At 34.0% G+C, this 102,057-nt stretch overlaps 5 protein-coding genes and 1 long non-coding RNA gene across 8 annotated transcripts; 3 read left to right on the top strand and 3 right to left on the bottom strand.

Annotated features, from left to right (window-relative positions):
* Window positions 1-1,095: 1,095 nt before the first annotated feature.
* On the top strand, window positions 1,096-7,020 carry LOC105333736 (intraflagellar transport protein 74 homolog). The gene is made up of 23 exons (XM_011436881.4): window positions 1,096-1,214; window positions 1,595-1,662; window positions 1,949-1,995; window positions 2,119-2,173; window positions 2,375-2,452; window positions 2,580-2,628; window positions 2,769-2,867; window positions 2,989-3,049; window positions 3,176-3,235; window positions 3,332-3,393; window positions 3,499-3,577; window positions 3,717-3,839; window positions 4,040-4,073; window positions 4,181-4,331; window positions 4,771-4,850; window positions 5,013-5,066; window positions 5,174-5,214; window positions 5,344-5,400; window positions 5,681-5,801; window positions 5,888-6,051; window positions 6,286-6,411; window positions 6,623-6,683; window positions 6,815-7,020. Exons 1-23 carry the CDS (start codon window positions 1,111-1,113, stop codon window positions 6,931-6,933), a joined length of 1,893 nt encoding a protein of 630 aa, XP_011435183.2. The 5' UTR covers window positions 1,096-1,110; the 3' UTR covers window positions 6,934-7,020.
* A 75-nt stretch (window positions 7,021-7,095) lies between these two features.
* On the top strand, window positions 7,096-41,511 carry LOC105333744 (N(6)-adenine-specific methyltransferase METTL4). 3 transcript variants are annotated; one of them, XR_010707845.1, is made up of 10 exons: window positions 7,096-7,438; window positions 8,357-8,714; window positions 8,895-9,047; window positions 9,197-9,266; window positions 10,134-10,308; window positions 10,926-11,274; window positions 11,757-11,848; window positions 12,199-12,257; window positions 33,386-33,606; window positions 40,531-41,511. XR_010707845.1 is itself a non-coding variant. In XM_066066734.1 (9 exons), exons 1-8 carry the CDS (start codon window positions 7,220-7,222, stop codon window positions 12,238-12,240), a joined length of 1,458 nt encoding a protein of 485 aa, XP_065922806.1. In that variant the 5' UTR covers window positions 7,096-7,219; the 3' UTR covers window positions 12,241-12,257; window positions 31,005-31,486. The 3 variants fall into 3 exon arrangements, 2 of the variants coding, with proteins under 2 accessions (XP_065922806.1, XP_065922805.1); XM_066066734.1 differs by lacking the exons at window positions 33,386-33,606; window positions 40,531-41,511 and adding an exon at window positions 31,005-31,486; XM_066066733.1 differs by lacking the exons at window positions 33,386-33,606; window positions 40,531-41,511 and adding an exon at window positions 28,745-28,877.
* LOC105345576 (uncharacterized) lies at window positions 13,221-51,470 on the bottom strand. The gene is made up of 36 exons (XM_066066731.1): window positions 51,392-51,470; window positions 51,039-51,095; window positions 43,383-43,543; window positions 36,495-36,743; window positions 36,152-36,304; window positions 33,377-33,575; window positions 32,924-33,179; window positions 32,499-32,664; window positions 32,112-32,279; window positions 31,875-32,024; window positions 31,606-31,749; window positions 30,984-31,412; window positions 30,520-30,854; window positions 30,219-30,401; window positions 29,812-30,067; window positions 29,415-29,562; window positions 28,750-29,016; window positions 28,172-28,429; window positions 27,552-27,798; window positions 26,227-26,452; window positions 19,548-25,634; window positions 19,102-19,434; window positions 18,824-18,992; window positions 18,485-18,669; window positions 18,090-18,373; window positions 17,634-17,781; window positions 17,337-17,469; window positions 16,744-17,000; window positions 16,006-16,587; window positions 15,484-15,888; window positions 15,261-15,381; window positions 14,964-15,158; window positions 14,515-14,871; window positions 14,101-14,396; window positions 13,832-13,903; window positions 13,221-13,523 (listed from the first exon to the last, which is right to left on the bottom strand). Exons 1-36 carry the CDS (start codon window positions 51,444-51,446, stop codon window positions 13,479-13,481), a joined length of 13,776 nt encoding a protein of 4,591 aa, XP_065922803.1. The 5' UTR covers window positions 51,447-51,470; the 3' UTR covers window positions 13,221-13,478.
* Window positions 51,471-57,183: 5,713 nt separating this feature from the next.
* LOC117684694 (uncharacterized) lies at window positions 57,184-81,559 on the bottom strand. Its single transcript, XM_066066730.1, has 36 exons — window positions 81,425-81,559; window positions 81,087-81,143; window positions 78,444-78,604; window positions 77,709-77,957; window positions 77,406-77,558; window positions 76,700-76,898; window positions 76,263-76,518; window positions 75,837-76,002; window positions 75,449-75,616; window positions 75,212-75,361; window positions 74,938-75,081; window positions 74,316-74,744; window positions 73,851-74,185; window positions 73,550-73,732; window positions 73,142-73,397; window positions 72,750-72,897; window positions 72,086-72,352; window positions 71,507-71,764; window positions 70,906-71,152; window positions 69,946-70,171; window positions 63,570-69,344; window positions 63,122-63,454; window positions 62,844-63,012; window positions 62,505-62,689; window positions 62,110-62,393; window positions 61,654-61,801; window positions 61,343-61,475; window positions 60,750-61,006; window positions 60,012-60,593; window positions 59,498-59,902; window positions 59,260-59,380; window positions 58,963-59,157; window positions 58,514-58,870; window positions 58,100-58,395; window positions 57,864-57,935; window positions 57,184-57,482 (listed from the first exon to the last, which is right to left on the bottom strand). The coding sequence occupies exons 1-36, from the start codon at window positions 81,474-81,476 to the stop codon at window positions 57,438-57,440; spliced, it is 13,461 nt and encodes a 4,486-aa protein (XP_065922802.1). The 5' UTR covers window positions 81,477-81,559; the 3' UTR covers window positions 57,184-57,437.
* Window positions 81,560-83,828: 2,269 nt separating this feature from the next.
* Window positions 83,829-100,242, top strand: LOC105345575 (hydroxymethylglutaryl-CoA synthase 1). Its single transcript, XM_011453766.4, has 9 exons — window positions 83,829-84,111; window positions 86,189-86,637; window positions 86,819-86,944; window positions 90,737-90,901; window positions 91,303-91,462; window positions 92,664-92,834; window positions 93,194-93,420; window positions 93,699-93,836; window positions 99,998-100,242. The coding sequence occupies exons 2-9, from the start codon at window positions 86,199-86,201 to the stop codon at window positions 100,009-100,011; spliced, it is 1,440 nt and encodes a 479-aa protein (XP_011452068.2). The 5' UTR covers window positions 83,829-84,111; window positions 86,189-86,198; the 3' UTR covers window positions 100,012-100,242.
* Window positions 95,667-96,114, bottom strand: LOC109620242 (uncharacterized). The gene is made up of 2 exons (XR_004599492.2): window positions 95,977-96,114; window positions 95,667-95,891 (listed from the first exon to the last, which is right to left on the bottom strand). It is a non-coding gene; the product is annotated as an uncharacterized lncRNA (long non-coding RNA).
* Window positions 100,243-102,057: the final 1,815 nt, after the last annotated feature.

The following is a 102,057-nucleotide window of genomic DNA, read 5'->3' as shown; positions in this document are numbered from 1 at the left end:
CTACGCCTCGCCACACACACTGACATAATTACCCCCCCCCCCCACCCCCGCCCTTTTTTCCCAAGGAAATGTGATATTAGCGAATTTAGAAATTCAGAAAACTTTTTGATCTACATGTATTTGTTAAGTTTCTCGAAATTTGATATACTGTCCAACAACAGGGGGTGATGATTAGGTCATCTGAAATTCACTCTTCTGTACCTAATTTCTGATGAGACCTCCCACCCCGATGCCTCATGCCTGCCATATACAATGTGTGGCCTTTCTATTATGTAAACTATGATACTATTAACACCCTCCCCCTTTAAATTTATTTTGAATGTGTTGAATGTATAAATGTATATTCATATTTCGATGTTGTAATTTCACACTTAACGTTATAGAAAGATATTGGCCTCCCACTGATATAATCAGTGATATAATCGATACATCGTCAGAATCCAACGGCTGTTACATGTATCCACTTATACGTATTTTTTTCATTTTAAACAAAATTTTATTCAACATATACGTATTTAATGGGATTGTGTTGTAGACACAGCCTATTTTAGATTTCTTCTTGCATTAATGTCAAAATTAATTCACTGTTTCAAATCTTGACAAGCAAAATATAAACGGGGAAAAGTCAAATCATTAATCATCAATTTTATCTATATGATACTTTTAATATATCTTGGTAGTCTGACACTAAACGTTGCCTCTAGTGATTGTCTCCTTTAGTCAGTTTGTTAAAAAAATTTAAATTATATCATACAGCATAAAAAATCGCCGATACTATATCAAAGAAAATTCGTTTCTGTGTATGAATAAATCTGATGCTGCATTTTAGCAATGAATATGAACGTCATATGTTTCCTATATTATAATTCATCAACATTCATTGTTTTTTAATATAAAGGAAACCTACCCTTATGAATAAATTTAATTCAGTCTTTTTAAAGCTTTTATTTCAATATTTACCCCCATGTTTAACTTCATTTCATCACTTATACGCAAAAGACACAAATTTTTGTATAATTGTTAGTTACTAATATAGGGCGCTATTCGGCATCGATACTATTTTAAAAAATTATAAAGTACGAAAACACAGTTTGAATATAGCCGAACCGAATGAACCATGGTTCAATCTATCTAACGCGCACCTCTTTTACCCACAATTCAGTGCTTCCGAATTCCAGTGAATTTCCTGTCAACAGACAACGTTTAAGAAAAATGTAAATATGAAATTTTACAGTTATTCAATTTTCATTTGCAATATCTTCCTATCAGTTTCAAAAAAACGAAATTATGGACCGTTGTTTTAAATATCAGAATTAATCAAATAACTTGAATTGATATGGATAGGAAATGTTTTATCATATGAAAATATTTTTCGAGCTATAGACATTGCTATGGTATTGGAAACAGGACGACACAATCATGATAATTATCACAAGTAGATATTTTAGCCATAGCTAGAATTTTGTTTACTTAAGGAGAAAAAAAGCCTTTCATATCCTACATTACTCAGGTTAATAATCACAGAAGACACATTGACACAACTACATGATACAGTTGATAAAGAAAAATGATTTACTCAATATATTTTTACTAGGAGTGGAAGAGTACCTACAGCAAGTGGCAGCCGACCAAGGACGGGGGCAAGGCCCCCAGGGACAGCAGGTATGAGAAATCAGAGTGTTAAATCAGAGGCATAAGAAACAGAGATTGGCAACTCCGCCATTAGCATATTTTTTGTTGAAAAATGGTACGGGACCAACCTTACCATGCTTACTTTGAGAACTACATTTTAGCGAACTGATATAATGATCTTAAACCAAAAGTATATTGTTTTAAGGATCAAAGATCTGATTTTAATTGTAACTTTAATGAACTAGCATGTTGAACTGAAAGTTGGATATTGTCTGTTTATCTATGTAAACTTATTTAAATTGTATTGTTTTTATAGCACCAGGACTACAGCCTGGTACTGCAACTCGCCTTACAACTGCAATGGTAAGTTTTTCAATTATTAGATAAAATGCAGACAACCCTTGTGATATTGGGCCCCATGTATTTTGATAACTGTGTACTTTTTAAATTCAATTGAATTGAAAGATAGAAATTCCTTTTCTGTAGAACCCAGGTACAGCTCGTCCTGGAACTAGAGGTGGCCAGACAGGAGGGGGTGTTGGTATGTCAATTAGCTTAAAACTTAATGATTGTGAACTAAGGGCCTTTTTATGATGAAAAAAAAATACATTCATTGACTATTATCTCGCTTTAAATTTTTTTCTAGTGGCTCTTTGCATCCATATTTAATTGTATACCAGTAATTAGTTTTGATATGAAAATTGACATAATAAGAGAGACATAAAAACAAAATATTTTTCAGCATTGTCATCTCAGATCACTGTGGTTGACAGGCCAATGACACAGCAAGGTTTAGGTGGAATGAAGACAGGAGTAAAAGGTATCGGTGCTCTTTACTTCCTCTTTTGTCAAACCATTTTATTTTCTATGTTTTGTGTAAATGAAATGTTGAAGTTTTTGTTGGTCATGTTTTAATGAAATAATCTGGTATGTTTATTATTAAACAGGTTCACAAAGAATGGTCCAGGACAAAACTTATTACCTGGGTCTTATCAGGTATTCATAACCCTTTATATATACTTGCACATGCCTCTATCACTGCACTTTTAACACCCTCCTCCCCCAATTAACTTTCCTGTTCAATTTTATTACATTGAATCTATCTCGTTATTCTACATTTATTTTCTATTACACAGAGGGAAACTAAATGATTTAAATGCTGAAAATGCTAGACTAAAGAAAGAGATAGAAAATTCCTCCGAAGAGAATTCATCATTTCTTACATATGAGAAAAGGTAGGTTGAAAATTTCTTTAAAAGGGATTTTTTTGCAAGTTTATTTTCTTCAGCAAAGTTTTAACATTTCAACTTTATACAGTGTATCATTCTCATTGACAATTTGACATTATATTTTTAGAGCTGAATCACTGGCTAGCGAAATAAGAGATTTACAAGGGGAACTAGGAGATTACAACACAGTAAGCCGGAGATGATGGAGTATTTTTTAAAAAGTCTTTAGTATTGAATAGTTTTCAAAAGACACTGAGTGCATGTACCTGTAACATGGCATTAAACACACACCAACATATGTTTTTTTTTTTCAGCTTGTAGACAAACTAACTACAGATGAAGATATTCAAGATGTGGAATTTGACTTGAATGATGTAAGTGATTGGTTTTAAACAAAATATCTCATACATATCTATTTTATTATCAAACAACATTACCTGAATTTACTTTATTTTTGCTAAAATTTACAGCTCAGAGCCAACAATGAAAGAGAGGCAAAGAAAATTGAGGATTTGTTTGAAGTAAAGAAAGAGTAAGTTTTATTGTTGAAGCAGTAATGATATTTTTTATCTCATCTTGTTAAAATCATCTTTATTCTCAATGACATCTTATACATGTATAATTTTATCATTGATAGGAAAGAAGATAGAATTCGACAGTTAGAAACAGAATTGGACCAAGAAAAGCGCATGGCAGATAACTTGGTTAATGATATGGTATGTATTTAATATGTATTACCTATGTTATAGCCAAAAGACTAAAACCAAACTGTGTTTGCTTGTACATTTGTATTTTCTAAGTACACAAGAATTCCCAAAAAATATCTAACTTTATCTAATTCTTTTTCTTTTCTAGGACCCGGACATGAGGCAGAAATACTTTGCTCTGAAGGACATGAATGAACATATGTTAAGACAGCTGGAAAAATCGCAACAAGAGTTAGATGTACTCAACTCAAAAATAGGAAACCTTCAAGAGGTACTCATTTGATCCATTTCTTAGATTTAAAAAGAATTTGTTTTCATAAATTTTTTATTTTAAAGTCTGTAAAAACATTAGGAGAGAACACCAAAAGAAAGGAGAAAGAATTACAAATTTTAGTATAAAATGATTAACATTTAGATTTTAACAAATGTGATGAAAATACCACAGAAAGTGAAAAATTTATATTTTTTCAGGAACTGTCAATGTCTCAAGTTAAACAAGAAGCAGGTATGTGATTTTCATTTTTCTGTTAAGAGATATTGGGACTTAATTATTGATGAGCTTAGAAATTGATTTTGTTCACTGTCTGTAAAATGGATTGAATATGATTACAGTGAGGCTGTATGACCAGATTAATGACCTGGAGATCCAGAGAGATAATTACCTGGAGGAGACCAGGAACAAACAGTCCCCTGCTGAAGAGAGGGAGAGGCTGCTGAAACAAGTCAAGGAAGATAACCAGGAAATTGCCAGCTTGGAAAGACAGTGAGTTATCTCCCTTCAACATGTTGCATGTAAATTTTCTTTTCCCAAAATTATTTGAGTAATATTTAATATAACTTAAGTCTTTTTGAAATAAATGACAAGTTGTCAATGCATGTACCTATTTCTGTGGACCAAAAAAATGAAAAAATCTGGGCTGCATTTTACAAAAGGACTTACGACAAAGTCGTAAATATTTACAGCCTCGTAAAATGATCTTTAAAGAACAAAATTGACATAAAACCATTTGTTTATAAATATTTCAATTCCCATAATTATATTTTCCAGCCATAAGAATAATTCATTGATTAGTTGGTGTTTAATTAGCATTCATTAATTTGGTCGTAAGTCGTAAGTTCTTTTGTAAAACGCAGCCCTGAATTTTAAAAGGAGGTATTAAATGTTTAATCATCATTGCTAAAATTTGAAATTGATTTTGAAGGACTAATGAACTAAAGGAGAAGATAGAAAATATTGAAGAAGAGATAAGGCAACTTGACCTCGATATTGAAGAAAATCAAGGTAAATTCAATGGAGTAAAGGGAAACTAATGGTGAAAACATTATTTAAAGAAAGTGAAATGTATTAACTGTTTGATACAATTTAAACTGAAAAGTTTAACAGTGCATTATATTAGATCTTGGATATAATAAAAAATTCTAATCAATAATGTTACGTGTCAAGGGGAGAGAAATCAGAAGTACAAGGAGTTAAAGAAAAGAGAAGAAACTATTGATGGTAAGTTCTAAACTTGTATTTAAGATTTTAATCTCAAATATGGTTTAGCATTTTTCAAGAGACAAATGTATAAACATTTTGATATTTATTTCTTTATTTTTAAATAGAATTCCTTAATAACTTTGAGGAGTCAAAAGTGCAAGAAATGGTAAGTTTTAAATATACATGTATGTTCTAAGAATCAGCTATATATGATGTCAAGAAAGCTTTAAATATCATTTTTAAGTTATCTGAAAGATTAGAAGTCATTAAAATTTGTTTATTTTCTATCATCTAGGAAAAACTCAAACAAACAGAACAGAATATTGTATCCCTACTTGAGCATACAAGCCGAGTAAGTATTATTACCAACAATTATTTCGAAAAGTATTTAAAAAAGCTGATAAAAAACTATGCATTGTATTTAACTTGGTTCTTTGATTACCGTATCTTTTGGCTATTGACTTGCCATGAAAGAGCTAGTTTATGCACTTGCACGTGTGTAAGTTGAGTACCTAGTAAGTTACCAACCAAATAGGTTTGAACTTTTGTTAGGTTTGAACTTGTGTTTAAACCTAGTACTGTATATAATATATACAATAAAATATGTTCAAACCACTCTGCTGTATTTGTAGAACATGAGTCGATTCACTGCTCTACCCACTCCCCAGGAGTTGGGTACCATGAAAGAAGATCTGGAGTTTAAGACTGGTGAAATGAAGAAGTCCGAACAAACTACTGTAGGACTAGCAGCAGGTATGATTCATCCAAAAGCAAAGTTCCTGTATCTTAACACACTTCCATTGTAAGTGTCAGATAAAATGATGAATGCTTTGTTACAGAGAGTGACAAACTGCAGTCAGATCTACAGAAAGTGGAACAGCTGGAAGAGAAGATTAACACAGAATTGGTGATGCTCAAGGAGAAGACAGCCACAATGGAAAAAGAGCTAGAAATCTATTCTGACCTCAGCTCACTGAAAGAGGAGGCTGAGAAAAAGAGGAGGGTGGGTGTTTGACAGGGTTTTATTAATGAAATTTTACTATTTAAACATTGTTTAATATATACTCATCTCTTTCATGTTTAGCTAAAATACTTCTTTTCAAAGATAATACATGTATTTCTGAAAGGGTGTTTTGTCTCACTTTTTGCAGGTTCAGATCATATTCTTTCTGTAAATCTCTACCTTTAGGTATTGGCTCACAGTTTTTTCATTGTTTCAATGTCAATCTTTTTATAGAAACTGATGGATGACAGAGTGAGCTTGCAGAGAAGGAGAGACACATTCAAGAAGACCATGCAACAACTGACTAGTAAATACGAGGGCATGAAGGCACAGCTGAATGAAAATGAAACATTTGTACAGGTTTGAACTTTTACATTAGTCTGAGAGTTGTTTATCATTTTAAGCCCAATATGCAGCTTTTTGTTTGAGTTTAATAATTAAGCATCCATATTTTTTGCGTTGTAGTATTTTCCCTTACACATAGACAGATTTATGAGAGTATTTTAATGACAGATTTTAAGTCACTTCAAAATGGTCCAAAAATTTAACCATTTTATCTGAATTTTGACAGCTTGGCAATTTGGAGAAGAAATGGCAACACCATGAACAGAATAACTTTGTGATGAAAGAATGTATCCTTTATTTTCTGAAAACATCAATAATGGTTCATGTATCATGTTAACTAGTTATTCTACTGCAAGAGAATTAATGAAAACAATTATATTTTTGTTTTGGTATGTTTTTGCCTTAACTTAATTGTCAGTTATCAACACCAAAACCATGGAGTGTGACTACAGGGCCATATCAAAGCGAGTTTCATCCGTTATTTCCGACTTCAACACCATACTGCAGAAACAGATGGCAGGAAAAACCAGCATGTAGAGAGACATTTAATATAGACATAAAGTAGATCTGTCATTGACGCTGTGATTATTTGTATTTATTGAATAAATCCGTCCATTTATTATACTTGTATCCTTTCATTTGTGTTACAACTTAGAGGAGTTGTTGTTCTTAGAGAGTTGTCTTTCTTGGTAGCACTCTCCAGTTGTATTTGTTTACATCAGAACATGTGCAAGTTAACTGGTTGTATGGGCTACAATTAATCGGAAAGGTAGAATCGAATTATATACAACTGGGATTTCAGATATTGCACAGGAATTACAAAATGGCAGTGGTTTTGGAAAATGAACAAGGAGCATTAATTGATCATGCATTAGCACTTAAACGAGTTTACTGCCATGTTAACACTGATGCACATATTAAGCATCAGTCATATGTGATGAAAACAGACTTGTTTGAAATAAATGAACCTTTCAAGATGGACTCGGAAGTTTTAGCAGAAAAAACTGCTGAAGAAAGAGGAATAGTACAAAGAAAGAGAAAGGTATTTATGTAAATGTAGAATATTTAAGACAAAATTGATTTATATGTTGATTACATATTTTAAAAACTTAACTGAAAATATTTTATTGGAAGTAAGTATTTGGAAATGTCAATACAAACAAAAAGATATGAGCAATTTCTAGTTAGATGTCAATTTAATCCTTAACGAGGCCGGGTCTAATTTTTTCTTCCCTAGATTTTTGAATGAAATTTTCATATTTTCGTAATATACATGCATGCAATACAGACACTATTTTACATTGTATAATAACTGGTATAGTCTGTCCCAAGATAGTTATGCAGCACATTTGGCTGATTTTTGATAAAATTACACATACCTTTGAAAGAGCTGCAAATATTGAAATGGATGAAAGGAAAAATTTCTGAGATATATTTTCCTAATTGATGCAAATTTCTTACAATGATTTATAATGTGGAATGTTTACATCTTTGTCCATCCGGAATCCACTCTGAATACCTTGCAAAATTTGCCAACATTATCATCCGGGTCTGCTTCAAAACAAAATCCCCATAGACATCACATTTTTTAGCCATGTATATACATGTATAATTGAAACCTGATAAACTAAAGCCTAAAGGGGTTCAATGGAAAAATCTTTTTCATACTTTTGAATGAACATCCTTTGAACTATAACATATTTATAAATATCGAGTAATTAAGCAAAATGTGAATCAAGGATATCTTGGGAATGACAATAGCAATTAACTTTTTGATAGAATTTCTTGAATCTGCATGCTTGTGCTACTATAAAAGTGTTTGAAAAATTAAACTAAAAGTACACACTTGTGTAATTAAGTCAAGATCAACATGATTTGTAAATACTGCTGGATTAGTGACAATTTAATGATTGCAGTTACCAACCGCAAATTGAGACTGTTTTCATATTTGATTTAACAGAGAAAAAGAAAATCTGAGTTGAACATTGGTGAAGTGGAAGCACAGCAATACCATTCAGGAATCATAAAGAAAGTCACAAATGTCCACAAAGATCTGATTTCAAAAGCAATTAAAGTTGGTTGCATTCAGGATAAAAAGGAATATAATGGATCATCATCATCAATAAAAACTGTAGAAAATAAGAGTGTTTGTGCGGAAGGTTCATCAGCAGGTCAGTTCATCAAGGTAGACAATAATATGCTGGCAAGACAGGCAGCTAACATTAGAGTTGGAGATACATCGCTTACAGATGTCTGTCAAACATTGGCTCCTCCCACCAACTCCAAATCAGCAATCAGATTAGAAATGTCCACACACTGTAAGTCGGCAAAGTTGAATTTCATGTTTTTGTTTTTGATATTCTGTTTTTTAATTATCAATAGTGACATTTGGTGTTTATTCCAAAAAAGAATGAGACTGTTAGAGTTTTTCTTGAAATATACATACATTAAATAATTGATTGTCTTGCGGTACATTCATACCACTCTTTATTTTCCAGTGAAGCTGTCAGAGTGTGTAAATAGGGTCTGTAGCAACGACTGGAGCAGACCAAGACTATGTCAGGTAGACTCAGAGACATACATCATTCCCAATAACTCAACCTTCCTTCTCTCAGACTTTAGACATCACAAAAATATGTATCCCAGAACTAGTGAGTAAATGTCATTACAGGTAATCTATAATTGTGGAATAGTCATATTTGAAAAACAAAGTCAAAAATCAAAAAACAAAATCAAAAAACTTTCCTACTACATGTACTAGAAATAAAAAATTACAATGTTGATCGTTTTCTCTATTTAGATATGGAAAAGTATGATTTGATTGTACTAGACCCACCATGGCAGAACAAATCAGTGAAGAGGAAGAAAATGTACTAAGTACTTTTCCTAATATTCGTGTAGTGAAATGAACGGTATTGCACTGTTAGCGTTAAGTTTGCTGCTTGTTTAATGTCTTGTGTACACAGAGAAAAGAAACATACAGGCATGTATATATTCTCTGCATGTATTATGGATTTCACTTAACGTTACAAATTATCGGTAAAATTTGTGAAGTGACCTTGTATCAAATCTAGGTGAAAGGTCAAGGTCATTGCAGAACTATGTCTGAATTCTTGTCAGGGACCATGTTTTCTTGCCTTTAGCACAATCTGGCTAATACATTACCAAAAGAGTGCCTTTGGATATAAACTTTGCCCTGATCTTGAGCAAGATTTTTAGGTCAAGGTCATATGAGATCTCAGAGAGATCCATGTCTGTTCCAGATTTTCTGTTCTCTTGGCCCAATCTGGCTCAGGCTTCATCCAAAAAGAGCTCACAGGTTAAGAACCTGTTGTGATCTTGAACCAAATTTCTTAGGCAACGTTCAAGGTCATAGAAGATCTATGAAATCCATGCTGGACCATATTTTCTCTGACTAATTTAGTTCACACTTCACCCGAACTTTTTTGAAAATGAAGTATTTACAATGATTTTTATTCACTTTTTGATATAAAATCTTAGATCATAGTATATCTACAAATTCTTAGTCCAGAGTGTTTTTTTTCTCTATTTAATCCTTACACTTAGTACTTGTGAGTAAAGATAATCAAAAGTTAGGGTCAACCCACAGTCTTTTAAAATGTTTTTCATTCTATATATTCATTACTGAGGCAGGGCTCTTTTGGATGGGCACCATCTCAATGATGTTTAATTATAATTATTACAATAACTATTTTAATTGTTTTGACATCATTCAGGTATGGGAGTCTGAAGGATGAGGACTTGTTGGACATCAGTATGGAGGATCTGGCTGCCCCAGGGTGTGTGGTAGTTGTATGGGTGACCAATCGCATGAAACATATCAAGTTTGTCAAAGACACCCTCTTCCCTCGGTGGTCAGTGACCTGTGTGGCTGAGTGGCAGTGGCTCAAGGTCGGTTTGTACTACAAGAGGGTTCTGCTTAATCTGATGGTCAATTTGTCAGAGAAAAAATATCAATTTAACCCATTACATGTATTAGATTGACTGATTTAGCGTTTTGTGGTCTTTGATTTTGATATGTGCCAGTATTTATTGGCCAAATTATTTAATTTCAAAATAGAATTTATATGGTCAGAGGAAAATAAACCTAGATAAAATTTGTATTTAAAAGTAGATAATACATGTATATTTCAGGATCACTGCTCATCTCATTGAAATTCTCATTATTTGAAAATAATTGCCAGTAATGCATGCACACCAGAGTTGCTTTCTTGATGAAACACTATATAACTTGTATTGACTTACAAAATTACAATATGTAAATCATAAGAAACACCTGTTATTTTTGGTTGAATGGTAATTCAAGGACCAGGCCATAGTGTCTGAAAATTTTTGGTGTAATTCAATTATGTTCAATAATTTAACATTACGTCAACACAGATATCTGCCCAATACCGGTAAATGAGTTTTAACTTTTTTAGTTGAAAAACTCTGAGTTTATCATATACAGTACATGTACTATGAATGTCAACATGTAAGTGAAACAGTATATTTTCATTTTTCAATAGATTACCAAGTATGGTGAAATGACACAAGATGTAAACTCAGACCACAAAAAGCCCTATGAAATGATTCTAATTGGACGTTATAATGAATTTAAACCATCTTACAAAGAATGGACAGCCCCCAGCCCTACTAATAAAACAAAACAGGAAAAGGAATGTTATAAAATCCCTGCTTGTGATGGGAAATCAGGTATAACTGATTTGTGCGGAGAAGGAATTTCAAATGATGAAGATCCATGTGAAGCAATTGGTGCAACTGGAAATAAAAAGAAAGAATTAGGATCCATCCCAGAGAATTATGTGATCATCAGTGTGCCGTGTGCCCTGCACTCTAACAAGCCCCAACTCATTGGTAAGTAAAACACTGACCTGTCAAGTGGTAGGAATAGTGATTTTGGTATCATTCAAGACAGCTACAATATTTGATGGAGATGTAGAGTCAATGTAAAAATATTTCAGTCAAGACAAACACTGTAAAATAATGCCAGTGTAAAATAACACCAAATTACTGTAAAATAACACCAAATTACTGTAAAATATCTTTTATTTGCTGTGATCATGATTTGCCAGAACAATTTATTTTTTTTTTTGCAATATAAAGTCTTCGTTTAAAAGTTGAAACAAATAAAGGCATTAAAAGAATGGTTTATGGCAAAAAAATATTTGTAACTACAAGGTTCTTGATAAGCCTCACAAATTTTTCTGGCTCTCAAATAAAAGCTCAATTACAGTATATATATATATTTATTTTTAAATATTGAATTGATACCTATTTGATATTTGTAATTCTTATAACTGCAGAGTTAAGAGTTACCACTGTTTTGCCTATTTTAGAGGTTCTGAAGAGATATTTGAAAGATGACCCTAGATGCCTGGAGTTGTTTGCAAGGAATTTGTGGCCAAATTGGACAAGCTGGGGAAATGAGGTTTGTACATCATGGCCAGTCAAGCAACTCTTCATCTTTTTTTTTAAATAAAGAAGTGGATTGCCTTCACATGCCCATTCTCTTGCACATTGTGGGTTACCCCATGACACCTTTACACTAACGCTGCAACGAATCATCTGCAGCAGGGTCATCCTTTATGATCTTGATGTCCAATCCTTGTATATACTTATTTGCGTAATAAAATATGGGTTAAATTGAATTGAATCCTTTATGTTGCATGTACATACCAAAAAAAAGATAAAACTACATGTAAAGATATGTGCAACGATCAGTATATCATGCATTTTAAAAGAAGATATCATTCTATAACAGTTCTTTATATTTTATAGGTTCTTCTTCATCAACACATAGACTTCTATGAATTAGGATAGGCAAAGAGTGGAAACCGGTAAGTGCAGGATATAACTTCTTTTTTTATAATTTTAAATCTGTCAGCCAAACCAGAAAATTCTGAACTCTTGAAAACTTGATCTCTTGAAGTTTTTTCATAGTTTTGTGGACTCCAGGTTTAATAATATGCCCAAAATGACTAAATTTCACAAGAAATGTAATTGGAATGAGTACACATAATAATTATTATGGTAAGAAATTAAAGTAGTTTCAAAGAAAATATAATTTCTAATTTTTGGGAGTTGATTTTAAATCAACTCTCCTATGCAGTTACTTAGGCAAACCGAAAGTGAAACTGTTTGGACCTAAGCACAAACTAACACCGCTGATAACATTTAGTCCTTGATAATAATGGATATATTCGATGTAATGTATCTAAAACATTGTTTTTCAAGGAAACTTTTTCATAGATACCTTGTAAATAGTCAAATTTTAAATGGTATGAACAATTTGGATATTTTTTTAGTCGTACATTGTATGTATTCCTACGCCAGAGTTCAATATACTGTAAATCTCCGACAAGCAGAGAGTCTCTCTTGCTTATCGTAGATTAATGGAGACAGCCTAGAGTTCAATATTGCTTAGATCTATACTATTTCTTTGAAATATCTATTACTGATACGTAGTTTGATGGCATTAATTCTTTGAATATTACGCAACATGATTCATATGGCGTTTTCGCGAAATTCTTGTCGGAGAATAATTCATTTATTTTAAAATGTGCATAATTCAAATACATGTAGGAAACTACTTGCCATGAAAAATAATTTATTGTTGATTCTAAAATAAATAATAATCGATAAAATCAACTCCCGTCAGTTCTTCAGTACATTGATTGATAATTAGAATGAAACAACAAGTATTTTTATACACGTATAGCAGTTTCGTATTTCTTATTCATTTTATAAAATGTAATTTGCTTCATTCATAGAGTAAGATTTTGTCAAGCAAAAAAGTAATACATTATTCCAATCTTTATTACATGATAACAATAAATAAAGTCACAGTATGTACAGGATTTTTATTCATACATTTTCTTTTAATTAGTAAGATTAAAAAGGAAACTCAAACAATAGTTTTCAATGAATAAAAATGAGAAGTGATAAAAATGAGTATATTTGTAATGATAACTAATAAGAAATATGGGTTTTTTCTGCATTGATCATTGCACAAATCACAGGGGGGATCATCAGCTATAAAGTTTGTTCAGTTTTCACATTTACGCAGTCAGCACTGCCCAACCTTTCTTTGCATTCAGGAACTCCTGAAATTAAAAAGAATGTTTGTTAAAACAAAGGCAAATAGTTTCAGTCTTATTCTCCATGATTTAAAGTTGATTTATAATAACAAATTTTAGGGTTCATTGCATTATGATCTGCATCTTGATAGATATATGCCCTAGCCAACAGAGCATTCTTTAGTACATAATACCCTGACCTATGGCGTTATTAAGTACTAATGTTTGTATTTAATATTTTCTGACTGGTTGGAGCAGTTGCATCAATGAGATTATGAAAGCAATTTTAGTACATGTATTTGGATGTTGAAATAAATTGATTGCCATCATTCTACCTGAAACTGTTTGTTGATCTCTTGTTCTATGGTCATTGGGTGCCTAAATGTATTCCACCAGAGGCTGATGTACTGCAAAAGATAGATATTTTATGTAATAATTGTTAGTACAGCAAATCTTGTATAAATTAAGATGCTTTTAGAAATGAGTGATTTGCACATATTTTGCTGAAGGATTTGGATCTTTCTGTCCAACACTAGTTTGAAGGTCATTTTCCCTAAAAGAGAGAGAGAGATATATATATTACATTTATGAAATATATACTCACATCTGTCATTTCTGAGTAACAACTTCTACAGACTGACTTAGCAGCCCCAGTCTCATCGGCCTCACAAGTACAGACTTGGCATTGGGAGGGTAAAGAGGATTTAGCGATGCGGTTACTGATGGTGTCAATGGCCATTTTCTGGTGGCGGACTTTCTTTAGGGAAAGTGAGCTGGAATCAAAGATTGAGCCATTGGACAGTAGGGCCAGGTGTGAGCAGGTATCCACTGAATAACCCATGTTCTCACGGCTCTGGTCATTAGAGTTCTGAAGGACATATTTCCTTCTGCTGTCTATTCCTGTAATTAGATAATGTACATTTCAAACTGCCCAATCCCTGATACCATGACAATTTATTTTAAAATCCCAAAAGACCCTCCAACTTTTTCATTAATTAAGAACTGGAAGCATACACACCCAAGATTTTCTGTTTTGGAATTTTGTTTCCAAGCATGAATTCCTGGTCTCTCAGAATGTGGAATTGAATGTTTCTGGCCTGCAGAGTGTGTCTAACTTGTTGGTACTGAATGGTTTTGAGATCAGAGCAACCTCCACATTGCAAAAGAATAATGTTCTTGACAACACCGGCACGGAATGGATAATTGGCAGCCTGGAGGATAGCATCTAATGTGTCTGTCTTGTAGCTAGTAAAGGTGAGACTTTCTACACCCTTGACAAAATTGGTGGCATCATTGAGTAACTGGCCATCCATTGTATGACTGTGTGATCCCTTCTTGTTAAACCCAATCAATCCATATTTGTTGTTTGAAATACCTAAAAATAATGGCAAAGACATAGTCAGTCTATAGTTACAGAATCCATAAAAGCCTTTGAGATTTTTCTTCAGGTATTGAGAGAGAACATACCAGCTTTAGTGAGTTCTTGTTCAACTTCATAGACTAGAGAGCCAAGGTGTTTGGTTGTCTCCTTATTGCATGGTTTCTCCTCCACAATGAAGATTGTGTCTGCTGACGAAATAGGCTGGTAGTCATCACTCCTTGAAGAAATCCTAATGGTCTCACCAGCCTCGAAACTCTCAGCATTGGGGGCAACACACTGAACTGTAACAAAATAGGGAGAAAATGTAACAGAGGTTGTATGGTATAAATCCACACTATTTGCAATGAAGAAAAAATGAGGATGAAAACATGCTAGAAACATACCACATTCTTTAGGAGGAGGCAGATATACACCCTGTTGACGACACTGATGAAGATAGAATCTGGAGGCAGCACACATATCATCTCGGTTCAAGCACATCTCAAAAGCTTTGTCTGGATTAACCTAAATGAAATAAATATCAAATAGTAAATCAATTTTTCTGTAGTTTATTATTCTAGTTCAATACCACTGCACTTTTCATCGGTCATGATCATGAACACTTACCTGTCTGAAGCATGGCCTGAGCACCGAGTCGGTTGACTTGAGGACTTCAGCACATTTGATGTACTTGAAATCACTCTCATCCTGGATGATGTCCACAGCATTGTTTCCATTGGGCCTGCATTTCTTGCTGACTTCCCAACTGTTGTAGAAGCTGTCCTCATTTTTGACAATCTTGTTGTCACCTGTTGTCAGTTCATCGTACTGCTCATTGTTGTAGGTTCCAAGTATACCTGCCAATTTTCCAAAGTACCAGCCACTGACTTCAATTGTGAAAACGTTGCTTGGGAGGTCCCCGGTTATGATCAGACCACGTCCGGTATCTAGTTTGATCCAGTTTCCTACTCTCTCCAGGCTCAGCTTGTGTGACATGTATGGGAATTCATGGGGCTTGCCATCAATCTTTACCTATAAACAAGATGATAATGAATAAATAGAATACACCCTTTTTTTGTTACTCGTGGCTATAAGTAGCTTGATGTATTTTGAATACAGTGTACTCTAAGGACAGAGTAGAGGACTTACAGTGAAATCTGGGAAGATTTCAATGGTTTTTCCTTCTGCAAGAACCAGGAGATTATCCATGATGTTCTCGTTTGGCTTGTAGTTCATGATGACTGTGAAGTTGTTGTCAACCAGGTCACGAGTCAAGACAAAGCTGCAGTCTCCAGAAAAGTCAAACTTCTTTCTGTCAAATGTGATAAAATGCCTGTTACCAGCCACATAGGCATACCCTTTGAATGGTGGAATCCAGTCGATGGGGTGCAGACTTGCCGGTCTGACTCTGTAGTAAATGTCCCATAGGTTGAAGTCTGAGTCAGGGATAACAGTCTGGACTTTGCCTGCGAAGTCTTTCATGACATTCATGAATTTTGTGACTGGTATCTTTGGTAGACGATCTAGGGTTTCCATTCCAGTGGGCATGTAAATTTCGACTTCAATGTTGCCATTCTCAGGGTCAAAAGCGATGACTCTGGATTTGTCCAATCCCAGAATCTTCATTTCAGCAATGTCCTCAACTATAAATTTCTTGATGTCACTATGCATTTGAGTTGCGATGTCCATGAGTTGCTTCTTGATGGACAGGAACTCAAATCCAGTGGACAGCTATAAATAAAAGAAAACATATTCTTAGTAAAATTGCTAGGTAATAAGAACAGGTATGCTGAAAAATAAACAAAATAATTGTTTTGATAATATATTGCAGTGGGAGTAAGGGATGTAACTGACGTAAAATACATAGTAAGATGATTATCTACTTACCTCTTCATAAATTTCCGTTATGAGTATTTTGAATTTGACAAAGTCTTTGTCCTGATTGAGTTCCTCGTACTTGCTTTGCACAACCGAAGTCACCTTTGTAACTACATCATTGTAGGGCTTCATAGGTTCGACATTCTTTACTGCAGATTTAACATTTTTAACAACCATGCTATACTCTGGCATGACTGGAAGTCTCTGAGATATTTGTTGCTGCATTTTTATGATGTCGGGGTGCTGAAGGATCAAGTCCAGTTTTTCTGTAAAAGAGATACAGCTATGAAAATACATTGTATTAGATGTTTTTCTCATGAAAACCAACTTTTATTCATGTGCAAGAAAAGTTTGCAAGGTTCTTGAGATCAGTATTGTCTCCAATATTTCTCGCTGGGAACCAGGACAGAGTCCTTTATTGATTTGTCAAAAAACTAAAAACAAAGACTTGATACTATGAAAATATTGTTGCTTGCTGAAAACCATTTTATCCCAAATTGCAAAATAAAATCATTGCAAATGTAACTTTCTACTCCAAACAAAACTTTGAACAATTTTGTTGATGATCTTGGGTAGAATGTCATGTATAAAACAAACCATACCTGAGGCGATTGCCTTTGTCTTTTGGAGGAGTTCTTTGATCTTCCGCTGAAGCATGCGAATGTTTGCTTTGATGCTAGCTGTCATTGTGTCTACCTCCTTCATCATCATGCTGTGTACCTCTGTCTTGTATTCCTGTCCCACAAATAAAAATGACAAGAAATCATTATATGTAAACCTGGATCAAAATAAATTCAACTCCATTTAACCACTCACCATTGCCTTGTTGCTTGTTTATAATTATAAAGACCCTCATACCCTACCCTAGTTATGTTTGGTTATTTTAGTTCTGTTCTCACCTCAAATTTGGATGAAAGTTCATTGACTATCTTGGTGTATTCCTTTTCAAATGGATAAGTCTTGATATCATTGGATAGTTCAATGGCTTTTGTCTTCAGGTCACTGTATGTTGTCTGCATGGATCTCAGGGCTTTTTCATACTGTACACTAAAATAACAACAATATTAATCTTACCTTTTTATAATATATTTCTTTGATATTAACTTTCTTTGTAAAAAGGCATAAAAATCTTTAACTTGTTTTGAATACCTGGTAGATTATTGTAAATGTGTCATGTTTAGCTTGTACAATATTTGGCAGAAAATGATTTTTCCAATGATTTGAAGTACATGTAGTAGGTTTCTATGTGTTTTTTTTAAGTATATGCAAGGAATTTAGTGATGTACTTTCTACCAAAACCCCAAAATAGAATACAAATATAATGTATTGCATTTACAGTACTTCATGGCGCTTACATGAATTCTTGAGTGCAGTTGTTGAAGAACTGGCTCATATCCTCAAGATATAGATCATTGTCTCTCTTCATTTCTGTCAGTTTCTGCTTAAAGATTTTAAGTTCATCTTGGAAGTTATCAATTTCTTTAGCCAGAGCTTCAGCAAAAGGTTGAATCTCATCCATCAACTCCTTGCTAAATTTGGAGTCTTTTCCAGCCAGTTCATCAGCAATTTCAGTTCCCACTTCTAACAATGCAGCATTAGCTTCTGTGGCATCCTTCATCATTCTCTTGGCTGTAAATTCCTGAATGCCAAAGTTAAAACATGTTACATTGTACAATTTAAGCACAAAACTTTCAAAATTATCCAATGTAGAAAAAGACAAGTAATGTTTGTTTAGTGTAAGGTATGTTACCATGGCATCAGCAAACATTTCTGGTCTCCAGTTGATCTTTCCATGTAGGATTCTTGAGTCTTTGAGCTGGATGTTGATAAGTGATTCAGTGACCTGCTCAAAGTTACCAGTTCTGTAGAGCTCAACCTGAAGATCTTTCTTGGTTGGCAACTCTGCTTTCATGTGTAGGGCTGAGTTGGGGTTTTCTAATCAATGAAAACGTAACAGGAAAATATAAAAACATGGAACAGTTATTGTATTAAAGTTATTTAATTTTTCTTTATCATAAAAGTAAATATTTAGAATATGAACTATTTTATTCAAATGTTCATTTAAGTGTAGCCATTTTGAATAGTTTACCCGAGTCATATTTGGCTTTGATTTCAACACTTCGTTTGTTCTCATCCACTTTGACTATGAGGTTCTCAGAATGCCTGCCCTCGTCCAAACAGCCTACCGTTACCAGCAGGGGTGATGTAGATTCTACACGGCCAATGATACCCATAGATTTTCCTTTCGGATCATGCATCTAAAACATAAATTTCTTATTAAAACAGAGACAAAAACCGATATGAATTACCTTCCAGGTAAAATGTAATTAGAAACTGGGATGGGTGAACTCATCAGTGAATACTTACATAAAGACCAATCTTTCTCTGCAGTTTCTTGATCTCCATGAAGATATTCAAGTTCTCCGTCTTTCTTTGGTTGGTGAGATATTGAATGTTGGCACCAACTGTATCAATGTCATCAGACTGTCCGAGGTGTCCACTCAGAGTCATATCAAGGTTACTGTATCTCTGAGACATTCCTATAGCCCAGCTGTAGTTAGAGGACTGGGGTCCTGTAGACTTATCATCCAATCGGACTGACATTACTATGTTCCTATTCCTTTTTGGAGAGTAGGAAAACTCCACAGTGCTTTCAAATAATTTTGAAGTTTGCCGAGTGGATGTGCTGATAGTGTATTCCTGTAGAAATAGAAAGAGAAAAAATGATATTAAAAAGGACAAAAACACACACAAATTAATTAGAAAATGTTTCAGAAGAAAGCCAATGATTTTATCACTTGAAAAAGTTGTACCTTGTTGAAAGTTGGCAGTTTGATGTCAATTTTATGGTCATGGTTGCGTTCGCCAGAGGAGCATGTTAGGCGAATACCAGCTTTTTTGTCTGTATCCATGTCTGCATCCCAATACAAGGTGTTCTCACTCCATACCTTAGGAGCACTGTCGTCATATTCATTGACTAGCTCAATTGATCTTGTTGGAGTTACAACCTTTGTGGAATACTTGTTGTTATCTTGGTGAAGGTCAAATCCTGCTTTTTTGCTGTTGTCCTTGTCCCATGTTACAATGAATTTGGACCTCTTTGTGTTAGAAGTTTTCTGAAGAATTGCATCAATACCAACTGTTCTTGTAGCATGAATAGCTTCCAGTTGTACTTGATTATGAAGGTCTTTGTCATTAACAATGGATGCTTGGCCTTTGACTTGGAAGTTGCTATTGATGTCTGCCTTGTTCCAATTTATGATAGATTCTCCTGTAAAAAGGTTGTTTTCTTTCTTTGAATTGAATGAATATTCCATTTGTCTAGGATGTCTGAAAGTCAGCTTATAATCCAATAGCCAGTCTTCATCAACCAAAATGTCTGCAGCCTCATCTATATCCAAATATGTACCACCATTATACTGGATAAGGACAGTTCTTGAAGATCTCATCAGTTTGTCATTTTTGTTGGAAGTTCCATCGTCCTTATATTTGAAGCTCTTCAGTTTATCAAAAGGTGTTTCTATAGAAAGATGCATTTTAGATTGTGGTTGGTTTTCACCAGGTAAAACTACAGATAAATCAACAATTGTTCTTTTTCTTGGATTCATAATGTTTTCCACTTGCATGATATATTCATCTCCTTCCTTTCGACTTGTGACTCTAAGTTGACAAAGTTTAATAGCTTCAAAATCACTCGTTATTTTGCCGAAAAGATCCAAATCAAAAATGGTCTGGAGTCTGTTTCTGCCTTCCAGAGTGATGGTGGAAATTTTGTCAGAAGAAACTACCAGTTTAGTTGAGTAAGTCTTACTTTTTTCAATGTGAGTGAATGATACTTCTGATGCTGTAAAATTTTCATGTGGAGTTAAAAGTTTCAAGGTAAACTGAATATCAGATGGATTAGGTGACAGGGTCATTTCTCCACTGTATCTTAGCGCAGTTCCAAAGAATGCAGAAGCAGAAGAGGAAATCAGTTGATCAGTTACAGTATTCATGACAGAGATTTGAATGTCTTTAGGATGTGTTGATTCCACTGTGACTGAGCAGTCAATGTCAGGTAGATTTAACATGCATCTTGAAGCAGTGGACATGTGATTATAATCATTCCATTTCAAAGCAGCATTTGATGTGCGTGTCCACTTGTCCTCTGCGTTATGAGATATGGAAATGAGTTTTTCACCTAAAAAGGTTATAACAATATCTCCAACCATATCATCAGTGTTAATTCTTGATTTTATTCTGGCATTTTCGGTGCTATCAACAGTCAAGTAGATGTCTGTGAATATCATCGGCGTTCCAACTTGATTTCTAACAACTAGTGTTAAATCTGATGGGAGTTCATCATAGTCCACAAATTCTTTGAGAGGAGAATCCTTGATGGAAACTTCCATATCAATTGATGGTAAATCAACTGAAACCATAGATTTTGCAGAACTCTTCTTACCATTGATATTGGTTGAAATGGTGGTTGTGTATCTGTTGCCCACTTTTTTGTTGTTGAATTCTGCAGACACAGTGTTCATAGAAGTAGTGACAGCCCAATTTATGTTGATAGTTGGAAGATCAATGATATGAGACATAAAGCCTGAGATCTTCTGACTGTCCCCGTATCTAACTTCAAAGTCTGCGGTAGATTTTGATGACTTTTGATTTCTAACAACTAGTGTTAAATCTGATGGGAGTTCATCATAGTCCACAAATTCTTTGAGAGGAGAATCCTTGATGGAAACTTCCATATCAATTGATGGTAAATCAACTGAAACCATAGATATTGCAGAACTCTTCTTACCATTGATATTGGTTGAAATGGTGGTTGTGTATCTGTTGCCCACTTTTTTGTTGTTGAATTCTGCAGACACAGTGTTCATAGAAGTAGTGACAGCCCAATTTATGTTGATAGTTGGAAGATCAATGATACGAGACATAGAGCCTGAGATCTTCTGACTGTCCCCGTATCTAACTTCAAAGTCTGCGGTAGATTTTGATGACTTTGCCTTGACCACAACACTTTCGAGTCCTTTATAAGGGGTGGTCACCTGAATGTTGGCATCCACAACTGGCAATTCTGCCTTGAATGTACCATCAGCTGTTATTTTTTCTCCATTGGGATACACAATTTGAATTGCTCCTTTGTATCCATCTGAGGATCTATCAGTTTTGATGCTGGCAGACGCTGATTCATAGCCACTAAAAGATGTTTGCAAATCAACTTTAATACCAGTTTTTGGAATCTGAACAATGACTTCACTAGTAACAGCTACCGTATGTTTCTTTTCCAGACTTGCTTTGACTCCTGTTTTATATTTTCCTTGGACCAGTTTGTGTGTAGCAGCAATATCCATTTCAGTGTAATTTTTGAAGGATGAATCAATTTTCACTGAGGCAGAAATATAATCTAGTGACTGTGCATTGAATTCAACATCTGTACCTATGCTGTGTGATTGTAACTTTCCAGAAACTTTGGTGGAGAATGCCAGAAGAACTCCTCCTGCATGATCAATATTGAAACTTCCAGTATATCTTTCACCTGCCATAATTAAAGTTTCATCAATGTCTAGTATAAATTCATTGTTGCGAAGCTTGTAGTTTGTGCGGGATCTCCATTCATTGTCGGTTCCCATTGTGAACTCAATATTGGTTGTGAACCCTCTCTTCTTTTGATTCTGGTCCAACTTGAACACAATATCATTGGTGTATGGAGTGAAAAGTGTGGCTGTGGTTGCTACATCACCATTTTTAAAACTGTGGTCATAGCTTGCAGCAATTTTTTTATCTTGGTATTTGATTTCTGCTGTGGATTTGAAATTGCTGAGTGGTCCATCTCTGTTAAAAGTTATCATTGTTTTTTCCCATCCTTGCAGTGGTGTAATCAAAGTGGAAGTGAATGCTGTTAAGTCATCAGAATGACTAAACACTGTGTCAGCCTGGATTAACTTTTGGTTGTAAGTAGTTTCAATATGTGTTTGGAAACTGTCCAATGATCCCTCGTGATTTATGGCTAATTCTATGAATTTGACAGCTGGGAATGTCGTTGCTAAATTAATTTTACCTCCTGTGATTCTCATGGAGTGAGATGTCTCAAGGTTGCTTTCCAGACTGTAGTTGTTGAAAATGCCCCTGATGTTAGTTCTAAGATTTGGGAATGTACCATCATGAGAAAAGCTAGCTTCTGCAATTTTCAAAACTTCAAATGGAGTTTTAATCATGGCTTTTGCCTCAATGGTGCCAATTATGTCAAAATTAGTTTCAATTTCAATTCTTTCCTTGTTAGTGCCATACAGAAATTGTGTCCTCAGATCTTTCCATGTTTTACCTTCATGGCTGAATTGGAAATCTACAGTGTTATAACCTTTAATTGGGCTTTCCATATGGAAGGTTCCAGACACTTTAGGTTCAATGCCAAACGTAGTGTCCAACACAACTTTCTGATCTTCATTGTAAATGATTTCAGCATGATTAACAAATGCATTGCTGTCACCATTTTGTCTGTAACTAATAACTGCTGGCATGTTTCCTGGAGTTTTGACAGTGAATGTTCCTTGTAGAGTTTTAGGTTGAGCAACATAAGAACCAATGACTTCAATTTTCTGGGTAGGTAGATACTCTATCATGAAGCTTGTTTCTTCTGATGTGACCTTATTCTGTCTACGGATTTCAGCCTGCATGTAAGGGTATTGTGGGAATGGTGTGTTCAGCTTGACTGATCCATGGGTGTTAAGATGATCATGGTTCCACTCTGAGGATGCTGTTATTTTCTTTACAAGAGGATTGATTTCAAAATCAAAGTCAGTGGAAAACTTTCTCCAGTTACCATTGAAATTGACCCCTGTTTCAAATCTTTGCATTGTTGGAAAAGGTGAAGTGATGTAGACACGAGCCTTTTTAGTTGTGTGTATGTTGTAGATTCCTCCAATTGTAATTTCTTGCATGGGTGCATATTCAACAGCACCTTTTGCTTCCCAATCCAAACCATTCAATTTATGGCTGGCATCAATGAAAATACTGCGGGCTTGTGGGAAAGGAGTAGTTAAGGTCAGTTTGCTTTCTATATTATTTAAAATGTCTGAATGAGTGAAAGACCCAGTGATTTTTTGGTATGGCTTCCATTGAATTTCTAAACTAGACTTGATTGGCATGTTAGCACTTTCTACTGAAGACTTGAGTCTGAAGTCGTCCATGTATTTACTGGTAATTTGAAGGTCCACATTTGTTATACTAGTTTGTCTTCCATAATTTAAATCAATGGTTCCGATATTTTCTTTGTCAGCAATGATTTTAGCCAGCGTTTTGATGAATCCAATCTTGTTCTCATGCTCAAATACGGCATCAACTCTCCTCAGTGATGAAGATGGGACATTCATCTGGATTGTGCTTGTAATTTTATGATTTGGAACAGTTTGGATATCACCTGTCAGTTCGGCTGTAAACTTCTGTTTCTTTCCCCAGTTGATCTCTGCTGTACTTCTGATATCACGGTCAGTGTTTTTGTGGGACCAGATCAGTACCATGGTGTTATAGGGTCCCTTGATATCAAAAGTTCCTCGGCTGTCTAATTGCCATCCTGTTAACGTGTGGTCCATTGTTATTGTGTACAGGTATTTGTCATTATTATGAGTTATAGCAGCTTCGGATCTGAACTTCTCTAAATTTTCTGCATGTGTGATATTAAAGATAACTTTCTCATAGTTTAAGATGCTGGATGAGAACCCAATATTTCTTGTAAACTCTCTTTTTTGAAGTTCATAAGCAATGTTTTCACCATTTGTTTCAATATGAACAAACTGCTTCTGTCCCCAGTCTACTTGTAAGCTTGCACTGTGGGATTTCTGAGAGGAAGAGAGCTTGTTGATCAGAATCACATGTGGGTTTCCAAAGGCTTCAAATGGTGTGGTCATCTTAATATCGAGGTTTAGGTCCTCTATCATGGGTGGATATTTGGAAGTTGCAGTCACTGATACCGTTTGACCCTTTGACCAGGTTACACCAGCTTGTACTTCATATTCATGTTTAGTGTAGCTGTTTCCAACTTTGACATTGATTTCCTCAAAGTTTTGGAAAGATGTCTGAATAGACACAGAAGCCTCTGTTGCCCCTCTATATTTCTTGCTATTGTCCATGAGCTTTACTTCAGCAAATACCCACTGATTAGGAATCCATGAGACTGATCCAGATGTCTTGTAAGAATAACTCTCCTTGATAAGGTTTTCGAGCTCTCCTGCAATTTTTTGACCAGGGTATTCAAGATTTGAGATAACTCTGAAGTCTTTCCAGCTGTTTACTCTTGCAACGCTTTGCAACAAAACTCTTTTGTCTGCATTACGGATCGCATCCCAACTTACATCCACTTTCCCAATGTACTGTCCTTCCTTATCTCCACCTTCTACTTCAACTGCAACCTTGCGTTGAAGGTACTGAACATGGGACATGATCTTACCATACTTTTGTTGTTGGTACTCTCCTGATGCCATAACAGCATACTGATCATTATCATAGACCACTGTCATGTCAAGTTTGGGGCTTGCTAGGCTGATATCAGTGGCAACATTTAGAGAGACTGGCTTCTGATTGTAGATTTTGAGGTTTGATGCAAATTCCACTGATGTATTGGACTTTTGGTTGAACTCTCCAGCCACAATGGACTTTGCCCCTTTCTGGTGTTGAATAACTAACTTTATGTCACCCATACTGTCAGTTTTTCGAGATCCTGTTGCTTCTATTTCAATGTCTCTTCCCGGGTAGGAAAGTGTAGCCTTTCCACTGTATTTGGGGATCTTCTTGGTCTCATCATTGAGTCTTAGGGAGGCGGTTACTTTGTTCTTGTCTTCGTATCGAATAGCAAAGTTAGACTTAACATTTTTTTGTGTGTGTGAATGTGTGCCTGTGATGGAAGCATCCAGATCCTGAAATATGAAAAAGAACCTTGTTTTCCGTACCTTATACTAGAAGTTATATAAATGCTGAGAGCCTGATATGCCCGCTTAAATGAACATTATAATTTAATTTTATGATATATATTTACTTTGAACAAATATAGATTTTAAATTTATTCTTGATTTTCAATTTTTTGCAGATGCCTTCAATTAAAGATATTTGTGAACTTTTAATGCTATTTTGTTGCATAAAATTCGGTTATTTTTAAGTAATTTTTTCTCCCATGAAACAGGGTGCATACTTTGCAAATATTATATTTCATCAAAGTTGTACCAAATATTTATTAAAGAGTTCTAACTGACAGAAAAAACCATGCTTGTTCTAAGCTTTGTTTATTTTAAGACAAACTTAAAGAAATATAAACATTTTTTACTATTTTTTAATGATTAAAAATAGCATATTTTTATTTTATGTTTACACTATCAGTAAGTGCAAATAAATGATGGAAATAAGGTCCTGTAATATATGATCTCAGTCCTTCTGCACATTGGAATCAATCAGTGCAGAACCACTAATTTTCAGTTATTTCTTGAGTTTGGAATAATAGATATGATTACTTACAGCTGGTTGATAACCAATGGAGACATTATAGTTGATGCTGGCACCATTCTTCTTGAAGTTGTATTTTGCGATGCCATTTACGGTAGCCCTCTGTTTGTTAACTTTGCTGGTGTAAGTTCTTCCATAGTCAAAAGAAGATTTGATCTCCACCACTTGATTAAAACGATGAACAAATTTCAGTTGGAGAAGGTTGTTGTAGGTGGAATAGCGAGATGAGTTGAAGTCTCTGAAATAAAAATACTGAACAGTTATAGTTATAATGAAAGATACAAAGACAGCAATAATGTCAAGTGATGAAGGACATCGTCTGAGACCCACGGGTGATCGTGTCTTTTACTTATAAGTAAAAGACGTGATCACCCGTGGGTATACGACGATGGATGAAGGAAAGAGAAAAGTAAACTTTGATAACTGCAGCCCAGATTTATAAAAAAAGATGTATGACTACCGTACACTTAAAGTCTTTTGATACAAAGATGGACACTTATCAAATTACCGTAGGTCAAAGAGGTGTATATGAGTGACAAATAAAATTTGAATATACCGGTAAAGTGCCATAATCGTCCAGAAATTGAATTGAAATTACTAGCAAAGAGCTATACATTGTATTACTTATGTTTGAGTTTGACTTGTGACTTCTATTCTATTTGAAGTCTCTGAAATAAAATAGTGGACAGTTATAGTTATAATGAATGATACAAAGACAGCCATAGTGTAAAATGATGAAGGAAAGAGAAAAGTAAATTTTGATAACTGCAACCCAGATTTATTAAAAACATGTATGACTACATTTAAAGTCTTTTGATACAAAGATAAACACTTGTTAAATTACCAAAGTCAACGAGGTGTATATGAGTGAGAAATAAAATTTGAATATACCGGTAAAGTACCACAATCTTCCAGAAATCGAATTAAAATTATTAGCAAAGAGCTATACATTGTATAACATATGTTTGATTTTGACTTGTGACTTCTAATCTGTTGGCACATATAAATTTTCCTCAAGTACTGTCATATTTATGGATGAGTGAATTAAATTTGGAATTTTAGAAAATTCATTTTTTCAATTTGCAACTCATTAAGGAAAGTATGCTGTTGGAGATTTTTCCTACACCCTTGGAGTTAATTAGAGCTCTAAATTGTTTAATACCTTTTTAATTACATGTATATGGTACTAGAATTTTTTCACACCAGCTATGAAAATGTTGCCCTTATTAACAAACAAATGGATAGACTAATATGTTTTTGGGGATCACCCTTAGGCGGTAATAAATTGTTTTAATGATCTGACATAATTCTCTGAAATACAATGTACCGGTACTTACGATTTTACTTCAATACTTGTAAGTGTCCTTGTGCCTTTGTTAAGGATCTTGCTGCTGTATTTAAATTTATCCTTTGCCCATTTAAAAATGCGGACAAAATTGTAGTCTCCAATCATTTTACACCCAAAACTAATAGGTTTCTTGTCCGTGTTAAAACGAACTCTTGCCGTGGTTTTCTGTGGTCCTTTGTAGTTTGCTCTTATTTTGTACAACACCCGCTTTCCTTTTTCAATTTTTTTGACATCCCCTTCAAAAAATGTACAGTAGTGATATAGTGATTAATTTTAGATAATTTTAAGAGATTTAAGAGCAGCAGATTTCTCTTATCATTATTATCAAATGAATGCATTCTGTATTGTATCATTTGTTGTCATTTAAGATTTATTCAACTGAAATTAAGTATATTATATATAATTAACAAGTTTAAACAACAGAAATTTATCTTACTGTATATATTCCAGTATTTTTTACATTATGTTAGAAGTAAAACGTTCTGAAGCTTATATAAGTAGGCATAAGTATCTGCAAATTTCTTACATTGTAAGTGTATGTGTGTGTGTGTGTGGGGGGGGGGGGGGGGGAGGGAGGGAGGGTTGTTATATTTCCAATTGCCCACTTACCTGTTACACTTATAGGAGTCCTAAACAGCTTATCCTCTGTAATAACTACCCTGATGTTAGATCCTGGTTTTCCAGAAATGGAGCCTTTGACATTGATTAGGTCCTTTGTTGGGGTTTTAATATACAGTTTGGGATAAGCAATCATTTTGTTCTTTGTGTCAGAGAGTTTTGCAAGGATTTCAGCAGAGTACTCCTTCTTTTTCTCATAGGTATACTTCAAGGTGACTCCTTTTGCTTTTGGTGTGTTCTTGATATCAACTACAAAAAAGGCACAATATGAAGAATATCTGATTCCATATAGCAATTTGCACAAAACAAAGCGATTTGAAGATGAAAGTGAAAAATGTTTAGTGTACATTGACTTTGAGTAAAACTGAAAAAGTCATGGTGTGGTCTGTATAAAAGTAATGTACTAAATGAGTCATTAATCAAAAGCATGTTTCAACTAGATTTAGCTGTACCTGCATCCCAAGATATACTATCTGGTCATCATATTGGTACATGTATTTGTTTCTTTACCAAACTTGCAGTTTTAGTTAAATTAAGTAAATTGGAATGATTTTCATATTCTAGAGTACCATTAATGGTGATCGGATCATCTTGTATTCCCTTCAGTACAACAACTGAGTCCAGAGTTTGTTTTTGTTTGCTGTTCACAACATCCACAGATCCATCCAAGCTAAGAAGGGCTGCATTGGGATAGCTAATGACCACCTTGGGCTTATATTTGGTCTGGGAGCCCTTGGTGTTGATTCCGACAGAAGAGTCGAACCTGTATTCTTGAGTCTCGTCCACAGTAGCAAGACCAGACAGTTTCTTCTCTTTCTGTCCATCAACTAAACTTCCTGTACATGCAGATTTAAACAAAAAAATTCATGAAATAAATATTGAAGAGAAATGGCATTTAAAGATTTCTGTCATATTTAAACACATGGAAGGAAGGCATAATGAATTTTACTTTAACGATGAACAGGTACATTTATATACTTTGTTTGGTTGAACAATTACTAAATTTTAATTGTAAGATAAGCATGTTCCAGTAGTTGGTATGTATATTCATGTACATGTACATTTTTCATGTACATTGTATAGTGACTTTAAACACATTATTGGACCAAGAATGATCGGCCTACCTTTGGATGTAATTTGTACTGGTTTATAGAAAGAAAGAAAGATTGGAAATAGTAAACATAATAGGATTTACTTAGTTAAGGTCTGTTGTGTGGGGTGGTTTCTTTCTTACCTGTAAATCTAGCCTTCTTCCATGGAGAAATCAGGCTTGACTTCAGGATCTTAGTGTCTTTGTTCACTTCCAGTTCAAATCCTGTTGCTCTCTCAGTGCTTGATCCAGGAGTGTCATAGAAGACTTTGAAATGCAGAAGCTTTTTGTTCTGAAAGACATAGATAGTTCATATTAATATGTTCCTTACAAATGTCTTTTTTTAATTAATATATTTAACTTTCTGTTTATTCTTCTTAAAAAACTAAATGAAACCATGTAAAGTCATAATTATGTAAGTCGTTTCATTTTCCATATGTTTGGATTTGAGTTTACTGGGGGGAAAAAGTAGTTGTATGAATTAGGTTTACACATATGAAAGCATACACAGAAATGAGCCTGTGTGTTAAGATGAACCTACATCAATCTGGTTAATCTCTAGTTGGTAGCCTTTGTGACTGTCTCTCTTGTGTAGAAGAACCACACTGTGAGCTGGACCACTCAGTGGGAACCCAAGAGCATTGTCCTTACTGACTGGATACATCATGTCTCCACACAGCTCCAGACCAGTCAGCTGGACAATAGTGTGTCCGGAACAAAACTTTCTGGTGGTAATGTCCTCAGAAGCAGGCACTTGCTTCTTCTCTTGATCCTTGAAAACCAGGAATAATTCTGACCTGAAATCAAAATGGTTATGTTAAGATTAACATTATTTGCTGTATTTTTGCACTTCTTCATGGTGTGAAATATGAAAGTTTGTGCAAGATATAAATGAAAGGGACAAAGTGTTACAAGATATTTTAGTTTGATTTATTGCATAATGCCCACCTGGCTGTAACAATTTCTGACTTTGTCTTTGGTACATCAAAGTTGAAGACATATTCCTGCTTGTTCTTGATTTCTATCTTGGTGCTGACACCAGTGCTGGAGTGGAGGGTGGAGGTCATTTTGATTCCACTTTTGGTAAAGTATGCATCTACACTCATCATTGAGGCAAATTCCACAGCTCCACTGTAAAGGAAAAATCCACATCATGGTTTTGGTAAAATATGTTTTTCAAAATAATAACAGATCAAATGCTGTAACAAGTGCTGTTAACATATTTGTGACCAGTTCATTATCTCTATACCTTGGTTCAATGATTCCATCGATAAGGATTTTCTTGTGTGGCTTGGTGAGGTCAATGGTGGCACGGCCCTTAAGATCCACACTGACTGTTCCATTTACGGTCAGGTTCAGTAGAAGACCAATAATGGTGGGCACAATAAGGCTGCTATCCAAGAACATATTGCTCTTTGTGTATGAAATCTCATTTCCTTTAGCTAGTTCCTGGTACATTTCCAAGAAATTGAAGCTTGATCCTGATGCTTTGGGTGCAGATTGTCCAAGCTGGTTGTAGAGAACTTCATTTCCAAACACTCTGGCATACATGGCTCCCTTCAGCTCCTGTACCTTCTTGTCAAACTAGAAGTAGAATTGATCTAAATTTCAGATTTAGATAGCATTTATTCATTGGTCATAACTTATATATACAGTGTATATTGTAAATGTCAATCATGACAAATAATCACAGTTTGATGTATCCACACTTACATTCCTGTCAACTTTTTCCAGTTTCTTCATTTTGATGTCGCTGCAATCCTTCTCATCTGGATTAATGGTTCCATCCTTGAAGTATCCAGATGGTCCAAAGTAGGATTCCAGAAGATAATCAAGACCTTCTGCACGTCCTCCGATCTCCAACAAATTCACTGAATGTCCGAACAACTCAACAGACAGGTTAGCAGACACTGACCTGGGGACGAAAGATTCCGGGGACCAAATCAGGTTGCTGTCCAGCATTCCACCCATATTTAGTTCCTGTGAGTAGTGAGACCATTCATAGTTTCTGGAGAACTTGCGCTGATCAAGGTCAAATTTCTTGGGAAGGTCATCACTCTCCAGCATGGTTTTGACTGTTTCCTTGTAAGGACTGGAGGATTCCCTCAAGTTCATTAAGTGGGTCCAAACAAAACTGCCAACCTGTAGAAGATACATGTGTATGAATTTTTAAATGTTCTGAATCCCGTTGAAATATCAAATGGTAGTAATTAACTGCAGCTTTGAAAAGTGTTTCAAATCTTTTAAATAAATCTTTATCATAAAGAAATTATTTTCTTATATCCTAAAAGATTTAGGATGTAATCATTAAAAAATTATTAATTTAAGAGCTTACTTGGTTTACTTCCTCTGACATAAGAGTCTCCTTGATTTGCTGGAGAATGTTGTCAGTAGGACATTTCATGACTTGGAGGTAAGCAGCTAAACGCAGCTCAGAGTCTTCATCAGTGTTACGAAACAGAGCTATCAGGTTGTTTCTCTATACAACAAACAAAATAACACAAACTAGCATAAATTATTTTCTAGTAGTTAATATCTGGTAATTTATAGCATAAAAACTTTGAAAATTTTGTGAGCATTGATAGTAATTAAAGCATTTCTTACATCAGCAGCACAGGGCATTCTACGGTAGGCTTCCACAGCAGCCACTCTTATTCCCATGGCATTATTCTTCCTTGAAAAACACTTTTCCAGTACTGGAATCATTGTCTGAGTCTGCTCAATGTTTCCAATGGCTCTCAGGGTCAAGATTACCTACAAAAATCAGGGCATGAAGATTCTTATGTTATGCCACTAAATTATTTTCATGCTAGGAGGCTTATTGATGTTACATTACAGTACCTTCTCTTCATTGGCGCCATTGCAGTCATTGCCTAGATTGGCTGTCATTTTGTTGAGGATATCAGAAATGTCACTGTCTTGTTCACAAGACTGTTTCTGGCAGTAGGTGTGCATCAGGGTGGACATTGGGAGCAAAATCTTGGTGCCATGAACAGTGTTCATCATTTTCTATTGACAAATCAAAAAAAGGTAATTACAGGCCCTTTGTAAACAAAATGGAACTAAAAGACTCTATTTGCAAGTTACCAGTGGTCATCCAATAGTCATAAAGTGAAAGTATTTTAACATTTTTGATAGGTAAAGTTCTTTAAGAAGGATATGAAAGAATATAATGTCAAGATGTTGAAATCATTGTATTCTGGTATTAAATAATCATTTAGAACTTACAGCAATTTCTGTCAGCATGTCTTTGGTTGGGTGTTGGATGAAGGAGAGGGAGACCAACCAAGACTCAGTGAGGGCACCAGTCACATCGTTGTTCATGATGAGCTGGGTTATCTGTCTGACTGCTGCTCCTGTTCCAACCATTGGAATGGCATCCATGTAGAATTTCCTGGAGTATCGGAAAATTCAAATCATGTTGAGAACAGATCCCAATAAAAACATTTTAACAAGGTTATAAATATTGGTTGTTGCCTTTATAGTAGTGTTTTCCATCAGCGACAGTAATTGAATTATGAAACTTCAGGGTACAAAAAAATCTGTAAACAAGTCTTGAGGCTTAGATCAATTCCTGTCTTTGATAAAAGAGATAAGAGTATTGCAAAAATTTCAAGAAAGAGGTCTTCAAAGGAAAAAAAACTATTGCTAACTTGGTTCTCTGCATGTTGTTTGGGCAGTAAGAGGTAGCTTTCACATCTTCAAAGATTTCAGCCATTGATGTGGCATCCAGCTTTTTCATGAGCATGACAAGCTGGGCGAAGAGATCAGGGGTCTCTGGGCGGATGCCATTCTCTGTTGTTAGACACAGGGCCTTCAGTTTGTCCTGAACTTGTTTCTTGGAGGTGGTGATTGCTTTTTCTCCATGAACCTGGGTGAACAAGAGGGTGTCTCTTCTGCTGACCTCTGCTGTAAAAAAACAACAACATATTATTCAAATATTTAAGATGTCATTTCTTCTTATAAACATATGCTTGGAACTTAATTTTAAAAGATTGTGTTAATTGATGCCATTGAATACTGATGAATTCAAGGTACAAACATTATCTAGGAAAGTTGCTCTTCTTATGATTCTAATTTTTTTTAAAACTCAGCATTTGTCATACCCATTTTAGTTGTGGTTCCGGTGGACTTGGACACAAAGGCCAGTTTCTGTGTGACCTCTGTCATGGCACCACTGTCTCCTTGGGAGAAGGGTTTGAACAGATGAACCTCATGACACAGAACGCTGTACATGTGACCATCTTTAGAAATCTTCTGCTCACATTCATGGCTGCTGTTCATGATGGGAAGGGACTGAAGACTCTACAAGATTAAAATTTTACATTTACAAAAGGTATTCCACTGTGGGATGTTTTCTTGATCAGATCAAGGGTATTCTTGTAAACAACAGAGGCTTGTTCAGCATAGTGGGTGCTTGCTATAGAGATCGCCAAAATTTGAGTTACAGGTATAGGAAATTAAGGCAATGCTTGTGAATACCCGCTCTACTGGAAAAGCCTCTGGTTTGTGTCAGCAAAATTAGTACTGTATTCCTTATTTTATGCAAGTAATTAAATCAGCAATTGTGCTGTTTTGTATCAAATTGCAAAAATAAGAAATCATGAGCACCAAACTGTTGTTGTAATTACATACATTAAACAACTGTCAGAAAAATTAGAGCTAGATATTTTTTTTAATTTGTGAGGGATGCTTCTCACAGTTTTAAGTGGAAACTAATTCCTCACTTTTTATTAGCTCACCTGAGCTGAAAGCACAAGTGAGCTATTCTGATCACATTTTGTCCGTCGCCCGTCTGTCCGTCCGTCTGTATGTCTGTAAACTTTTCACATTTTGAACTTCTTCTCTAAAACCACTTAACCAAATTCAACCAAATTTGACTCAAAGCATTCTTATGGAAAGATGAATATAAATTGCAGAAATGAAAGAAAAATGTTCATTGAAAGCGGAGAAAACCTCAAAACTCTAAAAGAAAAAAAAAAGGGGGGTGCATTTTTAAAAATCTTCTTCTCAAGAACTACTGAGGCAAATTCAACGTAATTTAGCATGAATAATTCTTATGGGAAGGAGTTATTGCGAAAATAATAAGAAAGAAAAGGCGTGTTTCAAGCAATTTATAGCATCCATGAGTCTTGGTAAAATGGGTAGGCATGACCGGGCCTGGACAAAACAAAAGATTGACAGTTATTAATCTGCCAATCTCATAAAAATTTCAAGATATTTACTGACCAGTATATTTGTATTCGCTGTAAATATTGCTGCAAAATAATGCGTAATTGGAATTGACGATTGCCGATCTGCCCCGGCTTTTATTTTGCCCCGGCCCGGGTTTGCTTACCCATTTTACCAATACTCGTATTTCATAATTCTAAAACGGGGTTCTTTGTTTAAAGCAGCCATGACACTATATGATAAACGGGTCGATATGATGAATTTGTTTGTTGTGCAACAGTTCGTGTACGAAGGGAATCTTTGAAACATGCAACATACATTGGTGCCGATTTTGTGAAGTAAATTGAGGCTAGATATTTCAATGCGTTTACAGTTTTCACATATGACGGTGGTGTTAGCTTGTTGTGATTTTCGTTTCGTTTTCATTTATGCTTTGCGTTAACCTGGGAACTGTCACTTGTATTTCCTGATTTTTACGTATCAGTTTACTGTTTACCTGCGCAAATTAAGCAACATCTAATGTATTAAGAAAGAACTAAAATGCAACTCATTCAGGCTATCGGTAATTCGGTATCATCTTTTGCGTAATGGTAGAATAATGCAATATGTATTGTTGAGATGCACTCGGCATTTTCTCGAGTTTATTCAAAATTTTGAGCTCATCTTGCTTATTATTCTATGATTGACGCTGAAATTTTGGTTCACTTGATCATTAGAAATTCTATATGAATTAGAGTATGTTAAATACTTGTACACAAAAAAATTAAAAATGGTATGCTGTATATAACTACTCTCTGGGGCCCCCTCTTTATACAATGAATACCGGTAATGTGAAATGTGAGTAAATAAAAACGACATCGTTAAAACAGTTTCCATAGTTCTGACACATTTCTGTTGCGGGGATAAAAGAATTTTCGCTATTCCTGGTTTGTAGCCATTTGTTATTTTTGAATAAAAGGAAAATAATGGGTGGGTCATAGTAAATTAGAGTGATGTGCCTGTCAATACGGTAAAATTGATTTTTATAGCTCTTTAACATGTCACGTGACAACAATTTTTATTCCAGTGTATTCATCAATCAGGTGTGAGTAAAGTTATAAAAGTCACGAGTTTACGCGAGGTAAACAACAGTCATTTAATTATAATGGAGAAGACAAATTAAATTGTTGAATATTTTTAATTTGAGAAATTGAGCGCATTGAGGTGCAATTTTCTTCTTCACATATATACATATTGTATTTTTTTGATAAAATACAATAACTATTATATTTTTTAAAAAATACAGTAACTAGTAAGTAGTTGAGGAAAAAATGTACCTATATGCTCTCATATATTTTAATCGCTTTATTAAGTGGTGGAGGGGGCAGAACTAAAATACAGGGAATTAGAAGTTATATAACAGTTTACCCCTACCAAATATTTAGTTCTATATCTTGCGTAGGATTTTCTTATTCTGTGTAAAAACAGTATTTCATGAAGGTACAATGACAAAGATTACGTGTATGCAAAAATAAGTGTAAAATTCGAATACTTTACAATATTTATTTTTTTGTTATTCTACCGAGGGTCATATGGCATAATATCTGTTGCTCAGGTGAGCAATGTGGCCCCATGGGCCTCTTGTTTGTAACAGTGATAGAAATACTCAAGATCACTAAGATTTGACTATTGATGCCTAGAGCCTAGTAGTGGCAATGATCAATACTTACAGAGGGGACCTCATTCAGGATGTATCCCATGGAGGTGTCGAATCCATGGCGATTAACACAGGTGTTGATGTCCTTAGACTTTACAATGGACACTGACCTCCATTCCTCCTGTTTCAGATTGTACTTTGTTCTGCATTTTCCAGCCACATCAGTCTGTTATAGAGAAATCATAGAAGGATTTTTAAACACTACCAAGTTGTCATTTGTTTATTATACATTGGTACACATAAAGCTGTTATCTCTAAAATGAAAGCTTAGATTAAAAAAAGCTAAGATAAAAGCTAAAAAGAAAGCTTAGATAAAACAAGAACTACATGAAGAAGAAACACTGCCTAATAATCACCTCTACAAGGTTTTGTTCTGTTTTGAATGTGTCCATAGTGTTTTGGAGTGAGGACAAGATACCCTTTTTGATATTGAGCACCCAAGCACTCTCCTCAGGTAGGGGACATAACTCCTCCATGATACCATCTTGGAAAGAAAAGCGCAGAGGGTGTTGCTCCAGAGCCGTCTTGAATTCGTTGGACTGAGTGTCTGTCAACAGTCTCTTGTAGTAGTTAGGGTCTGATCCAGACAACACAGCATCCTCTATCTATAGAAAAAATTGCAAGAGCCCTAATTGTTAGCACTGAATTTAAATGTAATAAACTTGAATCTTAAGGTAATTTGATTAAGCATTATTTACCACCGGTCTATTAATTTCACACAAGAGCATATCATTTAGCGAAGATTGGGTAGCACTGATTTTTCTAGATAATATACTCCCAACAAACTTAAAATATTTGGTTTCCTCATTTGCATTTCAAGTGCATTAAGTTTTGGCTTAGGTTATCACAATTTAAATTTTTACATGGATACTTAATACTTTTTAAAAAAGTATAGTTCTCAAATTCCATATTGGTCTTTCGTTTCCAACGGAAGACGTAATTGTTATTGCTTTGTTTCTTTTCCCCAATTATTATTTTTTTTCTTTAACGTTTTTTCAAAAACGCTTCAGTCGATTTTCTTGAAACTTTCAGATCTTATTCGGCACAAGATCTTATTCGGCACAATTTCTTTTTTTAGATATTGGGATTTTCATTTCAAAACATATGTACATATATGACATAATAGGTGATTGGTGCATTTGTAGAAACATATAACTAGGGTTTAATTAATATTCAAGGGTATCAATTTTCGTGAAAAAATAAAAAATCACAGTTTAAAGGGTACATAAGTTCGAGGTCAATGACCATATTGATACAAAATATTCATAGAAATTGCACTTCAATTAACATTAAATTTCGTGGATTAACTTAACAACGAAATCCACGAAAATTAGTATTCAACGAATATTGATGAAACCACAGTACATAATCTTTAAGCTATTTTTACTTATTAGTACAATTTTGTATATTTCATATGAAGTGAAACTGAGAGAGAGAGAGAGAGAGAGAGAGAGAGAGAGAGAGAGAGAGAGAGAGAGAGAGGTTATGCAGGTGGATTACTATACATGTATAGACTACTAGACGTTGACCCGTGCGTGCACGGGTTGACATTGCATATGATATCGGGCATTTATAAAATAGATACATCGAAACACCGTATATTGTTGACATTTGCATAACCAAACTTCAAGCCTCCAATAATGCTATTAATTTCACTACACTCTGCTGAGTTGGAATAGTTTAACTGTGTCTTGGGAAAGGTCTTCACCACAGTTAAAATGCCTCCCATATACCCGTAATGTAGCAGAAAATTGCAGAATCCAAAACGATTTTGGAGAAAAAATTAATAAAGCTGCATTGAAAATAACAGTCAAATTGTTCACAACAAACTATTTTGAAGCTGTAAATACTTTTCTTCGATAATTCTATAATTGCAGAATTCAACATTTTACACACCATGTTTACATTCGAAACTCTCGGGATTTTTTAAAATAGTAAATGCATTGTGTTAGAGTTATCTCCTGTATTTTCTTTGATGAACAGAAAAATTTTCAATGAAAATCAACATGCCTTTGTTTTATCGTTTCCAAGATTATCTATGCAAATGTGATATTGTGGAAGCATAAAATAAAGAGCCTCCCGTGATAAAGCGTGAATGTATTGCGCATGCGCAAGATTGTAAAATCCAAAAAATTCAGATGATTTCCGGAATTTTTTGAGGAATTTTCGTTGATTATTAATTTACGAAGCTTGATTGAGAAAAAATAAAAACAAATTGGTAATCTTCAAGTACCAATGATGTTAAAAATATTAAAAACAAAAAACAGTACTCTTCCGATTTATCGGTATTAAAGCTCAAAAATTCGAGTCCATTATATTAATATAGTAGTTTAGATAGATACTATATTGAGGGCAATTGAAATGATATGAAGGTTCACAGAGATAAAAAACACAGAAAACTTTATTTTGTCTATATAACTACAATTTTTCACAAATATTCTGCCATTGGCTTTCATATTCCTTATATTTACATCTTTTCAAAGCAGATATTTTTCAGTTAAAATTCTTTCTGTAAAGACCTTTTTCACAGCATGTATATTTGGTATTTAGCACAAAATTTATAAGAAATTTATCGGTCAATTTTTTGGTCGTCACTTCCGGTCCCGAGATATTAAAGATTATGCTTGTTCATAATTTTTCTCCAAAAATATTAAAGATAGAAATTTCAAATTTCCAGGGATGGCAAAGAGTCTATTGTCGCAGTGTCTCTCGCATATCCAAACATCCGCCGTCACTTCCGGTCGTCACCAGAAGGAAACAAAAAAACAAATTTTTCAACTTTTTTTTTTAATTTTTTTTTATTATTTGATGAAGATGCTTTCATACCTTCTAATAAATAATATGAAATTTGTTTTAAAATCGATTCACGCATTCTCGAGAATTTGGGCTCCAAATACCCGAAGCGAGAGTCCGCATAGCTCAGTCGGCTGCATGACTTTGATGCCGGTGATGCTATGAGCGTCTGAAATTAGATAGTCATGCAGCCAAAGCACCCCTACAATTCGATAGCATTAGAGCTCGCCGGGTTGTTTTGCCAGCATCAAAGAAATGCCGCCATCTTGATGACTGTACGCACACAACATTTAGCGACTGCGGGTAGGAAATAACCGTTCTCCTAGCAAAATGCCCATGTTTCAACTGTGTCTTGACAATCCGAGAACATGTTTGCATGTCCTGCTACATTACAGATATATGTGTAGAAAAGCTATTACATACTATTGTTTGACTGGCACGTACTTGCCTAAGGTTAAAAAAAGTGACTTTTACTTATCATCAGTATCGGGTCATCCCGGTAGTATCAATGTGGCTCGCGGGGTTGCTTACGTCACAATAGAATTCGACGTTAAAAGAGAACACTTTGTATACAAAGAGCAGCTACATGTAAATTACAAATAATATGTTTTACGATGTGACCGTTGGGGCGAGCGCAGAAGGAACCAAACATCTCTCATCATTGTTAAATGCAACGTTAACCCGTGGACTTGCCCCAACCTAAAAACTTTGGCTTTGTCTCAAAAACTTTTATCACCGCAAGGAACCCGAAGTTATCAAACATTTATTCTAATTGTCCATTTTAGGCTAATACACTTAAACAAACTACCACTGAGCATAAATTAAATGTAAAACAGACTTATTAAAATATGTTGAATCAAAGCCGTTTGATTTTTTTTTATAAAAAGACAATCATGTTTTATCATCCTTTACTTTTTAATAACGATAATTAAAATCAGTAAACAATAAATTGCTGGTCCCATTTTGTTCCTTGTTGTTATTTTCCTCTGTATCATCAATTCCTTTATAATTTTGTTAATTTTTGTAAGCTATATATGCGTTGTAGACATTTTTAAAATAATTTTTTGTCACCTACCTTACGAATGCAATTTTACAACTAGATCAATATAACAGTCAATTAAGTATGGAACTTGCATGTGTATTTAATAAGCAAAAAAAAAAATGATCAAAACAAAACTAATCAGCCGAAGAGTCACCATTAAGGGTGTTGTTTACTCAGGGTTTGAGTACTCAAATTCAGAGTCGTGTGTACTAATTTTGATTCACATGTGGACTATTACTATGATGCACATGCAGAGATTCCATTTTTATATGCTCATACAGATTCATGCACACATGCTTAATTTATGTGTATTGTTACATGTATGTAAGTTTACATGTGAATCTAAAGATATACACTGTTTTGGCGCAAGTCTTGATAATTGCATTTTCCTATTTAATGTTTGTCTGTCAAAAATTGCAATTAATCAAATAATAATTAGCTTGTGTGCACCTATATCTGCATGATTTGAGTGCAAATTTGTACACTCAAAAGTTGCATTAATTGTATATTGGGTACATTTAGAAAATTGATTTTAACAGTTTTAAAATATCTTGTAGGCGTTATCATGCCAAAACGCAAACATCCTGTGGAGGCAAGTGAAGGTACTAGAGCAAAACATAAACCTCAGGCTGAACCAATCGATTACCAAAGACTTGCGCAAGAAATTGTTAAATTGCAAAAACCCAACTCTGATGCATCAAGCAGAACAGTGGTACCCCTAGAAAATGCTGCATCTGCTACATATGCAAACACCGTCAATGAGTTACCTGCACCAACGACTGCTTCTTCGTCTATGCAAGATAACCCTATATTGTCAGTTATATTGTCAACTTTTAGAAAACACAGGTGAGCCAGTAGGCACAATGAAATATTATTGCCAAATAATAGGTTTTATGTCATCATTGTATCGTGAATTCTATTTTTAGAAATTCTAATTTAAGTTCCGGTTTTTATTGGTTATTTTTAGCTAATTTGTCCATCATGTATCTATTTATAAATGCCTGTGCTTGTACCTTGTCATTAGCCAATGAAATGAGAGTATTTCGATCACGTGTATATAACTTCTGTTTTAAACTCAAGTGTGAGAAAGACGTGTTTCCGTAATCTAAGATATTGATCGCTTTGTAAAGTTTAACCCACCACCATCCCCATCTAACCGTCCAAATAATTTTATAATTTACAACAGTCATAATAGCTTGTGCCAATATCAGAAATCCATTCTAATGTTTACATTATGTGCATCATGGTTTTATTAGATTTATGGCAGAACTTTGTATATGCCACCTTAATTTTTTACTGTTTATATTAAGGGAGATCACCCTGCCATTGTTGTTTACTATTTTTGGTTATATTTTACCGGGTGATCTCAATATTTGTTCAGGTGTTTTTTAACTAATAAGGGAAATCCCACAGTACCTGTTACATAAGTCATTTTAATAAGTTTAAGTATTGACTTTGTCAGGGATCTCCCTGTTTGTGATGTGGTTTATTTGTACAAGTTTTTGATTCGTCATTAATAAATGACATTATTTCGTCAATGACCATTTAGTTGTTTTTTAAGGTAAAAAATTAACAAGCTGCAGTTCATAGATGGAACGAAAGATTTAAGTCTATTAATGGAATAAGCTTTATTGGTAACTGTTAAGATCAATGCATGGGCATAAACAAAGGTTTCTTCAATTCTGGTAATCTTCTCTCTGTAACAGAAGGTATTCCTCTTGGTGCGACAATACCACAAAAGATAAAGGCAAAAATTTGGTCAAATGAATTTTTTGATGTAAAAGTATTAATGTCGCACCAAGATGAAGAACCTCTTAGGTTGTGCATTACTCCAGGGGTCATTAATGTGCAGCAAAGTTTAAAATCAAAAACCCCCATGTTCATCAGTCAGTGGACTGATGCCTTTCTTATCTTTATTACATTAGAATTCAGAAACACCCATCAGAAACTCCCCATTTATTAAAATACATGAGCTTATTTAGAGAAATGCAAAGACTACATGGGGATGTTGCTTGGAGAACATATGACGAATCTTTCAGAAAGCTAAGGGAGTCTTTGGCTGTAGATTGGCAAAAACCTATTGAAGAATTAAGAGGTAAATGTATTGCTATGTCCAACATTTGCAGTGAAAAATCTTACTAGTATTATATTGACTTTGTTGGTTTGAACCCTGCTCTATACAAGGGTCCCAGCTTCAGGATAGGGGCAGACACTCATGCAGCAAATTTGGGTTAATATTCTGGAAACTGCATTCAATAAATGGGAAGATGAAAATCTGATGCTATTCGCAGATACATACGTTTGTCAAGCTTTACATTGTAAATATGTATAGCAAATGCTATGTATATATACTTTTCTTGGAAGATTTTCACAGTTCAGAAGTTAACTGCTGTGTATTATAATTGTATCTGATACGCATTGTTTGTGTTTTTAATTCAATGTATAGATTAGTTGTATGTCAAAATTCAGTTCTCATCACAATTCCCTATCATCTGTCTTATATTGGACATTATTCAAAGTGTGATTCATGTATATCATTTATCTATACTATGTGCATGATGTGGTTACACATAACATAACACAGGTCAGAAGTAAACTGATGTGTTTATGTGCTGTATAGTTTTTTAACCATTGTTTCTGTTGTTTGATTTTGTCATTTGAGTAACATGTGCCTACTGGTTCATCTGAAAATGTTTGATTACATGTATATCTGTCTTTAAAACTTGTTTGATAGTATAACAACTTTTAACATGTATATTAGGCAACTGTTATATTAACACAGGGCAGAAGTCAACTGATGTGTTTATACTTGCAAGGTTAAAAATAAGATGTTCCTAGCTAGTGGTATTCAAATTTTTAACTGGTTTGGTTATAGACAATCTGTGCCTTCATGATATATTAATATTTATATCTCCATAAAAGGCAGGGGTTGGTCATTGCCAATGCCATATGTGTTGTATGTACTGCCATCTTTCATATTGTTGACTACCATGTCTGGCTAGTCCACTTTGTGTGGTGTCTTTTTGTGCAAACCTGCTGTTTGCTTTTGGTGGCTGTTTTTTTCAACAATATTTTTGTTGCATGTATATTTGGTACATGTTGATAATGTATACATCTTTGTTTAATATGGGGGAGGTCATTTGCTCACATTCAATGTCTGGTAATCGGTATTATGACTGTTTGAAGACCTTCCCTTATTGCCTAATTTTTCTTATTAGCAAAAACAAATGGCAGTACATACACACAACCATGTTTTATATTTTTCTATCAATCCTAGACAGATCAACAATATTACATAATAATAATTATGTTACGAGTTCCGATTATACTTCTTAAGAAATACAATGTAGTACATGTATTATTAAAATTTTTCCTTTTAAATTGTAGAGAAATTATTAAAATACAATACCTTAAGGGCCAGTTCACACTTGGAGAGAACTTCAACAAGAGCTGTAGCTGTGAATTTGAGTCCCGATTGTTCCTTGTTTCCGCCATTAATACTGGTCTTTGTTTCTCCTTCGTAGGTAAATCTGTAGGTTTCTCCGATCTTGTATCCAAATTTACTCTTTTCTGGATGTGGAATGATACATGTGAGTGGAAATCATATGTAATATTGATGATGAAATGACGATTAATAAAAACAATCCTTAAATCAAAGTACTGAAAAGCGCTAAGCCGGGAAGAAAGTGTTTAAAATATATCGATTGATATGAAAATATATGTAAAGAATCATATTGTTCGTTATGAGAACAATGCACTTGCTCAAGAATTCTGAAATGATGTTGAATTTGGATATGCCTCAGTTATAGAATGCATAATTATTTTTAATGATTAATGCATGCTGTCGTGTTACAGTGAAAACAAAATGCTGATGCCTTTTTTAAAAAATCATAATAAAAGCATTTCACAATAAATGTAAGTGTATCTTTATTTTTGAAGTATAGAATGATTTATCTATTTGACTTTAAAGTCAAAATTTCCAATTTACAATATAACAATCTGTTTAAAGCATCATGTTTAAAAAGATAAAGTTTGATTTTATAACGATACCAATATTATTGCAAAATAAAAAGCCAAAAAGTTTTGACAAAAGTAAGATAATACTAATCGCATTACAGATCTGCCTTGCAGGGAAAGCTACTTATTCTTCAAAATATAAGCTTTGGTAATCGAACAATATTTCCAGCCTTTTTTTACAATACACCATGCAAAGATAATGTATTAATATCAACTTTTAGTATACTTTCGACGTTATCAAGCAATATTAAATTGGCAAGAAGTTTCATTTCATATGTATCAATATAAAAGGTACAGTTATCACATAATACGCGAATTCATTTTATATCTAATAATTATATTTAATTCATAGCAAAGTTGAATCTTGCTCATCACTTTCAGTTTTTACTGTTACTACCTTAAAGTGTTTTTATTAACTGCGTAATTTTTCCATACTGCACATAAAATAAATCATTAAAAAAACCATATTTGCAAATTAAACGAGGTTGGCTGGTATCACTTTATAAAGATTATTACATACATTTACTGTAGTATTTCAAGTAACTCGACAGTTATATATTTTTTTATAAGTAATAATCAAATCATTGGTTTTGGATAATTATAAAATTACATATCAATGCAAATTGATAGAAAAATATTCCTGAAATATTGCATAGAGAAAACGAAGCCTAAAATAATGTTAATAACAAGTTGCTGTCCTTTAAAAAAGGACTACAATACGTGGACCATTTTATGTGTTTCCAACGAAAACGTGAAAGCCTTATAATAAGATTATCAGAGATTCCACCGACTCTAGCCTCCTTCTTTTAACCACTAAATTTGTACGTTGTTTACGTATACATGTATGTATAGCCCTGACTTTTTATTTCAGAATTAAAAGGCTTCATACCTCCTAAATAATCACGATCTATCTATTAATGAAGTTTGCATGCATAGTATCAGGCATTCGGTGAATTCTACTATTTGCTCACAAATTACGATTCGCACTACTTTGTTAACTATGCAGGGACAGCTTTGTGTAAATTCATATTTTAATGCATTTTTCTTGAGATTTAAACTTTTATACAGTAACATAATTATTCAATCATACTTAAATGCTTAATAAATTTTAATAGGGAAGTAATAAATTTTAATAGGGAAGTACTCTAGCCTCGCGTACTATAAAGGTAAAGTTAAGTTACATGTGTATTTGGAAAACAACAATACATTGCAAATTATACTATTTGATGCATGTTAGTTTCGGCATAACATTAACTTATTTCATAATATTGACAGTTCATATCACATGCCGATCATTTCTTTAAAAGGAATACTTTGTTTCTGTACTGTTCACCGACAACTTTACAATTACAGCGCCTTTGAACTTATATAAGTGTGCATATGGAACGGAATCCCGATCCCGATTCAGATAAACGTGTGCTAGCCTGGTTCCCTAAACTACCCATTACGCACAGTAACCAGGTTAGCTCATGCGCAGGTTGCATTTTCCCCATAGCATCCGGTTTAACCTCGCTTATATATTTTCTGCGTGGACCTCAGGGTCCACGCAAAAAGCAGTACAAATTATCATGGAAAAGGTGACAATCGAAAACTTTTTTGTATAAAAATTCTGCATTTTCATATAAAACATGGTGTTCGTAACTGTGACATATTACACTTAAAAACACCGAAAACCTATTGATATTGTAGAATTATTCCAATTAAATGCATATAACATCCATACTTTCTCTCGAAATAAATCATCATGATATGGCTTTGGGAGCACCCGTATATGATATATAACAAGTTGCTGTCCTTTAAAAAAGGACAACAATACGTGGACCTTTTGCATGTGTTTCCAACGAAAACGTGAAAGCCTTAAAATTATCAGAGATTCCACAGAATCCAGCCCTCTGCTTTTAACCACTTGTACGTTGTATTGCGTATACATGCATGTATAGCCCTGAGATTTAAACTTTTATAGTGACATAATTATTCAATCATACTTAAATTATTAAAAAATTTAATCGGGAAGTTCTCTAGCCTCGCCTACTATAAATGTAAAGTTAAGTTACATGTGTATTCGGAAAACAACAAAACATTGCAAATTATGCTATTTGATGCATGTTGTAGTTTCGGCATAACATTAACTTATTTCATAATACTGATAGTTCATATCACATGCCAATCATTTCTTTAAAAGGAATACCTTGTCTGTACCGTTTACCGACAAATTTACAATTACAGCGCCTTTGAACTTATATGTGTCATATGGCAAAGAATCCCGATCCCGATTCAGAAAAACTTGTGCTAGCCTGGTTCCCTGAGCTACCCATTACGCACAGGAACCAGGCTAGATCATGCGCAGGCTGAATTTTCCCCATAGCATCCGGTTTAACCTCGCTTATATATTTTCTGCGTGGACCTCAGGGTCCACGCAATAATGACATTAAATGAAACATCATTAATTTAATTCTGGAAGAACAAATGCATCTGCATGCAGGATAACTTGAAGATAATTAAATTCTCACTACTGCATAGTTATGATATTTCCAGAGTACGACTTCTCCAGGGTACGTTTTTTCCAGCAACCGCCAGTAGGTGGCGGTATATAGGAAATGCGAAAACGAAAGTGGAAGTAGGTTAAGAAATCTGGCGACAAAAAAGCGCTACAGCTTTGCTTAGCGCTTCAAAAAAAACGCATTCTTTCTTTTTATTTCCAATTGATTAAAATATCTGTACCCTTTTTTGAGCTATTTATTTTCAGTTCAAAAAATTTAAAAATCTTCGATAAATAGATTGGACTGATATAAGATTATTGAGTAAATCTTAATCGTGTAATTAATACTGCCTGAAATAAGTTTGAAGAAGACATTTACCAGGGTTATTGGACGCACTCAATTGTACTTAACATTCGAAACCTCCAGCTCGAGGTTGGCGACAAATTTCTTAGTAAGAATGATATTTCTTTGGATTTCTTTGGATATTTTAGGAATCATTTTATTCGCTTTTTGAAAGCACGCTGTAACAAAGTCAGGGATTTTCTTTATTTGATTTCTGACTAATTAAAGACATATCTGACTTTGATGTCATGTTAATGCTTACTTTACTGTCCAAGCTTTAAAGGGGCATGGCCACGATTTTGGTCAAAAATTATTTTTCCGGTTTTTATTTTTACAATGCTTCAGAAAGGCATTTTTAATAGGCAACCGAAATTTGAGTGTCATTTGTTGAGTTATAAGCGAGTTACAGAGCCTGAAATTCTTCGCTATGTAAACAAAGCGTTTGTTTACATTTTGAACGTTGAAGTAAAAATTCCAGTTTTAAACCTAAAACGAATGTGTTAAACGTTAGGAACTGCTTATCTATGCTTAAAATAAAAAAAGATAGATAAATAAGCTGGAAAAAGGTTTTTTACTGGTATATTGAACCTATGTAAACAAGAACAGGGCACGAGCCTTGTTTACATGACAGAGAATTGTGAGCCCTGTATCTTGCTTATAACTCAACAAATGACTCTCAAATTTTATTTGATCATTAGAAATGCATTTCTTAAGCATTGTAAATAATAAAAACATAAAAATAGAATTTGACCAAAATCGTGAACATGCCCCTATAAGATAGGAATATACCATAGTTTAAAGGTTTCTTTTTTAATTTAAGATTTGCGATTAGTGAAGTGACATTTTTATAACTAATATGTATCAATTACAAAACGTATTTTTTTTTAGATATTGCTGCGGTATTTAACAGGGTTTTTTTCTTTTTTATTTGTATGAATGTAATTATCCATTTAGTGGCATATATCGGTTGGTGCAAAGAATTAGCTTTAGGGAGGAAAATGCAGAAGGGTAGTGGAAGTCCCAGTATGGCCTACCCAGACCAAGTATACAACTTCTCATGGATGTCTTTCGCATAATTCGAAATTACCAGAATTGGCGGAAATTGTCCAATTCAGAGATGAATCATTCAATAACGGCAGTATGCAACCGTCTTTAACAAATTCACAAACTTCTGTGTTGCAAGAGGTATTAATGTATTTTAACTAAATGTAAATTATGTATAAGAATTCTTATTACTATGTGTAAGAAAAAAAATAATTAACGGTGTATGAATACTGATAAAAAACCATTGTCATGTTTTTAAAGATTGGTGGTATTGATGTGTAGGAAAACACAATTGGTCTTGAGATTTTTGAGATTATTTTCAGTTAAGACCTACAATATCTTTCTACAATGGGTTTTGGAATGTGAATGTTGCTTTTGAGTACATTAGGAAATACAAATAGCAATGAATCAGCTAACATTGAAAACCGCGACCGCTTCATAATTTGTACTCATTTTTTCCCAAAGAGTACTATCCATAAATACCGGTATGTATTTGACGAAAAACAGTGTTGATGATTCAATATAATTATATGAGTTTTATTTAGATGAAATTAAGTAATCCTATGGTATTCCGTTAGGGCCACTCGCACCTTCGCAATTTCGTCTATATGGCGAAGATGCGAGAGTTGGAAGTTGCGAAGACAAGAGTGCGAAGCAAAGAAGCGACACTACTATCACTCCGTCGCATTTGCAACTTTGCATTCTCGCCTTCGCAATTTGGCCTTCCCCTTTTTATGTGTGCAGAGTTCTCTATCGTTTAAATATAAATGGCATCTGCTGCTACAGACGAACTTTTGATAAAATATTTCCAACAAGAAATGTCTATTATCACCCCTGTGAATGTTATTGTCATTTAAATTTTAGACCACGTGGTTTTATTTGACCCTGTCAGTGTCATCGTGTCTCGTGTTTATATTCTTTTCAAAGAATCTACTCTAGGTACGTGTAATCAAATATAAAATATAAACCTTTATTGATTTTAAACTTTATCTTCATTAATTGGTGGATAAAATGAGTTATAGAAATAAATGTGACAATAAAAAAATAGTTTTTTCCTGTTGTTGCATCAACTAGGGATTATTTTCGATCCGCGCCTGACCTAGTAATATCATCAATAGTGAAACAGACTATACTACTTTGTGCAGAATGTTCCATGAAAATGGCTCGATACACACATCACACAATCGATATACAAAACATACTCCCATTCTGATTTTTTTTAAAAGCATGGTATTGCACACCACAAGCATCAAACATGGCTATGATTTTTTCAACCACGTGGTTGAACACGAACGATAACTCTGTTCTGAATATCATCGTTTGATTTAAATAACTGCCAGATAATGAAATAAGACATACATCTTAATAGATTATCGTGTTTTAACATAAATCAAAGTAGGATATAATATGAGAAACGACCAGTACTTACGTATTTTGAGAATATAATCCGAAAACTTATATTTCCGCTCGAAATTTCACAGGAACTGAATAAATCTCGGGGAAGTCTTGTGAACTTTCATTCGAGCACCTCTAAATTTATTGCATACTTAACAACGATAAAGAAAACATTCCGAACACATTCGCAGGGATGTTATAATGAAATTTAAATACAGTGTTTACACCACGGTATTGAATTAAGGGTGCAGACTGATCAATTGCAAGAGTCAGGAATTACATTTTATATGGAGTACATAATGATTGGGCTTAGTCAGCACTGGTAAATAAACCCAATAAAAAATTAATGAACATTCTAGCGATATTCGTACCAATAACATCCAAAAGCATTCGGAAAACTTCGGGCGAGTACGGTACCCATATCAAATTATATGTAATCGACTGAGATTTGTTAAATGCATGAGAGAGAGAGAGAGAGAGAGAGAGAGAGAGAGAGAGAGAGAGGCAAAGAGTGCAAAGGCAAAGAGCGATAAAAGTATCGCCCCTTTGACTTTGCAAAATTTTACTTTCGCTTTCGCAACTTCGCATCTTCGTCCTAAAGGCGAAATTTGCAAAGGTGCGAGTGACCCCAACGTTGATATAATGCTCTGTCGTTATCGTTAAAATGACAGATATCCTACGGACCGCGGCTGCTAAATTGCATGAAAATGGGACGAATTCTTATTGTGACCTGAACATAGCCTTGTCACGTTTAAATTATTCTTTCTAGCCCCAACGGAACACCATACGATCCAGACCTAATTTTGAAATTTATACATGACTTTAGAAAATTTTTCTTGTTGAAGAAAATTTATGGTCTTTATATGGGTATTTGAACGTACAGAATTGATCAGCAATAGTTGTGAGAAAGTTTTGTAACGTTTTCCAAACGTCACAAACAAACAAAAACACTATCACTCAAAAGTCTTGCGTTTGGCTGGCTAATATCAAATATTAGGAAATTCTCGGCATATAGCACCAGAGCTGCTTCCATTAGTTTCATGCAAATTTTTTGTAACAAGTTTGCTTCTAGCGATCAGTTTAAAATTGTGACAACTTTGCCGCATATTCAAACTCTGAATGCACTTAAGATCTCATTTGTGTGAACAGCAACTTTGTCCGCAAATTCAGATTATGTATGACAACGAGATCCCTGCAAACTGTTTGCAACAAGTTTGCAGAGAAAATACTAATACAATGAGCAACCTTTAAAATATATCAGAATAATGTATAGTCATTTATCTTTAAATAGGAAAAGTCTGATGCAGGTAGCAAGATACATTTTCAATTAAATGAGCTTGAAAATTAATTATTTAAGGCCATCGATTCGATATTCGATTCATTCCAGTTATTTTAATTTGGTTTAATTATAAGTGTACATGTTTTCGTATATATAGCAGGAATATAATGCGTAGAAATTAAAGTTTTCCGAAAACTAGTATAAGGAAAAGGTCAGTTTATTCACCAAAGAACTGAACAAAAGTTTGCACCTTCAGGTAAATGCGTCAAAATGCTTTGGACCGACGTCTTACGATACATCAACTTAAAAAAGACACCTCAGCCCAAAGAAAATTATATGTTTAGACACACCTTTTATTCGAATATTACATAAATATACGCATAATATGTTAATGCATGGTTAGTCTGGTCATGCAAAGCATTATTAGTGACATTGTGATTGGCTGAAGTCGACCTCTTAATATTAGAAAGAAAGAGACAGACAGGCATATTGCTTTTTAGAACCTTACCCGTGCATTGGATAGCGCATGATGTCTGAGCTAACACTTTAAAATTCTTTACTGGACCTGTATGAGTAAAACAAAATCATCAGAAAGCACTAATAGAAACATAATTTATTATATTTCATCACTCACGAGTACATGAACAATGATATAATTTCTTATTAATTTAACGACAACAACAAATTGAGAATGGTTATATCAGGTTGTTGCAATATTTAAAAGAGGGTGTTATGTATTAAAGTGTATGTGATATGAATAATAATAATGATTGATGAACATAATGAGAGAAAAAAGATAGAGTAGAAAAATAATAAAATTAAAATAATACAAGGCTGGAATGAATGATGCATGCTACATACCCGCTAACAAAACCGCTGCTAGAGACAACAGGATTAAAAATAAATGATAAAACATGTTGTCGCTTCGAGCGACCGCAAGTTGTCTGATTAAAACAGTATGTGATTTACTGTATATTAAGGTCTTTTGTTACAAAGTCCATAAGTTCATCAGTTATCTAATAGTCATAGAATTGCGCAGCCAATGGTTAGATAGATATCATAGTTAGATATAACATTTAATAAAAGTTAAACTTGGATTAGTTTACATTTCGTCTTAAACTGGTATTCAGTCGACACCTTTCTCCCGTTTATATTAATCAGCTTGTGGGATGACTATTTATGATACGTTATGGTGAAACTTCAGTTTTGCTTTTAAGGTAGTCCTATACTCGGCACTAAATGGGCTCAATCATTAAAAGCTTAGCTTTAAATGATAGATATACATTTTAGCAATACATATATAAAAGAAAATATGTATGTTTACATGCTAGTTTGTTTGCTATCACCTCTCAGACGGGTGTACCTCCTTGCGAAAATTATTGACAATTATGAAATTTGCCAGACGTCCGTTTTTCCTAAAAATAATTACCAATTTTAAAAAAATTAGAACTGAACATACAAAATAGAGTATAAATATTTATCTAAGCCATATCTCATCAATAATTTTGCGCAAATTTTTGTAAGTAAGTACGCTTTATGGACCTGATGCATCAAAATAGAATACAAAAAATGCAATGCTAGTATCGCGTTTGGTAATTTTTTTACTATTTTATGGACTCAAACTTAAATTCACGGTGTTTATTCTATAGATTGACATCTTAGAAAAAAGATTTGGTAAAATAAATTATATGTTGACGGATTACTTTTCACGCTATAAGCTCTAAACCAAGTACACCCTGACGAAAAAATCCGTAAAGATCAGATTTTGCAACAGTTTTCTGCCTAGATCTGTCAACAATGTTAGATATCATTTAAACATTAATTAATTGACGATTGATTAAATTCAAAATAGCTTCTGTCTCTAAATTTAAACCGGTTTTAGGAAAAGAAAAAGAAAAATTCGGGGGGGGGGGGGGGGGTCAAAACAAAGAAGATATAAGCATACCTGAGTTCCTGGTTAATGAGAAACTTCGTTTTTCATTTTACTTTAACAGAATCGAGTTTCTCAACATTAATCATTTCTATCTCTCTTAGAATACATATATTACCGTTCTGATTGCTTACTATTGCCATATTGTTTACAACAGCGATGTAGGGCAAAATCAATACCGGGTATCAAAAACGCTTTGTAAAAGTCGAACCAATATTGTAAAATCCGTATTATGACGTAGTGCGATACTCGGACTACTTTAACCTAGTATTTTCTGTTTAACAGTCATTATGTAAACAAAACTTGATATGATGTTTGTTTACACAACACATATTATGAAGTATGTATCTCGGTTATCACTTGACGACTGATACCCAAATTTTTGTCGAACATATTAATAAATTGTAAGCATCAAAATGGAAAAAACAAAACTTGAAAAATTTAAGCTGAAATAGTTTATATGCTACTTGAAATCTATTCATTATTTTCCAAATGAGAGTTGAATAAATAACTTAACGCGATATGGAACTAGCAACGACAAGCTACGCCTTCTCGTGACCATTTAAAGAGGTTCGTTCCTCTGTTTTGGGTAGTCATTTTGGGTCACCTCTATTCTAAAAATTATGCATCATATATTGATTCTACTCATAAATTCAAATTTTATAATGCCAATTAAACTATCTTAAATAAAATAATAAAAGAAAAATTACATGATTACAGAGTTTAGTATGGGACTATATTTTGTGGCGGAAGGTTTTTAAGAAGAAAATGAACATTTTTCATAACCCAGTTGTTTTAGAGTACCGTTAATTTAGCTTCCTTATTTTCAGTACAAACAAAATTTTCCGATAGTTTCTGCATAAGGACATCTTTATTTTGTTTCAAAAAACATATTTTTACAAATTTTCAATATTTCTATTAACACATATTGGCAAATTTAACTTATATTTCATAAAAGTCAAGGAAAAATGAATCCCAAATTTTGCCTAAAATCAGCTTATTTCATGCCATATCTCAAATTTTACATAATAGACCCATTCTTTTTGTTTTATTTTCTGAAATTTTAAGATTTTTCTGACAAGTTTATCATAATTTGAGAAAAAATTTGAGACTTTTAAATAATTTCATTACATGTTGAATTGGTAATGGATTAAAATAGCATTTTATCAGTGCAAAAATCAAATCAAAATATTAATTAGTTGAAGAAATTGTAACATTTTTCTTTATAATAATTTTAATTTTATTTATTTTAAATAGTATAAATTTGTATTTAATGCCATGGTTCATTCCGATAATAAAATATAGAGGTAAAAGGGATTTATGTGCAATCTGCACTTTCAGTACAGAAAGGTCATATTAAATGCACCCTAGCGCCAAATGAAGCATATAGAGCCCAACATTTTGTTTTGGATTTTGGTTAAACTATGTGTGTAGATTTTGAAAAAATACTTTAGAAAAAAAACTTTTAGAGTTTTGATCGCAGGATCCAACAGCCTTAACCTCTCTACAGGGTATCTAAGGAAAACTAATTATAACTTACTAGACTTTGACCCGTGCGTGCACGGGTTGACATTGCATATGATATCGGACATTTACAAAATAGATACATCGACATACTGTATTGTTGATATTTACATAACCAATCTTTAAGCCTACAATAATGCTTTTAATTTCACTACACTCTGCTTAGTTAAAATAATCTGTGTCTCGGGACAGGCCTTCACCACAGTTAAAATGCCTCCCATTTACCCGTAATGTAGCAAAACATTGCAGAATCGCTCCGTAACGATTATGGAGAAAATTAATGAAGCTGTATTGAAAATAACAGTAAAATTATTCATAACAAACCATTTTGAGGCTGTATATAACTTTCATCTAAAAATTTAATTCTGTTATTCAAGAATTCAACACTTTTTCACCAACATTTTTTACTTGCTTCTACAGTATTTTACACACCATGCTCATGCAGACATTTGGAACTCTAATATTAAATGCACAAAGTTAGAGAAGGGACGTATATTATAGCATTGAATGATTCATTTTTGACGTCGTCGTGTCAATAACTGCCGTCAGGTGAGCAGACAAATTGAATAACGCGCGTTAGCGCGTTATGATAATTTGTCTGCTCACCTGACGGCAGTTATTGACACGACGACGTCAAAAATGAATCATTTAATGCTTATATTTACATTCCCTTACTGAAGAAATCAATTGTTTACTTAAATAAATCGATATAAAGTGCAGATCACAGAGGGAGTGAATAAGTAACAGCAGGAACAGCTGTTTTGTAAAACCGGTTTAAACTGGTTTTCACATAGACTGTTGAGATGAGATCGACGAGCATGAAAATATAATCCATGATAAATAACTCTTGAAATGGTGCTTTAAACAATAAAGTCAACTTTTTTGTTGAATAATTATAAAACATGGTGTTTTTACAACATTCATGAAATACATTTTTTAACAAATAACATAGAAATCACTGTTTGAGAACTACTTATGTAAATTACACGTAAATTCATACGCAGTGAATAGGTGTTGCATTTAGAGGCATTTAAACGTCACGGAATTTAATGGAAAAACACAGTAGAATGTAAATATACTAATATATATTTTTAATATATACGTCCCTGGTTAGAATTACATGTATCTCCCGTTTTTTCTTTGATAAACAGAATATATTGCAAATATATTTCAATGATGAAAATTTAAACGTATTTGTATTATCGTTTCTGAGTTTATCCATGCAAATGTGATATTGTGGAAACATAAACTAATTCAGAGCCTCCAGTGATTTAGCATGAATGTAATGCGCACGTGCTGCAAGATTGTAAAATCCAAAAATGATTTCCGGATTTTTTAAAGGAATTTTCGTTGATTATAAATTAGCAAAGCTTGATTGAGAAAAAATAGAAAGAAACTTATAATCTTCAAGTACCAATTTAATGATGTTAAAAATATATAAAACAAAAGACAGTATTCTTCCGATTTCTCGGTGTTAAAGCCCAAAAATTCGAATCTATTATTTTGATATAGTAGTGTAGAAACGGTAACTACTACACATAACTCGCTCTATATTTCCCGCGATAAATGAAGGTGGATCAAGCATCTGAGTTTTGGCATATCGATCCAATATACAATCTTCCTAGAGAAAGAGAGAATTGAGTAAGTTATAGGTGATGCCGGTGAAGAAATCATCATTAGTTACATGTATAAACTGGCAAACAAATTAAGAACTATAAACTACATGTATATCCCTTATTGGTGTAACTTTAAAGCGTTTTAAAGAACGATTGTGAAAATTTCTTTGGCCGTCGACAACCATGACAGCAGTGTCTTCATACATGTACAAGAATGACGTAACTAAGTAACTAACCAACTTTTCCTGGCATGAAGTGCGAGAATACGGGCATTATATACATTTGTATTTTGAAATGCGAACGAATGATCAGTTGTGCATTTAGATATAGTGAAACGCAGGCGGATGCTTAGTGGAAAAATAAAACAATGTTTTAAGGTAAAGAATGTTTCACACCGAGTAACCAAGAAGAAAGTTTTTATGCAAAGAAAAGTTACAACCTATGTTTAATTCCAAAAAGATTCGGCATACTTTGATTAGGATACTAACGGTAATACTTGTAATGAAAAAAGTTTCTTGAATATTCATACATTCTTCGATGTTTAACATTACTTCATCCCATTATCTATTCACTAGATCTTGATTTGCCACTATAACTTTTGATAGATAGTTCGCTCATCTGCGTCATCTATAATTTACCCTATTACATGTAAGTAAACTCTCTCTCTCTCTCTCTCTCTCTCTCTCTCTCTCTCTCTCTCTCTCTCCAACTAAGTCACGAGCGGTAATGTCTCAACTCCGCCTACTACGATCTGATTGGAGAAGAATGAAATCTTCGTGATCGAGTGAAACGATGTCGGCGTATGATCATATGCACTCTTAAGCTTTTACAAACTGCTTTAAAATGCATTATTAACTAATTAACTGACAAGTTAAATTTTTAGGCATTGTTATCCTTTACTTCAAAAATTGTACAGCGAAAGTTTCTACTTTGACGCTGTTCGGTGTTATGATCACTATAGAAATTCTGAAAGGCTGATATATTCCTTTACATATGTCAGCAGTCCCCTTTTAGGCCTATAAGCTTTCTTATATAACGTATATTGCATTTATACATGCAGTCATATCGATCACGCATACCAAATCATTAATGACTCATTAAATATATGGAGTTTAATAATGCTTTAATAAACCATTAAATATTGATACAACCGGCTCCTGACCAGTAAAATTATGAAAGGTTAAGCGAGCTCACTCCAAGTAAACAATTAAAATAAAAGTAAACTCAACTGGCTCCAATTTCAAATTTCACATAGAATTAAACCTACAAGTTATTATCTGCATAAGCTGAAATTAATTGATTCTCCCTTATGTAGCTTCTGTATGACAAACATTGAAACAAATGATCATCTTTTTTTATGAATGTTGTTATCTAAAAGAACTATGGTGTGATATTGAGGAATGGTTTCTAAATGAATGTGGTATTTCCAGTTTTTGATAGGAAATCTGTTTTTGTTGTTGTTTGTTTGTTTGGTTTTGGTTTTTTTTTGTATTGGTAAATTTCTAAAACCAAGCATCTATAAAATGCATATTTTAGTATCAATGGTTATTAAATGGTTAGTCAAGCAAAAAAAATAAAACCCATTCATTATTCAAATATTTTATTACATATTGCTTAACAATAAATAAAGTCAAAGTATTTACAGGATTTTTATTCAAACATTTTTTTGATTGGTAAGATTAAAGAGGAAAAATCACACGATAGTTTTGAATGAATAAAAATGAGTAGTGATAAAAATGAGTACATTTGTAATGATACTAATAATGTTTTTTCTGCATTGATCATTGCACAAATCACAGGGGGATCATCAGGTATAAAGTTTGTTAATTTTTCTCATTTACGCTGTCAGTACTGCCCAATTTTTCTTTGCATTCAAGAACTCCTAAAATAAAAAGTAAAATAAAAAAATAAATTATGAAAAAACCATCTGTGTGATATCAAGACAGTATCATTGTTCTGCATTCCTTTCATTTTGAATTTGTTATACATCTACAGTTTACAATTCATTTTAGAGTAAACATGGCATTATGAGCTGCAATTGCTTGTTGGTATATTTCATAATCCGGGTTAGCAGATTTTGGTAAAGTATGCCAGTAGAGGATATCTTATTTCATAATACTTGGACTGCTGGACACGCATTTACTACTCAAGTTTGTATTTTGATATTTTCTAGTTTTTAATTCTTTATTGGAAGTTATTGCATTCATCGGGTTATAAATGTAATTACAATGCTGGTTTTTTAGATAAATTAATTTCAATTTACCTGAAACTGTTTGTTAATCTCTTGCTCAATGGTCATTGGGTGCCTAAATGTGTTCCACCAGAGGCTAATATACTGCAAAATATAGAGAATAAAGGGGTTAGCAATTGTTAGCCATTAAAGCTTGAATAATCTTCCATGGTATTCGAAATGAGTTATTTGTACTAGTTTGAAGGTAATTTTCACTCAAAATATAGATACAATTATACAGTCCTAAAGAAATAATTATGTAAACTTACATCTGTCATTTCTGAGTAACAACTTCTACAGACTGACTTAGCAGCCCCAGTCTCATCGGCCTCACAAGTACAGACTTGGCATTGGGAGGGTAAAGAGGATTTAGCTATGCGGTTACTGATGGTGTCAATGGCCATTTTCTGGTGGCGGACTTTCTTTAGGGAAAGTGAGCTGGAATCAAAGATTGAACCATTGGACAGTAGGGCCAGGTGTGAGCAGGTGTCCACTGAATAACCCATGTTCTCAAGGCTATTGTCATTAGAGTTCTGAAGGACATATTTCCTTGTGCGGTCCATTCCTGTAATAAGAAAATTTACATTTCAAACTGCCCAATCCCTGATACCATGACAATTTATTTTAAAATCCCAAAAGACCCTCCAACTTTTTCATTAATTAAGAACTGGAAGCATACACACCCAAGATTTTCTGTTTTGGAATTTTGTTTCCAAGCTTGAATTCCTGGTCTCTCAGAATGTGGAATTGAATGTTTCTGGCCTGCAGAGTGTGTCTAACTTGTTGGTACTGAATGGTTTTGAGATCAGAGCAACCTCCACATTGCAAAAGAATAATGTTCTTGACAACACCGGCACGGAATGGATAATTGGCAGCCTGGAGGATAGCATCTAATGTGTCTGTCTTGTAGCTAGTGAAGGTGAGACTTTCTACACCCTTGACAAAATTGGTAGCATCATTGAGTAACTGGCCATCCATTGTATGACTGTGTGATCCCTTCTTGTTAAACCCAATCAATCCATATTTGTTGTTTGAAATACCTAAAAATAATGGCAAAGACATAGTCAGTCTATAGTTACAGAATCCATAAAAGCCTTTGAGATTTTTCTTCAGGTATTGAGAGAGAACATACCAGCTTTAGTGAGTTCTTGTTCAACTTCATAGACTAGAGAGCCAAGGTGTTTGGTTGTCTCCTTATTGCATGGTTTCTCCTCCACAATGAAGATTGTGTCTGCTGACGAAATAGGCTGGTAGTCATCACTCCTTGCAGAAATCCTAATGGTCTCACCAGCCTCGAAACTCTCAGCATTGGGGGCAACACACTGAACTGTAACAAAATAGGGAGAAAATGTAACAGAGGTTGTATGGTATAAATCCACACTATTTGCAATGAAGAAAAAATGAGGATGAAAACATGCTAGAAACATACCACATTCTTTAGGAGGAGGCAGATATACACCCTGTTGACGACACTGATGAAGATAGAATCTGGAGGCAGCACACATATCATCTCGGTTCAAGCACATCTCAAAAGCTTTGTCTGGATTAACCTAAATGAAATAAATATCAAATAGTAAATCAATTTTTCTGTAGTAAAGACCAACTTTCATTATTATTCTAGTTCAATACCACTGCACTTTTCATCGGTCATGATCATGAACACTTACCTGTCTGAAGCATGGCCTGAGCACCGAGTCGGTTGACTTGAGGACTTTAGCACATTTGATGTACTTGACATCACTCTCATCCTGGATGATGTCCACAGCATTGTTTCCATTGGGCCTGCATTTCTTGCTGACTTCCCAACTGTTGTAGAAGCTGTCCTCATTTTTGACAATCTTGTTGTCACCTGTTGTCAGTTCATCGTACTGCTCATTGTTGTAGGTTCCAAGTATACCTGCCAATTTTCCAAAGTACCAGCCACTGACTTCAATTGTGAAAACGTTGCTTGGGAGGTCCCCGGTTATGATCAGACCACGTCCGGTATCTAGTTTGATCCAGTCTCCTACTCTCTCCAGGCTCAGCTTGTGTGACATGTATGGGAATTCATGGGGCTTGCCATCAATCTTTACCTATAAACAAGATGATAATGAATAAATAGAATACACTTTTTTTTGTTACTCATGGCTATAAGTAGCTTGATGTATATTGAATACTCTAAGGACAGAGTAGAGGACTTACAGTGAAATCTGGGAAGATTTCAATGGTTTTTCCTTCTGCAAGAACCAGGAGATTATCCATGATGTTCTCATTTGGCTTGTAGTTCATGATGACTGTGAAGTTGTTGTCAACCAGGTCACGAGTCAAGACAAAGCTGCAGTCTCCAGAAAAGTCAAAATTCTTTCCGTCAAATGTGATGAAATGCCTGTTACCAGCCACATAGGCATACCCTTTGAATGGTGGAATCCAGTCGATGGGGTGCAGACTTGCGGGTCTAACTCTATAGTAAATGTCCCAGAGGTTGAAGTCTGAGTCAGGGATAACAGTCTGGACTTTGCCTGCGAAGTCTTTCATGACATTCCTGAATTTTGTGACTGGTATCTTTGGTAGACGATCTAGGGTTTCCATTCCAGTGGGCATGTAAATTTCGACTTCAATGTTGCCATTCTCAGGGTCAAAAGCGATGACTCTGGATTTGTCCAATCCCAGAATCTTCATTTCAGCAATGTCCTCAACTATAAATTTCTTGATGTCACTATGCATTTGAGTTGCGATGTCCATGAGTTGCTTCTTGATGGACAGGAACTCAAATCCAGTGGACAGCTATAAATAAAAGAAAACATATTCTTAGTAAAATTGCTAGGTAATAAGAACAGGTATGCTGAAAAATAAACAAAATAATTGTTTTGATAATATATTGCAGTGAGAGTAAGGGATGTAACTGACGTAAAATACATAGTAAGATGATTATCTACTTACCTCTTCATAAATTTCCGTTATGAGTATTTTGAATTTGACAAAGTCTTTGTCCTGATTGAGTTCCTCGTACTTGCTTTGCACAACCGAAGTCACCTTTGTAACTACATCATTGTAGGGCTTCATAGGATCGACATTCTTTACTGCAGATTTAACCTTTTTAACAACCATGCTATACTCTGGCATGGCTGGAAGTCTCTCAGATATTTGTTGCTGCATTTTTATGATGTCAGGGTGCTGAAGGATCAAGTCCAGTTTTTCTGTAAAAGAGATACAGCTATGAAAATACATTGTATTAGATGTTTTTCTCATGAAAACCAACTTTTATTCATGTGCAAGAAAAGTTTGCAAGGTTCTTGAGATCAGTATTGTCTCCAATATTTCTCGCTGGGAACCAGGACAGAGTCCTTTATTGATTTGTCAAAAAACTAAAAACAAAGACTTGATACTATGAAAATATTGTTGCTTGCTGAAAACCATTTTATCCCAAATTGCAAAATAAAATCATTGCAAATGTAACTTTCTACTCCAAACAAAACTTTGAACAATTTTGTTGATGATCTTGGGTAGAATGTCATGCATAAAACAAACCATACCTGAGGCGATTGCCTTTGTCTTTTGGAGGAGTTCTTTGATCTTCCGCTGAAGCATGCGAATGTTTGCTTTGATGCTAGCTGTCATTGTGCCTACCTCCTTCATCATCATGCTGTGTACCTCTGTCTTGTATTCCTGTCCCACAAATAAAAATTACGAGAAATCATTATATGTAAACCTGGATCAAAATAAATTCAACTCCATTTAACCACTCACCATTGCCTTGTTACTTAAAAGTTGATGTTTGTTTATAATTATAAAGACCCTCATACCCTACCCTAGTTATGTTTGGTTATTTTAGTTCTGTTCTCACCTCAAATTTGGATGAAAGTTCATTGACTATCTTGGTGTATTCCTTTTCAAATGGATAAGTCTTGATATCATTGGATAGTTCAATGATTTTTGTCTTCAGGTCACTGTATGTTGTCTCCATGGATCTCAGGGCTTTTTCATACTGTACACTAAAATAACAACAATATTAATCTTATCTTTTTATAATATATTTCTTTGATATTAACTTTCTTTGTAAAAAGGCATAAAAATCTTTAACTTGTTTTGAATACCTGGTAGATTATTGTAAATGTGTCATATTTAGTTTGTACAATATTTGGCCGAAAATGATTTTTCCAATGATTTGAAGTACATGTAGTAGGTTTCTATGTGTTTTTTTTAAGTATATGCAAGGAATTTAGTGATGTACTTTCTACCAAAACCCCAAAATAGAATACAAATATAATGTATTGCATTTACAGTACTTCATGGCGCTTACATGAATTCTTGAGTGCAGTTGTTGAAGAACTGGCTCATATCCCCAAGATATAGATCATTGTCTCTCTTCATTTCTGTCAGTTTCTGCTTAAAGATTTTAAGTTCATCTTGGAAGTTATCAATTTCTTTAGCCAGAGCTTCAGCAAAAGGTTGAATCTCAACCATCAACTCCTTGCTAAATTTGGAGTCTTTTCCAGCCAGTTCATCAGCAATTTCAGTTCCCACTTCTAACAATGCAGCATTAGCTTCTGTGGCATCCTTCATCATTCTCTTGGCTGTAAATTCCTGAATGCCAAAGTTAAAACATGTTACATTGTACAATTTAAGCACAAAACTTTCAAAATTATCCAATGTAGAAAAAGACAAGTAATGTTTGTTTAGTGTAAGGTATGTTACCATGGCATCAGCAAACATTTCTGGTCTCCAGTTGATCTTTCCATGTAGGATTCTTGAGTCTTTGAGCTGGATGTTGATAAGTGATTCAGTGACCTGCTCAAAGTTACCAGTTCTGTAGAGCTCAACCTGAAGATCTTTCTTGGTTGGCAACTCTGCTTTCATGTGTAGGGCTGAGTTGGGGTTTTCTAATCAGTGAAAACGTAACAGGAAAATATAAAAACATGGAACAGTTATTGTATTAAAGTTATTTAATTTTTCTTTATCATAAAAGTAAATATTTAGAATATGAACTATTTTATTCATATGTTCATTTAAGCGTAGCCATTTTGAATAGTTTACCCGAGTCATATTTGGCTTTGATTTCAACACTTCGTTTGTTCTCATCCACTTTGACTATGAGGTTCTCAGAATGCCTGCCCTCGTCCAAACAGCCTACCGTTACCAGCAGGGGTGATGTAGATTCTACACGGCCAATGATACCCATAGATTTTCCTTTCGGATCATACATCTAAAACATAAATTTCTTATTAAAACAGAGACAAAAACCGATATGAATTACCTTCCAGGTAAAATGTAATTAGAAACTGGGATGGGTGAACTCATCAGTGAATACTTACATAAAGACCAATCTCTCTCTGCAGTTTCTTGATCTCCATGAACATATTCAAGTTCTCCGTCTTTCTTTGGTTGGTGAGATATTGAATGTTGGCACCAACTGTATCAATGTCATCAGACTGTCCGAGGTGTCCACTCAGAGTCATATCAAGGTTACTGTATCTCTGAGACATTCCTATAGCCCAGCTGTAGTTAGAGGACTGGGGTCCTGTAGACTTATCATCCAATCGGACTGACATTACTATGTTCCTATTCCTTTCTGGGGAGTAGGAAAACTCCACAGTGCTTTCAAATAATTTTGAAGTTTGCCGAGTGGATGTGCTGATAGTGTATTCCTGTAGAAATAGAAAGAGAAAAAATGATATTAAAAAGGACAAAAACACACACACAAATTAATTAGAAAATGTTTCAGAAGAAAGCCAATGATTTTATCACTTGAAAAAGTTGTACCTTGTTGAAAGTTGGCAGTTTGATGTCAATTTTATGGTCATGGTTGCGTTCGCCAGAGGAGCATGTTAGGCGAATACCAGCTTTTTTGTCTGTATCCATGTCTGCATCCCAATACAAGGTGTTCTCACTCCATACCTTAGGAGCACTGTCGTCATATTCATTGACTAGCTCAATTGATCTTGTTGGAGTTACAACCTTTGTGGAATACTTGTTGTTATCTTGGTGAAGGTCAAATCCTGCTTTTTTGCTGTTGTCCTTGTCCCATGTTACAATGAATTTGGACCTCTTTGTGTTGGAAGTTTTATGAAGAATTGCATCAATACCAACTGTTCTTGTAGCATGAATAGCTTCCAGTTGTACTTGATTATGAAGGTCTTTGTCATTAACAATGGATGCTTGGCCTTTGACTTGGAAGTTGCTATTGATGTCTGCCTTGTTCCAATTTATGATAGATTCTCCTGTAAAAAGGTTGTTTTCTTTCTTTGAATTGAATGAATATTCCATTTGTCTAGGATGTCTGAAAGTCAGCTTATAATCCAATAGCCAGTCTTCATCAACCAAAATGTCTGCAGCCTCATCTATATCCAAATATGTACCACCATTATACTGGATAAGGACAGTTCTTGAAGATCTCATCAGTTTGTCATTTTTGTTGGAAGTTCCATCGTCCTTATATTTGAAGCTCTTCAGTTTATCAAAAGGTGTTTCTATAGAAAGATGCATTTTAGATTGTGGTTGGTTTTCACCAGGTAAAACTACAGATAAATCAACAATTGTTCTTTTTCTTGGATTCATAATGTTTTCCACTTGCATGATATATTCATCTCCTTCCTTTCGACTTGTGACTCTAAGTTGACAAAGTTTAATAGCTTCAAAATCACTCGTTATTTTGCCGAAAAGATCCAAATCAAAAATGGTCTGGAGTCTGTTTCTGCCTTCCAGAGTGATGGTGGAAATTTTGTCAGAAGAAACTACCAGTTTAGTTGAGTAAGTCTTACTTTTTTCAATGTGAGTGAATGATACTTCTGATGCTGTAAAATTTTCATGTGGAGTTAAAAGTTTCAAGGTGAACTGAATATCAGATGGATTAGGTGACAGGGTCATTTCTCCACTGTATCTTTGCGCAGTTCCAAAGAAAGCGGAAGCAGAAGAGGAAATCAGTTGATCAGTTACAGTATTCATGACAGAGATTTGAATGTCTTTGTAATATGTTGATTCCACTGTGACTGAGCAGTCAATGTCAGGTAGATTTATCATGCATCTTGAAGCAGTGGACATGTGATTATTATCATTCCATTTCAAAGCAGCATTTGATGTGCGTGTCCACTTGTCCTCTGCGTTATGAGATATGGAAATGAGTTTTTCACCTAAAAAGGTTATAACGATATCTCCAACCATATCATCAGTGTTAATTCCTGATTTTATTCTGGCATTTTCGGTGCTATCAACAGTCAAGTAGATGTCTGTGGATATCATCGGCGTTCCAACTTGATTTCTAACAACTAGTGTTAAATCTGATGGGAGTTCATCATAGTCCACAAATTCTTTGAGAGGAGAATCCTTGATGGAAACTTCCATATCAATTGATGGTAAATCAACTGAAACCATAGATTTTGCAGAACTCTTCTTACCATTGATATTGGTTGAAATGGTGGTTGTGTATCTGTTGCCCACTTTTTTGTTGTTGAATTCTGCAGACACAGTGTTCGTAGAAGTAGTGACAGCCCAATTTACATTGATAGTTGGAAGATCAATGATATGAGACATAGAGCATGTGATCTTCTGACTGTCCCCGTATCTAACTTCAAAGTCTGCGGTAGATTTTGATGACTTTGCCTTGACCACAACACTTTCGAGTCCTTTATAAGGTGAGGTCACCTGAATGTTGGCATCTACAACTGGCAATTCTGCCTTGAATGTACCATCAGCTGTTATTGTATCTCCATTGGGATACACAATTTGGATCTCTCCTTTGTATTTATCTGAGGATTTATCAGATTTAATGATGACAGACGCTGATTCATAGCCACTCAAAGATGTTTGCAAATCAACTTTAATACCAGGTTTTGGAATCTGAACAATGACTTCACTAGTAACAGCTACTGTATGTTTCTTTTCCAGACTTGCTTTGACTCCTGTTTTATATTTTCCTTGGACCAGTTTGTGTGTAGCAGCAAGATCCATTTCAGTGTAATTTTTGAAGGATGAATCAATTTTCACTGAGGCAGAAATATCATCTAGTGACTGTGCATTGAATTCAACATCTGTACCTATGCTGTGTGATTGTAACTTTCCAGAAACTTTTGTGGAAAATGCCAGAAGAACTCCTGCATGATCAATATTGAAACTTCCAGTATATCTTTCACCTGCCATAATTAAAGTTTCATCAATGTCTAGTATAAATTCATTGTTGCGAAGCTTGTAGTTTGTGCGGGATCTCCATTCATTGTCGGTTCCCATTGTGAACTCAATATTGGTTGTGAACCCTCTCTTCTTTTGATCCTGGTCGAACTTGAACACAATATCATTGGTGTATGGAGTGAAAAGTGTGAACACAATATCATTGGTGTATGGAGTGAAAAGTGTGGCTGTGGTTGCTACATCACCATTTTTAAAACTGTGGTCATAGCTTGCAGCAATTTTTTTATCTTGGTATTTGATTTCTGCTGTGGATTTGAAATTGCTGAGTGGTCCATCTCTGTTAAAAGTTATCATTGTTTTTTCCCATCCTTGCAGTGGTGTAATCAAAGTGGAAGTGAATGCTGTTAAGTCATCAGAATGACTAAACACTGTGTCAGCCTGGATTAACTTTTGGTTGTAAGTAGTTTCAATATGTGTTTGGAAACTGTCCAATGATCCCTCGTGATTTATGGCTAATTCTATGAATTTGACAGCTGGGAATGTCGTTGCTAAATTAATTTTACCTCCTGTGATTCTCATGGAGTGAGATGTGTCAAGGTTGCTTTCCAGACTGTAGTTGTTGAAAATGCCCCTGATGTTAGTTCTAAGATTTGGGAATGTACCATCATGAGAAAAGCTAGCTTCTGCAATTTTCAAAACTTCAAATGGAGTTTTAATCATGGCTTTTGCCTCAATGGTGCCAATTATGTCAAAAATAGTTTCAATTTCAATTCTTTCCTTGTTAGTGCCATACAGAAATTGTGTCCTCAGATCTTTCCATGTTTTACCTTCATGGCTGAATTGGAAATCTACAGTGTTATAACCTTTAATTGGGCTTTCCATATGGAAGGTTCCAGACACTTTAGGTTCAATGCCAAACGTAGTGTCCAACACAACTTTCTGATCTTCATTGTAAATGATTTCAGCATGATTAACAAATGCATTGATGTCACCATTTTGTCTGTAACTAATAACTGCTGGCACGTTTCCTGGAGTTTTGACAGTGAATGTTCCTTGTAGATTTTTAGGTTGAGCAACATAAGAACCAATGACTTCAATTTTCTGGGTAGGTAGATACTCTATCATGAAGCTTGTTTCTTCTGATGTGACCTTATTCTGTCTACGGATTTCAGCCTGCATATAAGGGTATTGTGGGAATGGTGTGTTCAGCTTGACTGATCCATGGGTGTTAAGATGATCATGGTTCCACTCTGAGGATGCTGTTATTTTCTTTACAAGAGGATTGATTTCAAAATCAAAGTCAGTGGAAAACTTTCTCCAGTTACCATTGAAATTGACCCCTGTTTCAAATCTTTGCATTGTTGGGAAAGGTGAAGTGATGTAGACACGAGCCTTTTTAGTTGTGTGTATGTTGTAGATTCCTCCAATTGTTATTTTTTGCATGGGTGCATATTCAACAGCACCTTTTGCTTCCCAATCCACACCATTCAATTTATGGCTGGCATCAATGATAATACTGCGGGCTTGTGGGAAAGGAGTAGTTAAGGTCAGTTTGCTTTCTATATTATTTAAAATGTCTGAATGAGTGAAAGACCCAGTGATTTTTTGGTATGGCTTCCATTGAATTTCTAAACTAGACTTGATTGGCATGTTAGCACTCTCTACTGAAGACTTGAGTCTGAAGTCGTCCATGTATTTACTGGTAATTTGAAGGTCCACAGATGTTTTACTAGTTTGTCTTCCATAATTTAAATCAATGGTTCCGATGTTTTCTTTGTCAGCAATGATTTTAGCCAGCGTTTTGATGAATCCAATCTTGTTCTCATGCTCAAATACGGCATCAACTCTCCTCAGTGATGAAGATGGGACATTCATCTGGAATCTGCTTGTAATTTTATGATTTGGAACAGTTTGGATATCACCTGTCAGTTCGGCTGTAAACTTCTGTTTCTTTCCCCAGTTGATCTCTGCTGTACTTCTGATATCACGGTCAGTGTTTTTGTGGGACCAGATCAGTACCATGGTGTCATAGGGTCCCTTGATATCAAAAGTTCCTCGGCTGTCTAATTGCCATCCTGTTAACTTGTGGTCCATTGTTATTGTGTACAGGTATTTGTCATTGTTATGAGTAATAACAGCTACGGATCTGAACTTCTCTAAATTATCTTCATGTGTGATATTAAAGATAACTTTCTCATAGTTCAGGATGCTGGATGAGAACCCAATATTTCTTGTAAACTCTCTTTTTTGAAGTTCATAAGCAATGTTTTCACCATTTGTTTCAATATGAACAAACTGCTTCTGTCCCCACTCTACTTGTAAGCTTGCACTGTGGGATTTCTGAGAGGAAGAGAGCTTGTTGATCAGAATCACATGTGGGTTTCCAAAGGCTTCAAATGGTGTGGTCATCTTAATATCGAGGTTTAGGTCCTCTATCATGGGTGGATATTTGGATGTTGCAGTCACTGATACCGTTTGACCCTTTGACCAGGTTACACCAGCTTGTACTTCATATTCATGTTTAGTGTAGCTGTTTCCAACTTTGACATTGATTTCCTCAAAGTTTTGGAAAGATGTCTGAATAGACACAGAAGCCTCTGTTGCCCCTCTATATTTCTTGCGATTGTCCATGAGCTTTACTTCAGCAAATACCCTCTGATTAGGAATCCATGAGACTGATCCAGATGTCTTGTAAGAATAACTCTCCTTGATAAGGTTTTCGAGCTCTCCTGCAATTTTTTGACCAGGGTATTCAAGATTTGAGATAACTCTGAAGTCTTTCCAGCTGTTTACTCTTGCAATGCTTTGCAACAAAACTCTTTTGTCTGCATTACGAATGGCATCCCAACTTACATCCACTTTCCCAATGTACTGTCCTTCCTTATCTCCACCTTCAACTTCAACTGCAACCTTGCGTTGAAGGTACTGAACATGGGACATGATCTTACCATACTTTTGTTGTTGGTACTCCCCTGATGCCATAACAGCATACTGATCATTATCATAGACCACTGTCATGTCAAGTTTGGGGCTTGCTAGGCTGATATCAGTGGCAACATTTAGAGAGACTGGCTTCTGATTGTAGATTTTGAGGTTTGATGCAAATTCCACTGATGTATTGGACTTTTGGTTGAACTCTCCAGCTACAATGGACTTTGCCCCTTTCTGGTGTTGAATAACTAACTTTATGTCACCCATACTGTCAGTTTTTCGAGATCCTGTTGCTTCTATTTCAATGTCTCTTCCCGGGTACGAAAGTGTAGCCTTTCCACTGTATTTGGGGATCTTTTTGGTCTCATCATTGAGTCTTAGGGAGGCGGTTACTTTGTTCTTGTCTTCGTATCGAATAGCGAAGTTAGACTTAACATTTTTTTGTGTGTGTGAATGTGTGCCTGTGATGGAAGCATCCAGATCCTGAAATATGAAAAAGAACCTTGTTTTCCATACCTTATACTAGAAGTTATATACCGGTAAATGCTGAGAGCCTGATATGCCCGCTCAAATGAACATTATAATTTAATTTTATGATATATATTTACTTTGAACAAATATAGATTTTAAATTTATTCTTGATTTTCAATTTTTTTCAGATGCCTTCAATTTAAAGATATTTGTGAACTTTTAATGCTATTTTGTTGCATAAAATTGGGTTATTTTTAAGTAATTTTTTCTTCGATGAAACAGAGTGCATACTTTGCAAATATAATATTTCATCAAATTTGTATCAAATATTTATTAAAGAGTTCTAACAGACAGAAAAAACCATGCTTGTTCTAATAAAGCTTTGTTTATCTCAAGACAAACTTAAAGAAATATAAACATTTTTTACTGTTTAATGATTCGAAAATAGCATATTTTTATTTTATGTTTACACTATCAGTTAGTGCAAATAAATGATGGAAATAAGGTACTGTAATATATGATCTCAGTCCTTCTGCACATTGGAATCAATCAGTGCAGAACCACTAATTTTTAATTATTTCTTGAGTTTGGAATAATAGATATGATTACTTACAGCTGGTTGATAACCAATGGAGACATTATAGTTGATGCTTGCACCATTCTTCTTGAAGTTGTATTTTGCGATGCCATTTACGGTAGCCCTCTGTTTATTAACTTTGCTGGTGTAAGTTCTTCCATAGTCAAAGGAAGATTTGATCTCCACCACTTGATTAGAACGATGAACAGATTTCAGTTGGAGAAGGTTGTTGTAGGTGGAATAGCGAGATGATTTGAAGTCTCTGAAATAAAAATACTGAACAGTTATAGTTATAATGAATGATACAAAGACAGCAATAATGTCAAGTGATGAAGGACATCGTCGGAGACCCACGGGTGATGGCGTCTTTTACTTATAAGTAAAAGACGTGATCACCCGTGGGTATACGACGATGGATGAAGGAAAGAGAAAAGTAAACTTTGATAACTGCAGTCCAGATTTATTAAAAACATGTATGACTACCGTACATTTAAAGTCTTTTGATACAAAGATGGACACTTATCAAATTACTGTAGGTCAAAGAGGTGTATATGAGTGACAAATAAAATTTGAATATACTGGTAAAGTGCCATAATCGTCCAGAAATTGAATTGAAATTACTAACAAAGAGCTATACATTGTATTACTTATGTTTGAGTTTGACTTGTGACTTCTATTCTGTTGGCACAAATAAATGTTCCTCATGTACTGTCATATTGATGGATGAGGGAATTAAATTTGGAATTTTAGCAAATTCAAGTATCCTGTTGGAGATTTTCCTACACCCTTGGAGTTAATTTGAACTCTAAATATTTTAATACCTTTTTGATTGTAGAGTACTGGAATTTTTCCACACCAGCTATGAAAAGGTTGCCCTTATTAACAAACAAATGGATAGACTAATATGTTTTTGGGGATCATCCTTAAGCTTATACGGTAATAAATTGTTTTAATGATCTGACATAATTTTCTGAAACATAATGTACTGGTACTTACGATTTTACTTCAATACTTGTCAGTGTTCTTGTGCCTTTGTTAAGGTACTTGCTGCTGTATTCAAATTTATCCTTTGCCCATTTGAAAATGCGGACAAAATTGTAGTCTCCAATCAATTTACACCCAAAACTTATAGGTTTCTTGTCCGTGTTAAGACGAACTCTTGCCGTGGTTTTCTGTGGTCCTTTGTAGTTTGCTCTTATTTTGTAGAACACCCGCTTTCCTTTTTCAATTTTTTTGACATCCCCTTCAAAAAATGTACAGTATTAATATAGAGATTAATTTTAGATAATTTTTAATAGATTTAAGAGCAGCAGATTTCTCTTATCATTATTATCAAATGAATGCATTCTGTATTATATCATTTGTTGTCATTTAAGATTTATTCAACTGAAGTTAAGTATATTAACAAGTTTAAACAACAGAAAATTATCTTACTGTATATATACCAGTATTTTTTACAATATTATAGAAGTGAAAGTTCTGAAGCTTATATAAGTAGGCATCAGTATCTGCAAATTTCTTACATTGTAAGTTTGTAAGTTTGTGTGTGTGTGGGGGGGGGGGGGGGGGGTTGTTATATTTCCAATTGCCCACTTACCTTTTACACTTATAGGAGTCCTAAACAGCTTATCCTCTGTAATAACCACCCTGATATTAGATCCTGGTTTTCCAGAAATGGAGCCTTTGACATTGATAAGGTCCTTTGTTGGGGTTTTAATATACAGTTTGGGATAAGCGATCATTTTGTTCTTTGTGTCAGAGAGTTTTGCAAGGATTTCAGCAGAGTACTCCTTCTTTTTCTCATAGGTATACTTCAAGGTGACTCCTTTTGCTTTTGGTGTGTTCTTGATATCAACTACAAAAAAGGCACAATATGAAGAATATCTAATTCCATATAGCAATTAGCACAAAACAAAGCGATTTGTAAATGAAAGCTGAAAAATGTTTAGTGTACATTGACTTTGAGTAAAACTGAAAAAGTCATGGTGTGGTCTGTATAAAAGTAATGTACTAAATGAGTCATTAATCAAAAGCATGTTTCAACTAGATTTAGCTGTACCTGCATCCCAAGATATACTATCTGGTCACCATATAGGTACATGTATTTGTTTCTTTACCAAACTTGCAGTTTTAGTTAAATTAAGTAAATTGGAATGATTTTCATATTCTAGAGTACCATTAATGGTGATCGGATCATCTTGTATTCCCTTCAGTACAACAACTGAGTCCAGAGTTTGTTTTTGTTTGCTGTTCACAACATCCACAGATCCATCCAAGCTAAGAGGGGTTGCATTGGGATAGCTAATGACCACCTTGGGCTTATATTTGGTCTGGGAGCCCTTAGTGTTGATTCCGACAGAAGAGTCGAACCTGTATTCTTGAGTCTCGTCCACAGTAGCAAGACCAGACATTTTCTTCTCTTTCTGTCCATCAACTAAACTTCCTGTATATGCAGATTTAAACAAAAAATTCATGAAATAAATATTGAAGAGAAATGGCATTTAAAGATTTCTATCATATTTAAACACATGGAAGTAAGGCATAATAAATTTTACTTTAACGATAAACAGGTACATTTATATACTTTGTTTGGTTGAACAATTACTAAATTTTAATTGTAAGATAAGCATGTTCCAGTAGCTGGTATGTATATTCATGTACATGTACATTTTTCATGTACATTGTATAGTGACTTTAAACACATTATTGGCCCAAGAATGATCGGCCTACCTTTGGATGTAATTTGTACTGGTTTATAGAAAGAAAGCAAGATTGGAAATAGTAAACATAATAGGATTTACTTAGTTAAGGTCTGTTGTGTGGGGTGGTTTCTTTCTTACCTGTAAATCTAGCCTTCTTCCATGGAGAAATCAGGCTTGACTTCAGGATCTTAGTGTCTTTGTTCACTTCCAGTTCAAATCCTGTTGCCCTCTCCGTGCTTGATCCAGGAGTGTCATAGAAGACTTTGAAATGCAGAAGCTTTTTGTTCTGTAAATATTAGATAATTCATATTATGATCCTTATACATGTAGTTTTTGAATTGATATATTTAGTTCTTACTTCTTAAAAAAACTAATTAAATGAAACCATGTAAAGTCATAATTATGTAATTTGTTTCATTTTCCATAAGTTTGGATTTGATTTTACTTGGCGAAAGAGTAGTTGTATGAATTAGGTTTACACATATGAAAGCATATACAGAAAATGAGCCTGTGTGTTAAGATGAACCTACATCAATCTGGTTGATCTCTAGTTGGTAACCTTTGTGACTGTCTCTCTTGTGTAGAAGAACCACACTGTGAGCTGGACCACTCAGTGGGAACCCAAGAGCATTGTCCTTACTGACTGGATACATCATGTCTCCACACAGCTCCAGACCAGTCAGCTGGACAATAGTGTGTCCGGAACAAAACTTTCTGGTGGTAATGTCCTCAGAAGCAGGCACTTGCTTCTTCTCTTGATCCTTGAAAACCAGGAATAATTCTGACCTGAAATCAAAATGGTTATGTTAAGATTAACATTATTTGCTGCATTTTTGCACTTCTTCATGGTGTGAAATATGAACAGTTTGTGCAAGATAAAAATGAAAGGGACAAAGTGTTACAAGATATTCTAGTTTGATTTATTGCATAATGCTCACCTGGCTGTAACAATTTCTGACTTTGTCTTTGGTACATCAAAGTTGAAGACATATTCCTGCTTGTTCTTGATTTCTATCTTGGTACTGACACCAGTGCTGGAGTGGAGGGTGGAGGTCATTTTGATTCCACTTTTGGTAAAGTATGCATCTACACTCATCATTGAGGCAAATTCCACAGCTCCACTGTAAAGGAAAAATCCACATCATGGTTTTGGTAAAATATGTTTTTCAAAATAATAACAGATCAAATGCTGTAACAAGTACTGTTAACATATTTGTGACCAGTTCATTATCTCTATACCTTGGTTCAATGATTCCATCAATAAGGATTTTCTTGTGTGGCTTGGTGAGGTCAATGGTGGCACGGCCCTTAAGATCCACACTGACTGTTCCATTCACGGTCAGGTTCAGTGGAAGACCAATAATTGTGGGCACAATAAGGCTGCTGTCCAAGAACATATTGCTCTTTGTGTATGAAATCTCATTTCCTTTAGCTAGTTCCTGGTACATTTCCAAGAAGTTGAAGCTTGATCCTGATGCTTTGGGTGCAGATTGTCCAAGCTGGTTGTAGAGAACTTCATTTCCAAACACTCTGGCATACATGGCTCCCTTCAGCTCCTGTACTTTCTTGTCAAACTAGAAGTAGAATTGAATAAAATTTCAGATTTAGATAGCATTTATTCCTTGGTTATAACATATATATTCAGTTTATATTGTATATGTCAATGATGTCAAATAATCACAGTTTTGATGTATCCAGACTTACATTCCTGTCGATTTTTTCCAGTTTCTTCATTTTGATGTCGCTGCAATCCTTCTCATCTGGATTAATGGTTCCATCCTTGAAGTATCCAGATTGTCCAAAGTAGGATTCCAGAAGATAATCAAGACCTTCTGCACGTCCTCCAATCTCCAACAAATTCACTGAATGTCCGAACAACTCAACAGACAGGTTAGCAGACACTGACCTGGGGACGAAAGATTCCGGGGACCAGATGAGGTTGCTGTCCAGCATTCCACCCATATTTAGTTCCTGTGAGTAGTGAGACCATTCATAGTTTCTGGAGAACTTGCGCTGATCAAGGTCAAATTTCTTGGGAAGGTCATCACTTTCCAGCATGGTTTTGACTGTTTCCTTGTAAGGACTGGAGGATTCCCTCAAGTTCATTAAGTGGGTCCAAACAAAACTGCCAACCTGTAGAAGATACATGTGTATGAATTTTTATATGTTCTGAATCCCTTTGAAATATCAAATGGTAGTAATTTACTGCAGCTTTGAAAAGTGTTTCAAATCTTTTAAATAGATCTTTATCATAAAGAAATTATTTCCTTATATCTTAAAAGATTTAGGATATAATCATTAAATAATTATTAATTTAAGAGCTTACTTGGTTCACTTCCTCTGACATAAGAGTCTCCTTGATTTGCTGGAGAATGTTGTCAGTAGGACATTTCATGACTTGGAGGTAAGCAGCTAAACGCAGCTCAGAGTCTTCATCAGTGTTACGAAACAGAGCTATCAGGTTGTTTCTCTATACAACAAACAAATAACACAAATTAGCATAAATTATTTTCTAGTAGTTAATACTAGTATCTGGTAATTTATAGCATAAAAACTTTGAAAAATTTGTGAGCATTGATAGTCATTAAAGCATTTCTTACATCAGCAGCACAGGGCATTCTACGGTAGGCTTCTACAGCAGCCACTCTTATTCCCATGGCATTGTTCTTCCTTGAAAAACACTTTTCCAGTACTGGAATCATTGTCTGAGTCTGCTCAATGTTTCCAATGGCTCTCAGGGTCAAGATTACCTACAAAAATCAGGGCATGAAGATTCTTATGTTATGCCACTAAATTATTTTCATGCTAGGAGGCTTATTGATGTTACATTACGGTACCTTCTCTTCATTGGCGCCGTTGCAGTCATTGCCTAGATTGGCTGTCATTTTGTTGAGGATATCAGAAATGTCACTGTCTTGTTCACAAGACTGTTTCTGGCAGTAGGTGTGCATCAGGGTGGACATTGGGAGCAAAATCTTGGTGCCATGAACAGTGTTCATCATTTTCTATTGACAAATAAAAAAAAAGGTAATTACAGGCCCTTTGTAAACAAAATGGAACTAAAAGACTCTATTTGCAAGTTACCAGTGGTCATCCAATAGTCATAAAGTGAAAGTATTTTAACATTTTTGATAGGTAAAGTTCTTCAAAAAGGATATGAAAGAATATAATGTCATGATGCTGAAATCATTATATTCTGGTATTAAATAATCATTTAGAACTTACAGCAATTTCTGTCAGCATGTCTTTGGTTGGGTGTTGTATGAAGGAGAGGGAGACCAGCCAAGACTCAGTGAGGGCACCAGTCACATCGTTGTTCATGATGAGCTGTGTTATCTGTCTGACTGCTGCTCCTGTTCCAACCATTGGAATGGCATCCATGTAGAATTTCCTGGAGTATAAGAAAATTCAAATCATGTTGAGAACAAATCCCAATAAAAACATTTTAACAAGGTTATAAATATTGGTTGTTGCCTTTATAGTAGTGTTTTCCATTAGCAACAGTAATTAATTTAAGAAACTGCAGGGTACAAAAAAATATGCAAACAAGTCTTGAGGCTTAGATCAATTCCTATCTTTGATAAAAGAGATAAGAGTATTGCAAAAAAATTCAAAAAAGAGGTCTTCAAAGAAAAAAAAACTATTGCTAACTTGGTTCTCTGCATGTTGTTTGGGCAGTAAGAGGTAGCTTTCACATCTTCAAAGATTTCAGCCATTGAAGTGGCGTCCAGCTTTTTCATGAGCATGACAAGCTGGGCAAAGAGATCAGGGGTCTCTGGGCGGATGCCATTCTCTGTTGTCAGACACATTTCCTTCAGTTTGTCCTGAACTTGTTTCTTGGAGGTGGTGATTGCTTTTTCTCCATGAACCTGGGTGAACAAGAGGGTGTCTCTTCTGCTGACCTCAGCTGTAAAAAAAAATTCAATATTTAAAATGTCATTTCTTCTTATTAACACATGCTTGGAACTGAATTTTAAAAGATTGTGTAAATTGGTGTCCTTGAACACTGATGACTTCAAGGTACAAACATATCTAGGAAAGTTGCTTTTCTCTTGATTCTAATTTTCAAAATTTAACATTCGCTGTACCCATTCGAGTTGTGGTTCCGGTGGACTTGGACACAAAGGTCAGTTTCTGTGTGACCTCTGTCATGGCACCACTGTCTCCCTGGGAGAAGGGTTTGAACAGATGAACCTCATGACACAGGACACTCTCCATGTGACCGTCTGTAGAAATCTTCTGCTCACATTCATGGCTGCTGTTCATGATGGGAAGGGACTGAAGACTCTGCAAGGTTCAAATTTTACATTTACCAAAGGTATTCCAATGTGGGATGTTTCTTGATAAGATCTGAGGTATTTTTGCAAACAACAGAGACTTGTTCAGTATAGCGGGTGCTTGCTATAGAGATCGCTCAAATTTCAGTTACAGGAATAGGGAATTAAGGCAACACTTGTGAACACTCTCTCTGCAGGGAAAGCCTCTGGTTTGTGTCAGCAGAAGTGCTGTGGTTTCCTTATTTTATGCAAGAAATTAATTCAGCAATTCTGCTGTTTTGTATCAAATTGCAAAAATAAGAAATCATGAGCAGCTAACTTTTGTTGCAATTTTACACATTAAACAACTGTCAGAAAAATAGAAAAGCAGGAAATTTTATAAGTATGAGGAATGATTCTCAAAGTTTTAAGTGGAAATAAATTCCTCACATTTTATTTAAATGGTGATAGAAATACTTTAGTATCACTAAGAATTGACTATTTTTACAGCTTAGGAGTGGCAATGATCAATACTTACAGAGGGGACCTCATACAGGATGTATCCCATGGAGGTGTCAAATCCATGGCGATTCAGACAGGTGCTGATGTCCTTAGACTTTACAATGGACACTGACCTCCATCCCTCCTGTTTCAGATTGTACTTTGTTCTGCATTTTCCAGCCACATCAGTCTGTTATAGAGAAATCATAGAAGGATTTTTAAACACTCCCAAGTTGTCATTTGTTTATTATACATTGGTACACACAAAGCTGTGATCTCTAAAAAGAAAGCTTAGATAAGACAAGAACTACACGAAGAAGAAACACTGCCTAATAATCACCTCCACAAGGTTTTGTTCTGTTTTGAATGTGTCCATAGTGTTTTGGAGTGAGGACAAGATACCCTTTTTGATATTGAGCACCCAAGCACTCTCCTCAGGTAGGGGACATAACTCCTCCATGATACCATCTTGGAAAGAAAAGCGCAGAGGGTGTTCCTCCAGAGCTGTCTTGAACTCGTTGGACTGAGTGTCTGTCAACAGACTCTTGGGGTAGTTAGGGTCAGATCCAGACAACACAGCATCCTCTATCTATGGTGTAAATTGATAAATCTTTTAGATAAAGTAACAAATATGCATTTATCTTGTTTTCAATTTCAGGGACTAGCCAATTCATAGGTTGTGCGTTATCAGAGAAAAAAGGGGTCTCATAGTACCGGTATTAATCTCTACGTAGTAGAGATATCTGTATATTTATGGTGTAAATTAATAATTTTTTAAATAAAGTAATAAATATACATTTATCTTGTTTTCAATTTCAGGGACTAGCCATTTCATATGTTGTGCGTTATCAGAGAAAAAAGGGGTCTCATAGTATTAGTCTTTACATAGTAGAGATATCTGTATAATTTTGAAATCGATTTGGTGGATTTCATTATGTTCCAGCATTTTTTTTATTATATACAGTGGTGTAGAATTAATTTCAAAAAATATACCAGTGAGTGGTTACGCAAATATGAAAGAGCTTATATTCAAACTTTAGGAAACAGGTGAAATCAAAAGTATGCTGTTCAGTACCTTGAGTGACAGTTCACACTTGGAGAGAACTTCAACAAGAGCTGTAGCTGTGAATTTGAGTCCCGATTGTTCCTTGTTCCCGCCATTAATACTGGTCTTTGTTTCTCCTTCGTATGTAAATCTGTAGGTTTCTCCGATCTTGTATCCAAATTTACTCTTGTCTTAGAAAATAGAAACAATGTTTATAGAAATAGCTAAATTTTAAATAAAACTACTCTTACAACTAACCAAAATTGCTATTAAAAAAAATGATTAGATATTTGTGTAACGAATATTATATTATTAAAAAAAACACCCCTTCCCTTCAACCCAACTTCGACGCCACACTGTTATGTTAGATCGTAAGCTGTACGATCCATTTCAAATTTGGGGTTAATTGTATATTATCTTTTACTCGACATAGCTATCTCTGCTAGTTTAAAACTATTTTTACCGAGATAAGTGCAAAGTCTTAAACCAAATTAATGCATTATTGATCAATTTTAGTGACAATTTAAAACTAGATGCTGTCATTAGACAGTAATACCCGCACCAAGTGTTTGCCCCTAAATAACACTGTTTTGTACCAGTTTAATTCAAAATGAAGCCGCTCATTAAAACTCCACTTATGGGGGTTTTTTTAGTGATAAACGTAAATTTTCTGCTAATATTTGACTCCCTGAATAAAGTTTAATTTTTTTAAACCTTATTGCACATCTATAGGACAACCCTAATTATTTTCTTAGAGATGACGTAGCTACTCCAAAAGTTGTAAAAGGAGTTCTGGGAACCATACTTTTTTTGCCAAAAAAAAAAGTCAGTTTTTGTTGCCCACTGATCCCCTTAAAAAAAAAATTCTGGAACCTGATCACACTTCAATATGACACCCCCAATCATATTCTATGATATCCTTTGGCTATTGCAAAAAAAATGACGTTTTTGAAACCATTTTTGGGGGGGGGGGGGTAAAAAAAAAGAAGTAAAAAATAAAAGTCATTTTTCAGCCATTAAATGACCCCCAGAACAAAATTGAAATTTCCGAAACGATATTGCGCATCTATAGGATACCCTAAAACATATTCCAAGAGATGATTTGTATACTGTTGAAAATGTAGGAGGAGTTCGAGGAAGAAGGTTTTTTTGTAAAAAAAAAAAAAAAAACACACAAAAAAAACGTCATTTTTTACCAATTATTTGACCCCCAGGACTACCAGAGAATTTTTGAAACCTTTTTACAAAACAACATGACATCCCAAATCAAACTCCAAAAGTTCAGTTTGCTGGTTTATAAGATGTAAGAACAGTTTGAGAAAGTAAAACGTGACAGACGGACGGACGGACGGAACAGGGTAACAACAATATATCCGAAATTTCTTTAGAAAGTGCGGGTATAAAAATAAATTCGCGTCAGTTGAAAATACTTTGTGTATTGATTTAAAAATGTACACATAATGCAACCACTAACTTCCACTTTCTTAGTTCTCAACAGACTAGAATATGCGTATGTCTTTGTCCCTGTTTATTTAGGTATGTCACGATAAAAATACATGAAGAATATTGATCAGATGAATTAAATTTCCCGCTCAAATGTCCAATGACTCTTTCACTAAAAGTGGACTTTGATAGATCTAATCCGCCTATAGATTATGATACATAAATACCTTTCCCGCACAAATGTAAGCATCCTCTATGATCTGATTTAATTTTTTAAAATCTATGTTCAGTAGACTTTAATAGATTCGCTTAAAAGTGTTCAAGCAGCTTGATCCGATTTAAACTGTATTTTAAAAAAATTTCAACGGCCACCCCTCAACCCCCACCTTTAAGAGTTTTACATATTACACTATATCCTATCTGATCTAGGGGGCCCTGGCACCCCAGGTGAAGATAAATTTAGAGGGTCTCTGCGGAAATATTACCTCACAATCAACTGTATTTGTTTATGAATAAAATTATGAAAAAAAACACATTAAGAGTTTTGCCATTCAAAAATATGGTCATGTCCATATGATTCTAGATATTCGTTGGTGGTAAAGTTGATGGCATTTATGGGAGATATAATACTGCTCAATGAAAAACGATCGGGGGAAACCGAACGTTACATATAATTTAAATCGTATTTTCGCTAGACGATTTATACAATGGTTGTGGGTATTTTATTTAGATAAGCAGTTACTGACTTGCAAGCCAGGACTTATTTAAAGAACAAAAAATTAGTTTGTTTCTTTTTTCAGGGGCTTGAAATTATTCAATACTATTGTCATTAATGGAATATATATGCTGAGTACATTTTTATGATTTTTTTGGTTTTTTAAAAAGGACATACATGTATGCTTAACGATGTTGTATTACATGTATGATTCTTTTCAAGTGAATCTAGACTTCCAAACGAACAGAGATTTATTTAATTTGCATAAAGATTCACGTTATATTAGCAATTGGTAATTACTATTTAAAAGTATCTGATATATCCGATAGGAAACATCTGCTTGACTTGCATAAATTTGCGCAAAAATAATCTCAAAGACATTTAACACCGTTCTATTTTGTGAGTTTCTAAAATAAGTAGAAATGCATTGGTCAGTGGAAAATCTCTCTCTCTCTCTCTCTCTCTCTCTCTCTCTCTCTCTCTCTCTCTCTCACATTGAAAATTATAAAACTTACCAGTGCATTGTTTAGCGCACGATGTTTGCCCTAATAATCCAGATCTCTGAACAGGTCCTGTGTGAAAAGAAATCATAAAATTTATCTGTTTAATTTAATATTGTTCTTACCATGTAGTTCTAGAATTACAAATAATTGAACCTAAAAAGTTGTTAAGCACTCCAATATCTAGCTGATGAAATATACCCTCCCCAAAAAAAAAATGATGCCAAGAACTTAAATTTTGATTTTACGTTCTTGCAAAGCTTCAGATGCTAAAGATAATAAATAATTATTTTGCGTAAAACAAATGAACGAAAAATGGTAATATCAAATTTAAAAGAAAGTTTCGAACTCACCCGCTAGCGATCCCGCTACTAGGGACAAGAGAAGAACTAAATGATAATCCATGTTGTCGCTTCATGCGACTGCGAGTCGATTGTTTGATAGCAGAGATCTACCGTGTATATAAGTATATCAGCTGATGGATGTGTCAGAGTCCAAAAGTCCATCACTTTGCGCATCTCTATTATGGCATTGCGCCGCTAACAAAGTGCTCAGCGGTATTTTGGGATGTTGATGAAAGTGCTTGTTGATATTTGCATTAGAATTAAAACTGTTTACGTAAACATATCAGCATAAACACGAGAAGCTGTTGGGATGCATGTGCATAATTGGTTGTAATTAGATAAATAGTTTTATTTATTAAAGTCGTGTGTCCACGAACACGTGAACATCATGATGGCCTTTTGACATACTTTTTTTCTCCTATTGATTAAAGCTTATATCAATGCATGTTTCATGACCTAAATTTCAGTCTCTATTTTGTGCTTACATCAGTTATTGGCCACTCGTGACATCTGAAAAATATTCTTAAGAAGTAATGCGACTATTGCCCACACTCTTTCCTATAATAGCATTCAAATGCTCTCATTTGAATGAGACAGAGAGAGAGGGAGAGAGAGAGAGAGATTTTAAGCGTATACCAATCAAATAAAAATAATTTCAATGCAATTATCCTTGCGAAAGGGTTTAGTTTTGTGTAAGATACCTCACGCTATTATCAATTAATAGGGTCGTTATTAAAGTCTGTGAGATCTTCATTTTCTTGTACATGTAAATTTGTGTGCTCATCACTGACAAATATGTATGAAAGTGGTTTTTATCTTTTTATGTTATAGAATTATTAGAACGTCTCGAATTTGTAGACAGAATGATAGATGTACTAATTTCAAACTTGAGAGCGATTCTTTTGACTTTCAATGAAAATATTACAATTGAACAAAGTTAACTCCTACTCATATTTGTCTTAATTATTAATAAACGCTTCTTCAAACAATTATAGAAATTAATGAAACTTGTAAATTTAGGTCTTTAATATATGAATACAGTTCATTGAAAGTATATTATTCAAATTGATTAAAACAAAAAATTCAAGATTGTTTTTACATCATACTGCGTGTCTATAAAAACGTACAATTTTTATGGACAATAATGTAGACGTCAAAATGGTCAGATTTATAAGAATTATGACGTACAGAACAAAAGCTTCTGAGGAAAGCTGCATGTTGTAGAAAATATGACACGGGTGCAAATTTGCAGGTTAGTTGTATAGAGATAAGATAAGTTGTTTTTGTTTGTGTTTAATCAGCTTTTGTCAACAAGATAACATAATACCGATTAAGATAATTCAACAATGCACGATAAATCTGATGAGGATGGGAGAGCATTCCTCTGTAATAGATAATAAAAGTGTTATATTTATATATAGTGCAACATCATTATTAAAACCAAAAACTTGAAATTATCCACTGTATTCAGCTTTTGCTACTGCAGGCTGTACTTGATGTTCGTTTAATTTTTTTATATGGTTGAAAAAGGATCGATTTATGTCATGAAGTTTGTTTTTTTCAAATGATATTCATATTTTTATCTGGTGCGAGTTCAGTTAACTCAATTTCTTTCTTATTTAAGTGGCAAGTATAGTTAAGATTTTTGATATTCATATTCATTCAAAGAAGGGTTTTTAAAACATGTTTTCAAATTTTGTGATTTTTTTTTCTGTTTTCAAAGGTGACAATAATCGTTCCAAGAATTTAAATTTCATTTCTCTATCTATATTTTGACATATTTATGTATGGTGTTTAACATAAATATATAGAAGACACTGTATTGAATGTATAGAAACATACATACATGTATATATACTAATTAAATGTTCATGTCGACGTCTGTCCTAGCTCTTTCAATCATACAAATCTTCCCCTGTACGTGTTTATTGAATGTTTTATGTACATTGGATGTTGCATGTACAATCTTCATGTTGCCCCTTGAGGGCCCTTAATTGGTAAATAAAGAAATTGAAATTGAAATTGGTACTTCACTACAACCAGACATACTTTTTACGACTCTACGTCACAAGATGGCGATTTAAATGTTTTGTTAAAGTGATTATATCATTCGATTCTGTTGTATATCGTCGTTGCTCAGTGGTTAAAGTATTAGGCTTCTGAACCTCAGTTCATGAGTTCGAATCCGCCTGGAGCTTTTGCTCATGTTTACTAAATTAAATTTTCGAAAATGTAATTTTTCATCCAAAATTGCATATTTTTTGGCTTATTTGACTTAAATACTTCTTATCCATTATGATATCTATCATAATCAAGTAATTTTCAGCTGATTTGAGAAAATATTTCAAGGTGTAGTGAGCCACCTTAAAGTTAAAAGTGCGCGAATGATCCTCAGATCGAATTAACAAAGATTGTTATGAAATTGAACTTCCGCTTTGTAGACGATATCAAGTAATCAACGACCTTAGGTCCTTTTACTAAGTTAAAAATATTAATGACTGTCTTGTTTATGCAATTTTAATACAAATTACTGTAAAATGTCATTCCTATATTTAGAGAGAAATTTATCACAAAGTTCACGCTTATGTCTTAATAAATGTTAATAATTGCTGCACGTGGTCAACTTTATCGCACTTCACAGAAAGGGTGGTAAAAGTTGCACTGATGTTACGAGAGACATCTATATAGTGTGTGTGGTAAGCAGCAATTTTTCATAGCATTTGATATGTATATCATTATGTTTAGTTAAGTTTCCTGTGAACTTTAGCTGTCTCATGTTATTGTTAGGTGGTTGAAATTTTGAGATATTTCCTCTATGGGAAAAGTATGTCCAACCTGCTAAATCATGTTAATGTTGCTGCAAATCTATACTATAGATCTTCTGAAAAATTCAGATTATTAGATTGAACTAGAGCTATAGTACATCACATACAAAAAACTTGAAATTCATGATTCCAAAAACTCCCTACTTTTCAACTTAAGCCTATAAAAAAAAATGTGTGTTTGGGTAACACTGATGAAAAAATAGGTTAGGTAGGTAGGGATTTTTAAACAATTTTTATCTGCATGAATTCTAAGAATGTTTGTGTCATATTAAAAATGGGTTTTTAATATAAATAATATAAAAATTACAATCCGAATCAGATAAAAACAGATATCTAAAAATGGTAGGATTAGGGCATTTTTGTAGGTTCCAGATCGGGTTACCCTATACATACAACTTTTTTTTTAGGCCTTATGAATAATATTTAATACTATAATGGGATGGGAGAGATGATGACAGACAGGGCTGGGATTTGAAAACAAGTCCCGTGTATTAATAGTCAGGTGCCTATATACCAACTGAGCTATCTGTGGCTGGTCGTTCTTCAGACATTTCCAATCTGATGTTGTTTACCAGCCTCTGAATACTGTATTTAAAAAAAAAACATTCACCAGCCTCATTAAGTGAAGAGATGTGGTTTGTTTACAGGTGAAAATGGTGACTGAAGATACCAACTATTTAGGTTTGGTGAGAGTGTTTACAAGTTAATCTGAGACAAGCAAAGAGATCAATTTGTAAGATAAATAAGTCCTAAATTGGCACATGTTTTTGTGCATCGCAGATTGTTGGTTTTTAGAATAGGAGGAACTTTACCTCTTCAGCCTGTTGACAAAAAATTTCCTGTAAAATTATACAGATCTCTGCCTAGTTTTAAGATTATCTGTAGACTTTCATCAATTTAAAATATTAATTTTTATTCTGCTTAGGGTAGATCCTCACCACATTTTAATCAAGACTAAAGGTTAATGTGGTCTTTTTGATAGTATACTGAATAACCCATAATTTTCGTTAAAAATGATCTAATTTTCACTTTTTTCAGATGAATCTCTATTAAATCGCAAATGATTGAATATGTAGATATTATATCCTGTAAGTTTTTTTCTATAAGAAACTTTTTAAAATGCATAAATGACTGATCCAAATTAAAAATGCTACACATTTTCCTCATTTTCACAAAGGACTATGTGCGGTATTATGCATTTTTTGCCCCCAAAATTAAAGCTTTATTACAAGCTTTAAAAATAAGATGGAAGATAGTGAAAATCATATTGAAAATATGTTTGTAAAAGTTTATCACCAAAGTGACGTCATAAAGTAGATATGACATCATGAAGATTGCCTTATTTTCATAAATTGATGTTTTGTAGCAAAATGTGGGTGTTTTCTGATGGTTTTTCGACTGGGAATCATCGAGCGCAGGCTTGCTCAAGTACCATTTTTTAGTATAAAGTGTATAATTAGTTGAAGAAAAACATATGATAAAATCGTACTTGAGCAGACCTGCACTCTATTTTTCCAAATGCAAAATATAAAGCAAAAATGAGAATATTTTCGTTTGTTTGCACATATGCGAGAATAAGGTCATTTGGATGACGTCATAGTTAAACAGCGAATGCGCAATGACGACTAAAATCAAGATTGAAGTGACAGGCGTCCACTGTAGTATGATTTATGAAGATTTGATTTTTATACGATACTATTTAAAAATTGGGGGCAGATATTTGACCAAACCGCACATAGTCCTTTCGTGATGCAAAAAAACCTGAATATACAGTATTCTATTGTATACACATACAGACAATTCAGGTAAGGCCAAAATAAAATTATTGTTTGGAATACTGAAAAACCCCCAGCTGTTAAAAATTTTATTAGCAAAAAATAGGATGGCCTTATTATAAGTATTGCAGTAAGAAATGTATGGCATGTCATTGTTTTTCTTTTTCTTTCAGATCAAGAACTATGCCTGGTCCAAGTAATCCAGGGCCATGGCCAAAAGATGTAGGTATAGTTGCCATGGAGGTATACTTCCCATCACAATATGTGGACCAAGCCGAACTGGAAATATTCGACAAAGTTTCCACTGGAAAGTATACCATTGGTTTGGGACAAGCAAAAATGGGCTTCTGCTCGGATCGAGAAGACATAAATTCCCTTTGTTTGACAGTTGTGCAGAAACTTATCGAGAAAAATGACCTATCCTATAATGACATTGGGCGTCTCGAAGTGGGTACAGAAACTATTATAGATAAGTCAAAGAGTACTAAAACAGTACTGATGCAGTTGTTTGAGAGCAGCGGTAATTACAGTGTTGAAGGAATAGACACGACCAATGCTTGCTTTGGTGGAACTTCAGCCTTGTTCAATGCAGTCAATTGGATAGAGTCTAGTTCTTGGGATGGTAAAATATTTAAACATTAAAAAAAAACGTGATATCACGAATCCATGAAATTTTATCCTAACTTTAGCCTTCTATAGACAAAAGAAATATGTACCTGTGACTGTGAAATTGACCATAAGATTAATATTGGTGGTACTCAAATTGCCAAATAATATATATTCTAAAAATCTTTTTTCTCTAGGAAGATATGCTTTGGTAGTTGCTGGGGACATTGCAGTTTATGCCACTGGGAATGCCCGCTGTACTGGGGGTGCAGGGGCGGTGGCCATGCTGATTGGGAGCGAGGCACCACTGGTGTTTGACAGAGGTGAGTTAATGTACAATGTTGAAGGATTGTGTTGTTCTTACATGAATTCAAATTCTCTAAGGAATATGTTTAGTTTTAGCACAGAATATTTTACATCACTCTTATTTGGAATAGCTTGTAATTAATTTTTTAGCATTGAAATTGCTGATACGTATAAACTGTCTAAATTGTTATTCACTATTTCTATGCAATTCGTAAAAGTATCTTAATTTGTGAAACTTATTTTATTTTGACCCAAGTATATTACTGGTATCAAGTTATTAAAGCTTCATTATACAAATGTATGTTGAAGTTATTTCATATAAAGACTGCACAATTTGTACATTCATATAGTTTTAATGTAAATTAAAGCAGATTAAGGAGATAAACTATATTAATCATCATATAAAAATCAAGTACATTGATGTAGTCATGCTAAGTTTTATTTTTTTAAAATGTTGATCTGAAGTACAGAAAGCATATACAAGTTGTTTGTTACATGCAGTGTACTGGTAGTAAATACATCATATGAATTGATTACAGGATTCAGAGTCACTGGACCGATCCTTTGTGATATCATGATCTGTACCTATATTGTATCATCAATTCATCTGCTACTCATTAAACAAAGAGGATTGTGTTTATCAAGTAGGACTTGTGCGAGCAAGGTTGTAAGACTCAAAGTCCAGATTTTTCCCCCTCTCTCTCTCTCTTGCAGATGAAACAAGTTGAATGATTTGACTCCCATTCAAAGGCTGACCATCCCTTTGTGTGTTATACAACGTAACACAGATACCAAATTAGTAAAATCCTACTTAACCCATTTATTCATCTGAAATTTATTATCAAGTTGTTATGAAATATATCGCTATTCCTCTCAGCAGTTTATTTATCTATAAAAAAAAATTATTTGAAAGACACCTTTTTAATAATAGGTGCATGACTTTGGATAACTAAATAAAAAATAATGTGGGTATCATAATATGTGTATGTTATATGTAGCATATTGAGCATATTTGTAATACTTGGTTTTCTTTTTAAACGGGTTTTCCAATGGAAAAATCCAGTTATTAAAATGAAGAAAATGGCAGGCGGGCGGGTGGGTGGGCGGCTTCCAAAGGGTTCCCTCATTGTACAGATAACTCCTCCTACAGTTTTCAAGATAAGAAGTTGATCTTTTGCAGATCTATTGTACATATATCAGAGGTATGAATACTGCTAGGATTTTAATTTCTGATAATTTATGAAAAAAATACCAGCTTTTGAACTTGGTCATTTTTTGGCAAAATATTGCATATTTGTACTCCATTTCACTGGATACAGTAGGTAGTGTTTATCAATTCAGGGTTGACATGGATTATGGATACAGTTCACATAAAAGAAAACCCAGTTTGCTGTCACATTGACAGCTTTTCACTTGTTCAAAGTTACTCTCTGCTTGTTTCTTATGGAATGAATAACCTACCGGTAAACAAAATTTTGTTCATTTAGCAACCCAATCAACAAAAAACTGCATGCCTTTCAAAACACAGGTACATTAAGTTAATATTGATATATATGAAGCTAATTCTCATTGTGTGGTCAGTAACTTCTATGTACATCTATATGTACAGTATGACCAATAATTCGGTCAGTTTATAACCTTTCTTTAAGTTCATGTGATTCGTGCTCCAGGTTCACCGAGTTCATACATCTGATATGTGGTATTGTGTTTATTTCCTTAGCTGAAAGTGCTAGCACTTTGAAATAACAAGTGGGTACTTATCATTTGTCATAACAAACCTTATGCTGGTAGGCATTTCTTACAAAAGTACTTTAATATTCAGAGTGTGACCAATGTTTTTGTTTAAGTAAACCATATTGATATCTATCATGTGCTGTTATTATGAAATATATGTGCTGTATGCTCCCTGTTTTCACTCATTTGACCATTACATAAATGGGATAATAAAAAAAGACAGGTTACACCCGAACATCAGGGGGAAAAAATCTGCTTTATGGATTAAATAACAAGTCAAGGTTAATATGTGATAATTTTGATAAGATAACATATAGATCAAAGATAAATAGGACACTAGATGGAGCTTGTGTTTGTGATGTCATCAAGTTCATCATCTTCAGATAGCCTTGAAGTTCTATCTATATGAGGAGATCGATCATCAAAAAAAAGTGATAATATAATTTTTCAAATGCCATGTACCAATAAGGGCATATATAGAATTGACATATTTGTTTTATTTGCTGACTGTCTGTCTGTCAGCCAGTCTGTCTGTCTGTCTGGCCTGTTTTTTAAGGGGGAAAGTTCAGTAAAACTTGCATGCCTTAATTTATACAGTCACGACTTACATGCTTAAACGATGTGGGAAGTTTTTACAGCAAATAGAATACTGACCTGCTGTCACCCTAAAGGGCATTAAGTAAGAGCAGTTTGAAATGTAACATACAACCATTTATGAGTTTAATCTAGAAAAATAGCGCTAAATTTGACATGCTCGGGAGAGTTATCTCAGTATCTGTAAGGATTTTCATTTCTCCACTGAGTATTTTTTTCAGATATTTTATATGAAAAATGATCAGCAGTTGACAGTGTATGAACAATAAATCACAAATTTGATTCTGATCATGAATTGTTATAACTTACAATTATGAATGCAGTTTGTGAGTGTAGAAGTAACACATTGAAAATTTTTGATTGTTTTTTGCTTCTATAATGTTGATGTTACCCTATTTTATACATTTTAAGTTTTTTCTGTGTACATGTAGTGATATATATATATAATTACATAATCTGCTGATACAAGTTAAATACTTTTCCTGCAGTGCAAGATTATCTCATATCATGTCATTTCATTGTTTAAATGAAATATGCTTACATGTATATACACATTAACATGCAAGTCAAAAGTGACTATCAGTAATTTATGAAAAGTGCTGTTTGTATCATTTGATATATATCATATCTAAAATATTAATAGATAACAGATAAAAACTGTTTGTATTTCGTAAGGTTCTGTAAATATACTTGACCTTAAGTATCATTGGGTGGTACGTCATACCAGTTTTTAACTTTCGATCCTATCAGGGTTTTAACATTTTGGATTACTGTGCATCTGCAAAGTCATTTTAATGATGATAAATACATAGTTGGGAAAAAAACCAAAAGCAAATTAATGAATTCATGTACTGAAATTGTTTATGAACAACAAATTATCATGTTTGGCCATATTATGTTAAATATCACATAAAAAATCAAAACCTTTTAGGGTGGGAAAAAAGTTATACAAAAATTGCCAAAAAAATTGAAATATGTATTTAATATTTATTTATTCAAGTTTATAAAATTCTTATGTGTGTGAGTAATGTGTATGTTAATTGTTAAGTAATAAAGACATCTTGTCTAGCATTTCAAATACATGTACCATACATTTACCAGGGACAGTCCATAAAGAGCCCAAGATGTTTTCAATTTTGATGAATTGCAGTGTTTGTGAATTGAACTTCTTATGTTCACCACGATCTCCAAAGATGGTCACAAACACTGAACAATGATTTTATAAGGGGTTTTATGAATCCTCTTTAAAAAAATAAACGTTACAGAATCTTTTGTTTTCATTTGACTATTTATAGACAAAAGGTCTCAAGTTGACTATCATTATTTGGTACAATATATGTTTTGATTTGCAAAAGAAAAGTGCATGGTGACAATTTTGAAAGTTTAACTTCCAGGATTACCATCTGTGCAGTACTTTGATAAGTTACTAAAATTTGAACTTTAAGAAAGCCTTGCGAAGATTCTTGAATGTATATTTCCAGGAGTGAGAAGCATTTATATGCAGCATGCCTACGACTTCTACAAGCCCAACATGGACTCAGAATACCCAGTTGTGGATGGGAAACTGTCAGTCAAGTGTTATTTACATGCCTTGGACAAGTGCTATCAGGCGTACACTGAAAAAGCAACTCAGACAGGGATTAAAGGTACATGTAATATTGGTGTCAGCTTGGGACCACTTCAATGCATCAAGAAATTTATGTAACTTGAAGATGTTGATGCTTGTTAATTGAGGAGGATGCTGTTGCCCTTTGAGTTGTGCTGTTGGACTTTGATCCCGAGGAAGATTTTACTTTGTCTTCTCCCAGTTGGGACTTTCATTGACCTTCTATACATTTCACAATCTTATAACCATTGCTCTTTTCTTAAAAGGCACTTGACATACATTTTTAAAAATATGATCTAATATTTCCAAGCTTAAATTATATTTATGAAATGTATATGAGGGGTAAACAAGTATTCATGCCCAAGAGAATATTCCTTTTACTTAGGGTATAAAAATTTAAATGCATAATGAGTACAATGCTGATTTTTTTTTTGACAAAAGGAAAGGAAGATAACCTCATCAATTCATCAGACGCATTTGTTTTTCACTCTCCATACTGTAAATTGGTGCAGAAATCGTTTGCTAGAATTTTCCTAAATGACTTTCTTCAAGAACCCTCACCAGACTTCTCTGGGAGATATGCTGGTCTGGAATCTTTGAGGTAACATTAACAAGTTTAACCTGTTAAAGGGGCATGGTCACGATTTTGGTTCAAAATTATTTTTCCGATTTTAATGTTAACAATGCTTCAGTAAGGCATTTTTTGATAGACAACCAAAATTTGAGTGTCATTCATTGAGTTATAAGCGAGTTACAGAGCATGCAATTCTTTGCTATGTAAACAAAGCTCTTGTTTACATTTTGAATGTTGAAGTGGATATTCCAGTTTTAGACCTTATGCTTAAAATGAATAAAAAAAATAGACAAATAAGCTTGAAAAATTTTTTTTGTAGTATATTGAACCTACGTAAACAAAAACTGGGCACGAGCCTTGTTTACATGATAAAGAATTGTGAGCCCCGTATCTTGCTTATAACTCTACGAGTGGCTCTCAAATTTCATTTGATCATTAGAAATGCATTTATAAAGCATTGTAAATAATAAAAACAGAAAAATAAGTTTTGACCGAAATCGTGACCATGTCCCTTTAATAAATGACAGGAACATTAGGAAAATACAATCAGTGTATTACATGCAACATCTGTTTTTCAAGGGCATTGGTATTTTTTTACTTTTTATTGAGCAGTAATTTTGGGGTTCAAATATTGAAAAGAATTTTTACTTGGTGTCAATATATGAAATAATATCCTGCCTATATAATTTTAAAATTCTGTAGCATAAAAATGCTTATCATTTGTTTTTTCCTAAATTCACTCAGTAACAATAAGATCAATATCTCGCATTCAATTTCTATGGGGATTAAAAAGATAAATAAATCTGTACACATATATTATTTTTAGAAAATAAAGTCTTGATTATAACTGGAACAGGTTGAGCAAGCAAATTTTAAAACACTCAAATGCACTTTAATTTGTTTGCTTACTAATGAAAATTTACATATTCCTATGTATTTTAAACGATAATGATTTAATGATTAGATAAACTATATATACAGTTATGTACACTGGTACAGACCGACCTAAGGCTATGTTACAAATTTTATAGGTAATACCTATTAGGTATAATGTATCAGTAATCACAACGGACCACAATAACATATTCTATGTACCGATAATGTTCTGTAGTGCACATACAATAAATACCGGTACATTATAGTAACTTGGCAAAAGGATAAATTTATTTTATAATTTGTCGCAAAAAAATTTTCCTCACATGTACATTTATATTATATTTTGCTGTAGGAATTTGAAGCTGGAGGAGAGTTATTTTGACCGCGATGCAGAGAAAGCACTGATGGCAGCCAGTAACTCGTTGTTTACACTGAAAACCAAGCCCTCCTTGTTGCTAGCCAATCAAGTGGGGAACATGTACACACCCTCTGTGTACGGAGGATTAGCTTCCTATTTACTGAGGTAAGATTGGGGAGGAAAAAACTCCCCCCTGGTGTAAATTATAAGAGCTTTACCTTTAGATATGCAGAAAGTGATATCATATAAACCCTTGATGGGGTTAACTGCTTTGCATATATATCAACAAGGTTAGATGCTTTGTTTGCCCATGGTTATAATCTGAAATATACATGTATTTTAAAGTATATTGGGTAGAAACTATTGTGTAGAAACTATAAATATTTAATATAATATTTAGACTATATTTTAGAAATCTATTTTTGATAGAAGTACAGCTTGTACATTGGTTTGATTTTTTTTTACTTCTGATACATAATGCAATTATATTCCTTAGCTCACAGTTTTATTTTTTGTTTTTTCAGTGCTTCACCATCAGAATTAGTGGGACACAGAATTGTGCTATTTTCCTACGGCTCTGGACTAGCCTCGGCCATGTTCTCTATAAAAATTACTAAAGACTTGGGACCAAAGTTAAATAAACTTTTAGAAAATCTGTCCAATATTTCAAAGAATTTACAGAACAGAGTGAAAGTGTCACCAGAAGAGTTCGATAAAACCATGAAACTAAGAGAGGAAACACATAACAGAGGTGTGTACATGACAATTTTATATAAAATTATTAATCATATGTTAAACTGTATATTATAATACTTAAAATACATGTACTTACAATAATTATGACTAGAATATAATCATTTGATGTACTGAAAATTATTTTTGTTGGAATCGTATTCTGTAGATAAAACTAAAATCATTCTGTGTTTATAATTAAGAAACAAAATGAACTTTACCCCGGATTATATTTTGTTCTTGATGTGTGCCAAGTGAGTTCTGTATAGCTAATATACACCTACTTGCCCACTGCAGCCCCCTACACCCCTGTGGGGTCTACTGAGGGACTGTTTCCTGGGACCTGGTTCCTGACCGAGGTTGACTCAATGCACAGAAGGAAGTATGACAGAGTACCACTAGTCCAAATACCCAACGGAAATCTACAACAGACAGGTAGTGTCTTACCTGTATTCTCTCTATAGTAGTATTTTACCTGTTATGTGTCGCCCATAGTTTTTAGCTCACCGAGACGAAGTCAAGGGAAGCTTATGCTATACCCTCGGCGTCGGCGTCGGCGGTGGCGTCGGCGTCGGCGTCCGGACCTGGTTAAAGTTTTTGTTGCAGGTCCTGTATCTAAGCTATTACTTGTCCTATCTTCACCAAACTTGCATGGATGATGCATCTGGACCTACTTATGGACTTGAAAGACTTGGATGCTGAATCTGGGTCCTAAATTTCAGATGCTGGAGGAGGTTAAGGTTGTTGGACCAGGTTAAAGTTTTTGTTGCAGGTGCCCTTTGATAGCTATATCTTAGTTACTGCTGGTCCTTACTTCACCAAACTTGCATGGATGGTGTGTCTTATGATACTGATGCACCAGACAGGCTTAAGTGCTGAATCTGAGCTATATGTTTCGGATGCTGGAGGAGGTTAAGGTTTTTGGAGCAGGTTAAAGTTTTTGTTGCAGGTGCCCATTGATAGCAATATCTAAGTTAGTACTGGTCCTAACTTCACCAAACTTGTATGGATGATGCGTCTTATGATACTGATGCACCTTGGAAGCTTGAATGCTGAATCTGAGCCATAGGTTTCGGATGCTGGAAGAGGTTAAGGTTTTTAGAGCTGATTTAAGTTTTTGTTGCAGCTGCCCTCTGATGATTATATCTTAGTTACTACTGGTCCTAACTTCACCAAACTTGTATGGATGATGCGTCTTATGATACTGATGCACCTGACAAGCTTGAATGCTGAATCTGAGCCATAGGTTTCGGATGCTGGAAGAGGTTAAGGTTTTTAGAGCTGGTTAAAGTTTTTGTTGCAGGTGCCCTCTGATGATAATATCTTATTTATTACTTGTCCTTACTGTCTTATGATACTGATGCACCTGACAGGCTTGAATGCTGAGTCTGAGCCATAGGTTTCGGATGCTGGATCAAGTTAAGTTTTTTGGAACAGGTCACATGTTTAATAGATGATAGTACTATTTCAAACTTGCATAGTTGATTTAACTGTAATATGAATGAATCGCAGAGGTAGCTTCAGATGCAGAGCTTGATCTCCATTATCAAGGATGCTAAGGCCACATAAAATTAATTCTCTGGTTCTCAGGCCAAATTTTCCAAAAATAGATGAGGGAGGGAGGCTTTTTTTTTTCTTTTTTATTGGTGAAAAAACAGATGAGGGAGGCTTTTTTTTATCTGAGAAAGAAATTAACTACCGGTACTTAAAATTTAAAAAACAAGATTTTCTTTATTCAAGCTGCTGTTTTATTATTTAATAAAGGATATCTATTAAATTTTTAAACAGATAAACAAAAACCAATATATATTTTGAAAATACAGTCCAACTATCAATATACAATGATGATCTTTAATATTTAAGTCAAATTAAAAAACATATAGTCATTATAGGTGAACTGTTTGTTTTCATTTTTATCTACTTCTTTGCTGTTGAGCTTTGAACATTCCTCCCTTTCAAGGGGGGCTGTTGTTGTGAAACAATACAATCAGGACACATTGGGTACTGTCCTTCGTCTGTATCTGTATCTTGTGTCCCACAGTGATAGCACATTGGGGGAAATACTCCAGAGCTGTACATATAGCAGGGAGTCTCAATTGGAGATGCACAGACCAAATTTGATCTCATAGAAACAATCTCCAACAGAGCACATATACAGGGTGCTTTATTAGGATTATTAGGTTTTAATTCCTGAAGTTCAGATCTACATAAAAACTGATCCAAGTCCAATGATTTTGGTAAGCAAGGCACTCTCTCGGGCACAAAGTTTAGTAGCACTATATATGACTCTGGGTTTCTGGCAATCTATGCAGGTTACTGTTTATTTCACTGTTTTTGGCAGTCTGAGCAGATAGACAAAATGGAATTTCATGTCTGTTTGCAAATGATTGTGCCCGTTTTGATGATAAAGAAGGACAATATTCCTCTGTATAATTGGTTCAAAAAAGCCCACTGAACTCCTTGTAGTTCTCCTTAGTACTCTTTCTTCTCCTTTAATAAATGACAAATTAATCATTTAATACCAAACCACTTTACAAAACGTAAAATGACATATATGATGTTTACTCTAAAATACCTTGCACTGGATCAGGAAAGTTGTGTAACTGGCTAAAGACATCTTTAGGCAATCTTGGGGCCAAACATAAACGACAGTCACTAGGACCACATTTCTTCACAATTAAGAAGTAAGTCTTGAATACATTGATGACACAGAAACGAAGACACCAAGTAATTTTTCTGGGAAGATCCAACTTTCTAAATCGAATTTCATCGATTTCACGCCCTGGTACAGGACTAACAAAGAACATCCATCGGGTAAACCCTCAATAATAGTCCACGGTAGAATTAAAAAGGTTCCATAGCGGATACAAATCGGAACAGCAGACATTTCATTCGTTATAAGTCCAAAATTTCCATCGACCCCATTTTCACAAGTATCGTCTATATCATCGGGAGGTTTGGAACATTAAGTTTTTACTTATGAAAGAAAGCGACTTAATGATTAAGACTACACCGGAAGCTGCGAAATAGAAGCGAAAGTAAAACTATATGCAAACCGAAAGCGGAAACTTTTTTTTCCCGGAAAGGTCTCCGCATTATCAACTTTTTATTTTATTGAAAATGCAATAAAATTTGCAATGCGGCACCCTCAAAACGGATGCGCGCGGGCCTGAGAACCGTAATTTCAATTTTATTTAGCCTAAAAAATAAATCTTAGTTATTACGGGTCCTTTCTTCACCAAACTTGAATGGATGGTGTGTCTTATGATACAGATGCACCTGACAGGCATGGATGCTGAATCTGAGCCATAGGTTGCGGATGCTGGAGGAAGTTAAGGTTTTAATTGCTAGTGCCCTCTGATGATGATATCTTAGTTATTACTGGTCCAAACTTCACCAAACTTGCATGGATGATGCGTCTTATGATACCAATGCACCTGATGGGCTTGAATGCTGAATCTCAGCCATAGGTTTCGGATGCTGGATGAGGTTTAGTTTTTTGGAACAGGTCACATGTTTTATAGATGAAAGCTTGCATAGTTGATTTAACTTTATTATAAATTAAACGCAGAGGTTGCTTCAGATGCAGAGCCTGATCTCCATTATCAAGGATGCTAAAGAAATCTCCTACCTCACTCAAACCAGCTTGATAGATAAATGTGTTTGTTGATAAATAATATAACATGATTCCTATGATATTGTATTATATGAAACAATATTGTTTGATAGGATATAATATGATATCATATGTTATATTATAAAAAGTTATACGATATGATATGATATTGTATCAATTTTTTTGATATTTTATGATATGATATTGTATCATGATATTGTTATGTATAGTATTGTATATTATGATACAATATTGTATAATATTATATTGTATTTTTAATATATTATTTTATCACATGGTACAATTACATAAGATATTGCAAAATATTATATTGTATCCTATGATACAATATTGTATATTCTATAATATTGTATCATACAATATTGTATAATATGATATTGGTTTCAGTAATATAGAATTACATCACATGAAATTGTATTATATGATATTGTAATATTATATAATATTGTATCATATGATATTGTATGATATGATATTGGTTTTTATAATATATTATCATATCACATGAAATTGTATTATATGATATTGTAATATATATTATTGTGTCATATGATACTATATGTATAATATAATAATGTATTTTATAATATTTTACTTTATCACATAATATTGTATCATTTGATAAGATACAATGTTGGAATCAAATTATATTGTATTATATGATATAATATCATATAATGTATAAAATATGTTTCAGTGTCACTCAATACAATATCATACTCTATTATACAATATAATATCATGTTTCAATGTTATGATGTATTATGTAATATGATATTGTAATATAATACTATATTGTATTATATTTTATGATATTGTATTATGTGATCAAATACAATTAGGTATAACACAATACAATGTCATATCATACGTTACAATATCATATCTCATTATTGTTTATTACGGTATTTTATTGTATTATATGATATATATTATAAATATGACATGATGCAATATTTAATTTTATATCATTGAATTGATTAACATATGAACATATGATTATCATAAAAAAATTTATCAGATGATATACGATATTTTGTCAAAACAGAATCCATGAATATCCAAGATCATAAAGTATGATTTTCATATAAAATGATAAAGGTGGTCTTATGAAGGTGATGTCTCATAAGGGTGATGCTCCGTCTCGGTGAGCTTAGTAATCTATGATTACCTATGTTTTTTTTACCTGTAATGTCTAACCAGCAACCTGTAATCTGTTGCCTGTAATCTTTTACAGGTGTAATACAAATCTTTTAGCTGTAATCTTTTACCTTAAACCCTTGCCTGTATTTTTTTACCTTTTACCAGTAATCTCTTTTCTATAAACTCCTACTTGCAATGTTTTACCTGTAATGTCTTACCTTTAAACTTTACCTTTAAATGCCTTACTTGACATGTGTTTTATACTGAATGTTGTCAATGATTTTTGAGTTGTCATTCCTTAAGTGTTCTCAAAATATGACAAAAATTAGGTTTTTGATCTGCTCCAAGTAGATAGCTACACAAAGCGATCTACTTGGAACAGATCAAAGATCTAATTTTAATTAGAATGATCTTCTCAAAAGAATGTTTAACAAATATTGAATTATTAATTTGAATGGTATACATGTATTAAAAAGGATAGATACAGAAATAATATACATGTATTAAAAAGGATAGATACAGAAATAATATAATAAATACGAGGGTTGTTCGGAAATTATTGAGACATTTTCTCTAATTCGTTTAGTAAAAAAGATAAACTCTTGAAATTTTACGAAAACGTAAATCAGGATAGAGTTTATCAATGTGAAAAGTTTCTTGTTCATTGCATGAATAGATCATTCCTAGTAAGCTGACCAACGTGCCTTCGTCCTGTAACCCAGCGCAACCGCAAACTTTTCGCAACGTCATTTTAACGCTTCTTATTGCTCCCGTGTTTTAAACACCTTACAAACGAACTGAAATAAGACTTATTCTTTATTTTTCATCTTTTGTTTTAATTTCAAGATGTCATCATTTACATTTTCTCTCATTCTTGTTTTTTTTAGAGAAAAAATCAAGTTATTTTTACCCGAAAGTCTAATTACTGTAAATGTCTCCTGCAGTCATTTTTTTTTTTTTTTTACATATTCTAGAACTGTTGACAACAGTTAGTGTGTCAAAACTTGTTAATTAATCCCTTTGGCCTAATTCTAGTTAAACAATTAGTGAAAAAAAATATGATGAACTGAAGTTAAATACCTTGTCTTGTCATCGTATAGTTTTTTAGGCAATTTCGTGGCTTTAAAAGGTCTTCTTCTGAGATTTCCACCAGTTTGACGGTTTTCAATGCGCCGCCTTGACGTCAAAATTCAATGTAAAGTCGTTGTCAGATGTCTATTGTTTGGTAAATATATATGTACCATATCCGTATTTCAACTCAAACATCAGTGAAACTTAATCAACAGTTAGTCGCAAAGAATAGCAAAATGAACATATTTAATTTGATTTCTTTTATCATTAACTGTAATTCTACGGACACTTATAAAGTAGATGTTTAAGTTGTTTAATCCCCGAGTTCATGGCTGCGCCGGGTACCCCGACCACCGACTTGTTTATCTACTGTTGTAAACAAAATATTAAATATTCTTTTAATGTTACTTTGTTTTATTATTTGTTGGTGTTTCTTCAGTGTCTATGCCAATTTTCACCAAAATTCGTCTCTTAGAAAAGAAAATAATTGATTTGTTTCAATAATTTCCGAACAACCCTCGTACAGTCAAACTTCGTTATCTCGAACTAGATGAGACTGTTTAAAAACTTTGAGATATCTGAGTATTCGAGATATCAAGGGTAAAATGCTTAAAAAATAAGTGATTGGGACTAACAAATCACTACGACATCCATTGTATTTGAGATATGAGTGTTCGAAATATCAAAGTTCAACTGTACTAATGTTATATCTCGTTGGTTTAAAATCTTTACTTTTCTTTTTCAGGTGATGTGAAGTGACAAATGAAGTGTGTTATTTGATTGTCCCTCTAATTAAACATGTGAAATGCTATGGATGTAATATTTATATTGATTTACAGTATTTAGAAGCATATTTGTGAATGTTGTATGAGATACACAAAAAAAAATGCATTTTTAACCCTTTATCTGTATTGCTTATGCCTTTAGAATTGATTTTTTTTTTCAAATGAATATATTTGTTATAATGCAATAAATTAAACTTGCAATTGAGTTGGTAAGTGTTGTTGTATAAACTTATTAACTTTTCTTATCTTTTTTTGCGGGGGCAAAGAAGAGTTTTCAAGATTCTCAATTGTACACTCACTTGAATGAAGCTTAAATATTTTAAATTTTTTCAATTAGAAAAGTTTATGATTTAAAACAACACAAAACTTCTTTTGATTTATTCATAGATGTATCAATTTTTAAGCATTTTGATTTGAGATAACAATTGTAAATTTTTTTTAAAGATATTATTAAATAAGACATGCTTATTAGTATTGCAGATTCTCTATTCACTATAAAAGCTTTTATTTTTAATCATAACAATGATTAAAACTTTATTATTACATAAAATTATACATAAGTGAATATATTAATATCACCAAGGCAATGATTGATAAAACATATTGAAGATTGATTATAATAAGGAGTGTAATCTGGCAACAGTAAGATTCAAGTTGAATCAAGGCAACAACGGACTATATTTGTCTAACAGGATGAGATGATGCTTTGCAAAGTCAATCAATATGAAAGAAAGGTGCAAGTTCAGAAAAACACTACAGAAAACCGTCATACGGTAAGTGTGACGACACTTTTCTCGTTCGTTCTCATTAACAATCCACAACATTTTCCGATTGGTCTCTTCATAATTTTGTGAAGGAAATTTCACTCATGGCGAAAATGCTTCAGCATCCATTGGCATCTTCTCCAACCCCATCCCTCCAAACTTACAGAAAAAACGACATGTTCATTACGTAATTCATCATATTTAAGGAGGCTGGGTTGTCAACAAATGACCTATCAAATCAACCTTGAATTTTCACCGTTATTACGCAAAGAAAAAAATCCACGTGTTTTAGCTTTATGATTTGTCTATATTTTTCTATATCATTATATATTAACATTTTCAACTGTCGTTGTCTGTGATAGCATAACGAATCAATTTTGAAGACTATAGCCCAAACATTACATAAAAGATGAGCGATACAAAATGGACGTGTCTTTTGGCATAACCGAGAAACGGTATTGGCTACGCCGCGTAGTAATACATAGCATGTGCTACACGAAAAAATGTGGTTTAAAAGTGTGCAGATAGGAAATAATATAAATATAAGCAATAAGGAATCATTCTTTGAATACTATGAGGTGATTATTTCGGTGGGAGCGTGGTCAAATATATCATAAACCCCTTCGGGCTTTATGGGATTTGACCACGCCCCGATCAAAATTATCACCCCATAAAACTCAAGAATGATTCCTTATTCGTTAAGGAGGTTGGCACCCGAAATACTAGTAATCTCAATCATCCAAAAACCACTGGGATATAAAGATCCTAAAATGTTCATTTGTTTTATTTGTGACCCATGTCACATGCCATTTTTGGAAATATAGGGCCCCAAACAGAAATGTTAAATTTCCTGAAATTTTTGCTAAAATTTGGCATGGATATTGATTATTTGAAGAAAATATTTATAGCTTGAACTGTTATATAATTATGATTTTAATACAGTGTGAAGTTGAACACATGTACTGACTATAAAAGTAATATCTAAGTCAAAGTTTAAAAAATCTTGCTTTACTGGTGGTTTCAAATGTCAGCACATGATGAAAACAACAACAGATGTTAAGATTGTTAAAAAAATTTGACGTAGTCAAATTATAACGCAAATATAATGTATAAGTAATGTCATCTTTCCAAAACTTTGCATACAAAAAGACATACATTTAATGTCTCGTGTAAAAGTTAAAACAGTAGGGGTCACATCCCAAAATATTGAGATACATGTATATCATGAAATAAGCTAAGTTTATGCCAACATTTGA

The sequence above is a fragment of the Magallana gigas genome, chromosome 7, assembly GCF_963853765.1.
Source record: "Magallana gigas chromosome 7, xbMagGiga1.1, whole genome shotgun sequence".
NCBI lineage: Eukaryota > Metazoa > Mollusca > Bivalvia > Ostreida > Ostreidae > Magallana > Magallana gigas.
Note: the sequence above shows the minus strand (reverse complement) of the source record. Positions and strands in the feature narration are given on the sequence as shown.

Coding starts and splice junctions, on each gene's coding strand:
- LOC105333736 (XM_011436881.4), top strand. CDS start 1,111: ATGAACCATGGTTCAATCTATCTAACGCGCACCTCTTTTACCCACAAT. Junction 5,802..5,887: donor TACTGTAGGACTAGCAGCAG/GTATGATTCATC, acceptor GCTTTGTTACAG/AGAGTGACAAACTGCAGTCA. Junction 6,684..6,814: donor TAACTTTGTGATGAAAGAAT/GTATCCTTTATT, acceptor CTTAATTGTCAG/TTATCAACACCAAAACCATG.
- LOC105333744 (XM_066066734.1), top strand. CDS start 7,220: ATGGCAGTGGTTTTGGAAAATGAACAAGGAGCATTAATTGATCATGCA. Junction 8,715..8,894: donor ATTAGAAATGTCCACACACT/GTAAGTCGGCAA, acceptor TTTATTTTCCAG/TGAAGCTGTCAGAGTGTGTA. Junction 10,309..10,925: donor CTGAGTGGCAGTGGCTCAAG/GTCGGTTTGTAC, acceptor ATTTTTCAATAG/ATTACCAAGTATGGTGAAAT.
- LOC105345576 (XM_066066731.1), bottom strand. CDS start 51,446: ATGTTTTATCATTTATTTTTAATCCTGTTGTCTCTAGCAGCGGTTTTG. Junction 32,665..32,923: donor AACAACATGCAGAGAACCAA/GTTAGCAATAGT, acceptor CCGATACTCCAG/GAAATTCTACATGGATGCCA. Junction 17,470..17,633: donor AACTTTCATCCAAATTTGAG/GTGAGAACAGAA, acceptor TTTGTGGGACAG/GAATACAAGACAGAGGTACA.
- LOC117684694 (XM_066066730.1), bottom strand. CDS start 81,476: ATGGATTATCATTTAGTTCTTCTCTTGTCCCTAGTAGCGGGATCGCTA. Junction 75,362..75,448: donor ACGGCGCCAATGAAGAGAAG/GTACCGTAATGT, acceptor TGATTTTTGTAG/GTAATCTTGACCCTGAGAGC. Junction 72,353..72,749: donor GAAGAAGGCTAGATTTACAG/GTAAGAAAGAAA, acceptor CTGCATATACAG/GAAGTTTAGTTGATGGACAG.
- LOC105345575 (XM_011453766.4), top strand. CDS start 86,199: ATGCCTGGTCCAAGTAATCCAGGGCCATGGCCAAAAGATGTAGGTATA. Junction 86,638..86,818: donor AGAGTCTAGTTCTTGGGATG/GTAAAATATTTA, acceptor TTTTTTCTCTAG/GAAGATATGCTTTGGTAGTT. Junction 86,945..90,736: donor ACCACTGGTGTTTGACAGAG/GTGAGTTAATGT, acceptor GTATATTTCCAG/GAGTGAGAAGCATTTATATG.